At 44.0% G+C, this 122,555-nt stretch overlaps 4 protein-coding genes across 4 annotated transcripts in view; all 4 read right to left on the reverse strand.

Annotated features, from left to right (window-relative positions):
- The window catches only part of LOC112105310 (sodium/glucose cotransporter 1), a 23,568-nt gene extending 7,921 nt beyond the window's left edge, over nucleotides 1-15,647 (reverse strand). The window contains exons 1-3 of the mRNA XM_029913686.1: nucleotides 15,561-15,647; nucleotides 12,834-12,905; nucleotides 1,293-1,397 (exon numbers count right to left, since the gene is read on the reverse strand). Coding sequence (XP_029769546.1) covers nucleotides 1,293-1,397; nucleotides 12,834-12,905; nucleotides 15,561-15,647 — 264 coding nt within the window. The remainder of the gene's footprint in view (nucleotides 1-1,292; nucleotides 1,398-12,833; nucleotides 12,906-15,560) is intronic.
- A 56,542-nt stretch (nucleotides 15,648-72,189) lies between these two features.
- Nucleotides 72,190-83,639, reverse strand: YWHAH (tyrosine 3-monooxygenase/tryptophan 5-monooxygenase activation protein eta). The gene is made up of 2 exons (XM_024197976.1): nucleotides 83,245-83,639; nucleotides 72,190-73,652 (listed from the first exon to the last, which is right to left on the reverse strand). Exons 1-2 carry the CDS (start codon nucleotides 83,329-83,331, stop codon nucleotides 72,996-72,998), a joined length of 744 nt encoding a protein of 247 aa, XP_024053744.1. The 5' UTR covers nucleotides 83,332-83,639; the 3' UTR covers nucleotides 72,190-72,995.
- Nucleotides 83,640-93,365: 9,726 nt separating this feature from the next.
- ANHX (anomalous homeobox) lies at nucleotides 93,366-109,480 on the reverse strand. Its single transcript, XM_024198046.1, has 8 exons — nucleotides 109,136-109,480; nucleotides 108,273-108,397; nucleotides 107,917-108,040; nucleotides 104,446-104,632; nucleotides 103,068-103,200; nucleotides 102,384-102,694; nucleotides 98,091-98,157; nucleotides 93,366-94,990 (listed from the first exon to the last, which is right to left on the reverse strand). Exons 1-8 carry the CDS (start codon nucleotides 109,478-109,480, stop codon nucleotides 94,972-94,974), a joined length of 1,311 nt encoding a protein of 436 aa, XP_024053814.1. The 3' UTR covers nucleotides 93,366-94,971.
- Nucleotides 109,481-114,068: 4,588 nt separating this feature from the next.
- Nucleotides 114,069-122,555, reverse strand: part of DEPDC5 (DEP domain containing 5) — a 56,710-nt gene continuing 48,223 nt past the window's right edge. Inside the window, exons 37-41 of the mRNA XM_024197977.2 lie at nucleotides 121,377-121,546; nucleotides 118,380-118,551; nucleotides 116,954-117,014; nucleotides 115,292-115,374; nucleotides 114,069-114,864 (exon numbers count right to left, since the gene is read on the reverse strand). Coding sequence (XP_024053745.1) covers nucleotides 114,569-114,864; nucleotides 115,292-115,374; nucleotides 116,954-117,014; nucleotides 118,380-118,551; nucleotides 121,377-121,546 — 782 coding nt within the window. The 3' untranslated portion in view covers nucleotides 114,069-114,568. The remainder of the gene's footprint in view (nucleotides 114,865-115,291; nucleotides 115,375-116,953; nucleotides 117,015-118,379; nucleotides 118,552-121,376; nucleotides 121,547-122,555) is intronic.

A 122,555-nucleotide genomic window follows, 5' to 3' on the forward strand; every position in this document is an offset into this window, starting at 1 on the left:
CCCCCCCCCCCCCCCCCAGGTTACTTCCTGCGGCCCTCCCCGCGCCCCCCACCGCCACAGCTCACCTCCGCTCAGGGCCGGCTCCTGGCTTTTTGCGCCCCAAGAAAAAAAAAAAAAAAAGAGCCGGAATGCCGCCCCTTGGAAAGTGCCGCCCCAAGCACATGCTTGGAGCGCTGGTGCCTAGAGCCGGCCCTGATTCCAATGTGTGTATCTCTCTCAAGTGAGCTTCTACTCCCTTCCCCATGCACAAAGAAGTTCAGAACTATATGGGGCCATATTTTATACCCAGCACACAATTCTATTTTTAAGAAAACCTAAGGAGGGGCTTGCAATGGAGTGCAACAGTCAGGGGGCATGGCCAATAATTCTTCCAGCGTCTAAGGATCCAAGGGAAAAACAGGGCTGGATCCCAAGGATTGTGCTCATCCATGTTCCCCCCTCACAACGGGTCATCCCAGAGCACCAGGTAAACAGCAAAATGCTCTGCAAGGAGCTGTGCCCCCAATTCCTCTCCAGGGAGCAGTAACATGTGATGCAAATTGCACCTTATGACCTGCGGATCTAAGAGGGGGAAATACAGCATAAAGGATGTGTTGCGCAACTCCTGCATCTCCTCCTGGTGCACATACTGAGTCCATGGAGAGCTACAGATAGACTGATTGGGGAAAGGAGGCACATTATCTTACCCTTTTCCAAACCCTTATGGCCCTTCTGCCAATTCCGGGCAGTAGTTGTAGTCATTTTAATCAAGTGAGGTGTTTGGTTATAGACAGGGTCTGCCCCCAGCAGGCTGAGAACAGAACAGCACTGATAGTGGATTACAAGGTAGCCTCTGACCTCCTTCGCAGTTGTCCCTTAGTGGGAGGGGAATGAGAAGACAGAGAAGGAGAAAGGGGCTCTTGGGATGAAGAAAGGAGTGAAGACAACATTGAATTCCTCACTGCTGGGAAGAAAGGAAAAACGATGACGACTCCCCCCAACTCCTACACACCAATCACCCAGAAAAATTATGCAGAGGAGATCATGGTTTCCTAATATAGCAAATGGGCTTTTCTTTCCCCACTAGCTGGACTGGAGGTGGGAGTGGTGAGAGAGGCTGGGGGAATGGGAATCAACACAAAGTGTTCTTGTGGTGGGTTGTTCTGCCAGTCGCCAGCCCTGGGGGAAGCAGGTGCTGCTGGGCGAGGGCTCTGACAACACTGAAGTGAGTTGGATTTTTAGACAATGTGGGCTCACCTGCTCTCTTTGGATACCTCCGAGGTTACAATTTTATTGAAATGTGTACCACTTACGTTCCATTCAAATCCTCCAGTGGCAATTCCTGCAGCCGCTCCTGTGCCTGCCAAGCCCACAAAGTGCCCACTGCCAATGTTACTGGCAAACAGAGAAGCACCAATCTGGAAACAGAGAGAAGAACAGACTTGGGTCATCGATCCTGGGCTCAGGACAAATATCTTAAAAACCAGTGCTTATTTAGTGTTTTCAGACTTCCTGTGTGTCATCACTTAGGGATCTGAGTGCCTGACAACCTTGAAGATCCCCCAATATTTTCTCCTCTTAAAACCCAACATTGCAGCCATCATCCCTACAAGCAAGGAGGACATAACAGGATGTTTCATATTAACTCAGCCAGAGGGAAAACTGGTGAATGGTAATACTCCCTCCTCCACTGGAGGTGAGCACGTGGCCTCCACTCATACAGAATTATGACTCTTTGGAGAACTTGTCCAACTAACACATGGGTGATGTATGGCCCTGGCAGCTAGGGCAAAAGACTGATGTGATATGTCTAAGCTGCTCCAAGGACAAGTGGCTGATACCGCCAGGAAAATCAGATACAGCTCTTTGGACTTAAGATCCAAAAGCCATTAAGGCCGGCTTGTCTCTCCAGTGGGAAACACCCTTTTTACACTTGGTTTGCTTTCGTCAAGGGGGCAATAGGTTAACTGAATTAGATTCTGGCAGCTGCTATCATAGGTATAGCACTACACCCAAGGGCATCTGTAGTACATGCGAGTGACAGCTGATCATGGATTTGCAAATGAGGAATGTTGATATCTAAGACCTGTAAACATTTTGTATCGATCCCACAGAGAGAGCAACTGCTGATTGGAGAGATGCCAAAGAAAGAGAAAGAAGTTAGCGCTGTATTAAAAATAGACAGTGATTCACAGGAGGGAGATCATACCTAAAAAGTCTCATTCTTCATCAAACAACTCAAAGAGACAATGGGAGAAGATGGAGAGAGAAGCTGTGAACATCGTTTCCCTGTACTGAGAGTTTTGGAGGCAGCAAAACACAGCAAACCATGATTTACAAGGTCAGGAACTGAAGTATTAGGGGTCAGATGCTTGAATAAGAGGGGGAAAAGCCTGGCTTGGATATTGCAAGCAGAGGGTACACACAGGGCCAGCTCCAGGCACCAGAGGAAAAAGCACGTGCCTGGGGCGGCACATTGTAAGAGGTGGCATTCCGGCCAATCTCGGGGCGGCACATTTCGGCCGCCCTGCCATATTTTGTTTTTGTTTTTGTTTTTGTTTTTTTTGCTTTGGCAGCCCAGTCTGCAGCTCTGCCACTCCCAGCCCAGCCCTGCAGGGGCACGGACTCCAGCTCGGGTGGGCAGGAACTAGCGATCCCTGCCGCTCACCGTGCCACCGGGCTCCCCGGGACGCGCCACTCCCCGCCGCCTGCACCAGCCTCCGCCTCCCGTGCCGCTCTAAGCCCAGCCCAGCCCAGCCGCCTTTAAAGGAGCGGCTGAGCCAGCACCTCCTGCAGTCCCCGGGAGAGGCACCCCAAGGCTGGAGGAGGGAGCCCCTCTCACCCGGCTGCGAGCGGGCTGCAGCGCCTGGCTGCCCACGGGCGGAGGGAGCGGGCAGGCGCCGCCCTTCACCCCCCTGCAAGCCGCCTTGACCGCCCTCCACACGCTCCCTGCTGCTGCCGTTTTGGGGGGGGTTTTTGCGCTTCGGCAGTCCGGCTGCCCTTCTTGGGGCGGCAAAAAAGCTAGAGCAGGCCCTGGGTACACATGAGCTGCAGTGATTAGAAATGAAAAAAAGACGGTCAGTGAAGTGTTTTTCCCCACTCCTATTTGTTCAAGATCTAGGAGAGACACAGAGAGAAAAGAAACTGTAAAAAGAGGAAATAAAGAAAGAACAGTGTATAAGGGAGGGGGTCTGAGTACTGACCAGTTGCTACTGCCCTTTGATAATTAAATATAATAATCACCTCTCATATCTAATATAGACCGTTCATGTTAAAGGATCCCAAAGGGCTTTACAATGCATATATAGAGTTCCTGTGATTAACATACTTTCCTCATCCACTATACAGTCAGTTGGAGTAAGTTTACATATCTATTGTAACAGGGAGAGAGACTCAGTGTCTGCCACTGAAAGAAAGGTTGTAGGGTCCTGGGGGTCTGAAAGGTAGGGGAGGCAAAAATCCCCCAAATCCCTAATCACTGCAGTCAGCTCTGCAGTGTCACAACAAAAAAATAACTCAATCTTCCGTCTTCAATCTTAACTTAACTTCAATCTTCTTTTTTGAAGCTCATGTGGATCGCAGGGGGGATTTTAATATAGAAATTAGCTACTGAAAACGAGGCTTATAGTAGTGAGGATATGTCAAAGCCAGGAATACCATCTACCGCTCCTGACTGCCAGTCCTGTGCTCTAACCACTAGATAATTCTTCCTGCCACATTTTATATGCAAGATATGCCAGGCATGCAACAAAACGGAACAGAGAATTCCATAACTTCTTTCCCCATCTCTATTTTCCCCTAATTTCTTCATAGTGATCTCATGTTTTCTTCCAGTCTTTGTGTGAAGGAACAGCTCTCTCAGAACTACAGGGAATTTCTGCGTTTGTTCAATCCTGGATTTCCTCACATTTTTCCAGTCTTGCCATCAAGAAACTTATCCTCTTTGTGACATCATAAGTGTTTCCATAGTAATAATTTGTGATATAACAAAACACTAGTGGCATCAGTGAATGAGTCAAAGAGGAAGAGCAGGCTAATTATAAAGATGAAAGCTCCTTCATGTGGCCAAGATTATAACAGGGTTCAAAAAAGAACTAGATAAGTTAATGGAGGACAGGTCCATCAATGGCTATTAGCCAAGATGAGCAGGGATGGTGCCCCTAGCCTCTGATTGCCAGAAGCAGGGAATGGGCGACAGGGGATGGATCACTTGATGATTACCTGTTCTGTTCATTCCCTCTGGGGCACCTGGCATTGGCCACTGTCAGAAGACAGGATACTGGGCTAGATGGACCTTTGGTCTGGCCCAGTATGGCCGTTCTTATGTTATGTTCTTAAAGAAAAGGGATTCATTGTCCCCACGTACATTCAATCCTGGACTTCCCCTGTGCTTTCCCATCAGGGCCCCAGAGTGGGAATTAAGCTTTTATCTTCCTTCGGACCTGTGAAAACATCTAAGAATAACAGCTCAGCAATGACATTACATGCCAAGTTCTGAGATACTCAGATCATCTACAACTCTCACTGATGTCAATGTGAATTGTGGATGCCCAGTACCTCTCAGGATTTGGCCAATAGGCCTGATCATGTTTCCATTGAAGTCAGTTGCCACTGCCTTTAATGGGAAAGAAGCAGTCTCTAAAAGAGAGAACAATGTTAATGTCTTTTAAAAAGAGAAGTAGGCAGGCTTTTTCCCTCAAAGAGAGATTTTAGCTGCACCACCAGCAACTGGAACTCATTGCTGAGAAGGCTGGCTTCTGGGCAAATATGAATGTTTTTTATCAAAACTTTATCTATTTGGGGAAAATTCTACATCTTGACCTTTACCTCATCATCAGCTGTTGTTCACTCAATCCCCTGCAAATAAATTATTAAACCTCATTCTGAGTTATTAGGAATGCAGTCATCAGAAATGATTAACCACATTATCTTCTGATTCTCATTAAATCTGTTCTTTCCACCCTAGCTCTTGCTTTAAAAGCTCAAAATAGCCTTTTTAACAGTCACACTGCACTTTCAACAGCTTCAGGTGACAAAAGCAGCCAATGAAGAGCCCAAAATGACAGCTCCAGCTAGCGTGCCTGGAGTGCCCCTAAATGTGGGGCACATTGGAGCACTCACCCTCACAGGAACATTTCCAGCTTTACCCAAGCAGTTCTGTATTTTCTTTGTTGATTTTTAAAGAAAAATACAAAGCCAAACAAAAACCAATGCAATTAGCAAAAGATTTCAGTTAACACAACAGTCATTATTCCTGGTTTCAGAACAAAGCAATGCAAATATTACAAATCTATTGCTTTGTATTTCTGTTTCTCTCTCTGATATAGGAAAGACCCTTTGCTGGAGGAAAATGTAATTACGTGTATGTGTATATATATATATATAGGGACACATCTTTGAATTCAGAACTGTGAAAATAGATTTCCATTGTTTGCTCCAATACTTTTGTAATTTGTAGCAAGAAAAAGTTATGTGATTGAGGTTAGCTGATGGTTGGCAGCATCTATGGCAGTTACTATGATTAAGCGTACATTTATGTCACGGAAGTCACGGAATCCATGACTTCCAGAGACCTCCCTGACATTTTCTGCTTCAGCTCCTGGAGCCCTGTGGGACCCCCGCAGGGTTCCAGCGAGGGGCGACAGCTTCTGCAAGGTCCCCCTGCAGGATTCCAGCGACAGGCAACAGCCTCCCCAAGGGGCCCTCCTCAGGGTTCCAGCGACAGACGATAGCCTCGCACGCGCGGGGGGACCCCACAGCTCCCAGCCACCATAGTGGCAGGAGAAACCATGGAACTGCAGCAGCAAAAGTCACAGACAGGTCACAGCTTCCGTGAATTTTTGTTTATTGCCCATGATCTGTCTGTGACTTGTACTAAAAATAACCATGACAAAAATCTTAGCCTTAACTATGATTAGCTAAACTAGAACATCTACGTAAAGCAGGTGTCTAAGAGATTCCACTTAATATTTAGAGCTGGGATCTTCAAAGGAGCTTAATTCCCTTAGGCTACTTGTGCTTGTTCAATTCCAGCCTTGTTCTAGAAACATCATAAACATCATGATCTGTACAAGGAAGGAAAACTGAGACTTAAACTTTGGATTGTCCGCAACAGGGCTGGATACTGAATCTGATCAGTCAGAGTAGGTGAGTATTGTAATATAACCCTGCATTAGCTAAAGGATTCTGACCTATTTTCCAAGCTACTCTATGTTACCATACAGTTGTTCCTTCACAACAGGGCCAGCATTACAATTTTCCGGAATCTGGCCATTAATCACCTCCCCTTATTTCAGAGGTATGATGAGTTAGACGGGGTGTGGTTTTTTCTTTTCTCCTCTGGACTGATCTGAGAGATACAGAGCTTGCACAGGCTGCGAGGCCCTGAGGATACACTTGCTCAGCCCGTTTCCCGGCTGAGGGAATTGCAAGGAGTAGGGTTCCCTCCACCAGTTAGCACTGGGACTCTATTTCAGGAAGGATGGCCTGGAACTAGGAGAGGGGCAGGAGGGTTTGCAAAGGAAGGGGTCAATTGTTCAGCTAGTGAGTGATAGTGGAAAGAGAGGAAATGAAAGATTAGGGGAAGGGGAGAAGGACTGGTGGCAGGGAAACAGGGTAAAAAAGTGAACTGGGAAGAGAGAAGGAGAGGAAATGTGGAACATTAACTAGTTTAAAATCTTTTGACAAGGGCTCACTACTCAGGAAATTACCATCAGGATGCAGCTATATGAAAGTAACTATATTTTACATGTTATTAATTAATCTATTCACCTTATTATTTTCATTCACTTTTTGATGCCCAGAAGTCCTGGTGCTTGCTGCCCCACAGGCCTCATAAAGACACTTTGCCTAGCAGCCTAAATAAAAATTCCTTAGTCCCTACAGTGTGCTATACATACCACTCCTCTCCTAACCTCATGCTGGGCCTCTTTTGGTGGTGACTTTACCGTTGTGGAATGAAACTGGTTCTTCTACTTCATTCTTTGGGACACAAGTGTATGAGTGCAAATCTACAGCTCTCCCCACCCTTAATCATATTGCTTAGCTGGCACCTCTGTAAAATCTCATTGTATATCTATCAAGACTCAGGTCCTTGAGAAAGGAAAACAGGTTTGCTATTCTGCTGCCCTCCCCAGGACTCCATATGTTCTACATTTTGCATTTTAAATGCCACACAATTCTTTAACTAAAAGAGATGGACATGCATCTCTCAAGAATCCTAGGTTTTGTTACACTGTGTATTCATCGGTGTCCTCCTTGTTGAAGTGCAATTATTTACCTCTTCAAACCTTCAGTTGTTTAGGCATCTCACTGGGAATTCATATGAGCATGATGGGTGTGAGATCAACACAGCTGCTGCTACTTGCTAGCAAGCCAGCTTGATACTTTACCCTTTCACTCTCAGGCCTGGGCTACACTAGTGGGGGGGTTCGAACTAAGATACGTAACTTCAGCTACGCTATTCGCGTAGCTGAAGTCGAAGTATCTTAGATCGACTTACCTGGCCATCCTCACGGCAGTGAGTTGACTGCCGCGGCTCCCCCGTCGACTCTGCTTACTCCTCCTGCGGAGATGGAGTACGGGCGTCGATTAGTGGATCGATTTATCGTGTCCAGACGAGACGCAATAAATCGATCCTCGATACATCGAACACTACCCGCCGATCCGGTGGGTAGTATAGACGTACCCTTAGATATGCAGGCACCAGACCTAATGCCTCCCATCTTGGGAAGAGGCATCCCACTGAAGGGCTTGGAGAAATCTATAGGTGTTCGATTTACTTCATTATTTTCTTTCCTATGAAAGCTTCACTTTGATGGAATGTATGGTTGATCTTTTTACCTTGAACAACCATCATTGTTCTCCCTATCTCTTGCCCTAGGCCAAGACTAAAAGTGTCCACGTCACCTAGGGACAGGAAACAAAATATTTATCCCCAGTAGCCACCCCTAGGCTGCTTACAGCCCTGCTAAATTCAACAAACAGGCAGAACTTTGAGTATACAATAATCCTCTGGACACAATGATCAGAGAAACCTATCCAGTGGGCAATAGCGAAGCATGGCCATGTTAAACTGAAGTGAAAATTACCTGAATGTCCCAATTCTCTCCCTTTTCTGACTGCTGAATGTTACTCATTTACTGTTGCCCTAAGCCTTGGCCTGTCCAGCCCATAGGTTAATATGTCACTGATCCTGAATGGGAGAGCTAATTTAATTTCTGTTTTAAGGGTAACACACAAACAAGTCTCCATATATTTCCCAGTTACCATTAACTAAACTCTTTGTGTTTAACAATAACTTCTGATCCCTAGAGAATTTATGTTCTTTGGTTTCTCTGCTCCTTTAATACTTATTCCTTAAGAATAGATTAGGTTCTGACATTTCTTTGTGAACCAGAGCTCCTTGGTATTTGAGGCCCTGACTTGACATTTTTATTATTGTGTATGTTTATTTCCAGGGCCCTGTCAATACTGAGAGTTTGGCCACATACCCTGGATATCAAGATTTCTGTTTGTATACTTCCCTACACTGGTAAGACAATGCACTGTCTTCAGACAATTATCTAGCTGAACTCCTCATCCTTCTAACTAAAGGGTGGGGTAAGGAAAACTCAGTTTCCATGGTCAAGGGTTATGATGTTGAAAGTTGGCTTTTGAAAGGAGCCACAAGTAGCTACAACTGAAGTAATCTTGAGAGCTAAGGGTTACCAGGTCCAGACACATGCACTGATCGTCGGCGCCTTAGGCGCATGGGACCCCAGTAACTAGCGAGTGCTGAGAGAATGCGGAATCGGTCAACGCTACTCTCGGCTGATGCGGCAACTCCTGGTGTCGGATGCCATCAGGTGGTCGAGGGACATCTACATAGAACATACCATGGACATCGGCAATACCAGGAGGGATGAGCTGGAGTGCCGATGAGAAGCGCAGTCAGGAAAGTAACAAATACTTTCCTCGTGGATTGTATTTTCTCAATGGACAACCAACCTAATTCTCAATAGTGAGGGACAATCTCCACTCATTGATATATTTTGTTTTCCACAACCAAATCTCTGTACAACCTTTCACGACTGATGTACCAGAGTATTCGGATTCTAATATCTAAACTGTATTGTTAAATCTATTCACCTAAATTTGGGTTATTGCTGACTATGTACTCTATGTATCATATGACTTTTAAAAACTAACTTTATAGTTGTGGATAATCTAAGCACTATACCCAGATGTACAGACACTCTTTTCCCAACCTATGTATTATATAATTTTTTTAACATTAGGTTTAATACAATTTTTAAATCTTTTATTAGACCAACTTCTGTTGATGAGAGAGACAAGCTTTCGAGCTTACACAGAGCTCTTCTTCCAGTCTGGGAAAGGTGCTCCCAATCTCACGGCAAAATGCAAGGTGCAACAGATTTTTTAGCATAAGTAGTTAGCATATATTCTAAGGCCTGGTCTACACTACGACTTTAATTCGGATTTAGCTGCGTTAATCCGAATTAACCCTTCACCCGTCCACACTACAGAGCCAGTTAATTCGAATTAAAGGGCACTTAAAATCGATTTCTGTACTCCACCTCGACGAGCGGAGTAGCCCCAAAATCGATTTTGTTAATTCGAATTAGGGTTAGTGTGGCCGCACACCACCGAATTAATGTGGTTAAATTAATGGGGTAGTGTGGCCGCACACCACCGAATTAATGTGGTTAAAAACCGAATTAATGTGCTTAGTGTGGCCGCGCACAATCGAATTTATACAACCTGTTTCCCAAATTCGAATTATCTAAATTCGGATTAATCCCGTAGTGTAGACATACCCCAAGGGACATTCAAGGTAGAGTGGCCTGTTAACACCTCTGCAGTCATAGGACATACATGTCTTTCCTGAACATCTGTGCCTGAATCCCAAGAGCAGGCCCAAGGAGAGGCCACAGCTTTCATGGCCTATGGGAATGAACCATGGACCTCTGGCAATCAATGAGAACGTGAGTTAATGAGAGGATTCAGTGCAACTATTGAAACTATTGAATCCAATTAATCTCTGGCACTGCTGACTTAAGGGGAGCAATACTAAAGGATGAATTGGGCCCACAGACTGGATGGAACAGCTAACCAGTGCACACTCTCATCCTGGTAAATGCCAACCATCCTCAATTCCCATTAAAGTCAATTTTTAAGCCAAACATTTGAGCCAAAAGTGGGCAGTTTTTGCCTAATTCAACTGCATTATCCCCCTTTACAGTTAGAGAAACTAGACACAGAGGAGAAAGTGACTTGTCCACTCACACAAGCAAGTCAGTGTCAGATGCCAGATTTCACTCCAGTTCACCTGATTGAGGTAATAACTTTTATTGATAATATCTTTTATGTTATTACTTCGCCCATCTTGTCTCTCTAATATCCTGGGACTGACCCGGCTACAACTACTTTGCATTTAGCCCCTCATCTAGTCTACTAGATCACAGCTGTGCCATTAAAATTAACAGGTTCATAGTACTGTTCCTATCAGGAAGTACTCCTGGAGAAGCCACAACTAGAAACTTCTATGCATGTGAAATCAACAAAGAACAGGGGAAAAACACCATCCTCATTTCTTTTCTTAATCCTCAACCTATGCCCATAGCTGCTTGGTATAGCAGGGAACAGGATGACAACTGAAGCATGAAATTAATCCAATGGAAATTTAATTTCTATACTAGGTTATTAGAAATATATTTTCTTCTATTCTCTGTTGCAGAAAGCAATGAATCGTGTAAGCAAGTCAAAGGAATGAATATACTATGGTAGGAAGGGTCCATTTATAAAGCAACATCCACATCTACAGACTTGGGAAATAACTCACACAGGTTTCCCTGGAACATCCTCACATGGTTATAATCACACATGGCACTGCCCCAGGGTGAAACCAGGAAGTGTCACTTTTCTAAAATATTACATATTGCATTAGCTGTCGCAGCATGAAGCTGGCATTTCCTGCTTCGTTTGAACTTTTTATGTTATTTTTTCCCCCTGGGAGGCTCAAGCCCCACCCAGACTCTAAAACCAGGAAAAGGGGTTTTCAGAATCTCACACTCCCTTGAACAGAGTAGCCCTCCAGAATAGTATTGTTAATGTAAGTGTTTAACTAGGGATTTGAGAGCTTGCCATGTCTTTTGCTTTGGTGCTGCCAAGGGTGGAGAGGAAGAGATTTCCTGTTAGGTCAGAGGGAGGGTATGTAGGTGTTCCAAAGTGAAGGATTAATGAGAATGTAATCAGGAATGTACCTCCTCAGCTGCACTGAGCTCACAGGGAGGAGGCAAAGATGGCTCTAAGCAAATGTTAATCCTGGAGACAATTCTGGCAGTACAGGATCATCCCCTCTGGCCTCTGATATGCCTCCTACATGGACAAGAGGTTTAGGCGATGTAAAGCTGGCTACATTGCTTTATGTCCCTGGGGGACTCCCCTGTGTCAGGGGAATTTCCAGCTGCCCCTTTAGGGAAGCTTCAAGTCCCCTTTGTTCTTTAAAGCAGTGCAACGGGACTCACCGAAGCCTGAGGGTCTAACCCATGGTGGTTTTGCGCTTGTAGACACTGGGCTGGATACCCCCACTGCCTTGCACCTTGTGTTGTCATTTGGACCTGAATGAAGGTTGTTTTATACTCACTGTTCACAGGTATAAAGAATTACACAAGATGCAAAACAGCAGAGGATCAGGTCTAGTGCATTTACAGTCAGTCACGCAGGGGTCCTGACTTACCACTATTATCCATTTTCATGGCAGTGTCACTCCATTGATTAAACAAAACAAGTTTACCTTAAAATAACTTTGAGATTCTCTATTTCACAATGGTTTCTATTAGGACCTGAATTTTCTCAGGCCTAATCTACTCATGAGGTTCCTCCTCCTGCTGGGAAATACAATGCTCTTATCATTACAGTGGCAGCCCCAACTCCTCCCCAATTCAGGCAACACTGAATGGAGACATTGAAAAAGGGGCAGGAATTTCTGAAAATTCCTACAGTCAGTAAATATTTATTTAGTTCTCTAAGGCCCCAATCCCGTCATTGGATTCACATGGACAGAGCCCTGCATCAAATTCCTCTCAAGTGCAAAGGTCCTGCTGCATGGGTACAATTGCAGGATCAGGGGTAGATTTTATAACCAATCACTAAAGTTTTCCTTCCAAGCTGAACTGCAACGATGATCACGAAAGTACCATATTAGTGACACCTAGACAATTCATCACATTTGTCTAGAAGGTTTTCTACTTTCCCAGGAAGTTTCATTCACTAGAGGAAGTGTGACCTAATGGAGAGAGCACTGGACTAACTCAGGTGACTTGGATTCTAGTCTCAGCCCTGCCACTGAGTGACTTTAGGCAAGTCACTTCTCCTGTCTGTGACTCAGTTTCCCCATCTTAAAACGGGGATAATGATACTTCTCTCCTCTGTAAAGCATTTTTAGATATACAGCTGAAATGTGCTATATAAGTGCTAAGTACTATTATTATAAATGTAAACTCTGATTTGTTATCAGCAATTTATTATGAACATTACAGGGTTCTCTCCTTGCAATGTTACAACAAAGGATTAGATTGCACAGCCATGTAAAGGTAATACAGCAGGACCACAGAAACCACACCTACAAATCATTTCCTCCCTGTACCTTGTACCTAACAGCAATCACCTCACATGAGCCAGGCCCTCAGTGGAAAACTTCAGTATGTCCAGAGAAAATAGTAATTACATAGCATTCAATAAAATGCTGAAATGATAAAGTGATGAGCAGCCAAACATTGTGTGTGGTGTGGAGTGAAAGTACAATTCCTTTGTGCGCGCGCGCGCACACACACACAGTATTGCAGACTTACCGGCCACCACACCATGCTCCGTCCAGCTAGGAAGAATCCACCCACAGTCCCTCGGTTTGTTGAGAGCATGGCCTGGAAAGAAAAAAAAAAAAAAAAAAAAAAACTGGTTAAAAATGTTCAGCTCTAATAAGCCAACTATAGCCTGATGGCATCAACAACCAGGGCAGTGATGAGAAAGAGGAATCAATGTAATGATCAAAAAGGGCCAGGGAAGAAAGAATCTGAAGGGAATAATATGACCTGACAATGACTGAGCAATGATTCTTATATCAATCTATAAATAAACCATTCCAGCTTTATTGCTTCAACTTTCATTACACAAAGCCTGCAAAACCCAAATCTAAACACCGCACATGTTAAAATACAATGAACTATACAATAAAAATAAAACAAGAAATGCATCACTAACCAAGGGCCTTGCCTGCAAACTGTCACTCATAGGAGCACTCCTTCAGGTGAGCAGGCCTCAAAACTGCTGATGTAGCGAGTTTTATGTTCATGCACTAGAGATGCCATACCGAGCTTTCTTACTCAATACTAGTGTGCTCCAGAGATTCCCTGCAGGAATCTACTGCATGGCAATTTAACCTTTCCTGTTCTGATTAGATCATCAAGGAACCCGCACTTCACTTTTTAGCCTTTCTTCACTTCCACAGAGTAGCAGTTAAGAATTACTTTCCTCGCTCTCATTTTATATGTCAGGAGTGACTTCATGGGAAATTTCCCTCACATTTTTCACAGGGCCTGATCCAAAACCCTTTGCAAACAATGATCCTTTGGATCGGGCCCAGAGAGGGTGTGAGAAAAAGTGAGCCAGATCATTGATCTTAATATAGAAGCAAGAAAATAAACAAACAGGGGCATGTTTCACTACATACAATAGTTGAATCAAGAGACACATTTAACATTAAGCTTCTTAGAAACTATTCAGAACTACAAACTTCAATGCTCCAGTGCCTGACATGCCACCTACCAGCCCTCTTCTGCCCCATGAGTTTATGTTACAAAGAATTACAGTCAATAATAAATTACAATAATCATACTTCAGGTCAGATTGTACCTTTAAGGGACAAGCCTGATTCCCTCCCAGAGCTGCCCAAGATGCAATGGAGGCGTTTCTGACACCAAACCTCTTAGAGAAGAGCATGCTGCACCCTTCTGAGTCAATGGACAGCTTGGCTGGCTAGAGTGGGCTGATGGGGGGACTCCTGGCCCTGCCTCCTCCCCATTCTTCCCTGCTCCTTTGAGGTTGCTTGCGCCCCAGGGTGCACTAGGAAGAAGCAGTGCTCTCATGAAAGGTATGGGCCCTCAATTGTGTTTTGCTTCTGTGGGAGGTGGTGGGGGGAAATAAATGGACAGGCTGTCTGGTACAATCCAACCCTTGGCATTCAATACACTCAGCCAGAGGTACAGGTGCAGGTACTTCACATCTTCAAAGTGCTGAACAAACATTAACTAGTTCATTGGCATCAAAAGTTAATCACTTTTCAAAACTCTGTCAGGCTGCTAGTGTGGAAGATTTTGTCTGCAGCTGCCTGCTCTGTTCTATGGCATGAACTCCTGGGTTATTTCAGGGGAGCGCACAGGTCACTGAGGGGCAGGTTTCCCTGACTCATTCTGTTAACTGCTGGCTCTTTCCTCAAGGGACTAGCAGAATTTTCCCCATGGACAGTCTTTGATGTCTCCTCAGATAGAATACAGACTCTGTTCCTGAAAGGGATATCAGCTCTTCAATCTAGTGACACACAAGTGTTTTCCACTAAGGCAACATTAGTACAAACACTATCTGCCCTTTTCCTTTGAACCATGCAGAATCAAGATTTATTCTAATAGGACAATATCTGCCTTTCACCTATTAGGTGTGAAAGAATTCTTCTCTCTAAGGCTGCAGTCTCTGTACTTCCCTCTGCATCATCAGCATGCTTCACGAGGAGGCACAATCGTATCTGCTTTAAACAGAAAAGACCCTAACACCAGCAGCACTTGTCCTCACTGAGATTTGTTCCTCCTCAGAGTCTAAATGCACCTGCTCTTTGCAGTGAAGTCCTACTGATGAAAAGCTGGCATTCTCCTGTGTCCAGACCATGTCTGTTCTCTCGTCCATTTCATATCCATCCCGCAACAATCCCCATCTGCCACTCCATTACCATCTCTCCTCCGCCTTTAGCTCTATTCCAGTCCCCACCATTTACAACTCAGTCCAGTACTCACCCCCCCCTTCCTACCACAATCAACCCCACTGCAATCCCCATTTACCCCACCTCTCACACTTCACTCCAACTATTACTCCATCACAAATTCCTATTTGCAGGCTCCTCTGCTCCATCCCCACTCACCCCCGCTACCATCCCATTCCCATTTGCACCCCCACTCTGTTCCTTACCATGTCCCCACTCTAATCTGCTAAAAATGTCCACTTCACCATTATCCTGATCTCCATCCATTGGCCCTTTCTTATAGTTCCTTCCCCATCCACACTCCTCCTTCACCTCAGCCCCATCTATCCTCCCCTCCACCACCATCTTATCATCTTCACCCCCAATCCAGATCTCATACCAGGTCCTACTGCCCCACTGAAGCCCAACTTAATCCCCATCCTGCCACCTTTCAGCTCATCCCCCAGTTAAGCAGCAGGCAATTTACACAATTATAGTTTTAATATACAAAGCCATTCTCCTAAAACCCAATAAACCACACTTTCATTAATAAAGAAAAATCCAGACATACCCATAGTCCCACTGCTAGGACTACCACAAAATAGATGACTATGACTGAGATGTCAGCAGGGTTATTGATTTTGTCGGAGGAGTCCATCCTGCCTGCTTCTCCAGCGCCTTTCCTTCTTCTCTCCTTATAATGTCTCTCACAGACTTCAGGTTAATGATAAACCCCTGTCGTCCCCCTCTGTCTTGTATAATATATAACTTTAGATACACTTGTTTCACTTGTATGGGTACAAAGTGAAGCTGATGCTCTTTCCTGAGCTGGGACTGTCTCCAAAAAACTGCTCCCCTATTACAGCTGTTGCTGATTTCAGAGCTAAAGACCGACCCGAATTCACATCCTCTGGAGAAGGTGCTCAGAGTTGTGGCAGACGGAGAGCAGGTGTCTGGGAAGGAGTGAGCTGTGGAAGGAGTGGCTTGGACATAATATACCCAGTGTATGCACCTCACTGTTTGCAGATACTCTTCCTGGATAGGTTGTTCCTGTAAATCTGGTCATGGAATTAATTGTTTCCTTGAGAAATTGATACTTACCAAGCCCAAAGAAACAGTGACTGACACTTAGGGAAACCCCACAGTTCCATGAGCTAATACTCCTGCTGTGCCATCCCTCATCCCAGCAGGAATACACAATGGAGGTACAGCCCAGCATTTCTGGAACAAGACAATAGGAAACCACTATTATCTCTTACATCTAGATCACTATAGCGATATGTCTCAGCCATAAATTTGAGATCCAGAAATGAACGCGCCCCTCCCCCCCGCCGCAGTGTTCAAAACCAGGGTTTTTGTTCTGCCCACTGTGGCAAGCTATGATGTTCTAATTCCAGATTCAAATAACCCCCAAAGTTCAGTGTTGCTTAGGTATGGTCCCATATGCAGTTATTTATTCTTTCTTGGACTTGAAAATTAGACCAAACAAAATGACCTGATGCAAAAGAGAACTCAAAGATGTGGGGCAGGCTGTGATTGTCCACAGAGCTCCTAAGTCACTCAAAAACAGCCCCTGAAAAGGGAAGTTTCCTCAGCTCCCTGTGATCCTCTCTCATTGAGCAGGAGGTGGATACCACAGCCAAGATCAGAGGGGTGCAGGAGACGTAGGCAATAGACAGGTGTAAGAATTTCAAGGCTCTGGGGATATCTGAAAGTCTGTCTCCACCTTTGCTTTACCCCACGCAATCATAATTCATTTACAGTTCAGTAGGCTGCCAGCCAGGAATTGATTGCCATGTTGTATTTACCCTAAAGAGAATGAACAATACAGAACATACAAAGCATAGTGGGCTTCATTGTGATCTTGTACTGGTTATACATCATTGATTTCAGTGGAATTACTCCTGATTTTCAGAAGTGCAACTGAGATCTGACCCTCTGTTGTTAGGGAATCCTTTCCAAGGTGTAATTATCCTATGACATTTTGCTTTTTTTTTAAATTATTATTAGTAGTAGTAGTAGCTAAACAGAAGCATATCTATATGTAAAATACCATAACAAAGGACCATTGATCTGACGTTATAGAGTAAAACAAGAACTCCTTCTTTCTCATCTATACATTGCAATGAGAAAGGCACCTATAAATTTCCTACAAAATGCTAGCCTCTGATAATTTAGGCACCTCTTCAGCACAGACTTTTATTTGTTCTACAGACAGGCAGTGAAAATGCTGTTTGTAAAGCCAATAGGTGAAAAAAATAACCCTAAGAACTGCTTAGCACCCACAATTCCCATTAACTTCAACCTTTCCTGTTGTCTGCTCCAGAGGTCTTATTTACTAACCCTAATTACCAGGCAACAGTTTGTCTAAGGTAGGATGTAGCTGGCCTTTCATACAAAGGCTGATGCAAATGGATTCCCATGTGTCCTTGTAACAAATGAATTGTTTTATTTTCACTCACTCTTAGTTCATGAATTGAATTCCAGTTTCAGCTCCTGTAGCCACAACAAACTCTAACATAAGAAAATAGTAAGTTGTGGAACACATGGGCCTGATTCTCCACTGCCTTGCCCCCTGAGTTGTCATCCACCCCTGTGCAAACCATCACTAAAGAGACTGTAAGACGCTACTACTGGCATAAGTGAGTGGAGAATTCTGCTTTACACCCACTGCACACACTTTGGCCAGGTCTAGATGATTCCACAACATGCAAAGACAGGAGAGACTCAAACCCCAAGAATAAATAATCACACAATTCACATCTTTACCTGTGGTGGCTGTATTGGTTTGGTTCTTCTTTCTCCATGTCAGGTACAGACGTAACTGGGACACTGATTACAGACTGGCTGTGAGGTAATCACAATAGTTGTGCCTCCATATCCTCATACCTGCAGTTCATATGGAATCCCAGAGGCATTGTACTCAGCAGAACGTCAGCACAGCACAGCCTTTCACACACACAGCACAGAGTCAGCCTGTGGAATTCACTGCTGCGGGCTGTCAAACACTCAGGTACTCTAGCTCAGTGTTTCACAACAACTGGTCCGTGGACCAGCGCAGGTCTCAGATTTCCCTGACACAGTTTAGGAAGGCAGCAAGCCAGTTCCCAGCATCATAAAGGTTGAGAAACACTCCTCTAGCGGGTTTTAAAAAAAAAGATTGGCCAACAATATTTGTACTTATGCATGCACAGATATGAGTAACTAAACTTTCTGCTGCAAGGTGAGAGCTTCTCAGCAGAGGGCAAGGAAGAATCTCTTCCACCACACACTCCTGAGCAGGGCATTCACAATTAGCTAGGTGCATTATTGGTATAAGGCTACGATTTAGTCACGGAGGTCACGGCAGTCACGGATTCCGTGACTCTACCGGACCTCCGTGACTTCTTCAGCTTCAGCTGTCAGCAGCTGGAGCCGTGGCTGGGGCTGGGGTCAGGGCTATGCTCCCCACATAGTCCTATGGTGGGGGCCACTGCTGGGGCCATGTGCCCTCCTGCTCCACAGCCAGGGCCATCCCTAGGGGGGTATAGGGCCCGGGACAAACCCCACTCCCACCCCAGAACCTTTCCCCAAGCCCCCGCCCCCACCCCTGCTCCGCCTCTTTCTGGCTTCCGCCCCTTCCCCCGAGCAACACTGGAAGCTGGCGGGGTGGGGTGGGCTAGGGTCACTGCTGCCGCTTCCCGTCGGTGAGTGCGGGCCTGACCCCCGCTGCTAGTGCCAGGCCCCCCGCTAACCTCCCGGGCCAGCCTGGCCCCCGGCACCCTAACCCCACCCCCACGGGCCGGCCTAGTGCCCCCCGCACGACACACACACAGAGCTGTCCCTAGGGTACGGCAATTCAGGGCGGCCGACACGGGGCCCCCCCAAAGCGCAGGGGACGGGCTAGCTGCCCGAATTCGCCGTACCCTAGGGATGGCTCTGCCCGCGGCTTGCGCTGGGGGCTGCCACCAGGGCCGTGTCTCCTGCTCCGCAGTGGAGGCTGCAGCTGGAGCTGTGCACCTCTGCCGCAGCTTGTACAGTTATTTTCAGTAAAAGTTTTGTTTGTTGCCCCTGACCTGTCTGTGACTTCTACTAAAAATAATCGTGACAAAATCTTAGCCTTAATCATTGGACATTTTTATCTTCCTGAAGTACCAGCTCCAAAACTGGGCACTACTGGAAGCAGGATACCAGACTTGAGTGACCAACGATCTGATTCACTATGGAAAATCCAACATTCTTTCCTATGGGGCCAATTCAACTCCCTAAGTCTATGGGAGACTTTCCACTGATTTTAATGGGAGTGGGATCAGTCTAGAGAGACTATATCAGCATAACATGGAGAACTGGAAAAAAGTCCTGAGCCTGAAACTCAGCTGTCACACCATCTACCACTGCTAACCCTGGTTCAGCTCCATTCTGTGTTTACAACATTAGGAAACCTAGTATACATAGTAACTGGCGCTGCAGGCATTTTTAGGTCCATGCTGATTACATTTACACTCAGTAGGACTGGATAAAATGCTGGTGTTGAATCTACATTATGGCTCCCAATGTGCTTCACCATTTGAGAAGAACCTGCATTAGCAACAGTGGGGAATTTTCTAGACAGGACACTAGAGCAACCAGCACACGCTTTTAATACCTCCCTATTTTTATTTGTATTTGTGTTCATCCATTAGCCGATTTATACCTCACTAAACTCTACACCTTCCACAGACTAGCTCAACTGCATGATTTTAATCCATGCCTACACTTCATTATTATATCCTCCATCCACCTTCACCTGACTGGGGTAAGTGCTGAAGAATAACACTCCACAAATATTCACTCAAATTTTTACATCAATTTGCTTTGGACACACAATGTGTCTGCTTCCCATGAACATTTAAATTATTGAATAATTGTTAAATAGTGATAACCATTGACAATAATTAGAACAAGGGCTGCAAAATCTTTTTCCACAAAGCTCAGCCAACGAGGCAATCCCAACCTGTTGCACCTTCTAACAGGTCACTTTTGCATCCCCACACAGCTTTGCTTGTCTATTGCGAATGTCATATGCAACAGCAGTGCTATTTCATTCCTGGGCCCCAGACAGTTCTGTTGATGCCCCTTGCTTCTCCTGACTCAAAATGCCTCTGCTAGTCCAATCTTTAGGCCTGTCTCCTCAGCAGAGAATTATTGCGATGAATAGTGTGGTAGGCATGTGATGTAGATAAATAGCCACAAGTGTGAAATACATGCTTGTTGATAATATTGCATTTAACAGTGGACATTGATGTAGTTTTTCGGTGGGGATTGGAGCCCACAAAAAGGATTAACAGCACTGCAGATGCATTTAATTGAGGACTGAGTTGGATAACTGATGAGAATAAATTCTCTTAAACATGCTGTACTAGTAACAGCAGACACTCAAATCCTGTTGCTGATGAGGAAGGTTCTATGAGTTAAAATGGGTTTCTTGTTGCAATGCAAAACAGTCACAGGGAAGGTGACACACCTGCCCAGCCCTGGGAAAAATCCAGCCACTTTGGACCGCAGGTGGCTGAGGCTGGTACCCTCCCAGGTACACACTCTTAGGAGAGGACTTAATGTTCTGGGGAGAAGTTCTGACACAGTCTTACAAGAGCTGGCCACCCCCAGATCAAAATGTCAGATCATCCCTTGTTGTTAGCCTTCCTCCTGAAGGTGGCAAATGATGCTGAAAATAATAAGTAAACAATAAATGATAAAACACAAGCAAAAAGAGAAGTTTACTAGTGATGAATTAGATTACCCGAAGCCCACAGATTACCTTCATGTCAGAGAGGTAAACAGCTAATACTTTGAACCATCATCCCATGTGAGGAAGCCTCCAAAAATGGAATTATTCAGGATGGGAAGTGACAGGGCTTATTCTCGGGAGTGACACTGGAAATGGCATGGAAACAGGGGCATCTCCACTAAGCTTCTTCTGACCATCACTCTGCAGTAATATGTTCTATCATGGTAGAGGACTCATCAATGGCATCATCCCTTGTTATACACAGTGGCCTATACACAGCGGATAAGGGGCAAACCAAGCTGAAAACATGCAGATAATTTTACTCCCATATGCAGGAAGCCATGCAGCAGGTTGGTATATTCCCTTCTCTCCATCCCCTGGTTGGGTCTTTATCCATTTTTAATAATATTGACATTTATTTAAGGAAACTACCCTGGGTTGGTGCTGAATGCAACATATCACTAGTACTAATCAGGAATTGTCTGGAAGTGGACAAGATAGGAGTTCATAGGCTTCCAATGGGTTTTGCTGGGATGGCTCTAATAATATGGCAGCTGGAGGAAAGCAGATGTGGAGCACTTATTGTCTCTTCTCTAGTGCTAGGTCTTTACACCTTTGTGCAGTCTTGTTTATTGTGAGCAATATTTGAATTTGACTAATTTGAGCAATTTCATAGAAGGGGAGCAAAAGTGATGACAGTTTGAAAATTAAACCTGTGTGAGGGATTTTAAAAAATAGAAATGTATAGTTTAGCGAGAATGGAAGACAGCAACCCTTGTCTAAAAGGATGTCAAAAAGAAGATAGGGCTCATTTATTCTCATTAGCTCAGAGGAGCAAATCAAGAAGCAACAAGCTTAACTTATGCACAGGAAAAGCTTTATAATTATGTCACAGTTTTAAGATCTGGACAACAGGTGAGGTTATTTCTTTTCTGGGAGAGAAATGAATGGATATGAATACAAAATACTGTATTGCTCATCTAATTTTCAACCAAGTATCTATTGTTGAATAGAGCTATTGGAAGACAAAAACAGAGTGCAGCTTATAATGCACAAATGTAGCACAATTGAATTCAAACAAGCAGCTATTTTCAAACCTTCAGCCAATTAGTGGTCTCCACCTATTTATGCATTTATAATGTGCCATCTCCATGGTATCTGAGCATTACCAGGATGCTAAAAGCAAACAGTACAAAGATTGTATTCTGCCCAGGTGATGTCCTGAGAAAACAAGTGAGATAAAGCGGTTTTTTGTTTAGTTTATTAATTCATTTTTATTTTAGTTTTCATCATTTGCCATTTTCAGAGGTTACTGTCGGAAAGCTAACAACAAGAGATGGAACTGGCATTTCCATCTCAGAGTGCTAAATTTTACAAGACTATGTTCTAACTCCTCCCTAAGAGATTAAAACTCCCAGCCCAAGAGTACGTGCCTGGAATGGCAACACCCTCAATAACCAAAGGGCCAAAGCAGCTGGGTTTTTCTAAGGGCTGTGCAGGGGTGTCACCCTCCTTGTCTGTTTCGCATTGCAACACAAAACCTATTTAAACTCAGTGACCCTCTCTCTTAAAAACAAGAGTATGAGTGTCTTCTGTTACCAGTACATCACGTTTCAGAACACTCAACAATTAACCCAACTGGACACTGAACTAGGTGTATCCTCAGTGGCTGATAATACTTTCTATGGGCTCTCTTCCCAACCTAAAATATGTTTCCTGATGAAGTATTATAGCAATAAATGGGAATTTGCCTCTTCTGTCACAATTACAAGAACTACTAAATAATGAAACGGACTGCCAAGAATGGATGCAGAATCACCATCACATCACTCATAACTATGTCTATGAGGGATGTTTTAGGAATAAACAAGTCTCCACTGGTACAATACAGGGCAACAGACTCCAGTAGATGATTTTCTCAATGTCCCCTCAACCTAAATGGCTCCCTGATTGTTCTAATAATGAAAACACCATTTACTGGTAGTTGGATTTTGTTTGAAATAAACAATCAATCATTCTAAAACAATGGACGGCTCCGCTCCTGTAGAGCTGCTTTGATAGCTCTAGAGCCGTAAGCAGTAGCAATTATATTATTATTATTTATTACATTTGACAGTTTTATTTGATTAAAGAAATCTCAGAGGGAAATGGAAAATATAATCTGCTAATGTATGAGTCTGATATCTATTATTTGCTCTACAGAATCCTGGAAACATTTCAGCTAGCCTCTTATTTGTGCTTTGTTTTGAAAATTAAAAGATGGAAATCTGAACAACACTGCCATCTCTTTGATGTGCAGAATTTTGAAACCTATGGGAAAACTCTAAGCTATAGCAAACCCTTTTTTTGGGGGGGGGGGGGGGGGGAGAGAGAAGGTGGGATAGTGACAGAACCAGAGGAAAGACTATTAGATGAGTATGAACTAGAACAGGTAGTAAGCACATTTAATACACGTTACTTAATTGTTCCAGCAGCATAAAGGCCCCAGAAACAGCCCCCAAGGGTTATCCCCAACATAAGGGAGATCCATGGCAGCAGAACTGGCAGAATGGCCCCAAATCACCTCTCACGCCAGAGGTAGAAGAGTCCACAATTAGACAATATATAAAATGATCAAGCCACAAGTTTTATTAGCTTGTCAGTAGGACTTCTTAGAAGAGACGGATGGATGGATTGAAATTGAAAACAAGAACAGCAGACCTATCCAAACCAAAAGAAGGAAGGAAGGAACAGAAAGACTCAGAGAGGAGCACAACAAAAGGGAAGAAATCATCTTTTTGTTCTTTTGGATTAGAAGTAAGGATCACATTTGAGAGTGAGGTTTTTACCCACGAAAGCTTATGCCCAAATAAATCTGTTAGTCTTTAAGGTGCCACCAGACTCGTTGTTATTTGAGAGACTGAGAATTGGGAATAATGAATAGGGAGGAACCTTTGCGTACTGAATGAAAACCTTATTAGCCGAATATGGAAATAAATGTTAGCAAATTTACCCCATACACTGTCCAGATGTTTCTTTCAGCTAGTCCCCAATTTCCTTACACATCCAGAACAGAAAAACAAATGTTGTTTCACACTAAGTGTAGTTTATCATGTAATAGGGTGATATATAAAGTATCAGTCATGAAGTCACACTGAAAGAAAGAAATTATACCCATTTCTATATGTTCAATACCATTTACAGACTTAATGCTAGATTTGTAAAGCTAACCACCTACTCTTATCTCAGAGAAAAATACTAATCTAGTCTGCTAGCTAAAACACAGATTGTTTTGCAGACCCCAGACTATCCCAACTTTCCTGGCATGGATACCCTTCTTACCAGGCGGTGATGTGACAGAAAACAGAGTAGCTACCTGCTCTGATGATCACAGAGGATGTGGACATAACATGAAGATTCCAAAAATACTGATGATCACAAGAATCCTCAGTGACCCTGGACCAGATCCTGAGATCCTCAGGCAACCCTCCACTGAATTCCATAGTAGTTTTGCCTCAATATAGACCCATTAAAACCTGAGAGGAAGGAACATTGCATTGACTCCTGAAGTGAAGCAATACAGTGATTAATCCAAGAGATCAGCCCTGCTCAAAGACCTGTGCTCTAGTGCTAAATTCTTGCGGTGGAAGGAACCAGTGGATCCCACAGAACTGACTCTGTAAGAGGCACTTGGGATGACAAATATTATAGGCTTTTTAACACAGAAAAGAGTGACCTCATCTGAGTAAAGCAATAGTTAATCTGATCTCTCTGATATGAGAATGCTCAGTTACATAGTATGTATATGAATGTGAGTGTCTGTATGTGTGTATTAGCATGGAAATGCATGTATAAAAGTGTTGGCATATGGATGGGTGAGAGTCTTTCAAGGACTGTGACTGAGGCGTGAGTAAGTTGTTTATGTTCTATGGGTGTGCATTTGATAATACCAGTGTACAGGAAGTATACCATCCTCCCAAATGAAAGGGATAGCTCAGTGGTTTGAGCAGTGGCCTGCTTAACTCAGGGTTGTGAGTTCAATCCCTGAGGGGGCCATTTAGGGAAGGGGGGGGATCTGTCTGGGGATTGGTCCTGCTTTGAGCAGGGGGTTGGACTAGATGACCTCCTGAGGTCCCTTCCAACCCTGATATGATATGATTCTATGAAAGGCAAAGCTTATGATTAGTCTTTCTCTACGGTCCTTCTATACTAGGGACATTTTAAAAAATGTCTAACTGTTGCTAACACTGAATTAGCTCACCTAGTGTTGGCAATGCTGAGAGCCCTAGTGTAGACAGACTGTCGGCGTTTTAAATGCTACGTTTAAACTTCTGCTTAGAGCTCTTCTAATTGAAACAGTGGCAGCAGCAGCAGCCACTGGGCCGTCTATGTTAGTTCTCCCAGTGTTACTGGGAGCTGAACCAATGTCAGCCATGGTAGGAAAAGTGGAAAATGTCCCTAGTATAGACAGAGTCTATGGATTTTTTATAAAGGGGCAATGAGGATCTGACATGTTCTAACACACACAGCTGTTGTGCTCATGCACAATAAGGAACAAACCTTCTGGCTGGTAGCTAGGCCCTCCCTTATTCCCACCCATAGATGGGATCAGTTTGTAGGAAGGGGAAGGAACACACACAGCAGCTATAACCAATTGAATGCACAAATCAGCAGGGAAAAGATGGAATGTACTCAAGAGCACGCTGGTTTCTAAGGGCCACATCTTCCTCTAAGTCAGTGGTCCCCAAACTGTGGGGCATACCCCCCTAGGGGGCATGGAGGAAAGTTCAAGGGGACACAGCAGGGCCCAGGCCAGCCCCCATCAGCAGTGGCGAGGGAGTGCCACCCAGCCCCACTCTGCCTCCAGCTCTGCCCCAGCTTTTGGCCCCAGCCTTGGCTCCGGCCCCAGCCTTGGCCCCCTTACCCCTGCCCGCACCCCCCCAGGAGCCTCAGCCCCACTCCCAGCCCTGGCTCCCAAATTTAACTCCCGGGGTGAGGCCCAGACAGGGGTAAGGTGGGGGCGTGACGTGAAAAGTTTGGGGACCACTGCTCTAAGAACTAACAGCTCAAAACAGACAGCAATCTAGCTTAACTACCTAAGTAAGAATCCCTCCTCCATGTAGAGACACTGTAGGAGGCTTTTCCAGGAGAAAGGGGATGTGGCTGGAGCAATGCTACACTTTGGTTATTCCCTACAGCTGGAAATGTGATTTGTGGCCACAACCCCCTGAATCTGCTCTATGTTGTACCAGGGTCCAAACGACCCTCTGGATAGCCATAGGATTGGAAGGGAATAAGAGTGGTGTAAAATCATTATTGCATCATCTGCTCCCTTGCTCCTCACCTATGTCAGGCACTGCTCCAGTGCTGCTGAGGATCTGGCCTGTAGCCTTTTATTTTATTTAAGGTGAACATAGTGATGTTATATTACACCACCATGGGTTCAGCTCCGGATGCTACAGTTTCAAGGTCAATAGAGTGAAATTGCCTCTGGCGCTTCTCTCAAATTTGGAGGCTCTAGGAACACACAGAGTCCAAGGATAATGACCACAGACACCATCACAAATACAAAGTACTATCTGTATGACAAGCTACATTAAAGCAATAAGTAAAGTGACAATTACCCATGCATATAGAAATCCTACAAAAACCTATGCAATAATTATAACTGTAGTCATACTCATATCCTCAAAGATATTTTAGGGTCTGATGGACCTCTCACTAATTGAACACCAGTAGAGGGATAGTCCCTGCTGGGGTTTTCCCATGGATATTCCCTTGGGTCTTCCCACTCTTATAATATAAAAGAGGATTCCCTGGTTGGGTAACTGACTAATTCTGTAATTCTACATCTAACACCTTATGCATATGCATTAAGGTGTCAATCCTCTTTTCCTTATCTGTACTTCCATACCCTATGAATATTGGGGTGCCCCGTTTTTCATAGGTTGTTTGTAGTTCCTCTTATTCTCATTAGCATCTACACATGACATGTACTCTGCAGTCAAGACAGACATTCAAAGATGTTACAATCAGGTTTCTCGTCGTCTTGGACGATACATTACAACCTATTGCAATACATTTTTCCGTAACCTCATCTATTCGCACATCTTATGCAGTAACCTTGTGACCTTGTTGGCATAGGGTTATTCCTAGGTCACCCAACTCAGGTTAAGCATTCTTAAGCCTATGACAGTCTGGCTAATCTAAAATCTGACAGGTCTCAGCCTGTAGGCCTTGTGTTTCAGCCATGCTTTACTAATATTATACTTCTATATTCCTACAATTTAAATCTATTTAGCATACATTGATTGTACATGAAATAGCATATAAATTGACCATAACATCACATAGTTCATTTTATCATCTATTTATCATTTTGCTAATTGGCTACAGCCCCTAAGTCTATCTAAAAAATGGGTGTCGTTTCCAGTCCTGCAAATAATATCCCTGCAAAGAAAGGGCTCCCTCTTGCATCTCAACTTATTGTCCATTGCCGATGATGTACCTGTTTCTCTTGGAAAGTACTCTCTCCAAAGAGTAATGGTTTTCATTTGTCAGATGCATTGCTCACTTTCCAGATGACTTCCAGAAGAGACCTATTTTTACGTCAGGACACATATTAAATTAGTCAGTTCACAGTAAACAACAACATTGTGTAGAAACAGTAACAAAATTGTGTATGGGAAAACGAAGCCAATTTGGTGGGGCGGGGGGCTGGATAGAGAGGAACCGAGGAACATCCTGAGATTACATCATTTTTGTTTACTAATAACGAAGGGCCAAGGCTGCCATATTCCACCATATGGATTCAAGTCATCCAATTTTCCTCTCTAAACCAAGAGAAGGAAGCTATTGGGCCTTACTGGGAAATAGAAAACAAATTTCCATTAAAGCTTGTACAGGTAACAGGACATAATAGGCCCACCTGTCTCCAAGGTAAAACCATCAACACAGGAAAGAGTCTGAGACTCGTATCAATTTAACTGGGTCAGGCAGCTCATTAACAGCCTGAAAGCTCAGAACCCCATGAAATTCTTGGCCTGAAATTGATGTGACAGGTCATAACTAGACCTGGCCAATAAGCATTGGCCTGCTAAACCCAGGGTTGTGAGTTCAATCCTTGAGGGGGCCATTTAGGGATCTGGGGGAAAAATCTGTCTGGGGATTGGTCCTGCTTTGAGCAGGGGGTTGGACTAGATGACCTCCTGAGGTCCCTTCCAACCCTGATATTCTATGATTCTATGATTCATCTTCTCCGTAGCAGTACTTATTTTATTGCTTGCATTTGATGTAGTAATTATTATGTATTTAGCTGCACCTTAGAACACTTAATCACTTGTGCCGGAAAATTTACACCCATAAATTACACCTAACATAATAGGCTTCCTGAAATTTGCATAAGCAAAGCCATCCGGAAGATGTAAGGGCTATTAAGCATAGCTCCTGAAAATCCAGAGTACAGACAAAAATACTGCCAAATGAGCTGAGTATTAACATAACAAGGAAGCTAAGTATTTTGTTGACAGCTTCCTAATATACAAGCCCACAAGATAGGAAGATCGTTAGCCACAAATGCTGAGACAATAGCCTTTGCAAATTTCCCAGTTTGAACTTCTGTAACACGGGAAATGAGTATTTCTAGATAGTGTGCTGCATTTCAAAAGGGTGTGTAAAATGTTGAACAAGTTAACGCATCATGCCTTTGTTCACAAATGCTAGTTTATGGGCCAAATCCTGCAGGTCTTTCTCAGGCAAAACGCCCATTAAACCAATGGGAACCTTGTTTAAATAAAGATGGAAAAAAGAGTTTAGGGTTTGGCCCACATATTGTATTGGCATTTTATCTGAGCAGAAAGTAAGTAGGGACTGAAGGAATCAACCCATACTGCAGTGTCATGGTTTGCTCTTTCTGGGCTTACTCCTGAAATCCTTACTCACCGTTTGCTTAATCTTTACTCAGACCAGCACTTTCTGGAGTGATGGGTATTTTGTCTGAGCAAGGACAGAGCTAAGATGACTATGGACTTCAGGATTTAACCCGTGAACAGCCCTAGTTTATTGCTTTATTCATTCCAAACACTTTGAGCATCACTTGGAGCCCAATGTTACCTATCCCAGTTATTGCACTGTGTAACCTTCTTTAGCCCTGGGGGACACTGGTGAAAAAGAGATTACTTACCTGTACAGTAACGGATGTTCTTCGAGATGTATGATCTGTGTACATATTCCACAGTTGGTGAATGCACATCCAGTGCGCACATGTCGGAGAATTTTCTAGTCAGCGATATCTATCGGGGCAGCACACGTACCCCTTCCTTTCCTCGTTCACTTCACAAATGGTACAATAGGCAGAGCTGCCTCATCACAACCAGTTCCTTCACCTCCACAAGCGACGGACATCAGGACTCTGAAGTAGCAGGGATGGCAGGTGGGCTGTGGAATACGTATACGGTCTGCTAATCACAAAGAATAACATCCGTTACCGTACAGCTAAGTGACCTCTTCTTTCTTTGAATGCTCATCTGTGTACATATTCCACAGTTGGTGACTCCCATGCAGTAGTCATCATTGGGGGCAGGTACAGGAAGTCTCTGTAAATATAGACTGTAACACAGCTCTTACAAATCTTGCAGAGTCCCAGGCTACATTCACCAACTTGTAATGCTTCATGAACGTGTGACCAGGTCACTGTTTTCCAAATATCCTCAATTGGCAAGTTTGCTGTAGAGACCACGAAGGTGGAGTGTGCCCTGGTGGAGGCAGCTGTCATTCTGTCAGGCAGCTGCCTACCTGCTAAACAGTTACATGACCTGATGCATTAGGTAATCTAGTTTGATATTCTTTACATAGACATGGGCCATTATTTGATTCTCTCTGTATAAGCAAGAAACCACCTGGGAGATTTTTCAAAGGCCTTGTCCAGTCCAGGTAGAATATGGCCTGGTCGATGCCCAGCAGGTGCAGCATCTGCTCTGCTCTCCCAGAGTGAAGCTTGGGGAAGAACACAAGCAGGTGGATGATCTTGTTGGTGTGGAATTCGGACACAACCCAGGGAAGAAATGTGGGGTGTGATCTCATAGAAACTTTGGAGACTCTTTGGACACTATGAATGACTGTATAACGTGGCTCAACCATCAGAGCCTGCAGTTCCTGACCCTCCTGACAGATGTAATTGCCAAGAGAAAGGACACTTTCATGGCGAGATAGGGCAGTGAGCCCATAGCCATAGGTGCAGAAGGGGCATCCATCAGCTTTGAGAGGACCAGTTTAAAGTCCCACACTGGGGCCATGTCCCTGACTGGTGGGTACAGTATCGAGATGCCCTTCAGGAACCCCTTTGCCATCAGGTGGGAGAAGACCGAGCACTGGTCACTTGGTGGGTGGATCATGGAAATGGCCACCAGGTGAACCCACAGTGAACTCAGAGAGCCCAGAGCTCTTCAGGTGCAGCAAGATCTCCGGCATCCCAGAATGTAAAGGGTATATCTGGTGCTCTTGCACCCAGCGGGTGAACCTCATCCATTTAGAGAGCTAGGTGAACCTAGTGAAATCCTTCCCGCTACTAATAAGGATCTGATGAACGGCTCCTCTCCACTAGTGTCAACCAGTGAGCAGCCATGCTGTCGAGTGGAGGGAGCTTAAGTTCGGGTGCAAGACTGAGCCCTTGTTCCAAACTAGGTCAGGGATCAAGGGTAGAGGGATTGGCAGTACTCCAGAGAGGTCATGGAGATCCCTGAACCACATTTGCCTCAGCCAACCCAGGGATATCAGGATTAATCCGGCTTTCTCTTGCCTGATCTTCCACAGCACTTTGGGGAGCAGGGGAATGGCAGGGAATGCATAGAACAGTCCACTCATCCATGTAAGGAGAAAAGGATCAGATAGAGAGCTGGGACTGTGCCCCCTCCTGCATGAACAGGAGCGGCAACACTTGTTTTTCGCCACTGTTGCAAAAAGGTCCATGTGGGGAACCTCCCCATCGCTAGGAGATATCCTGAAGAACTCCCTCATGCACTGAACACTTGTGAGTGTTTCAAAAGTATCTGCTCAGGCCCTCTCCCTTCACACTATCCATCCCTGGGAGAGGGACTGCTGTCAGAGGAATGTGAACTACGGCAAAGTCCGAAAGCTGGATGGCTTCCTGGCACAAGACCCGAGACTTGCTCCCTCCCTGCCTGTTTAGATAGAAGACTGCTGCCATATTGTCCAGCATTACCAAGGCAGACCAAATATTACCTGCATATGGACCTGTATTCTAGAATATTTATGCATAAGGCTGTCTTCATAATTGACCACAATCCCTGAGCCATGAGACTGCCATATGAACCCCTCCCCCCATTTGAATATGGAGGTTTCTGTGATCATGGTTTCTGTGGGCAAATTGGGGCTGTATGGGTCCCCCTTGCAAACAGTGCCCGGGTCCTTTGATCGGTCTAGTGACTGAAGGACTACCGGGAAGTCTGCCTAGGTAATGTCTGTCTTTTGTGTACTACCCAAGACAACATCCCTGAAGTCGCCAGAAGCAGAGCCTTGCCCATCGGATAAGAAATGTACATGCCACCATAAGACCCAATAGTCTGAGCCAGGATCTTACTCACATCACTGGCTGGAACTGCATGCGGAAACAGAGAGATTGTAGGTAAGCAGTTGTCTGCATGCGGAGTACAGTCCCAATCAACTTTATCTGCCATGTAGGTGTTAACAGGGACTTCTTCTCATTCAACAGCAGGCCCATACACACGTGAACAGCTAGAGAATGATGTAGGTCTGGACTCGAGATACTGAGTGGCGCATGACCAGGAAGTAGGGAAACACTTGGACACCTGACTTTCTGAGGCAGGCTGCCACCAACCATAAAAATAAGGGCCCTACAGAGACACTGACAGGTAAAATACAGTACTGGTAGTGACTGCTGTCCAGCACAAACCTCAGGAAGTACTTGTGTGTCGGGTGTATCATGATGTGAAAATTTGCATCCTTGAGGTTGAGGGCTACATACCAGTCCTTCTGGTCTAGGGAGGGATGATAGACACGAGAGAGACCATCTTGAACCTGAGTTTCTTGATACAGGTGTTCAAGGCTCTGAGGTCCAATATTGGTCAAAGTTGCCCAGTCTTCTTGGGAAAGAGGAAGTACCTTGAGTAGAACCTCCTCTAGACTACCCAAAGGAAAGAGGGGGTGCACTTCTTGTTAAAGCAAGCTTTTGTTGGAAGGGTCCCCGAAGAGGGATGGTGAAATTGGGGGGCAAGGGAGAGGAACTGAATGGCATAGGCTCTCTGGACCAAATTCCAAAACTTAGTGGTCTGAGATGATGCTGGACCAGGCCTGTTGGATGTAAGCCAGACAGTTGCTGAATGGAAGGGAGGGCAAGGATAGCAGAATTAATTGTGTGCTGACTTCAGGCACCAAATCAGATCTGCTGCCTAGTCAATGCTGAAGCAGGGTGGTGCAACTGAGAGGTAGACTTCCCCCGTGGATTTTATTCTCATGGGCTTCTGCCTGTGGCCCGGGGGCTCAGACAGCCTATACTGGAAGAAAGGCTGCTACTGATAAGCTTGGGGACTGAGATGCCTTCTTTTGGAAGCCAGGGCATAGAACTCCAAGGATCTGCAGGTGGCCCTAGAATGTTAGAGGGATCTCATTGCTTTGTCAGGTCTTCTTGTGGAAGAATGAGCAGGCCTTGAATGGCACGTCCTCAGTAGTCACTTATAATTCTTTCAGTGTGCCTACTGAGGCTAGCTGGGGGAGCTGAGTGGCGTGACCACTGTTGCCGTCACCCTGGACACAGAGTCTACTGTGTCCAAGATAGCTTTTCGTGCAGTTCTGGCCACCAAACAGCCTTCTGCCAGGATAGTTGGGGATTGGTCCTGCTTTAAGCAGGGGGTTGGACTAGATGACCTCCTGAGGTCCTTTCCAACCCTGATATTCTATGATCATCCCTGCAGTCCTACAGCAGTTTGCCAATGAATGATTGTAAAGCATACCAGTTAGATGTGGTCATATTTTGCCAAGACTGCCTGGTAGTTTGAGATCCTCATCTGGAGGCTCAAAGTGTAGTAGGATTCCTTCCCCCCAGCAGGTCAAGCCACTTTGCCTCCTTGATCTTGAGGATTGTTTTTTGATAACCCTGATGGGTTCTTTTATTGGACATCATCATCATTAGGGATCCTGATACCTGGTACAATCAGAACTGTTCATAGCTGGTAGTCAGGACCTGGTACCACATATCTGTCCATTTGGACATTGGTGCTAGTGATGCTGGTGTTCATGATAGGGCTTTCATAGGCTCCAATAGCCGCTCATTGATCAGGATGGCTATGCATCCCAGCACTAGCAAGTGTAGGATATTGAGGAATAAGTATCTCCAAGGCCACTGCTACCAGTCTCATGAAATCTTGGACCATCTTGCAGTCCTCAGCAGTAGCTGACAGATCTGGAAGCAGAGCATCATCTGGAGGTGACGGGGTCACGGTCAGCATCATCTGTCCTTTGCCCTGGACCCACTGGAGCCACCTGCTCCTGGCTCTGGTCCCAAGAATGCAGAGGGGACATGTCAAGTCTCTGGCACAGGGGTGACTGTTTGCACCATAAGTGTGGTGGAGAGGCTGGTCCCAGGTAGTCCTGCGGTCCCTATGGGACCCACATGTTCCACATGCCATACTCATGTGGCGCTAGGCCCCACAATATTTGGTATCATATTCTGCCCTCAGCCGTGGTTACACACCTCTTATTTCCCTGGGCAAGATCAAATTTGCTGAGCCTTGAAACCTGACCAGGCATGGCTGACGACTTTCCTGAGAGTTAGAAGGTGAGAGAAAGAACAGTCTTTTGGGAAGCATGGTGCTTGCACCATAGGCGTAGGGAGGCCCTGACTGGATGGTGGAACCATCAAAGTCACAGAGACCAGGAACCTGCACTGCATCAGAGTGAAGGTGGATCCAGAAGTCACACACAGGGTCATCGTGGAAGGTACCACACTGGAGCTGGTGCTGGAGGCAATAGAATGGCCAGCACCAGAGTCAGACTTCTACCCAGTACCCACTTGCCAGCGATCTTTCTGATTGTCTTGGTACTAAGGAGGCTAAAACAGCCATGGCATGGCTGGGCAGGGCCTCTATTGTGGACAGATCTGCTCAGCTGATATTGGCTCCAAAGTGCTCAGGGAAGTTTTCCTAAGTTTTAAGGCACTCAGTGTCTGACAGCCTGGTAACTTTATGTGGCCTGGAAGCCAGATCCAGGGAGGGTGATTTTTACCTCTTCTCCTTTTAAGACTTGTACTCTGAGACTGATCTGTCTGTGCTTTCCAGACGAGGAAGCCGCAGGCCTTAGTGACCCCTTGTCTAGTTTTGAAGTTGATGCTGGGACAGATTTCAGCTGCCTCTGGTCCCCCAGAGTCAGAGTCTGCTCTCACCACCTACTCCATGAGGAAAGCCCTCTGGTGCACCTACCTCTAGTGTTGTGTCTGCTTCAAGACGGACCTGCAGATTTCACTGCCTCACATGACAGGCAGGTCTTAAAGGCTGGGGACTTGCTATAGTCAGTATGACCAAGATCTGCACTTGCGACAGCTCCACTTGGGCCCGCGCCCTAGGCTTCAAGGCGCACCGCAGTGGCCCTCCTACTCGTCACGGCATAGCCCCCACGGCTCTCATTGCCGGCGACGGCCGGGTATGGGCCCAACACTCCAGCGCCATCCATTTTCAGGGCTAGTTGATTTGACAGGTGAGTTATAACACACTCCTTAGCGGATTCCAACTTCCATGGCCACCGTCCTGCTGTCTATATCAACCAACACCTTTTGAGGCCATCGCCCGTCCCTTTGGAACGGCGCTTGCATATCAATTAGGACCGACTGACCCATGTTCAACTGCTGTTCACATGGAACCCTTCTCCACTTCGGCCTTCAAAGTTCTTGTTTGAATATGGTGGCTGATACCACTAGCGACGATGGGGAAAGGAGAGGAGGAAATCTAATTTTAAATTTCTAAGGTATTAAAACAAGCTAATATAAAAACATTTCCAATTGTCTAATTCTTTCCTTCTCCGTTTTTTTTTTTGTATTATCATATTCTAAAGGTTCTTCTAGAAACCCTGGCCCTGATCCTCCTCTGACTTACATTGACTTTACACTAACATGACTGCACTGTCTTCAGTTGAGTTGATTTATATGATTTATAACATATGTGGAGAATCAAGCATTCAATACATTATTGATGTGAGGGAGAAAACACACCAAGGCCTCTGCTCCCATTTGCTCTATCCCAGACAGAGCTAAATGTCTTGTAATTTCCCATTTCACCCTTTCATTCCTCAGGCACATTGTTTCCATTAGCTGGAAGAATGCAAGACTATTTCATTAGGGTTTTCACAGCACTAATAGAGAAAGAGAATGTTTACAACCATATTTATTTCTTATAAATTATGCTTTTGGAGTTTAATGGCTCATGTTTCCTTGGCAACACTTCATTTGCTGTTTCAATAAATTTTGCATGTGACTGGGGAAAGTAGCCAGCCAGAGATCCCAGTTGACAAGGTTATGGTACATTTGGCACCCGGAGAAGTGGTTCATACTTTGGCCAGCTGAGGGCCACACTGGCAACTTGGCAGGGGGAACGAGAGCCTCATCTAATTTTTATAAAATGGTGCAGATTGCAAATCCCTTTATCTTTAACATAGTGAAGGAGTCTGTGGGGACCATCAGTCCCAGCATGCAATGCTCTCTCTTGATCAGAGCTAAAGACTGTAGTGTAGAACTCCATGGATCCTTATCTCACTAGCATTGTTTTTATAATTCCAAAAACATCCTGATATACCCCGTACTGAGTGAAAGCAGAACCAAGTCCTATGAGTCAAATTTGCACTTTAACCTACTCTAACCTACAGAGAAAAATCAAGCCTCCTAACCTTGCTTCATTTCACTCCTTAGACCTCCTTGTTACTAGCGAACAAGCAAAGACCTTCTTTGAACAAGATGTTTCTTCAAGTTCTGAAAAGATCATAGGGCCTTATCCTGCATTAATTTAAGTCAAAGGCAAAACTCCATGGATGTCATTGTCAGGCTAATGAAGGATAAGCCTTGGCACAATCATCTGCAGTGTGCCATTCTTCAGTGCCTCACCTTTCTGTTTAGCAACAAAGAAAGATACTGAAAAGCTGAGAGGAGACACAGAATCAGGAGTCTGTGTGGGTGTCAGCAACATACCTCTGCTCCCAGTCTGCCCTGTGAATTTGCCTCAACCCTTCTTTGAAGGGGACCAAACTTAAAAGTGAGAGAAGAATTTAGTTTCCGTGTGCTTATGTTCCACGGCATCCCTGCGGACTGTTTATGGGGCCAGCAGTTGTCATGATGGTGGTTTAAATGATGGTAGATGAAGGCTGGTGATTGTTTTAGGAATATGGACACCTACACCTGTCTACCAGAAACTGAACTGAGGCTACCCAATTATCTCACGTACGATTTATAACAATTAATCAGCCATCAGATGACAAGGACTTCAAATCAGTACCAGCATGGACTGGATTTGACCTAGAGAGTTGAAAGGCTACTGCAGAGGTAAAAGACACTTTGAACCATCCAGTTCCCTTTGTTTATATGTTCCAAAAAACAGTTTGTGTCCATGTCCAGTACACCCATCCTAACATAGCATTCTTCCCCGTCATAAGCCCACTACAACACTCCAATAGAAAAACAGGTGTGTGGGTAAGAGGGTTCCTTCCTATCTGAGCTGGCTATGTTGCTCCCGTACATGAACACAGTATCCCTAATATTTTGTTCACTGCAAGGAAAATCATATGGTTAATCCATCAGAATGACCCCATGAGCATCTTCTGGCTGAAGATATAGGAACTATATAGACACTTGGAAATAAATAAATCTGAGAACAATGTAAAAAAAAAAAAAGGACTAAACTTGCAGATGGAGAAAGTAACAAACAAGCTTTGTATTAAATGGAGCTGGAGGTGGGCAGGTAACACTAAAAAAGTCACAGATTTGTGTCATGTTCCTAGGAATAAGTAATCTAATTAAGGGCAGACAAATGCTGAAGAGATAGCTTAGTGGACTTTAACCTCTATACCACAGCATAAAAGAAGATGTGGTAAGATGAGGCCCTGAAACATAAACCCTTGTATCAGAGGCCTGGTCTGAGACCTAAAGCTTGAACTAAAGTAAAGGTCAAGACTGCTGACATAAAGCAAAATTAAGCTGTGAGCCAGAGGCATGCTCTACTCACAGAAGTTGGCAGGAAGGCTGATGTTGCAATTATACACATACCTAAAAGGTACTAAGCACTAGTGCCAGGATGGTACCAGAACATTGCGGTACGAACACATTCCACATAGATAACAAGGAACATGCTCACCCATCCTAAAGACAGGGTTAAAAGGGTCATATGATGGATAGAGTTGTTTTGTTTGAACCAACATGTACAAGGTGAGAGGTTGCACCTCTATACGTTGGGAGTGATGTGTAACTTGTTTGTACCTGTGTATAAAAGTGTACCCCTTAAGAGTGGTCTTTGTCTGGCCTAGGGGGCAACCGGTCCATTGTCAGGGGGCACATATTCGTAGTATGTCCTGTAGAGTCTACGGGAAACTATCACTGTGCTTTGTTTGACAATAAACCTGGCCGGGTGCCTTCATACCTTATCAGAGTCTGTGGTCATTGGGGGTTCTCTCAGGGTCTGTTGTGTCAGCGATCTGCAGAGCCGGGGCAGCACACAGAGGGAACACACGCACGCAGCCGACTGTTATCAACATTGAACAGAGCAGAGCACCACACCGGTGACATCTGGTGACAGAAGACAAGTGTTGGAACAGGGAGTCTTTCATGTAAGGTGCCAGATAATTAGATCATTTATACTCTCATATTGTAGTTCAAATGGTGTCATTTGATATAACAAGGTAAGAGTGCTGCCACCTGCCCTGCAGAAACCTGAATAGCAGTTACAGACAGCATTCTGCACAGTACCCAAAGTTACCCAAAGCTGCAAGGAGCTCTGCCCCAATTCTGGGCTCAGCGGGAGCTCTGAGGAGCTGACCCACAGCACTACTAATTGGGGAGCAGGAGCTCATTGGCATGAAAGCTTAACCTAGACTTTCATGGCTTGTTTTCCCTAGAAAGTTTGGCCACATTTGAGGAGTCTCATTAACCTGAAAAACACGACTTAACGGTCAGTGCAGACCAGGGCTGTTGGGTTTCAGATCATGCCGGCAGGTTATGGGTAAACCTTACTGAAACCAGCGTTACCTATGACCAGCTGAGTGCAGTTAGCCACACATGACTTGTCCCTATCTACACTCACTGCAAAGTTATGTTCTACATCACAGAAGTTAAAGCAACTACTCATGTTTGTGTGCTAAACTGACCTAATTTTCTAGTGAAGAAAAGTCCCCCTCAGTTAGTTAGCTGTGGGCTCTTGATTAGGTTTGATTGTTACACAGAGCTGTGGAGGGGCAGGTTCTTGATGACCCTATTGAGGTTGTGTATGTGAATAAACTGTCTGGACTATTTTGTGCTGAGCTCAGGTTCTCTCTCCCCCCAAATACCCCAGAATTAATACTCTAAATAGTGGTTTTTTGGTAATGGAGAATTACCTCTTGCAAAAAAAGGATGCATCTCTTTTGGGGATGGGGGAGGTTATTAGGCTCTTTAATCCTAAAATATAAAGTATGGCCTTCAGTACGGCCAAGATTGGGGCAGGGATACTACACTCACCAACCTATCGTGGGTATGGGCAGAGTCTCTCATATCACTGACAATTCCACATCTATTGGTCTCTATCTATTACAGGCAATTAGTTTCCTTCTTCCTGTAATATATGCTACTAGATGTATTTGAACAGAATTAACTAGATCCACATGATTCAGTCCTTTATTACTTGCTGAATCAATAGTGTGTGCAGCCTGTCTTTCTGATAGAGGGAAACTAAAGATGTGAAAGTTCATATGGCAAAAGCATTATGTGGGGCTTTTCAGAGAGCTACAATGCTAACCCATATCTTGTTTACAGAACTCCATACAGTTATTTGCAGCCACCTCACCCAATTTTAGTAGAGGCATAACATATAATCAATGTTACAGTTGACGTAACTCGGCTAGATTTGAGAATCACTTCTAGGCCCTCACTGTCTTTTGGCAACAGATTGATTCTTGAAGACACCAGCTACAGCCATCTCCACTGTCTTTTAGATATACACTTGCCCCAGCTGAGGACAATATGGGAACAGAATTAGACATCTAACATCTTGGAGGGCCACTGTGATGAGGCTGAATGTCAGACACGCCACTTCTGACCTCCAAGATTAGGCTCATAACAAAACTTATTTTGACAGTACCTCAGCCAAAATACATGCAGTGGGAAGCAAAGATGCCCTTTTGTCTGTTGAAGATGTCAAGCATCTGTACTTCTTTGGTACATCTGCTGTGGGAATGCCTTTTGGTAAGAATGCTCAGGAACAGGTGTGCACAAGAATCAAGCTCATGCTCAAAGTGACTTCTGCCCTTTCTTACTTTATTTTTGCTGGCAGCAATCTTTAAATCGCTTAGATTCAGATTCTGTCAACAGATGGTTCCTTAGAGCCTCACCTGTAAGCTAAAGACTGGATCCTCAACACTGGAAGGTGACAACAGCTCCAAGATCAAAAGAATGGGAAAATGAAACAAAGAAAGATGGCAGATTTGCAGATAGCCACTTATTAAAGCCTGGACAGTCTCAATAAATTAAAAATAAATAGTTTATACTTTGGGACTTTTTCACAGGAATTGCTTCTGGTGCAATAGAACTGTAAAATTTAACTAGGTTTGTCTGTGCTATGCTGTAGACATCTGACTGATCACCTTTTCTTTTTCCTCAAATAGAAGCACATGGACCCTTTCTTCTCTTTGTTCTTCAGCTGGCTCCCTATCAAACTTCACTGATTTATTCTCCAGGGAGGGAAGCTCTGTAATCTACGCTTATCTGCTTGGTTTGTTTAACTGAAACAATCAGAAACTTTAGTCAGAGAAAAAAGGTGTTTAACTGTTTCATTTGAACAAGAGAAACAGTGTAAAGATTATAAAATGAATGGAAACAAGATCTGAAAGACAGGTGGAAAGAAAGGGGATAAACTATTCATAAATACAACAAAACAATTAGCGTGGGGACCTCCTGTATTCAAGGTTAACTGAATAAAATAGATGTGAGTAAATGCAACCCTTGTACTGAAACAATAGAGGGAGCTTAGGTGAGGAAAAGGAAGAAGGGAAGAAAGCAGAGCTGTTCCAAATGGCAAGTTTGTTTAAATGAAGAACCTGTTTAATCTCTTTCACCCCACAAACACAACGAGCCTGATGCATGCAATCAAGATTGCTGTTATTGTGTCATAACAAGCCTCGCTGAACATCAAATGTAAAATCAAATTCATCCATGTCACTACTCCTTTAGCTTCAGCGGAAGTACCCTAGGGATCAATCTGATGCATTAGACTACAGCATGATCAATGTAAAACTCAATCAGCAAGTTTCAACAGTGAGTGCAGCCTCTTTGAAGCCTGCAGACTGGGGCAGTCAGTCACAAAGGTTTAACAGGGAACAGTAATACTCTTATGTGCAGTAAATCAGCCTCTCACAGTTCTGCAGAGGGGCCAGAGCACAGAAAGTTTCCAGTGAAAACAGCACTGATATTGCAGAGCAGTTTCACCAGATGGATAAATAATCAGCAGCAATGTTCAGTCCCCATCCTTCCAGCATCCATGGGTAGTTTGATTTCCTGACAGGCTCCACACACTGGGTGCCTCAGCTCATTAGTCTCCTACCTTTCCTTTCCTGAAGTAGGCAGTTTGCTCTTATTGTTTATGGAGCACAACACTGTGCTTAGTACTCTACAAACATATAAAGAGGCATAGTCCTTGCCCCCGAAAAGCTGACTTCGTAAACTTCTTTAACAATTACTTTCACCTACCATTATACTATCCGATACCATGATTAAAATATTCCGAATCAATTCCACTCAGTAGACAGAGAAGTGGTCTGGTCCAGTGTATTGGGAGTCGGAAAGCCTGAAGCCTATACCTGGCTGTATCACTAATTCACCATATGACCATGGGTAAATCACTTGACTTCTGCACCTTTGTTTCCTCCTCTGTAAAAGAGGGATAATGATGCTAACCCTGCTTTGTAAGGCACTTTGCACTCTATATTATTAGATACTAAATTAATCAATCTATATATTGATGACCCTTATGGCTTTTAAAAATCACCCATATAAATATATCAGAGCCTTTCCTGTCTATTGCAAGGCAAACACCTTGCCTTCTTGCATCCATTCCCCTTTGTGGGTACAATAAGTCCCACAAAGCCTATCCATTCATCTCACTCTCTCTTTTTCTGATTGTACTTACTGTGTCTATTATCCATTATCACCATTTTACCAGGAGATGATCGGGTCTTGCATTTGCACTTCATGAGGAGGCCAGCCATTGGTTACTTTAACTTCTTCACTGTCATCTTGTCTGGATTCCTCTCCTCCTGACTCTACATGAGATAAATGAAGAAATTAATCCCCTTGGCCCATAGCAGCTTGTCAACAGGACTCTGGCCTGCGAGCTCCCCTGCCCACCTCCAGCACACTACCTGAGCAGGCTGCACATTCACCTACTGTTCCATCTCTGAACAACACCCAGAGCCTCTTTTTATAGACATGTCTAAACTGCAGTCATGAGGTATAACAGGGGTCGGCAACCTTTCAGAAGTGGTGTGCCAAGTTCACTGTAATTTAAGGTTTCGCATGCCAGGAATACATTTTAACGTTTGTAGAAGGTCTCTCTCTATGTCTATATTATATAAATAAACTATTGTTGTATTTAAAGTAAATAAGGTTTTTAAAATATTTAAGAAGCTTCATTTAAAATAAAATTCATATGCAGATCTTATCAATTTAGTGTGATCCTTGCCTGGGATCCTTGTCTGGGGTTCCAGCCACCAGCCCTGCTCAGCCCACTGCCGGTCTGGGGTCCAGCCGCTGGCCCTGCTCAGCCCGCTGCCAGTCTGGGGTTCCATTCACCCCAGTTTACAAAGTGAGCGGGCTCGTGGCGGGCTGAGCAGGGCCGGTGGGGGGCTGAGTGGCTCAGTCTGCTGCCAGTCTGGGGTGCCGGCAGCACTCAGCCTGCTGCCAGCCCGGGGCTCCAGCTGCCGGCCCCTTGCCAGTCGGGGTCCCAGCCGCCGGCCCCACTTAGCCTCCTGCTGGCCTGGGTGAGCAGAACCCCAGGGTGGTAGCGGGCTGAGGGGGGCCGATGGCTCAGTCTGCTGCCGGTCTGGGGTCCCGGCCACCGGCCTCACTCAGCCCGCTGCCAGCTGAGTGAATGGAACCCCAGACCGGCAGCGGGCTGAGTGGGGCTGGTGGCTGGAACCCCAGACAAGGATCCCAGGCCCTGCTCGTCCCGCTGCCGGTCTGGGCTGAGCGGGGCTGGTGGCCGAGACCTCAGACCGGCAGCAGGCTGAGTGCTGCCAGCACCCCAGACTGGCAGCGGACTGAGACACTCAGCCCGCCGCCGGCCCCGCTCAGCCCACTGCCGGCTGAGTGAATGGAACCCCAGGCCGGCAGCGGGCTGAGCGGCTCAGCCGACCGCCACTCTGGGATTCCGGCCGCCGGCTCCTGCCAGCCGGGGTCTCAGCCGCCGGCCTGCTCAGCCCGCTGCCAGTCTGAGGTTCCCTGGGGGTCCCCAGGCCAGCAGCGGGCGCTGAGTGGGGCTGGTGGCTGGGACTCCGGCTGGCAATGGGGCAGCAGTCAGAACCCCAGAGTGGCGGTGGGCTGAGCCACTCAGCCAGCCGCCGTGTGCCTTCAAAAATCGGTTCGCGTGCCAACCCCTGAGGTATAACATACCAAGCTAGTTTAAATCTGTCTCTTGCTGAGGCTCTGGCTGAAACTTTTCCCCACACCTGCTCCTCTATGCACACCCTATTCCAGGCCCCACTAAGTCACAACATTTCTCATCAACCTCCTCCCTGCACTGGCCGAAATGGCCATCTACTAATGAAGGAGGATTTACAAGCTCTCCAACTTGTCTTTCTCCATTCCCTGGTCATTTCATGCACCTGGGCAGGCTCCTCTGGGCAACATTCACCGTCTCCTTGGACTCATTCATGGAGCAGTGGACATTTTAAGGGATACTGAGCAGAGAATCCCAATCTGCTTCCCCTGTTTCACACCTTTGACCCCACTCCCATTCCCATTTCATGATCTGTTGTCTGTGTTCAGTTTATTCCTGGCTCTGTGGCCCCTCTCCACATCCTTCCAGGATTTCAGATAGGCTAGCACCTTTCATGATCACTAAATTCACTTAAATTCGGGATTATCCCTACTGACTGCCAGACACTTCCTTCCAGCCCCACACTGTTAGCATACCATGAGTCAGTTACAGCCCTTCCACCCCAGAGATTGCTGCATTTATGCATGTAGTTGTAAAGCATTTGGAATCCTTACAGATGAATTACACTCTCAAAATGTAAATTATATTAATACCATATCTGAGCAAAGGATATATTTCTGAACCAAATGTTTTAAATATCCAGATTCAGACTTGGCAAACAGTTATACAAATATCTTTCAAATTTAAAACAGTGCGGCTTCTACAGAGCAGTTTCTGTGCCAGTCACTTAAGATGTCAGAAGAACTATCCTTGATTTAGCATTGGCCTGTTAAACCCAGGGTTGAGAGTTCAATCCTTGAGGGAGCCACTTAGGGATCTGGGGTAAAAATCTGTCTGGGGATTGGTCCTGCTTTGAGCAGGGGGTTGGACTCGATGACCTCCTGAGGTCCCTTCCAACCCTAATCTTCTATGATTCTATGATCTTCTATGATAAGACCCCAGATCTCATTTACAGAGCACAGTACAGACTCAATGTAAAAGCAAAGTACTCCACTAGGTGGCAGTATTGCCCAGTAAAAGCTGAGTTGCATCACGCACAGAGCTATCTGCTCAGCATTGCTGCATGCTACTTCTTCCCACTCCCAACTCCCTCCCCTCAGGGTTTTACTGACCCTGGCCCCTTGTGCTTTCTAATTGCTAGAAAGCAGCGTAATCCCTCATTAGTCTGACATCTCTGGTTATTAGTATAGGATTGTTCCTGGGGGGCTGGCTGTCCTGTACCCACTAACAAAAGAGGACATGGGGACTGGGGAGAGGAGGGATGCAAAGCTGAGCAATAAATCAGGCCTATCTAGAAACTCTACAGAACTCTTTATAGTTAGTGATATTGAAATGGAATTACCTCGGCCAATGAGGACCCAGGAAAGCCGTACAATTATAGACCCACATATCCCAATTATGCAAGTCCCTGATGTCTGATTGGCTCAAGGGGACTGATTTGCATTTCTACAGTACACCTTTCATATCAGGAACCTTGGAATCCTACACAAATCTCAGGGGTCCCAAAATTCTCCTGTTTTGAGCTCTCAGATCAGGCTTGCCACCAGTGGCAATGTTTTCTCCAATGGAATTCCTGTTCCCAGCTCAAAATGCAATAAAATTAGTGTGATTTCGGGTTTTTAGCCTAGCACATGAGTTCTCAGCCTCCAGGAGGGCCATTAACCATCCTCTCTGTACAGCTAGATGAGAGGAGGTACCCAAAACTATGTGGGGAAGGGTCCAAACATGTTTTTCTGATGTAACACACCATGGTATGAAAAAAATTTAGAATCACTGGCCTGGAGATGTTAGGAGTTAGACACAAGGCTTCAGGGTTCACTTTATCAGGACACAAAAAACTGGATGCACTTCACTGGTACTTTGTTTCTGCTCGTTCTCCATATCTGAGGGAGTTCGGTAACTGATTATTTTGGTAGTTATTTAATTGAGAACACCACTTTATCAAGACCCTCTCCTCTACTCCTTTGGAGGCTGTGGCTAGTATGGAACAGGAGATCTGAGTTGCATATACATATCCTGGCTCCGTAGCAGATGCAGAGAAGACAGAAATTATGCTTATTAGCTAATGCTTCTGGCAGATTTCTGCAACTGCTTAATGCCACTGAAATGCAGTAGCTTGCAAGCTATAGCTTCTAATAGAGCTCTGGAAAATTTGCACAGACATTAAGAACAGAGACAATTTGTTCTGCTGTCGTGTAGTTAGTTACTCCTATGACTGCAAGGGGAACAAGAAATTCTTTTGAAACACAAAGAGCCTAGAGAAGCAGCTTTCATAACAGTGTATTCATCCACAGAGTGACTACAGGCAAAACATACGCACTGCTATACCAGAGCTACTCACATGCACATTCATACACACACACCTGCCATGTGATGCCATTCCTACCACACAGCCACGTTCCCACACATCCCTATGCACACTCAAGTGCATTCACACACTGTCCCACACAAAATCTCACACACCTCAGCATTTATTCAAACGTACATGCACATAAGCACACACCCCTGCAAACACTCCTACACATATACACATTCATGCATACTCAAGCCATAGGCACCAGATCTTTTGATGTCCATTGATAACGTTAGAATTTAAGTACTTACCTGAAGGACATGGTCCAATGTTTTCCCAATAAGCCATATATGGTCAATATTAGAAGAAGATCCATTCTAACAGAACATTCCAACAGCATTCTGAGTCGCATGCTATTTTGGAGCAACAGGCTCAAGCCACCCATTTTACCTGGACACATCATCCATCTCCCTCCCCATCCATTCATGTCTCCAACATTAGCAATTTTGTTTGGTGAGACAATGGGTCAGCTTCTCAGGCTTCATAAGGCACTTCTATCTAATGGAGCAAAAACTGGCTTATGTGTCCATCTGAAAAGGGCAGAGGGAAATCCTCAGATGGCATATAGTTTATTCCATGCCACTCCCCTGCATAGCCTTTGGCTTAGGGGTAATGCTGGAGTAGATTGTACTCCAGTGATTCCTCAGGTGCCACAACAAGTCCCTGTGGACTATTGCAGGTAACTGTACATTATTTACTGCATTTATTGAGGCTGCTCTAAATTATTTTGGGGGCCAGGCAGACCCAAAGATGCAGAAGCACAAAGATGGTATAAAGTCACCTTTTCTAGCCCCCAGGTCTTGCACCAAGCACAGCTTCACTAGACCCAAGGATTGAAGCCAATCTTACCACTGCAGGACAGTATCAACTTAAACATATCTCCTACTTCAGCACAAATATTTATTGGCTGGGTAAATCTAAATAATTTATCTACTTTATGTATTTATAATATGGCCATTTATATATCTGAGTGCCTCCCAAACTTTAATGCATTTATCTTTAATTCCCCTGTGAGGTAGAGCAGTTCCATTATCCCTATTTTACAGATAGAGGAACTGAGGCACAGAGAGACTAAGTGACTTTCAAAAGGTCACAGAGAGTGTTATTGGCGGAACAGGGGAATCAAACCCAGGTCTCTGACAAGCACCTCAACCACTGGACAGTTCTCTTCCTCTTTGTCTTTGGGTCAGATGAAGTCTTACTTGCTACTTTTGGTCATTTGTTTCTATGGGAAAGTTCATCTCAGATGCTATGTGGGTTGGTCACGGAGATTCCTAGCTTTTTACACATCGTCCTGCTGGGTTGATTAAGGCAGAGGCCAGATAGGTTGCCTGAGAAAATGCAGTGATTCAGTGCTTCATCCAGGATATCAGAACAATCCTCTCTCGCAAACCTTTTCCCCAATTACTTGACCATATTGTATTTTAAAATTCTGAACTCCTGCAACCTAATTCTGCCTGCTACACCTTTGTGGTGTCTTCCAGAAGGGATTTCATCTGGGGTTGGCCATTATTGACCTATAATGGCTGCGTCTTCCTTTTTGTTTAACTTGTTTCACCTTTCATGTTAGACATTTCCTGGAGCTGCTGGAATTACTACGGTATGTTCCCGTCATCAGTGATAGACTGGAAACAGAAATGGGGGAGGCAGAAGGGGGGAAACTCAGATTGCTGGTTGAGGTACAGAACTATATCCCCCTCAGCCACATGAAGTTCACACATGTAACATACCAAAGCTATCTGTGTGGTCAGTGACAGGGCTCGATTATTCATCATGGAAATGAGAGGAACCTGACAGCAAAAGAGGATGGACAGAGCAATAAAGATAAGAACCCATCCCATCAGGGAACACAACTGGACTACGGCTTATTCCACTTTTATTATGGCCTGATGCTACCTATGGTGACAGGCACATAAGGAAATACATGAGAGAACACAGATAAGCTGAGACCAGTCTAATTGAGTATTCTATATCAAGATAAACCGAAAACTGAGATTTTTGAATCTCAGGCGGCTTCTTTTTCATTCCCACTCCACACACACACACACACACACACACACACACACACACTTACTTCTCTTTCCTCCTTAATGGGAACATTTCCTGATGTGGGTCATATGACAGCCCCTGTTCCCCACCGCAATCACCCTAGCAACTGTCTCCAGTACAATGACATCACGCCATCTCCTAGGTGACAGTTCCTAGTACAATGACATCATGACATCACCATAGTGATGCTCCATGAGGCCAGGGAGAAAATATTTTTAGTGGGTGGATTGTGGGGAGGAAAGCAGAAAGAGGATTCTGTTGGGGGAAGCTGGATAAAAGATACCTAGGGAATGGAAGATAAAACATGAGACTTGTGAGGAGAAAGAGAAGGGAGAAGGAAGAGGAGAGGGGGATGGGGAATGGAGTGGAAGTTTGGAGGAGGAGGAGGAATCTAAGAACATTTTATGTAAAAACAAACAGAAAAAAACCCACAATAAAGACACTCTGATCTACCTTAACCGATAAATTATTTAAGTCAGACTGTGGCTTGAGATATTGGAGCGGAGTGAGGAGGGGCCACGCAGCAGCAGGAGTCTCCACAGGAATTGCCAGAATTCCTCCAGGAAAACGCTGACTGGAATGGGAGTGTAGTCATCCACAGTGCAGCAAGCCCAGTGCAGAGGAAGGGCTGTGTCACAGTCCTACCCTTGACCATCCCCTCTGGGGAGCTAGTGTAGCAGTGACATTAACCTGGCAGTACTCATACTCCTATGCAGGGCAACAGAGTCAAGGCTTAGTTGTCCTCCTCTTCCTACCCCTTGTGCATCCATACAGGACCAGCCAGAATCTGGCCAATTATTGCTAAAAATGTCCTGTTTCCATTGACCAGAAGCCCTTTCAGACCTCCACAGAGAGGGGAATAAAGAGGTAGGTTAGTTGTACCTCTTTTCTCTTCCTTACCTTTCTAGATCTTTCCCCCCTGCTTACATACTTTCAAATGTTTGAGTTTGTTGAAAGTTTAACCTTAGTTCTGAATTAGCTTGCTTGTTAATTCTGGATCGTTTCAGACAGTGGGTAATATTGACAGCAACCTCTTCAAGCGACAGATGTAAACCTCATGGGGAAAACTGCTTACTCTGGCACCTGGAACTCTGATATTAAGTGATACCACAGAGTGCCATCAGTGTACACAGCCTTGTGCAAAAGACAAAGAACAAATAGCAGGTCCCTGCTTTCAGTCCAAAGCAATTAGGACAATGTCCTTGAATAAAGTTTAACTGCATCAAAAGTTAGGGCCACCATAAACTTGCAGAACCCAAGAAGTCCTGACTTTAGCTTGGAGACAGAAAAACAAAAATAAAACATTTGTTTCTTAGTTCTGGGCTGACTTTGTGTTGTGTTGCTGTTGCATTGTGTTGTAACATCACAACATGATGCAATAATATGGCACTGCAACAAATCACAACACTCTGGATATTCATGTTCTGAAAAGTAACCTCATCATGGAAGCTAAGTAATTAAAGAAAAGATCCATTTATCCCCTCAAGCTTCTGAGATAGCAGATCCAATCTGTTTTTCAGTCTAGTGAGCAGACACTGTGATAAAAGCCATTTTTACAGCGATGGGTTAAGAATGAGTGTATGCACATTTTTCTAGCCATGGAGGGCATAATAATAGCACTGAAGGCAAGGTTATCTCATGACTTGAGGAAAATCCCAACTCAATTTCACACTCACACACAGCTAATAAGGTTTCTGTTCAGCTATGTTCCCTGAAGACGCCTCCTCCACCTTTCCTTCCCACAAGAGGGCTTAACAAAGGACAAGAAAACTACCAAACAAATCTGCAATATGATAATATGACTGACTTCTTCGACCAAAAGGGGGACAGTTCATTTCCGGTCATTAGAGAAACTCAAGTCACAGAATGCAGATCCAGATTTCAACTACCACCAAAGTTCAGGACTTTTGGGATCTGGAGTTTTGGTTCAGGCTGTAGGTTTCGATTTCAAATGTGCCCAATGAGAGAGAGATTGTGGTGGTGATGGTGAGGGAGATGGGGGGGGAGGGGTTTAAGAAACCGGTTTTGGTTCAGACCTAACTCACAAAAAAGCAGAATGGACAGGTCAGTGCTATTAGAACTTGTGAAAATGTCTATACATTTCAACAGAAAGGAAGATGGGGGGTTGGGGAGGAGCATATCAGATGTTTTGTAGCAATAATCAGTAACTAAATAATTTTACATCCCTCTGAACAAGTACTCCTGCACCAGACCATTATTATTTGAATTGCAGCAGTGCTTTTAACATACTAGGCACTTTCAAAACACACACACACACACACACACACACACACACACAGGCAAGTATAGTATAGCCTGGCTCCTATGAGCACTGCATTTTGAGAGACAGCCCTACTGCAGTAATTCCCACAAGAGTCTCATTGCGAAACTCTGCAGTCATCAGGCTGGAAATATTCCCGGCGCTTAATCACAGGCAGGGTGAGAGTGGAGAGAAAGAAAATCTCAGAGATAAGCAGCAGCACAAGGATGGATATGGGGAATGAGGGAGAAAAACAGGAAAAGGAGAGGGGGAGAGAAAAGGGAGAAAGAAAATCTCACATACTGTTGATGAACAAAACTAAAACACCCTGTCTGAGAGACAGGGGCAGGAAAGCAGGGCCAGCTTCAGTTCAGCAAGGTTATTTTTGAAGGCTCTCATTGTCCCCCTCCCTCCCTGAAAAATGCACTCAGAGAGTAGCAAATTACACATGCCCCATGTACAATTCAGGCCTGTCCCACAAACAGAGTTCTCCTAGAGTTCTCCTAGCCCAGCCTATCACCCAAGGTTTTCACAAGTTCCAAAAGCTGCCTCTGCAGAAGAAAAAGTAAAACGGAGATAATCTTAGAGAGCCCAGCACCAAAATGAAGGGAGAAGAATGCAAGAGAGAACAGCAAGTGGGAAAAAGGAAAAAAAAACCATTTTTGACAGGTTTGAGCTGTAAGGCTGCAGCAGCTGCATGAATGGAGACCAATGTTTCATTCTAGGCTGTCCTATCTCCAAAATTAGGTATTTTTAAGGACACAGAAATGGTGGCAAAATATAAGCCAGTTTCAGTTTTACTGCTGATGCCCTTAGATTTTGAGTTCCTATAAAGACAGAAGACAACACACACATTTGTACATCTAAGAAACCGCCAAGGTTCAGGAGAAATGGGTTAACCAAAGAAAAGAAAATTCACTACAAGGTTTTTTTAAACTATCTTTTCTTAACTAATTATAATAATGAATAATATATACAAATGCCTAATAAGTTAAAATTACCATGGCAAATAATACATTTTATATTTGCACATACAGGTATAATGCAGACATTAAGTATGAGCCAAATTCTGCTCTTATTTACAACAGTGCAACTAAGCAGAATTTGGTCCACTAGATATCAGAGAGAAAAATCCAACTTTATAGGTATGAGCAACATAAATTTAGTGTGATGTATTAATAAAGCCTAATAAATATGGAGACTCAAAGCCTCCTTTATCAGTTGCTACAGTGCCTGTGAAGTTTTAAGTACATAGGAAATGTGGGTATATAATGCTAAGAGTTATTGATTTTTTTCCCCAGTAAATGTGTATTGCAGTAACAGAAAGCATAGACTCCAGAGAAAAAGCTATTCTAGTTGGAGATTAGCACCCAGACATAATGGTGACTGGCATTGGGATAGATAGATGAATAATTTGTAAAGTTTCCCACCAGATATACAATGCCATCAGCACTTCCTATTAAAGCCACAAGCAATCATTAGAAATGTTTTGGGGGATTAAGCAATATACATACCATACAAACAGAATAAATAAGCATTTCACACATGATTAAGACTGAAATTCAAAGCTAAACTCAAAACCATCTCTGACACTCCCATTGTGAACCTTCTGCAACTGATACTAATCACAGTGACACTTCATGGCACAAATTTTGTGTCATGCCTGTGACACATATTGTGGAAACATATTGCATGAAGGTTATGAATAGCTATGTATCACTGTGGGACAGGGATTATATGTAGCTCCAAGGGGAAGAGTTGTCAGAAGTCTGCCAAAAAATAAAAACAGTGTGATGATTAAGGTGCATCACCCTAGGTTATAAACACCTCCAAAACACCTCCTTAGTTTATAAAAACCTAAGGAGGCATTCATATACTGTTTCATTGCGCCCCCCCCCCCCCGAAACAGACAAAAAGGGATTTTGATTTAAAAAGGCTAGGTTTAAACTGACTCAGGTCCTTCTTTCTGAACCAGCAAGCGGACAGGGCCCTCTAGCCACGGTGGACTCCAACCCTTGCAGAAGGGTTGGAAAGACTTTTGCCTAATATGGCTCCACAAGACTGATGGATGACTCCAGGTATGTTTAGTGTGTGTCAATTTGTTTATTATTTTCATTAGGTTTCTATTATGCATTTACCTTATGAATAAATATGCTTGCTTAGAAAGACGTCTGGTAACTTGTAACTGTGGGCAATACACCATTCATAGCCCTTTTATACTGTTCATAGTCCTTGGAGAGAGAGCAAAGGACAGGCACTGAACTTTTCAGGCAGTCTGGTTTGATGGGTATATCACAGTGTAAGGCAGGGAGCTGTGCAGCCTTAAAACCCCCTATCAGAAGGGAGAGATGTGGGTCTCCACCCAAGAGAGGTGACAGCTGGGAGCCAGAAACGTTAAGTGGATGTCCTTGAGGGTCCATAAAGGGGGAATATAAGTGCGGTTACCCTGAAACTGTAACACCTGTTAGTTGCAGATTCTTTCATCCTCAGAAAGGCTAAACTGACCAGTTAAATATTGTAAATTCCAGGCTCTCTACATGTCCTACTGACTGAGAAGAACATGCCTGCAACAAAAGATTGCAGGACAAAATAAAGGTAGGACAAGGCGCTGAAGGTCTGATTCTGATTTCATTTACACTGTGTAAGGGCTTTCCTACACTTGGAAATTTACTGAAATAGCTATTTTGGAATAATTATTAATTCCACTTCCAAAGTGGAGTAAGCTAAATCAGAAAAAGGCACTTTTATTCTGGAATAAGAGTGCCCACACAGGGAGCTATTCCAGAATACCTATTTTGGTAAATTTCCAACTGTAAACAAGACTTTAAGGACTGACTGCACTGAAGACAATGAAGTTACACATCAGTAATACAATTAGTCTGAGATCAGATTCAGGCCCTAACATATCTCATTATGGAATTTGTGTTTCTGTTAAGAACTCACTCAAATGGAAAGAAAAAGCAGCAGCTCTGAGGATATTACTCTGAAAAGATACGTAACATCTCAAGCTTAATTATCTAGATCATATGAAATTGCTTAAAATTTTTAACTAATTTATCTGTCTTTTTTTTTTGCTATTTGTTCACATTTTGCATCTCAATTTGGGCAAGAGAAACTTAAAATTTTCACTCATTTATACTTTGCTTTTAGTCAATTTCACTTTCAACTTCTCATGCACTATCATTATAATCCAATATTGGCTTTGAAAAACAAGGAAACATTTGTTTTTTTGTGTGGGGGTGGGGAGGGGGTAACACTGTTTTCCTTGGAATAAAAAAATAAAGGCAGAAAATAATGATGTTTGTTTCTAGTTATGATTTTTTTTTTTAGAACAAAGCTTACACATTTGCGATCAAAATATAGCCTGACAGTATCGCTAAGATACCCAGCTACTTGGGCAGGCAAGACCCCTACACCTGCATGGAGCTCCTCTGAATTCAATAGGGTTCCATGCAGCTGAAGCAGTCCACACACATGATGTCACTTGCATGATCAGAGTCTTACTAGACCCATAAAGTCAAACCTTCCCCTCTAGGTTATGGCTGTGCACCTTATCAGAGTTTCAGGCCAGTAGTTGGCCAGCTGTCACCAGATATCAAAGAAAAGCTCAGGCATGGAAATTGGATAAGAGGCCTGTTGAGTTCATACCCCTTATCCTTCAGTTTCTAACCAGAACAGATAGATAAGCCTAAAACTGCACAACCAAATGTTTTTACACTCAATCAGGAAAATGAAATAGCTTAACTGTTTCTTTTCCCATCTGAATGTACACGTTATGGGATTTTTCATAAATCCCATGAAATTTTAGATATGTGGTCTTTACAGATTACCTTGTATTCCAGTGAGTGGCATTGGTTCATAAAATGAGGCAGAATAGCACTCTCTATTATGTTTGTAAACTGGAAATACTGTTGATTTTTATTATAAAGACATAAAAGAAATTGTAAAAAGTATTATGTTTGATACAATGTTAACTAAAAAAACAGAAGAAATGTTAATTCAAGGAAAGAGAATTGCTTGGGCAAATAACTGAAAACCAAGAGAACTGCAAAACCGCAGATATGGAAGCCAGGACAAGGGTTAACTCAAGATATCAAACCACTTTTGTGCACTAATATTGGCAGATTCTTTTTATTTATTGGTATCATCAACCAATATAACAGATGAGTGCCAGCATATACTTTAAATTCAACTCAGCCATGCCTTGAGACCCCTTGCTAGGGTATCTTTATAGGCAAGGAAGCCTTAATGGGACTTCTGTTAGAGTCAGCAAATACAATACTAGAAATCTAGAGGGGGCACTAGTGAGCAACAAGAGATGTTCCTTCCCTAAGGACATGCTGGAATTCCAACATTGCTACACTAAGTCACCATGCTGGCCAACCAGCAAAATACTTGGGAGACAGCTACACTATTTCCAGGCAAACATACTCATGCCTCCTGCTTCGTCTCTGAATTCAGGCTGCAGAAACAGTAATGTGAGATCTTTACTTCAGCACTGCTCTGGTTGCTATGGAGACAGGAAGCTGCTGCAGATGGTCCCTGATTGTCTCTTATAGTCCTCACAACACTCAGTCCCTGGTAGCACACATCAAGAATTCACATATTCTGACTAAAGTACTGAGGTCTTCATTCAATTTATATTCAGCCTTCTGTCAAGCAAAACTCTCATTGAAGTATTGAGAATGTGCTGGAGTACAAATTAAAAAATAATAGAGACCCAAATTCTGGCATCCTTAAGACACAGTAAACATGGAGACTGTTATTTTCTCATCCCAGATGGAGCACTTTCTCTGTATTTAATACAGCAGAGCCAGTGAATCTGTTTCTATGCACATCCACCAGCCATTGCCCCTTGCAGAGCTGGGCTTCAGGAACCATTGGCACTACTGCAACGCTGATGCTGCAGCAACAGAGCTCAGCCTGGGGGTAAAATTCCTCTCAAACTCCATATAATCCTCCAAAATCCATAAAACGTGCTAGAAGGATTTACCTGTTAGCAAAAGAATCATGACTCAATCCAGATCCCCTTGTTCAGCAGCAGCCTCTTCTTTAGAGAAGCTTGGGTAGGGTCATTCCTCAGAAGTTTAAATTATGTTTCAGATTCTTGAAATGCCATAGATTTTAAGTCCTACTAATACATGCTCAGTTGGAATGGAGGCATTGGCTCAGATATTTGCTTGCGCCATTCAGAGCTCCACTTAGTGCAACCAAGTGGGGTGCAAAAGTGGCTATGCAGCCATGTGTGCACTCCCCCAATCACTAGGGCTGTCTCAGGTTCCTCTAAATTATGTTGTCTTATAACACCATCTCTAAGGAGCCATTATGCCAACTACAGCCGCCTAAACCACAACATGCTCCAGCCACACACACTCCCACCCATGAAACGCCCCCTACATTAGTGGAAGCTAGGAGAGTGCAGTGTGGAGCCTATTTCACCTGCTGTGCACCAGCTAGAGATACCCCAACACTAGCAGATTCCTCACAGCTGCCCTGTTCGGACAAGCTTTATGTTCCCTTTGCAACACTGAAGGTGTGGAAAGGCGTTGGAGCAGGGCCTAGGATCTGGCCTGTTGATTTCGGTGTCTCTCAGCAAAAAATGAAATTCACCTGGAGTAATGGATACAACTACTGAAAGTATCACTGTGGGTTTTGAGGTTTCCAGTATGATCCTACTGGAACACATGTGGAACCCATGGATTTGTTTATTTCTTCCCTTAGACCCATTACCAAACTGAAAAGTTCTTCAGACAGCTTACCAGAAAAGTCCAACTACTAGCAGACTGCCCCCAAAGTGGGTTTGACCATTTTCAATGGATGTCACAACACACCAAATATAGTTCACATTCCTGTAAATACAAAATTGTAGGCATGTAATCCCTTGGAAAATGGTCTTTAAGAACAAATGCATATATGTGCCAGTCATTGGACTGTAGATATTACCCTGCCACACCTTTCACCATTAATATACTCTGGCTGTACAGCCAAATACCAAGCAAGAAATAAGCACTCACGTTGCCACAGCTTCTAAATTGGGTCAGAAGAATTTATTTGCAATAGTGAAGTCTGCTAGAACCAGATATGCCGCAGCATGGAAATACCAGCTATTCACAGCTATCCAAAACATACTTCAACTACTGATGGCTATTCCAAATCTCTGGAGTTTAATATCAGTTGCATAAGTGCTGCCAGCGGAAGCTGATGTTTGCAGGAACAATGTCATACTATTAACCAGTCAGAGCTTACTGATGCGGAGGTCTGATTACAAGAAATCTCTCTGGGAGTGGTACTTATGGCAATGACAAAAAAGATAGCAGCATGGATACAACATTGCCTGACTTCCCTGGGGCATCTGAACACCACAGAATTTGGATGTTAACCATACTGTTCAAGCAAAGTTGCTTCACCATCCACTCAACCAGCTGGAACTCAGGATTATTAACAGATGGATGGAAGGGTTTCTTGTATATTAATTCACATACCCCGCCTTTCATTTGATTGTGTCTTTAGATTGTAAACCCTTCAAGACAGGGATTCCCTTTTGTCCTTGTTTGTTCAGCGTCCAGCACAATGCAGCCCCAATCCTGACCGGATCGTTGTGTGCTATGTTATATAATATTTACTACTAATAATAATTAATAGAGAATGAAAGACAAGAGAGAAAAACCCAAACACACACACAATGTGGCAAAATCTTGTGGGAGATAACCTAGCCCTTTATGGAATTAGAAGTTGTCTAAATGCAGTCATATCCAAATGTTATAGAGGAAACATTAAAGGACCAGAAAACAACAACACATATGTAAATACCATTCTTCACACTCATGCCCAACACTAATGTGCAACTAACTATAGAATATTTAAGACATTATCAGCTATAATTAGCGTATCTTTAGCTTTCCCATTTATGACAAGAAAGAATAAGCATCTCTAATTGCAACAGACAGTGGCTCGTAGTCATGTCTTGGTTCCTACTGCTTCTAGTTTACAACTGGGGGAAATCTAACAACTTGTTGATTCTAACTGTAAAATCCATCAAAGAGACTCCTGTGGGCAATCCTGGGCCTTGATCCCAAATCATTAATACTGATAGCCATGTGTCCTAGATTGATATGTGTCCCTATCAAACTAAGTTATTCTCAACCACCACCCCAGATCTCCACAGAGCCTGAAATGTTGACGTCACAGTAGGACATACCCGCACAGTCTTGTATCTGCTCACAATTTGCTCCTTCCACAAGTTTTTAAACATTTTTTCTTCTACATCATACCTTATGCATGGACACTCTTCCTGAACTGATCCATAGAGCTCCAGCCCTTACCTTCAAATCCCTCCTCAGGACTTACTTCTGCTGTGACCCCTACAACAAATCAGACAACACATGAAGCTAGGCTGAAGAGCACTTGGGAAAAGTCAATGTTTATGGAACTAAAAACAAAAAAGCAAATATACATAAAATGGCATGTTTGATTTGTTTTCCTTCGCTTTCCCACCTTTTTATGCTGCTTGTAAGATTGTAAGCTGTCTGGGGCAGACACTCTGCCTACCTCTCTGTTTGTACTGGGCCTAGCACAACTGGGCTTTGATCCTAAATGGATCGTCTGAGGCTTGCTGTAATATAAATATTAAATAATAATTTATTGATATCAAATATGATTTCCCAACTGAGTACTTAATATGTCACAGAAGCATACCATACTAGATCATCTTCTCTAACACGAAAACCTCTAGCAGTGACTGTTTTTCAAGTTGGTGATCCCATGTGAGGCATATAACATTTACTTTTCTAGGAAACACTTGAACATCTAATTAAACTCCATCTTCTGAGCAGCAAGCCTTATGAAAAACTGAAGCAGATTGGAATTATGCACAATTTCCAGTAGGAGTCAACTTTTACTGTGTCTAGCTTGAATACCAATGCAGCGTATTCCTACTATGCTTGAAATAAATACCCCACCCTACTGCGTAATCTCCTTAGTAGTTCTCATGCTAACTAAATTGTGTTTTATTTTCTCTTTATTTTGCAAGTGTGCAACGGGTTCAATCGTTTGGCCAACTTCTAGACTTAATTACACATTACAATCAGACGTTAATAAAACTTTCAAAGATTTTGCATGGTTCATATACAAGATGTGTGGTGCATGGCCAATTTCAAACAGGGACAAAATAGGTCATTAAGATTGGTGCATCAAATTGCATCAATGAAAGAACAAAAGAGTCTTGTATAACACCACCACTATATGCGGAGCTGGTAGGCTTTTGTAGCATGGCTTTTATCCCCTGGGCATATATCCAGATTGGACCACATTCTTTTTGATATTAGAACACTGCAAGAGAAATCTTGACCTCTTATGAAATTTGGAGATGGGCATATTTCATCCTCTAATCTTCTTCCTTTTTATTTCCATTTATAATTACCCGCTTAACAAAAATCCCTCTTTTATATTGCTAATACAAACATTTCTGATGTACAAGCAATGTTTCCGAGCTTAGATTTAAGTAAACACAACAGAAGGAAGATAGGGCAAGGAAAACAGTTGATGCGCGAGTAGTACACTGAACAGGGAATATACATTGTCTTATGACATTTATGCCTAGCTAGATGGGCCTCTCACCTAAACAATTATTGCTATTTATATTGCAGTAGCACACAAAAGCCCCAGTCAGGATTGGGGTCCCATCGTGCTAGGCACTGTACAAATACACAGGCAGAGATAGCCTCTGCCCTGAAGAGCTTACAATCTAAACAGAAAAAACAAATGGAGAGGGGACAGGATACAACTAGCAAAATGTTGGAGATACTAGTTAATGAAAAACAGTCTCAAACACAGTAAAAACATGAAAGACTATAGCATATAGTCCCTCTACATGCATTATGTTAAGTCTAATAAGCATGCCACTACCCCAGAATTACTACACTGATTGTAACCCTTCTATGTCAAACAAAAGTCAAAGACAAAACAAAACAAAACAGAAAAGCTGGGGTTAGTTATAAGCACAATAGAATAAGGCAAAAATCATAAACAAATAGATAGAAAAAAGGCAAATTATGATTTTTTTTTAATTACATTAGGCCAGGATTATTAGTTCTAGTCTTAAAATATATATATATATATAATAACAAAATCTAATGGCCAAGCATCTCTCTGACCATTTGTCCACAAGCTGAACCTAAAAGGAACTCATTTTAAGATTGCCATACTGCTAAGCTACAACAGGAAACCAGGATGGGATCTACTACTACTTCTGGGAATTCACTTACTCCTGAGGGCAGTCTGTGCCAAAAAAATAAAAATTCTGTGCACAATATTTCAAAATTCAGCAAAATTCTGCAAATGTTATTTGTCAAATAAATGTGGAGGCACCAGCATGGCATTGGGGAGTACAGGCCACTGGCTGCACAGAGGTAGGAGATCACACTGCAGCGCCCCCTTGGGACATGGCTCAGCAGCGAGGCTGCACCCAACCCTGACACAGCGCAAGGACCGAGCCTGCCCCAGAAACACCCCAGAGCCCTGCCTCTCCATGCCAGGTGCACCAGGTGCGGGCAGGCTGGCTCAGCCAGGCAGTATCCAAGTGTGGAGGGGCTTAGTTTGGGGGGGATGCAGGTGTAGGTTGAGAGGGTTCTATGTGGGGCAATCTGGGTGTGGAAGGCTCAGTGCGGGATCTGGGTGTGGGGAGGATCTGGATGCACAGGGGATTGTTGGGGGATTCTGGGTGCAATAATAATAGACTCTGCAGGGGAAGTCCAGGTGAAGGTGGTTGGGGCTCAGCAGGGCAGGGTCTGGGTGTGGGAGAGGATAGAGCTCAGCAGGAGGGTCGGTGTGGGGGGGTTCAGTGAGGAGCAGTGCTGGGGAAGTGGGGCTCAGTGGGGTGGGGATCCAGTTGGAGCTTGTTGGGGCTCAGTAGAGTGGGGATCTGGGTGCGGGTGGCTTGTTGGGGTGGTCCAGGTGCAGGGGGAGTGGGGTTCAGCAGAGGAGGTTCTGGGTGTGTGTGGGGAGGTGAGACTTGGTGGGAGGGTCTGGGTATGAGGGGGTCTGGATCACGGGGGTTGGGGGAGCAGCTCCCCGTACCGTGATCCCCTGCAGCTGAGGAGCGATGGGTGGGAAGTTTGCAGAGCTTCCTGTAGCCTGGGGAGAAATCTGGGGGTGGGTCTGACCCAGCCCCGGATGCCATGCAGAGGAAGAGGAAGTCCCGTCCTCCCCAGCCCAGCCAGGACTAGCAGCTGAGCCTGGCACAGGGTAGGAGCCACCAGCCGGGTCTTCCCCAGTCCCACCCACTCCCCCACAGTGATTTACCTCTCTGCCAGCTGCCCTGGGCACCCAAAACATACTGCTGGGGAGAGCTGCATGACTGCTTGTGTGGCTTCCCTTTGCTTCCCGTCAAAGTAATTTTTCTGCGGGGAAGCAAAGAAATCTGCGGGGGGACATGAATTCTGTGCATGCGCATTGCCACATAATTTGCACAGGTGTAATTCACTGTCCACTACCAAAAGAGCCATGGACATAATCAGAGAGAATCCTGAGGTGTTTTGAGTTTGTTGCCCAGAAAACTTGAGAAATACCATTTTGAATGAAAAACTTGGTTTTTAAATATATTTTTACAAGAGATGTGCACTTCTTACTTTTCAAGCTTTTGGGTGGCTGAGCTGAGCTCAATGACTAACCTAAAATAGTTTTAAGCCTGAAGATGTTTCTAAATGATTGTTGTTGATCCAGGTATGTTTTTCTTTCATTATCAGATGAAACTTATCTTTTTCTCTAATAAATCTGCCCATTCAGCTGAGCTCTGAGGGATCTTATTAAAAATAAATATAAATAAATAAATATTGGTTATTATTGGTTAAGAGCTAAAACAAAAGTATATTTCCTGAGCAAATCCTCCTATGGATGCCTCAAATTCCAAAGCTAGAAGTTATTTAGATTTATGTTAATAAAGTTTTGAAAACATTTTGGTTTCAAAACTGATGTGCACAAAGCAATAGCTGAATCATAGCAACATAGTTGGAGTTTAAATGATCAGCCCCACCATCGATTATATTACCAAGACAATGAAGTAACTATCTGAAATAAGCCACACATAAAAGAGCCTCTGCAACATTCATGGAGCAGCAGTAGACAGTATTCTGCTGCATTATCTGCTGTTACAGCCTGGCCCAGTAACCCACTATACAGTCACCAGTCAGTTGCAAGTGGACCTAATTGCTGGGTCCCATGTGCTGCTAAAGCAACTAGATCTGGATAGGGTCTACTCGCTGTTTCCAGCCGTGGTCTCCAACCTTTTTTTGCACAAGATCACTTTTTGAATATAAGTGCAACCCAGGATCTACCCCGCCCCTTCCACAAGGCCCCGCCCCACTCACTCCATTCCCCCCCCAATTGCTCGCTCTCCCCCACCCTCACTCACTTTCACCAAGCTGGGGCAGGGGGGTTGAGGTTCAGGAGGGGGTGCAGGCTCTGGGCCAAGGGGTTCGCAGTGTGGGAGGGGGCTCCGGGCTGAGCCTGGGGCAGGGGATAGAGGTGCAGGAGGGGGTGAGGGGTGTAAGCTCTGGGAGGGAGTTTGGGTGCAGGAGGGAGCTCCGGGCTGGGGCAGAATGTTGGGGTGCAGGAGGGGGTGCAGGGTGTGGGCTCTGGGAATATGGGTGCAGGAAGGGGCATGGGGTGCTGGCTGTGGGAGCGGGCTCAGGGCTGGGATGCAGGCTTCTGCTGGGGGGCACTTACCTCGGGCAGCTCCTGGTTGGCAGTGCAGCGGGGCTGAGGCAGGCTCCCTGCCTGCCCCAGCCCCACTCAGGCACATCGGCACCTCTTGCCCATCACGAGCCAGGCCACTCCCCACACACACTTTGCCAACCACTAGTGCATCATGTGGGCACGCTGATCCTGGAAGGGGCCAACATGCCCCTGCAGCCCCTGGGGGGTGAACGTGACTCCGTGTGCTGCACCTCTCTGCGGGCACTGCCCCCACAGCTCCCACTGGCCACAGCTACCCGTTCCCAGCCAATGAGAGCTGCAGGGGCGGTGCTTGCAGGCAGGAGCAGCATGTGGAGACCCCTGCCCCCCTCCCCCCACGGGAGCATGCTGGCTGCTTCTAGGAGTGGCATGGGGCTGTGGCAGGCATAGAGCCTGCCTTAGCAGCAGCCCCACTGAGTTAGCTGTGGCCGGGGATTGCAATAGACTAGGAGAATCTCCAGGATCAACCGGTCGATCGTGATAGACTGGTTGGTGACCACTGGTCTATAGGGTACACTCCCAGGCTCAGACCTCCTGTTTGACGATGACCCTCCTTGGGCCACAGCTGCTCAGCCACTTTACACCCCTCCCCACCCCAAATCAATGTTGGAGACGTCCAAACCCTCCTAGTCACTTATCCAAACTTCCCCAGAGCTCCACCTAGGCTGTTGTCTCTCTGGGCTTCTAGATTAATCCGTATGGGGAAAATACGGCAGGAAAGCAAAGAACACTGGCTTAACAAAGCAATTTCTTAACCGTAGTCACTTTACTGTTAAAAAGCACTGAAGAGTTACAGATCTTTGAAAAATAACAAGGTCTGAATTACACTTTCCAATTCCAAGGTTTGTCAGCATTTCAAGCTGGGCAGAGTCCCTCCTGCCTTTTCTCCTGCACTTCCTGCCTACTTGTGGCAGTGGTTGGCCCCCTGCACAGAGCTTCACCCACTTTTAAAAGGAGTCTCTGTCTCTCTTGCCATGTGATCCACATAACATGCATGTCCCGTCCCCCGTGTGGACTCCTATGTAGAAAATCCATTATTCCATGGGGATAGGCCAGTAGTTCAGAGACAGAGTCAATGGCCCTAGATTGCCATCTTGAAGAACTATCACCGAGAAGCCATCAAAAAGGTGTCTAGCTCTTTTCCTGGGTAGTGCATTGTCTGGAATGCATTACAATAAGTTGCCATGGACGAGTTTATATATGTGATATGTACAGTAAATAATATAAAATGCAGTTTATAATTGGATATAGACACATCCCACTGTCACACCCATCCCTTATGTGGTGGGGGTGTCACATGTTTAGAGGTAGAGGCATAAGGACAAGGTGGCAAGAAGTAGTTATGTTTTTTTTTTTTTAAACCTTTTTTTGAAATAAAAGTGTTGCAGATTGTGTGCATAGCCTTGATCTTGTTTAAGGTTTCCCTCAAATTGACAGAACCTGCCTTTGGTCCTGGGAAGTTACTACACATCTGTTCCCTCCGTATCTTTCCCAGTAAACCTATCAACACAGGAAAACAAATAGCTTCTATTTATTGAACCAGGTGGAGACAGTCCTGCAGAACAGATCACTCAGAACTTCAGCTTCTGAATGACTTTTATGGTGACAAAACATTTGCAAACTGATAGAGCCTTATCTCAAAGATCAGCAAAAATAAAAAACTACACACTTCGCCCTCCTAAACATGTAGCCATTGGGTGTGTCTGGTGATTTGCAAACACCTTCAAATAAACAGAGAGCCACAATAGTTAAGAATAAAATTGTCAGACACATAGAAAAACAAACTGTTGAGCAATAGTCAACATGGTTTCTGTAAAGGGAAATCATGTCTTACTAATCTATTAGAGTTCTTTGAAGGGGTCAACAAACGTGGACAAGGGGGATCCAGTGGACATAGTGTACTTAGATTTCCAGAAAGCCTTCGACAAGGTCCCTCACCAAAGGCTCTTACATAAATTAAGCTGTCATGGGATAAAAGGGAAGGTCCTTTCATGGATTGAGAACTGGTTACAAGACCGGGAACAAAGGGTAGGAATTAATGGTAAATTCTCAGAATGGAGAGGGGTAACTAGTGGTGTTCCACAAGGGTCAGTCCTTGAACCAATCCTATTCAACTTATTTATAAATGATCTGGAGAAAGGGGTAAACAGTGAGGTGGCAAAGTCTGATGATACTAAACTGCTCAAGATAGTTAAGACCAAAGCAGACTGTGACGAACTTCAAAAAGATCTCACAAAACTAAGTGATTGGGCAACAAAATGGCAAATGAAATTTAATGTGGATAAATGTAAAGTAATGCACATTGGAAAAAATAACCCCAACTATACATACAATATGATGGGGGCTAATTTAACTACAACAAGTCAGGAAAAAGATCTTGGAGTCATCGTATATAGTTCTCTGAAGATGTCCACGCAGTGTGTAGAGGCGGTCAAAAAAGCAAACAGGATGTTAGGGATCATTAAAAAGGGGATAGAGAATAAGACTGAGAATATATTATTGCCCTTATATAAATCGATGGTACGCCCATATCTCGAATACTGCGTACAGATGTGGTCTCCTCATCTCAAAAAAGATATAGTGGCACTAGAAAAGGTTCAGAAAAGGGCAACTAAAATGATTAGGGGTTTGGAATGGGTCCCATATGAGGGGAGATTAAAGAGGCTAGGACTCTTCAGCTTGGAAAAGAGGAGACTAAGAGGGGATATGATAGATGTATATAAAATCATGAGTGATGTGGAGAAAGTGGATAAGGAAAAGTTATTTACTTATTCCCATAATACAAGAACTAGGGGTCACCAAATGAAATTAATAGGCAGCAGGTTTAAAACAAATACAAGGAAGTTCTTCTTCACGCAGCGCACAGTCAACTTGTGGAACTCCTTACCTGAGGAGGTTGTGAAGGCTAGGACTATAACAGCATTTAAAAGAGAACTGGATAAATTCATGGTGGTTAAGTCCATTAATGGCTATTAGCCAGGATGGGTAAGGAATGGTGTCCCTAGCCTCTGTTTGTCAGAGGATGGAGATGGATGGCAGGAGAGAGATCACTTGATCATTGCCTGTTAGGTCCACTCCCTCTGGGGCACCTGGCATTGGTCACTGTCAGTAGACAGGATACTGGGCTAGCTGGACCTTTGGTCTGACCCGGTACGGCCGTTCTTATGTTCAATATTTAAATTGGATTTTCAGTGACCTTTTCTATGCTAGAGAGAGAATCACATACAGTGGAACAACAAATTTATCTAAAAGTCCTGAGTTTGATACTTTAAAGTCTATTCTACTCTATTTTACTGGCCAGTGGCACTAGAGGTAGCACAGTTTATATTAGATGGCTCTTCTACTAAATGAAGTAGATTCAGATTTCGGTTACACCAAAGTAAAACCAGACTAACCCCACTAAAGTCAAAAGAGTTACTCCAGATTTACACAGTGAGATCAGATCTGATCTAATATGTCCACCAATTTAAGCAGCAGCAAAAGTATCAAGATATTGGGGGGGGGGGGGGGATAGCTCAGTGGTTTGAGCATTGGCCTGCTAAACCCAGGGTTGTGAGTTCAATCGTTGAGGGGGCCACTTAGGGATCTGGGGCAAAATCAGTACTTGGTCCTGCTAGTGAAGGCAGGGGGCTGGACTCGATGACCTTTCAAGATCCCTTCCAGTTGTAGGAGATAGGATAGAATTAAAAAGATACTAAAACTGCCATTTTGTAATGTAACTAAGAAGTAATATCAGATTTGAAAAATACCACGTTCGCTAACTTTCACTTTTGACCCTTTGGGTCACTCAGCAATTGTGCTTTTCATTTTCAAAGCTCTTTACAAACATTAACTAAATAATCTGAAGAACAAAATCAAATCAGTGAGAGGGAAAAATGATTTAAACAAAAATAAACTAAAATTAGGATTATGGCTGTTCACAAGAACTACTCCAAAGCATGTTGCCTCAAATGGCTCTTGCCTCCTACACTTTGATTTAAAGTTTTTTTCATCATACAAGTTTTCAGACATCCAAAGATTCACAATTTTATATCTTATTTTGAATGCAAAATGAATCTGAATTGTCACGTAGAGGCAGAGACAACCCTGTTGGCCTCCAAGTTCCCTACTATTAGAGTACCAAAAAGATTTTAAACAGCAATCAAATGTGCATATTCACGCCTTAAAATAGAGGATAATCACGGTCATGTGCTAACATCTGGATCACGTCTTCAGTGTAATATCACATACAACAAAATGAGCTATCAAATAAAAATAAGGAATTCATTTCTTTTGGGAGCAGCAAACAGAAGGCTGCATTGGTAATGCATAACGTTTACAGAATAACTAACCCTTGTATAATTTATCAAGTCTGTCCCCCACCACAATATTCTTACCAACAAGAGTGAAACTTTCAAGGACTATTGTCCCAAAATGCACTTGTTGGACTTGTTGCCACTGACTCACTAATTTCTGTGCCTCTGATTCTTGAGTCACCCAGGGTGTGGAGAACTATTAAAACAAACAAAAGAGAAATTGTGCTTTGATACTCTAGTATAATATGAATGAAGACTGGCAATACAAAAAGATATTCCTTACACTCTTTGGTACTTAAAGCAATTTGATTAACTTTATGTAAAGACAAAATCAGATTAATGCTTAAACTGTGGAAACCAACCATTTCCCCATCAGTCATACCACAACGAACCTGCCTTCAGTATTTAAATATGAAGAAAGCATGTTGGAAAGGGACTTCAGAGGATCACACCCTCATTGAAATACTTTGGGGACAGTTACCAACAAAATCAAAATATCAAAGTAACAAATGACCAAAGCGAAATATTTCACATTAAAGCAGCAACTCTAGTAAAGGTGTCACATACAGGAGGGCTGCCAAGAGACTGATCTTTATTTCCTGTTCCCAGTCACCCAAAATCAGATCAGGATTACAAAAAGAGTATACCCCTGTCACACAGTGGGGTTCAGTAACCATTGATTCCAGTGATTATTACAGCAATATACTTTATGTTCTGAGATTTTTAAACTTTGGCGAAAAGTGGTTGTTTTTTTAAATTAGCTGTAACTATCCTTTGGATGGCTTTTATAGCTGTTTGTCAGCTCAAAATATATCAAATGCAGCCACATAAGGCATTTCAGGGGTATGGCAACAATTCCAGTAATTAAAGGAAATGTGAAAGGGGTAAGGAGGATAAATCAAAACTCCAGATCCTAATGACTGTGTAATTTACTCCAAGTACACCACTGAAGACTCTCTCCCTTAGACATGGGACAAAATCCTTAGAAGATCAGACTAGAACAAAAGTTCTCTCTATAGCCAGGGAGCCACATCCCTTTACCTTTCATATCCTATAAAAAGGATCAGAGCGGACATCAGGCAGGTCATTCAGAGCTGGTCTCCACTAGGAACTTATCCCTGAGAGACAGAGCTGTACTAATGTGTGAAAAATCCACACCCCTGAGAGATGTAGCTAACAGCAACATAATCACCAGTGTAGCCAGCGCTAGGACAATGGAAGAATTCTTCACTGACCTAGCTACCACTTCTCCAGGAGATACAGCTGTAGCATTTAAAGTGTAGACATTCTCTTTGTTCAAATATTTTACCCTACAAACAGAGTTGTATGACCCTTAGAGGACTTACAGACACTCACAATCACATTGTGAAGTTGAATGACCAGGCACTGTGGAATAATACCCTGGTTGCGTGCCATTACCAAGGAAACATAGGATATAAATTCTAGAAGCTAGCTCTGCTAGGTGAATGAAAAGGCAATTAAGGTCAGTCTTGGAACAATCTTTGATGAGAGCAAAACAAAACCAAATTTTTGAGTACACTGAAGGGCTGAGTACTTAGCCCAAAAAGGCTCAGTCATCTTGCCAAAGACAGAAAAACATGACAAGTTACATGTTGTAGAGTATGGTCTATCATGGGATCGAACTGTCAAATCTCCACACAAACTGAGGAATGTAAAACCATCGAAGTATTGGAATTATAGACGAGGAAAGAGGTAAGAGTTATAACTCAAAGTCGCATGGGTTTTCCCCCCCCCCATAACTATTTACATGTTGGTTCAAAATATTGTTTCCTCCAGCATGTTTTTTTTTTTTCCTATTGCTGCATTCTTGTACCATGAACAATAATATTGGAACCTGTAAATAAGAGTAATAATTTATGTTCACCTACCTGGTGGAAACTACTTTATTATAAATAGCTATAGTAATATAATAGACAAGAGAACAGACTAATAGGACTATCTTTCAAATATGCTATCTGGTATTCAGAGGGATCCAAAGAGACTACCTTTACTAGAAATAAAATTCTGAAAAAAAAATTTGGTGACTGCTAAAATTTAGACTATTCTAACTTCTAGTAAAACTATCCACCTAAACCAATGTTTTCAGGCTGACATATTAGTTGCTGTCCTTTGTTATTCATCTTTCCACAAAATATTTTATGGATGCCTAGCCCCATAAAGAAAGAAACGATACCTGGAGATCCCAGGGCTTATAGTCTTGGAATCCAATGACTGGGTGCTCCTCTAGAGCCTCATCTTTAACAATTTTATTACTCAAAGTTTATTACTTACAAAAATTTTATATTGTATTTTAAATTTCATATTTATAAATTATAATTTTAGCTCAAATACTCTTGCAAACATGGATCTCCAGAAGAATCCTCTTTGTTAATGAGACTGTAACAAAGGAAGTCTGGGCTAGTGGTGCACACTTTTGTTAGCAATCTTATTCTCCTTAATCATTTTTCCCTTCCTACTATCAAACATATTGCTTAGCTGCTATTTGTTCTTCTCTGAAGCTATTTCACTGGATTCCCACACATGGGTCTTGAATTTCTAGTGGGATACAGGAGGAAATTCTCATAGCCCTTTAGGTTCCTTGCCCCCCCTACAGTATTTGCCAGCACACCTTACACGCAGACCAAATCCCACTAACTTTTCTCTATCTGAAAGCATAAGCATGAAGAGACTCCACTGAGCAACTGACCTTTAGGTAGACCCCATGCAAGTGGCCTGGATGATCACATCTACAGGTTATTCTTACAGACATGGTTGTGAATGTTCACCACCATTGTAAAATGCTGAGGAAATGCCACATTGTGCTAGCTTGTCAGAAAGAGAATCATATCTCAATAAGGCACTTACTTATTTTCTTGTGCGGTACTCTGATATATCAGTGAATGGTGGATGTCTATAGTACCTTATTCCTCCAGACACTGGCTCTTTAACATATAAAACATTGCAAAGGTAGGGAGACAGTTTTGGGGGGGGGGGGGGGGGAATCCATCTATCCCAAAACCCTAAAAAAAAGAAAGACTCAGAACGAAGACCCCCTTATACCCACATGGAGCTTTAAGTACTTCATGTTTTTCATACTCTCTTCAAAAACTGTACTATTACATCTGTAGCCCCAGATTCGGCAAAGATCTGCACATACGCTTAATTTCATACACTTCATGCACTCTGCAACTGCAGAATTAAGGAATGTGTGCAAATCTCTGCAGGATTGGGAACCTAAAGCAAAGTATCTGATAATTGCGGTCTTTGTTGTAATTTTTAAAGATAAAAAGGTGACTATGATACATTTTATAATGGCCATTCCCTTTTATGTAAGTTCCTAACCATTTATATTAAACCACAAGCATGGCATTTTTGGAGCACTTATTGTCAGATCTATGCAGTGGTAGTTGCCAGGGTCAGCTTTTACACTCTGGATGAAGGGTATGCTTTTGGAAGAGAACCACAGTGTGATTTGGGGAGGTATTAATAAAACAGTCCATATTACACTTTAGAGAGACTATTACACGAGAAGATTCAAGCGTAAATGTGATTTGTAGTGGAATCTAAGTTTTAATTCTCTATCTCCTTTTAAATAAATTTTTGTTTCAGATGCACGTTACATAAGTTTGATGTTTTTGCTTTATTTTGGACAGGAGTGCTAAAATAGTTCAGTTTTTATGGGTGTAGAGAGATCTATACAATATTTTCCAAATAAAACAGGATAGAATATATATGTTGCCTTACAGTTGGAACCCAGAGCATCCAAATGCATTTTCTCCCCTTGTACCCACTGCCGCCGCCACCTCCTCCTCCCTCCCTCCCTGCAATAGGTATGATTAAGGATTTCAAACTGGCCCCAAACTGTTACAGAATATTTGGTAGGTTACATTATCATCAGTTTTCACCCACACCTTAATTCTGCATGGTCATTTAAATTATGTTCATTGCATGCATTTTTAAAATCAACAACCCCTTTAGTATGGGCAGTCTTTCACCTCCATCGATCATCCTGAGCAAATGTTGAAGTTCACCATAGTGGGCAAACAACATTCCCAGGACTAATATGCAATTCGTGCCAGCTGCTGAGAGGTCCATGCAAGTAAAGACAATATGCATGCTGTGTCTCTTTGTATAGACAATGGCAGCTCTGCTCACCTATGAATAGACTGTAGCCCAACCAACCCATATTATGGATTTGAGTATTAGAGACTGGACTGTCATGCGGAGAGTCTAGAAACATGATTTTTTATCCAAAGGAAATACAGTGTTGGAGAGTTACTTTAGAAAAGTTGTTCAACAGAAAGAATAGTTGCTCACCTTACATTAACATGGTTCTTAGAAATATGTTGCCCACATGGATTCCATGACCCACTCTCCTTCCCTGCTACTACAGAGTCCTACACCTTTGGGATTCTGTACGGCTAGGAAGAACTGAGGGACAGTTGGGCCCATTCTGCACTCAGATAGGGAGGCCCAGCTCCAACAGACACTGCTGGCCAAAAAAATTATGCAGCCCAAGAGTGACCATATGGACAACACATCTCAGAGAACCACTTTTACCATAAAGAGAATGGTGAGAAATGGGAGTACTACGTAGACTACAGAACAGCCCTACCAGAATATTGTCTTGAAAAGGTGTGGACCAAGCTCTACATAGCTGATCTAGATTTCAGAAATAAGGACATCTGCCAAACAGACAGTAGAGGCTGACGGAGCTCCAGTGGAAAGTGCTGATGTGGTTAGATGGATCAAACCCGGGTAACTCATAACATGTTCTTATGCAGTTGATCAGTTTCAATAATTTATGTTACTGCCTGACCCTTAACCCTTTCAGCAAATGAATGCCAGTGTGTTCCTGAATGATTTTGTCCTGTTACAGTATCATAATACTCTTAAACATCACATATTTGATGTAGTAACTTTCCCCACAGTTGGGTGAAGCTTGAAGAAGACTAGATGAATGAATTGGCTCATATGGAACTCAAACAATTTTGGGCAAGTACTTGGCACTAACCCTGTCCTTATTATACACTGTATAAGGGGGACTGCCATGAGGGCCCAATTCTCCCCTGCCCTTCAAATTGATGCAACAGCTGCCAAAAAGCCAATCTTCATTGGTAGGTAGTAAAGGGAGCAGGTGAGCAAGTTTCTAAGGGCTCCAACAGAAGGATTAATCAACCTTGTTAATATTACTCTGAGGTCACAAGAGGATCAGGGAAAAAAAATTCATTAGTGAAATAAAGCACCTAGATTAGTACCTCATGGAGAAAAACAAGCCTGTCTAAATTAAGAATAAAATGAGTTTTTAAAATCAATGGTTTATACAATTTATACAATTCTCTGAAAACTGAGAACTACTGAATGTAATTTATATAGGCTTTGAAAGAGGTTTTGATAAAGTCTCTCATAAGAGCTCAAGAAAATAGTTACCTCAGGGCATTCCTTAAGTATTGAAAAAGTGATTTCCCCCATATTCCTGTAAATGTTTAAGGGAAGAAGCATCATTACCTCACACATACCCTTCTCCTGGTCACAGCCCTATTTTCCCTCCAGCCAAATTCATGCCACACAGAGTATTCACGCACCTTCAATTATAGTCTTCTACTGTCCAAGGTAACTCTTGCAGGAAGTACTCTTCAATCCCTGCAAGGCTGCTACCTCCCCAAATAACTTCTTAGATCGCTCCTTCTCCCTCCTCAAATTGCTCATAGATATGACCATACAACTGCTGTCTCCTCCTGGAAACACTTGTAACCATTTGTAATAGCTGCGTAGCACGCAGTTATAAGAGTATTATTTGTATTACTAATGTTTTTAACTGTAATGTAGGCAGAAATTGAGGTGTTAATACTGCAACAGATAAACATAGCTGACAAAGTGTAATTAGACTTAGTAGGTTTTAACACAGAAAGGACATAGGACGAAGCTGCTCAGAACAGCAGCGGTTTGTGAGACGACCACAGCCTTGCACAGAAGAACCAGGGTGGGTAAAGTATGCTACTCATCAGCTGAATATTCCTCCCTCTACATAGGACATTGTTAGCTGTGAGCAACTGGTGAGAGAAGCAGGGTGTCAAGCAATTCCTCTCTGAGACCTCTGTGGCTGACTGGCCAGTTGCTGAGTCAGAAAAAAAGGTGTCTTTATTCAGCCAAGACTCAGCCAGCTCAACTCCACTCCAGAACGGGACTCTGCTGCCTAGGGCTCTCAGGAACTGCAGGGGCTGGCTGGACAGCACAGTGACCTCAGGCTGAATTTAAACCACAGGGTGAGGGGTGATGGCCTGTTATGGATTAAAAATGTGTCTGAGGTAGGAAAAGAACATGACTAAATAGGTTAATGCAAGAGCAGACAAGGAATCAATACATATAAACTAATTTGTAAGTGAAGATACGGCAAATGAGTGAATCTGGGGATCAGATTTAGGTTAGCTTGAGAGGAACTCCTTAAGATCCAACACTAATTAAGCAACATGATTGCATTTTGTTTGTATAGACAAGTGCAAGATAATGCTATGGTTTCAGTTAAAGAAACTTAATTCAAAATTCGTTAATGGGTATAAGCAACTCGGTTGTAATTTCTAAGGGGGAAAAAAAATCATGGACAGAAGCAGTAAATACAAGTCTTTTCTTACCTAATTAGTATGTCAACAAGCAATACTCTTTAGAATCTTGTAGACATTGACCGGCAGGCTTGAATTAGCTGAACTAGCAAGTTATTGCACTGAATATGCAACTGGCAGCCCCACTGGGATATAGGTGAGCAATGTTACGTATTTAGTTTGGATTGCTACATTCTCTTCAATGTATTTAGGACTGTATTTGCAGGCTGGACACCTCTATAAATCTCCATTCTTATGAAAAGATGACAGGACAGCTCATGTAGAGATAATATTTCCGAAGCAGCATTTTATTTTATTCATTTAATTCCAAAACATTAAATTTAGAAGTCTGGCATCTCAGAGAGTCATCCATCTTAACATGGGCTAACACTGACATGGCGTTGTCAGAATACACAGACAACTAAACAGCCAAAGAGTTTACAAAAAATAAATTCATGATTTTTCAAAACAACTGCAAAAAAGGTTACAAGTATCAAAACTTTTAAGTAGATGCATTGCATTAAATGAAAGTCTGTGCACATCATAAGTTAAAGAGGCAAAAAACAAGTTGCTACCAAAACCTCACATTCTGAACAGTTTGTAAACTGATAAATAGAATTAAGTTGTCACTTCACATCAGCTTTTTAACTGTTTTCATCGGTTGAAAAAGTTTTCGGGGTGGCTAATTTGCTTTGCATGCACAAGATGTACTGCTCAACAAAACACTATCAGCTTGTTTCAAATGGAAAATTTAAGATTAGACTTCTGATTAATTCACTTTCCATTATTCTTGCCCGTATTTGATAATCAATAGGCAAACTAAAATGCCTCTTTAATATGCATCTTTCTGCACCATTCAAGTGCAACTATGATAAACAGGGCAGATCAATCAATCAATCCAGCAATGCTCATGAAGACTTATCCAAAACTGCCCCCTGATAAAGTGGACTGCAGATCTGAACAGCTGTGCTGACAATACAGATATGCTTAGCACTAGATATTTAGTGAGACTGTGGCAAGGAAATATTGTGGGATGGTTCTAATGGGGATGGTGGAGTGGATGATGAAGGGCTGGGATGAAAGCTCTTTAGTTATTGCCCTCTCCTGCTTCCTCATCCTGCTGGTCACTTGTCCAGAGAGTGAGGTTGTCTCGAAGTAACTGCATGATAAGTGTGGAGTCCTTGTAGGAATCCTCATTTAGTGTGTCCAGCTCTGCTATGGCATCATCAAAGGCTTGTTTGGCTAAAAGGCAGGCCTGCTCAGGTGCATTCTGGATTTCATAGTAGAACACTGAGAAGTTGAGTGCCAACCCAAGCCTTATCGGGTGAGTGGGCTGCATGTGCTCTTTGCTGATTTCAAAAGCCTCTTTATAGGCAGCCTCTGAAGCTTCCACAACACTGTTCTTCTTCTCACCAGCAGCAACTTCTGCCAAATAGCGGTAGTAATCTCCTTTCATTTTCAGATAAAAGACTTTGCTCTCATACTGGAAGTCATTGCAGTTCTTGATCAAGAACTTATCTAAGAGGGCCAAAACATCATTGCAGACTGTCTCCAGCTCTTTTTCGATCTTCTCCCTGTATGCTTTAACTTTTTCCAGCTTCTTCTCATTCCCATCCGCCATAGTTTTCTGCTCTATGCTGCTGATGACTCGCCAGGAAGATCGTCTAGCCCCAACAACATTCTTGTAGGCTACAGACAGCAGGTTTCTATCTTCATTGGAGAGGGGCTCATTCAGCTCAGTCACCTGCAAATATACACAAAAGATCAACTTAAAATAGCTTGGCTTTGAGGAAGAAGAGAATGCAATCATCATTCAGTATTTCCATCATACCAACTTAGAAACTGCAAGGGGAAAAAATTTCTTCTTGTTCACTTTAACCAAAATTGAAGACCTGAGTGCAAGTCAATTCCTTTAAGAAAATTCATATTTCACTTTAAACTTTACCATGCCATCTCCCTAAGGTATTTGTAAACATTTATACTACACTTTTAAGTCTCACCAAGGAGACTTAAGAACAGCCATTGAACAGTGTGCATCTAACTGGCAAGATGCAGAAGTATTCAAGAGGAAGACAACTGATTTGGAAAGTCTTTCCAAAAAGGCAAATACACTACACACTTTTCCTATTGAATTCAAATGTGTTATACTGCCCAATAGCCTAGTGGCAGTACAGGGCAGTGCCAGACAATTCAGTTCCTCTCCATATTCAACCCTACTGTGGGGTCCAAGGTGCATGCTGAAGAGACAGTATGCTCAGCCACTGGAGGAGAACTGGGTTGTACTGCTCCACAACACGTCCTTCACTGCACCTTCGGGACTGTAATTCACACAATCTGATTAAAATTTGTCCTGTTTTCAGCTAAAATGGTGGTTGCAACCCAGGATTTCAAAGCTGGGCAAGGGAAGAAATTATATAAAATGGAGTAGATTGGAAGGTTCAAAAGATAGAGGAATATTCCTTGGGAGTAAGTTAAAAATACATATTGCAATAATTACATAATGAATTGTTACAACTTTTATACGGACTCATGAAGCTTCAGTAATATTTTTAAATATCGCATATTTATAATACATTTGATTCATTACACTCTATTATAGTTTGTGAAGAAAGTTTCTAGACTCTATAGATTAGGATAAGTTCTATTTTAGCAAACAATTGGAGGTTCTAAGTTGGGGGTGGTTCTTGGTGAATGCAAGTGCTTTGACTTATCTGAGTCTACAATAATAAGCATACTTCATTAGCAACACCATATTAAAAATGTGTGACAACTGTGGAAAAAAAAATAATGTGGCAAAGGAAATCGTTGCTTCCCATTGCCAATGAGATGAAGCCAAAATGATTTCATAACTATTAAAAGAAATTTGTATATTTACACTGCAATACACAGGCATGCTACAAATAACGAAATCAGACATTTAAATTTCTCCTCGCCAAATTCAAGAGGATAACTTCTATTTCTAGAGTACCGCAGTAACCCATAAACTATTCAAGAATGGTGTCTAATTTTTCAGATATAAAATAGTTCATCTTAATGAAGAATTAGAATTCTAAATGTGGTGCAACCATTATTGCCATGAGAACCTATGGAGAGACAGTAATTAACTTCTTTAGTATTTTCTTGCAACCCATTCCTCCATAATGCACTGCTTCTACAGCTCAGTGACTCAAAATCTAAGAGTATGATAGGGAGCAGCATTTTCCAAAGCAACCTATGGAAAGCTAGGTACCCAAGAACCAGCTACAGTCCTCTGTAATGACATCTTCATTTAAAGAGACAATCTGAATGATAACCAAAGCAAAACTATTTGTCGTGCTTGCTATTTAGAGGAACTATACACCATCTTTAGCCTCAGTTCATTGTATCTATAGCATATTTCTTAAAGCTAACGTAACCCATCAGCTGTCCAACTTCTTTCCATGCCCATGCTTCTCATGCTCCTGCCTTTCTCTCTCCCTCCCGCTTAGTTTCTCTCTACTTTCCAAACCCTTTCTTTCTACTTCAAACTTAAGCATCCCTAATTCCCCACAACTGTGTGCATAATGAAAAGTTTAAAAATGTGAAAGTTGAAAATAAAGTGCATTATAACACGTGGATACTGGACAGCAAATTAGTACATATTAATTACAAAGCCATTTGACAAAAATAACTGAAGAACTCTCCCTCTCCAATCACAACAGAAACTCAAGTTATGTACATACCCTCCCTTAAGCAAAAGGGTGAATAACTAGAATACTTAGGGGACTGGTGCAAAAGTCAAACTGATGATCAGACCAACACAGGAAAGCTCGTAGCATCAAAAGACCTCAACTGAGAACACCTTCCTCCAAACCCCTGACAACTAACAATCTTTAAAACTGAATTAAGTGTCTCAGTGGATCTTAATTTGCACATAAAGCATCAGTCTACACAACAGCCAGGATCCAAACCACACATGGTTTTATAGATCAAAATGAACACAATTTATTATACCTACAAGAAAAATAGTAGGCTGTGAAACTTCCAGAACACAGGTCTAACATGCTCTACATAAGAAGCACCAGTTAGTGAGCCAATAGATTCTCCATCACCTGAAGCGCCAAAAAGGTGTTTAGGAGCACAAACAAGTCACAAGCATGAGGCTAAATGGAACATGTATTACACAAGAGGAAGGTTGCACCTTCCTTACCAGAGGCACCTGTGAGGGGAAAAAAAAAAAAAAAAAAAAACATTATCCAGGGTCCTCTCACAGATAGACACCTAATGGATTTGATTAAAAGACAGAACTGGGTTTCACCAGCACATATGGCTACATAGCTCAAACAGTCTTACTATTTCTCCTAGTGGCCTATTATGTACTGACCAGGAGGAACTGACAGAACAGAATCCAGTGGTATACCACATAAACAGCAACCTCAAGGCAAATAAGCAGTTTCCTCAACACCACACTCTGGAGATCTCTTAAGTCATTTCTGCAAGCAGGTCAACTGGAACAGAGGCTGCTGAAAGATACAGAAGCAGCAGTATGGACATCCAATTCATATCCATCGCTGTAATGCCACTAAGCAAGGAGACCAGCAGTGTCTTTGTATCATACTCCAATGCCAGATTAAGTGAGGGGTTTCAGAGGAAATCAGAAGATTTTGTTCTGCCATACATACATTTCAAGAATTTTTTTCCTATTAAAGGAAATCCAAGAACAGCTTGGTAACTTCAACATCCCAAAAATAGTATGACAAATAGGGCTTGCTTTCCACACACCTGTTCTGTAGATACAGTCCCTTTGCAAATCCATACTGGGGAAGTCATGTGGCAAAACATGCAATTCCCACAGTGAGTGCAAAGCCAGGGTCATGAAGGATAATTAGCATTCAAGTTGAAGGAAGCAAATACCTTGTCTTCTTGTAAAAAAGATATTAAAAAGGTGATAAAAAACCTAAAAATAGTTGTGGGTACTTTTTTGCTGCTTTATGATTTATTAAGGTAGCCTGAAAGGGAAGGTTTTTTTGTTAAAAGAAGATTCATTCTGACCCTTTTTTTCCTTTTTAAAATGTTAGAAGTTTTCTGCCCTTGGAAGACTACAGATGGTGGAACAAGAAATAGGATTTTAAGATTGCAAGTATCAAGGAAGTGAAACCTGATTAACTCAGGTATTTTTATTCTTAGTTCAAAACTGTTAACACCACCTGTTCTCTCTCAAATATTGTGCTTAGAGATCACTATCAAGGATTCAACACCAATTCCTTTAATTAAGGGAAGAGAGAACTTTCAGAATACATCTGAAACCTGCAGAGTGTGTGAGAGAGAATGAGAGCTTTCAGGCTGTCTTTATACATCAAAGAAACAAAAAAAGTACAAAAAATAAGTTTCCATATTTTTTTTTTGCAGGGTACCTTTAACTATCTCACCCAGTAGTGGTCCCAACACCACTTCCCATTTGCCTTTGTCAGACATGAGAGGTATGGAATCTTGTAGGCTGTATGCTGAAGCTATCTATGCATCACCATGAATCTTCAACCTGGAATCATATTCTGAAAATATTTTTTAGATGAGGAATACATACAAGAGAAAACAACAAACCCACACCATTTCCAAATCTATGTGTTCCCTGCTCCCCACACACCCTCACCACAGGGTCATAATCAGATTAGTTTCATGCAGAAACTGACATTGACATGATTACCTTCAAAATAGGCGTTGGCACATTCACCTCTGTACACAATTGTGACTACAATACAGTATGTGGTACATACAGCGCCTTAAACTCAGTGTAGAATTATACTGACCATACACCGTTAAATCTCAACACAGTTTTGGAAAGACCTATTTTTCCATCAGGGGCTGCCTGGGTGGAGTAAAACTCCACTGTAACCTCAGCTCTTTGGCCTGTCAGTTGTCTACAACTGAGGAAAAGGGACTCAAGATCTGCAACTCAGCAGCAGCTCATGCTAGGAGGCTATTCAGTGTACTGAGTTATTTCAGCACTGCTCTTGTTCTGCTCATGGCAGGAGTTCTCTACAGTGTTTCTCAATCTTTTTGATTCCAGGGACCAGCTTGCTGCCTTCTTAAACTATGTAAGGGAAATCTCAGGGACTGGCACTGGTCTATGAAGCAGTCCTTGAGAAACACTGCTCTACACTTTCTGAAGAAGCACTCCCTGCCTTCCCGTGATCAACTGCTGGGTACCCCTCCTTTCTAATGTAACCCTTGCCCTATGTCCCAGAATATCACTTTTTTCTGTCCATTTTCTTTTTCCTGCCCAGTTTTCTTCTCATTTGTATTTTTGGAAGGGGTTTTTTACACTATTTTATTGTTCACTCACTCTGCTGTCCATTCATTTAGAAGGCTACCTGCAACTTTGGATGGGTGGGTATCTAACAGGAGTCTCAAGGTTCCAAATCACATTACTCCTGTACTTTGCTTCAGTGAGAGAAGCAGGGTGTTGCAGGCCTGCACATTTAAGCTTCTTCAGTGGCCAACTGCTTTAGGGTATACTGTAGGAGAAGAAATGGAAGGCAGGTGGCTGTCAAGGAGTCACCTCCTGCTTTACCCACTGCAGGAATAAATTTCCGTTGGTGATGGATGATGCACATTTTGATGTAATGAAGAGGTCCATGGCAATGCAGACAGCTTCTCAACCCCACCATTTCCCACACATGGTTGAAAAACATTGGATTGAAGGACAGAAGGCAGCTTCTCTTCCCCTATACCCATCACTTGCTGGAGGTGGAGGGCTCTTGGGCTTGGCAGTTGGTAAACTTTACCTATTACCTGATGGTCAACAAAAAGCATGCTCTCACATTACTATGGTACAAGCCACAACAGTGCTAGGAATATGAAAAGGAGCCACTGAGGGTGTGTCTTCATGCAGTTAACTCAGGCTCTTATTCAGGTGTTGCCCTTAACCCCCTTCCCATCCACATAAGATTGAAAATTTGACCAATCCAAAATTAACTGGTCAATTGCCCAGTCAAGCTTGGTCAGATAATGTCAAAAATGGTCAAATATTTTCAAGCACTAGTGTATTAGAACAGTAACAACAGTAACAAAAGGAATAAGACTTTATGGTCCCCAATAAGATTAGCCTCAGATAGATAGTTATACCTCATTTACAAAAAACAAGTTACTTAATGGAGTTATTTTAACTCAGAAAAATGCAAAACAATAAAATTCTAACACACTCCCCCCAGCTGGCCTGTCTGGGAGTGTAGATTAAAGTACAGGTGCCGATTTAACTCAGGCTGGTAACTGCCCCACTGTGCAGTGCTGACGTCGACTAAATCATGAGTACTGACAGTTCTCTAATGTCTTTCTACAATTTGACACTCTTCTCCCCAGGTCTGACCAACTGGGCACCCAAGTTCTCCCACAACGGACTCAGAAAGATTCAGAGAGGCTCAGCTTACCATAGCATAACGAACATGGGATAGGAGTCATATCATATGACCCCAAAAGTCCTAGAGAAACACAGGTAACAGGCAGCATCAGTGAGAACACAGTAACCTGGGTATGGCTTTGCAGTGTGACTGCTCACACCTGGGCAAGGCTAACTTGGAAGCCAATCTCACGAGTTAACTCTGTATTGAAAACATACCCTTAGTATCAAACCAGCACAAAGCACTAGACAGTCTTGCAGCAGGCAGGGGTAGCACTTAGATCAAAAGCATCCCTGCTTCTCCACACACACAGCACTACCAAAAAGGGACAATCACTGGAAAGAGAAAAGAGCCAGACAATGTAATACTGAAAGAGCAAATCTGTCAAAATTCTTTAACACCTTATATGAAAAAGGAAATTTCAACAGCTCCCTAAAAATTAAGTTAGAGCCCTATTATACATATAAAGAAATAAAAATAATATAACTGAAAATGGTGTGCATACCATATTCATTAATGTTATATATTTTCTTTCCATCTGCAGTGAGCCTTGGCAAGGAGTTCAGTACTCCACATATCACACAAGTATTACTCAAGATTACTTCCTCTCAAATTAATAATTCAGTTCTACTTACACTAAATTGAAATGAGTAAGTTATTAGATATGGTCACTATGTTGCTACATTAAATAGCAATACACACTAATCAAAATCTTGAGCAAAATGCACAGGAATTCATATATTTTGAGTTCTACAGCTCATGGTGTATATAGCAGAATAGCTTAACTCCTTTTTGCTATTAGTCAATATTTCATACCATTTCTGAAATTCATTTGAACAAAGCAGCATTTAATGCAATATTGTTTCTTCACATAATTGTTCAAACATCACAAACATGTGAAGTGCCATACTTAAAGTAAATAAAAATATGCTTTTAGTATATCTGTTTTTTCACAGCTATGGCCTGTTCCTGTTCTCTGTATAATAATTAAAAACATCAATACAGAAGTCCAGCACAAGAAGTAATGTTAGTTTGCTGGAGCCTTAGAGAAGGGTTTAATTAAATGAATGTACCACACCCCTTGGCAAAATGCCATTTTACAGAGGTACATTTGACTGTATTTCACGTGGAGGGAACTTTAGGGTTCTGAAAGAAACCAAACTCACTGTCTATGTCACACCGCAGTCTTATCTTCCTCTCCTGCTACTCATCATGGTAGGTGGGAAAAGGCTGGCATTCAGCCAAGAAGAAAAACTCAACAGCAGTTAATAATTGTACTATTACTTTAACAAATATACAGTATTTCCTATAAGGTTTAAATTATTAGAATTTCTACATCAACTAGCTTTTTACAAAACTACCATTAACTTGAAACATACTGCTAAAGTCTTTAGTCTATTTGAAAGAAAATGTGGGATGTATTTCTCCCACTATACACAAGTGTTTTTGCACCCTCATATCAATAAATGTCTTAGTTTAAGACTATTCACATCAGTTTACATTTGTGTGTGTAATTGTCAAATAGCAAATATTTCCCTCTGTAAATTAGTTTATTTTTTACAGGGGTAGGGCTACTTTAAATGATAGAAGCTTTTTGTTTAGGTTATATGTACTGAAATTAGAGGAAACATTAGTTGTGTGTAATTGTAAGAGCCCACATAACACATTGCCTTTCGTACAAAAGTGTAAGCTCCCACTCTTTCCCAAAAACCTGCCCAAAATGTACAAGGATGTTCTAGAAGTTGTATCATGTTTTAGAATGAAAACCTGCAAAAAAGCATCCAGCTAACCAACATTTTATTAAATATATATTTGGAGAAACTGGAGTTAACTATTTTTGTATTCAAGGAATAACTACAGTTTTCATCATTTGTAATAAAGTGGAAACATTTTAACTTCAATTTTGGGTATGTTTATAATTGTTTATGTGAGGTATATATTAAAGAAGCAATTCGCACCTTTGTCAAAATTCAATGCATTGAGCCAAATAGTGACATTGGAGCCCTAGAGGAACTGCATTGTCATATGCATTATTGGAGGGTAAAGGAAATATGGTAAGCAAAGGCAAATGATTTTGAAAAGCAAGATGGAATGATAAAAAAATAGCAAAATATTTTTAAATTTAAAATGGTCTATGAGACAAACACTAATTATCTGCAGCATTTCCTGAAAGATGGTAGCTCCACTCTGCTTTTGTTTTCTAATTTCATGCATTCCAATATTTGAATAGGAAATTTTAAATAGTAAAAATATTTCAGCTGTCATTTTTATATTCCTAAATTTATCCCAATTTTACAAAGTATTTCCTGGATCACCAATGGACTTCACTAAAACCTGTATATAGGCTTGTCCAAGTAAGTATTTTTTAGAATGAGCAATGAAAGGTATTTCTAAGGGTAGAGTCATTCCCACTTAAATTATATTAATGGCACTACTAGATTTGCTAATTGCTCACTTCAAACATAATAGCTCTGTTACAGACATATCCAAGAGCACTTTTGTGTAAGAATTCTATTAGACATATAACAGGTTGTGCTGTACAAGACTACATATAAAGCAGACCATAAAAATCAGTACCAAACAGAATAAGAGGTTTTTTAATTTTTATTTTAAGGCATGTGATATAAACTGATGTATTATAACATTTTGGATCTTGGATGGATTGATTTTGTTATAATATGAACTCCACATGAAGCCCAGTTCTTTGGGGCAGGGACTGTCTATTTAGACAGCACCACCGCACAAAAGGGCTATGAATTGGCTGGGCATCTAATGGGTGCTAACACAATACAAATTAATATGATCATAAATAAGAATTAGGTAGAGAAAAGTTGTTCTTGAAGGATATTGAATGTTAATTCAATATTTAATTTAAAAAAGCTAAAATACTCTTCACTGGATCTCACATATAATTTAGACATGAGAAGTTTGGTTTGCTAATTTATTACCTGTTCAGTACAAGTTACTGTTAAATGCTCCGTTTTAAAGGAGCAGGTTTAATCTACCTTTAAATATTATTTGAATACATTTAAGTATTCAAAATTATGTACAGATTGTAGGCAATATAGCAAGCAAATTCTTTTTCTCGACGCAGTAGAAGAAAGACATGTCTTGAAGGAGCTTGTGCTGTGAGTGTTTATGTTCCCGGATGCAGCTATTACACGATCTTTGAATGAAAACTCCCCAGGTTGGTGGGTAAGGCCTCCTCCAGTTAAGCCTGCTTGATGCCATAGAAACATCTAGAAAGGAAAGGGTCCTCTTGCCACGTTAGGCTTCCCCAGACCCACTTCTAAGCACAGAGACTGACCGGGCCACACATACAGCACCATCAGCCCGCGCCTACAGCTTTAGGACTGGTCCCAGGTTACCTGGACGCGCTAAACCAACGCGCTAAGGTCAAACCCAGCATCTCCGGCCCACCCCGGAGAAGGGGGGGGGGGGGAGGGCGCTGGTCCGACGTCAGACAGGGGCGGGGCAGGATCGATGGGGAAGAGGAAGTTCCCCCCGGCAAAGAAAGGACGAGAGCATTATTCCACCCGCTGCCCCGGCCACTCACCGCTGAGAAAGAAAGGAGAGGGGCACCCAAGTACACACCCTCCGCGAGGAAGGGCCAAGAGCGCACCGGGGAGGGGGGGGGCTCACACACTGCAGCTGGAGAGCGGAAGGGCTGGACACCCCGCTGCAGCGGTGGGGAATCTGGCTCCGTCCGCTGACAATGGACCAGCCCCCTCCACTCCCAGCCTTGCCGAAAGACATCCCAGGCTCCCCGCGCCGAGTTACGAGGCGCCACCCATGATTCCTGAGGAGACCCAGCAGCGAGTGTGCCGTGGTACGGGGCTCCACTGCACCCTGCCTCCCTCAGGTGGGACCCAGAGACCGGCCGCATCCCTCCCCTCCCCCCGGGGCCCAACTCCGCCTTTGCCCAGCTTCCCGCTTTCCCTCCGCGTGGGACCCGCAGCCAACACCTTTCTCCCTACTCACCGCCTTCATGGCTGAGGCCATGTCATCGTATCGTTCCGCCTGCTCGGCCAGGCGGGCACGCTGCAGCAGCTGCTCTCGGTCCCCCATGGCCGCTTCCGTAGTGACTGCCGGGCTGGGCACTCAGCGGCACCCCTCTCACGCGGGGACTAAGCGGAGAGTTTGCGCTTCACGGGTTGCCTGGCGCGCGAACGCGCTCACTCCGCGGCCGTTGGCGCCTTGCGCTCAGTGACCGTCGGGCTTTCCGGCAGCCGTTGGCGCGTCGCGCTCGCGGGGCAGTGGTTGGCAGGTACCTCAATGACCGCGGCGGAGTGAAGATCGCGCGCTCGCTCTGTTCCCTCACCAGCGTGTACAGCTCGCGAGTCGCGCCTCTCTCTACCCGCTCTGTGCCTCGCGCACTGTTGCCGCCCCCTGCGCCTGCGCCCTGTGAGGGCAAGGAGGGGGCGGAGTTGAGGAGACCGCAGGGGAGGGGAGGAGGCGCTGCTCCCCCGCGTTCTATTTCTAGGTGACGTCACTTACTATAAATAACCACCCCAGAACGCGACTGGGGCAAACGCATGCGCACTACGAATGCTGCATTTTACTGCTGCAAAGGTGGAGGTGGGAGACAGGGAGGGGGTAGTGCAGAGCAGCTGAGGGAAGGAGGCGGTGCTGGGGCTGGCCTGCTGCCATGCATACACACTATAGCACTGAAGGTAGCTGTTGCTAGCCCCTTGAAAGGAAGGGCCTGGCTGCCATAAAATCCACTGACCACCAGAGAATCCCCCCTAGCCAATGTCCAGGCACCCCTCAGCTGGTGACTAATACCTCAGGTCATACAGCAGTGTTAACTGTATGCCAGCAGCAATCATACAACGCATCATACGTTGCCTTACAAATGTGTGTGATTTTTCTCCTATGTACAATTTTGCTGTGTGCAGAATGTTTCTATGTACAGCCATTGCCTGTGGATTTTCTCCAGTGCATGATTTTACCTGTGCATTATTGGCATTGTGTATGAGAAATAGAACCCAGAGTTCTCCCTTCAATATAAGCTGTGTATTTTTCACATATCCCCCCCATTTCAATGAAACTGGTGGTCACTGTGAACCCTGCATACCAGCTATTATAACCTTCCAATAATGGGGTCAGTGGGAATATGCCAGTCACATTATGCTGCCTAAGTGGTGGCACTAATTTATATTTTAGTAGATATTTTATTTTGTAGTATTAGATATTTACAGAACTGACAAAGTAAATGGTGTACATAAAAACTACTTTTAATGGGCAATATCACAGAAGTGCTGCAGGTGCTGGCAGTGCCTGCAGAAATGTTAGCTATCACATTGTTCATTTGCAGAAATAAATTTTTAAATAAATAAATAAATAAATAATCAACCCAAATATATGCCTTGTCCATCCCTGAAGCTCACTGTAGTCAGGGCAGACCAGCAGTGGATTGTTATCCCACTTCATGCTTCCAAGAAGCTCAGTTTCATTCATTGCAGTGTAGTTAAAAAGGTGTGTGCTTATTCTCTACCCACTCCCAAAATATGCCCATTTATCACCTTCAAGTATAGATACTGTACAGTTTTTAGTATTCAGTTGGGGCTCCATTTCCTATAGTAAGTGGATACATTATTCTTCTTCTATTCGCTTAAATAGCTCTGCTGCTGTAGCACTTCAGTATAGACACTCACTACAGTGACAGGAGGAGTTTGCCTATCAGCGTAGTTAATCCACTTCCCCAAGAGACAGTAGCAAGGTCAATGGAAGAATTCTTCCATGCACCTAGCGCCGTCTACACCAGCGGTTAGGCTGGCATAGCTACATCTCTCCAGGGTGTGATTTTTCACAGCCCGGAGAGATGGAGCTATGCCTGAGTAAGTTCCAAGTGTAGACTAGCCCTAAGTGTAGACATACGCTGAGGCACACAGAGGTGAAAAGTGTCCAAGGTGACTCAGAAAGTAAGTGACAGAGCTACTAGACCACACTGCCTCCCTAAAAATGTAGGGTGACATCCAGGCTTTACCAACAAGAATGGAAAAAGCTCATCCGTACGAGTTATAGGCAGGTGGTGAATTCTGCTTGCATTCATGCCAAGTATAATCCCATTGTTTTCAGTGGTATTTGCACTGTTGTAACCAAGAGTACAGTTTGGTCTATTACGTCAATCTTAAATTTTAGCCTTAACTCCAAATTCCCTAGGAGTTTAGGTTAGACCCGTAATGTTAATTGTAATATTGTAGTTAGTTTTTAAAAGGGACTAGATAAATTTAATGGCCAATAACAACAAACTGTAATTAGGCATAAAATATGGGTGATAAAAATCTGATGTTTAAAGATATAACTGATTGTCAAAAGGATTTTGACTTGTCCCAATGTGCAGCACTGGGCAAGTGACAGGTGCATTATGGGGTGAAGGATCTGTCTTCCTCTGAAGAATCAACCATGCACATATCATGGCTGGTGGCAAGACATTGGTCTTGAGAGGCTAATGGTCTAATAAGACTTGGCAAATCCTGTGTTCTTTAGTGTAGTTCTTTTGTGACGTAATTTTCTTTTCTTGTTTAGCATATATTTTTAAGAGAAGGCAGTGTTATCAGTTCTAAAACCATAGCAGAATGAATACTATCAGTCCAATCCTCACTAAAGTCCCACTGATGTCAAAAGGAGCTTTCTGTGAGTGGGATCAGGCTCTGAAAAACAGGTAATTAGACTTTTTGGAGATATCCTTATTGATTCTTACATTAATCAGTAATAATAAAAGATAGGCCCAAACCAAAACCACAGATCAAATGCTCAAAAACCTTGGAAAGAGCTGGATCCAGGGACAAACTTTGCAGCTTGGGTTATCTCTAGTAATAATTAACTGGCCCCATAAATTGTGCCTACACTTTCGGAAACTTGTAGTGTACTTTCCAGTCGTGTGAAGCTGTTTCAGACTCTTGAGGAGCGCACATGAACATGTACTTTTAAAACGGGTACATTTATTTAACTGCTAAACCAGATAATCTGTATTAGTCTGTCATATGAATGTAGATTTACCCACAAAAACTAACACTCCCATGAAATGTCTTTTAAAAACTTGCTTCCCCTGTGTAATAGCCATTCTTCAGTCTAAAATATCTCAAGCATCCTGTAACGGCACGGGACTCACCACCGTGGTGCCTCCTGCTGGTTGCTCCGGGAATTAGCTCAGTCCAGTTCCAGAGCGGGTGTCTTGCCCGTTGTCTGCTCTACTCTGCTGTTTCAGACCTGTGTTGCTCCCACGCTCAGCGGTGTCCTCTTCAAGGCACTAACCCTCCGGCAGTGCCCACTACTTCTTTCTCACCCCCCTTCCGGGGTCACGGCACTCCTTTGGCTTGCACCTGCCACAGGGGCCAACCACAACCCAAAGTCTAGCCCCTCACTTCTGGGGCAAGTTGCAGGCTGCATTGGCCATGCTCCTCCCCGGCCAGTTGCAGTGCAAGGGGGAAGTGTGTGGGGGGAGACCCAGGCCCACCCGCTACTCTGGGTCCTGACCCAAGGACTCTCTAGCGGCAGCCTCTCTGCACTCCTTTTCCCCCTTGTCTGCCTATCATCCCTGGGCCACTTCCCCTTGCACCTTCTTGGCCCTTTCTCTGGCAGGGGCCTGCAGCCTAGCAGGTAACAGACCAGAGCTCACCCCACACTCCCCTGAGCCTGCCCAGCACTGCTGTATCTCAGGTACTATCCTGGGAGCCAGTCCTCTTCCCTTGCTTGTCAGGGAGAGACTCCCCTCTGCTCTGCTGGGCAGCTCCTTATATCTGGGCTGCCCCAGTAGCTGCCTCCTGTCTGGCTCTTAACAAGCCTCGCCCTAATTAAGCTGCAGGTTTCCACAGCCTCCCTGGCTGCTTCTGCCCCACCCCCTGCTGGAGTGGGCCACCTGCACCACTACACATCTTTCCCCATGAATTTGCAAAATGGCATGTCACATGATGTCAAACATCATTCCTTTAAAATCAAAGACCTTTCCGAGTCTGACAGTGGCAAAATCCGAAATCAGTCAAGATATTATCTAGCATTTGGATAGCTTGATTATAGCCAAAGAAGGGACAGATAATTGATTTAAAAACACACAAGCTATTTGGGCAGGAACTGTCTTTTTGTTAAACATGTGTACATAGACTAGCACAACGGGGCCTCAGTCCCTAATTGGGGCCTCTAGGAGCTACCACAATACAAATAAGAAATAATCATTAATATGTCACTAAGAACTTGTGCACTGAGATTCATTCAGTCACAATATTTAGGGGCTGAATTATGAACCCCTTGAAAAAATGAGACTATAAACGGAGTTGCCGACAGACCCTTAACCAGAGCATTACATGTAGTGTACCATGCTGCAGAGTGCCAGGGCTTCCCACACAACTCAGACTCCAGGCATTTTGCATAATGCTGCAGAGCTCCAGGGTTCCCAGCAGAGCTCAGAAATATTGTTCTTATAAAATGGGATTCAAAGTTGTTGGCATGGTTACCAAATAGAGCAGGGATTTATAGCTGGAGAGATTGGACATTTATGGTGCTGAGAATCTCATCACCACCTACGGCAGCACCAGTACTTTGTTGGAATGTCAGACAGCTGTAAAGAACTGACATGCCACACGGGGCTGGCAAGAGTCCCTTGTTAAAATGTCATTTGTCCTCACTGCTCTGCTACACACTGGAGCAATAGGAAGAGCAAAACTGTCTTAGATCAGTTTCTTTCCTATTACTGACATGGAACAGGAATGGAGTGCAGCAGACAGGGGGCAGAGCTGTGGGGGCCATTGGCAAGGAGGATGCAGGTGGCAGGGAAAGCTGCCAGCACCCCCCCCCCCCGAACCATCTTCTCTCTCCCTCATTTTGCTGCAAGGCCAACCTCCTTGGCTGCAGGTGGTGAGAGACTTTGAAGCATCCTCTTCCTTCCCTGTACCCTTGAGGGCAGCTGCAGAAGCAGACTGCACAGTGGAGGCACACACTTCTGCATGCCCTCTGGGTCATGGGAACACTGCAACAGCAGCCTAAAAGGTCCCTGCTACTGACAGCCTCTTCATCCCTGGAGCAAGCAGCCCTCCGTCTGTCCTTCCCCTGCAGTAAGGAGACCTTTTCCCCTAGGGACTCTGATAAGCAGAGAGAGTAAAAGGAGCAAAGCACTGAGTAAATGAGAGTGAGAAGAGGTGGAGTTACCAAGTGATGGGCAGGTGAGGCTAACTAGCTTCCCCCCACAAAGAATCTGAAATTGCCAGGAAGTAAAGAGGGCAGAGGGGTGAAGAAGGCGAGAGAGGGAGATTCTGAGGGTCTGGATTGGGACGTGTTGGGGAGTTCACCTGGGACTAGGAGGACTGGGTGATACTATGACGATGGATGGATTGTAGAGTATCGCAGGCTAAGAGCCACCATTTTTATTGCATTAAAGTGAGAATTTCACATCAGCGAGGGCAGAATGCTGCAAGCAATGGTGGGGTCAAAGCAGAAGACAGGAGGGGGTATAGTTTAAGTATCACATAGAAAAACGGAATCTCTCCCAAACTAGGAAAGACTGTAATTCAATCACATATTTCTAGTCAAGCCATACATCCCATTTTAACAACCGAGAGTCCCCTAAGCAGTCATGGTATGGTCTATAATTCATCATATTTCACCTTGGTCATAATCTGTAAGCCATTTGCATTGAAACGTCCTCACAACTGAAAAGGACGGAATAGAGTGAAGCGTGAGAAAGATTACGCTGGGTTCTACACAAAAGCATTAGGGGTTGTGCTGTGAGAACATATTCATCAAATGTGGGGAAGCACTCGAGAGAAGGGAAGTGGATTCTGCAGGATCAATGAGGCTATTGCTCACTAGGGTAGTGGGGAGGGAGGTCTGTACAGTGAAACCTGCCTGGGGTCATTGCACAATATTTAATAATACTCAGCATTTACAAACAGTAGCCCTTTGCGTGTTCAAAGCACTAGCTCATGCCTGGACAATGATAAACACCCCTCACAATGTGAAATACAATATTCTCAAGCACTTTTCACTTCAGAGTCTAATGAAGAATGAGCACTTTGTTTGAATAAAAGATTATGGCTGTGATTTCCCTTGCCAGAATGATTCAAAGATATGCACAGGGAGCTGTGAAGCATACTCAGTAGTGGAATGTTTGTGCAATGGCGAGCACATCGCAGCTAATGCAAAGCAGCTTTATCTTTAACTCTTAGAGGGCTGGTTCAGACCATAGTGCCCTCCACAGGAAATTAAAAAAAAAAAAGTCACAATCATGTAATTAATCAAAAGTAACTAACTAGAGATACAGGAATAAATAGGAAAACAAGATAAGTTGTCATCACAAAAATTCACTAGAACACACTAGGGAAAAATAGGAGAGAAAAATCTTCCTTCTATCATCAGTAAACATCAAAAGGGAAAAAAATAGGATATTTTGCATGTGTTTTTCTAGCGGGGCTGAGGACATACAGCTTCCTTTGGCTTCATATGCAGTTTCGGTGTTCAGCATTTCTGAAATCAGGTCCAAGGTGACTCGGGTTGGGCACCCAAAACTGAAGCACTAGAAATCAGTGGCCACTTTAAAAAAATTGGCCCAAAACTTTCACAAGAAATAATTTTTACAGCTGTTCAAACCTTACAATCTATTTTGAATCATGAAAGACCTTAGGGATAAGATGAATGAGGTGGAGAGACAAAATGAAAGTACTACACCCTACATTTTCCAAAATGGCTTCTTATTTTAGAGGCCCAGCTTGAGTCACAGGGTGCCTGATTTTTAAAAGCGCTCCTCTGAAAACAAGGCCCGAGTTGACTCAAACTGAGCACTGAGCGGCCACCTGAAAATATTCACTTTGGAAGCTGCCTGTTCTGCCATTTGTTTAGGATAGGTCTCTGATCAACCATTTCAATACACAATTGCTGGCAGAGACTGCGCAGGGGACCCAAAGCAGGTAAATCTATTTCCCGTATAATTAATCCTCTTTGGTGTTTGAGTTCAGTAGATTGAGTTCAGAGAAACTTTTCATGGGCAACTGCTGTTGAAGCCTCCTCAAACTGCCGGGTAATGTACTTCATTCCTAACCCCGAAGGACCACCTTTGCAAGCAAGGTGACAGCTCAGTCTCCATGTCCCACTCCGCCCTTGGCCTCTCTGCTGGGACTGCCAGAGGTGCTGATTGCGGTGGCTGTTTGGAAATGGATGGAAACCACTCATCTCGTTGCAGAGAGTGACTACTAATCAGGATTTGCAGAAGTTGCTTATGGCAGATTTCCATCTCTTTTTCCATGATCATTTCACACAGTGGGTAGGCAGAGACTGGGTTTTGTTCTCTGGGGCCATACTTACATTTTAACACAGAAATGCTGTAACTTTGGTTTTTTCGATTTGGGGCGAAATCTTTCCTTTGCTAGGCTGTGCCATGTTATAAGGGTGGAGGAATGACAGCAGTGCCAGCACAGAGCAGAGCAGCAACATGCTCAGCAGCACTTCTTACTGCTGCTCCAAACAGGAAGACCCCATACACCCATATCCACAGCCTGCTACATATGGCAGCATACGCATGGAGGAGGGAAGGACCTGGCTATTCCCGAAACCGGTGCAGCACACTTCTTGGGTCAACATTGTGTCAGCTGGGTCCTGGTCTAGCACTGAAGAGAGCACAGGACTGTAATCCTACCCTGCTGTTGCACAGGTGAAGATTTTCTTTGCATCCATTTTCCTGCTAGCACACCCACTGTAGGCAGGGCAGGATTTTGCCCTGGCTGGGCTACTCTGAACCTGTTTAGTTCTGCACTCCTGTGGTTTCTATTGACTGTATTGTATCAACAGGCAAAACCTTTAGGAAACCACAGCAAAATATCTGGGCTGTAAACCACAGGAAACTAGAACAAGGCAAGATGCAAAGTGGATGATTTTAATACTGACCCAGATAGTGCTAGATAACGTCATTTAAATAATTTCCCTGCCTTCTCCCTTAAAGACTAACTCCTCTCAGCACCACTTTTTGTAGGGCAGGGAGGATCAAACAATAGCGGTCACTGATGTACAGTGCTGACTCCCTGGCTTTTTCTTCTATACCCTCACCATGGATCCAGTCTGTGCCAGCTCACAGATGGGGAAACGATAGCATATCTCTGAACTCCACTCTGCTCCCAATAGGTCAACATGAAAAGCCAGATCCTTTGAGACTTTCTGCAAGAATGTCTTTTCCAAATACCTGTTAAACTGCACTTATTTCCTCAAAGTCTCTCATAAAAATTCAATATTATTGAGGCTACATGATGCAAAGACTGGCTGGGGGTCAGATTGGGGTTCTGCTTCAGCCACCTGACTTCATGTGTCTTGCAGATGAATATGAAGAACCCACTTTTTTGATTTGTTGGGTACAATAGACCAAGACTTAAAGGATCAGATAAGAGAAGTAATAAAATATTTCATCTGGGAAACGACCTAGAAAATTCAATTGTCCTCTGAAGAATACTTGTACCAAATTTGGAAACTTACTTACTTACTTAATTAAACTGTGAAACAGAGCAGTTTTAGTCCTGCTTTAAGAGCAAATCTTCATGTAAATTTCACTATGGAGTAGCTACCAGTGCCTCCAGATAAGTCTACCTCAGGAATTCTGCTGATTTGAGCTTCATTCTTGCATCACAAAAAAAAAAATCTAAATTCTTGGATACTTTTTAAAAAAATAACAAAACAATACAAGGTGGACTGCTGTTGTAAGGTAAGAGACCAAAGGATAATTGCCTCCAGCACTCAAGAAGTATGATCTCTCAAACAACTGCATGCCTTGGCGTGTTATTTCTCTTAGAAAATGGTGTCTTTAACCGTAATCAATAAGAACGTAGGAATTGCTACACTGGGTCAGACAAATGGTCTAATAATCCAGTGTTCTGTCTTTGACAGTAGCCAGTACCAGATGTTTCAGAGGAAGATGCCAGAAATATGCTTCACTACAGCACAGGCATAATTTTCCTTGTAATTCAAGGCATTTCTCTTCAGTAACAGTCACATGGAACCCTCTACGGTTCCATGTATATACATCACATACCACAGAATGACTGTATCATAGATAATGACAGTGGAAGATTATTCTGTTGGGGTAGATGATAAAATACCTTCTCTGGTGCTCGATGTCTACATTTACCAGGATCCCTAATGAATGGGGTAACAGAAGGTCATTTCAACTCTGGATTTTACACCAGAGTCACTGAGATCACAATGCAGCCCTTTGTTCACACTGGAAATGCCTGTTATAAGCAGTTTCTGGACCTGCGTGCTTATTTTTCCATGTCTTGTGAAGATTCCAGCATTTCCTCCAGAATATGCTTATTTATTCATTTGCCACTTGCACATTAGATACACAAGGGAAGTGCCCATTGCTTTATTGTTCTTGTAAGATACTGCAGCCCAATGTATCTGTCAGACAGAGCCATCTTCCGCTGTTGCTATGGCTCGACAGCATGCTACAGCCAATTGCGAAGGAGATGGATATATTTGTCTCTGTTGCTAAAGGCAGACCAGGATCCATACCCAATCAGGAGGCAGAAGGAAGCAGGACTGAGACTTGCTTTGAAACATCAGCTCTCTAAAGGGACCAGCATTTTCTTCTCTGCATTTTATTATTTATGTAGTTTTTAAGAACGACAAGTGGCCTGTGGCAGCCCTTCCATGCTGCAAGACTATTCTACACATGAGAGGGATGGGTTAACTAGCCAGTGTTGAAAATGACAGCACAAAGCCAGTCTGTTACGATAGGAAGAACACATTTCAAAATGACTTGAAAGAGGCCCTCTGCCTCCACTACATCAAATAACTGCTCCCCTCCTGACCACATATACACTCCAATTCATCTAAATCCCCCTCATTAAAAAAACAACAACAATCTCATATAGCCCCCTCCAAACACAAGTGTCTCAGATGCAAAAGCTTTGGAAACCAAGTTAGAAAAAGCAATCAAATGCCAGTGCAGGTACTGAGACTTAGGTAAGAACCATAGAGATGGACTCCTGAGAGAGCTGCCTGCACACCCCGCAGTAGCACAAATATACCTGAGGCCTGGTGGAATTATGCTTTTTAAAAGTCTTTTTATAACCACATAATATTCTACTGTGTGGAAAATGAACCACAGAGAGAGATGTCCACTCATAACCTTTATTTGCAAACTTACTTCATTACAAGAGAGTCAATGTGGACATCAGCCTTCCACCAGTGAACCCTAAGCCTGGACTCTGGGCAAGGAGGATCCTCTTTTGTGATACAGAATCTTTTTAAAAAAAAATACACAATTGTGGTGAATACTTAAAAAGCTAAACAATGATCTGCCCCTCAGTGTTTTTGAGCCTGGGTGCAAATGAACTCCCCCCTCCCCTATTTCTCTCACAATTTCCATTTTCTAGCCCCGGGGTGAGATAAAAGGAAAAGTGTAGGGCTCCTGATCTGTGATATAACAAAAAAACACAATGGAGAGGGAGCAGAAGCAGATGGCTTGGAGGCTGGTTTGGGAAAAAGTCTCTGAATAGAGGAATTGTTAGCAGTGTACTCCTCCGATCAGAGCTGTGAGGAGCCTCAGATATTTGCCCAAAATTCAGGTATTAGACTTCAGCTGAATACAGTTACCAATTTCTATTAGAGGTCACATACTCCTGCAGTCTGAGGGAATCTGGGGCTGCACAACCCAAAAGCTGCTTTGCAAGGTACTTGGGGACATACAAGGACTGCTTCTCCACTGCCCTGCACCTCAAGCAGTCAATGTGTACCTGCAAAATAAACGCAAGTCAATTTAATATGCTACCAAATGAAAATGGCAGTGTTCTACATTCACTTTGTACAGGTGTAAGTGCAAGGCAGTAGAGAATCAGGCCTTCAGTTTCAGGCTTCTGCAGACTGTGGGAAAGGCAACCATTAGGACTAGTTGCAGAGTTCCTGTCCAGCTGGAGTTGGGAATTCTAAGTGGGGATTGAAAGGGTTCAGATGTCCCCACCCTCTCCATTCCTCTGACCTTCATGGGGAATTCAAGGTCCACCTGCCACTGGGCCCTGATACTCTGGCTTTCCCCATCTCATCCTCTATAATACAGTTTTGTTGGGTGCTATGAATTCTATAGTGCTCCAAAATGTGCGATCTGTGGCACTATGGGATTTGGAGTGCCCCAGAATTCACAGCACAGGTGAACTGCAGAGGTGGGAGGAGACAGCTTTGTATCAAGACTCAGCTAGGTCCCAAATTCTCCAGCCCTAACAAACCCACAGGGCATCCACACTGTAGATGACATTTCTGAGGTTTTACTCCCTTTGAATTGAGGGGCTTTTTACACAACTTCATCAACAACAACAATAGAGGGACCCAGAACCATCTCGTCCAGATACACAGTTATGAATACGGGGTGACCTGAACAATTTAACTTCCATAGAACCAGACACTAAATACTTGCAACGGGCTACGCAGCTTCAAATTGTCCCAGTTAAAGTCTGTGATATGCAAGAACCTCAGGGAGCATTGCTTTTGTTTGTTACTTTTGAAACTCTTGATAAAACTGTAGCCAAAATGAACTTGGTAACAATTAGAAAAGGTCTCCTTTCCCAGTTAACTACACTGTGTTATCTGACTGCCTCTTTTGGCGAGAAAGGGGCAATCACTGCAGAACTGCAGACCATCATGCAAAGTCTGGCTATGCGAGTTACATTCGACCACCAACTGAGAATTCAAAGAGTAGCCATGCTGCCCAGAATGTGTCACTGGTCATGGGATCGCTTAGTGGATTCTCCAGCACCTGAAAGACAAAATAAAGGACCACAAGCTTCATTGTACACTTCCTTTAAGGATGCAATTACCATCTGCAGAGGAGCTCCTGTTTTCCTTCTTGAGCAGAGATAGGAGAGCACAGATGTGTGTGGGCGGGTACCGGGGTGACAATGGGGTATACGTACAGAGGGGGCTGAAAGCAAGAGGAATTCTTGTTCCATTTCCTGAGTACCGACAGGGCAAGTCATCACACAGAGTGAGAGAATGAAAGGGAAAAACTGTTTACCCACAATGTCTCCCTTGCAGATGGGAGAAATGTGAAAGCTCTAGCAACAGAGAGACTGCGAGCCCTGGAAATCTTAGAAAAGGCTCATTCATCATCAATGTCCAAAGCTTTCCTACTCATCTGGTTCATGTTATGGCTGTAAAAAGGTCATTTTCCAAGATCTTCATCCTGCCGCTCTTAGAGGCTCAAAGGGTATTTCTGTTACTGTCTTCAGAGCTGCAGCTGCCTCCCACAATAGGGTTAACAGAGATTTTAAAATATCTTTTCAAAACATTTGTTCCAGCAGATTATATCAGTATAAGAAAAACAGAAACTGACGCTAAGTGCTCTCTACGCCAGTAAATCTGAGGCCAAGATATAAACGTGACAGGTAGTTCAAGATGGATGTCAGATGGAAATTTCTTAAGTTGTACTGTTTATTATCATCCAATTCAGAAATGTGTCACCACAACTCTCAGCACACTGGATTTCTTGCTGCCATCCTCGGGGATGTTGCTGCCTTAAAAAGCAGTGTTAAAAAGCAGGTCACCTAGTAAGGAAACTAACTTATTTGTTTTGTTTACTATTTCCTGTTGCAGCATTGCTTTCTGCTTCTATAAGATGGCTGTTATGGGGGAAAAAATCCCTTTTCAGGGACAGTAAGAAACATTTTGTAATGAATGTCATATCTAAAATGCTAATGACACTGGGAGAATAGATTCAAACTAGGGATGTAAATATTGTTTTTAAAAGTACCTATTTAAACTATTAAAATATTGGTTATATCGGTTAACGGTTTAATCGTTAACAAGTTCACAATATAGCCCACGTATATATTATCTTTGTCATTTTTCAGAGGCCGTACTAGCCTAGTACTGGCACCCAAGTGAAGATTTGTGCTTTAATTATATTATTTTTGACCTGACTGGGTCCCTTGAAAGCCGCTGCAGACACATGGCAAACAGGCCAGCAGGAGGGGGTGTGCCAATGGAGGCAGTGATCCCCAGAGCCCCAGCCTGTACAGCAGCCGCGGGAGGCCATGGGGACAGTGGGGCTGGGTGCCCAGACACACCCATGCCAAGCACATAGAGATTCCTGAGGGGGCATGGGCTGCAGCTGTCTGAACTGTGTGGCTAGGGGTCCAGGGACAGGCTGTGGCACCATGAGGCAGTGTCACACGCTCACACATCAGGTCATGCCAACAGCTTGGGCGGAGCCTCATGCATCCCCTCCCTTCCCTTCCTAGCCAGTGACAACTGAGTTGTCATAGTAACATTAGAACTCAGAGGCTGGGAAAGTTCCGCTTCTGCAGCCCCATCCCATTATGTGACACCCCCACCCCCGCCAGCCCCAACCCAATGTGAACTGCAATATATTAACAGCGAGACTAATACTTATTGGTTAACCGTTTAACCATTTAATATTTTACATCCCTAATTCAAACCATACAGCTGCTGTTAGAAGGTGCACGCCATTTAAGCATGCACAATGTAGGGTGGTTAGCTATACACAGTTCTGTGCAGACCTCCTACAGTGTGCATAAACAGTGAGTTAAATGATACGTTGTAAGAATACGGGTTGCTGGATCAGCAGCTACAGTGACACATGTTTAATTTAATGAGGGTTAGATAAGCAATTTACGTGAAAGAAAATCCCTCTCTAGTACTTGGTGGACACTGCCCAGGGAATTGGCCTCTGACAACTTGCCTAGATTGGGTTTGGAGACCTTGGGGCAGAGGGAGGTCTCTGAGCATTAAAAGGAGAAGAATTGCTATGACATGAATCAACATCTTTAATATGCCACCAGGAGCTAATCCTTCCTGAATGCCTACTGGACTCTGTGAGTAAATAATGGGACTGAGCAACAGGGGATTCCCCATAGCAGGCTTCTCAGTCAGAGACCCAAATCGCTCACCAGCTATTCCCATTTCAAGGATTTGCCTCTGAGCATGCAAAAGCCAGTAAGCAATGGACAGCACTGAAGGAGTCTATATTCTTCTTAGGAAGAAATCTTATCACACTGTAAATATCCTGAGATTACAGGCAGTGGCCCTAAATATCCAAGTCAATGCGCATTAATGTCAGAGCCAGGCTGGCCTGCCTTACATAGGATCCAAGACCTTTAAGGGACACAGGAATCAAGAGAATAGTAAAGGAGAAAGGAGAACACTAGTCACACAGCTCTCAAAAAGAAACACTCAAAAATGTACCAATATCTTCACTTTCTTTTATAGGACAGGACATGATGTCATGGCTGAGGGAGGAGCTAAAGACATTTCTTTCACAAGAGATAAATCCCACCTGTACTGAGGGAGAAAGCCAGTGGAAATTAACCCTTAGACATTCAATGCTCAATCTCCTAAAGAAAATGCCACCTTGTAAAAGGCTGTGGCTGGAATAGGTAGGTGGCTCCCTTGCAAGGAAGGCTGGATTTTCTGACGAGCTCAGCTCCTATAGAGTAAAGCACCCCCTTTCAAAAGAGCCCAGCACCCAACATGCACTGAATGTGCTGAGCCCTTCTGAAAATGAATGGGAATTATGAGTGCTCAGCACCTATCAAAATCAAAGCACTAAGTTATGTGCTTATACCAATTTTGGTGACTAATTTTAGGCAGCCACATTTGAAAATGTTGGTCAGGGGAGGGGACCTACCTCTGGTGGGAGAGCCTGGAAATAGAACACTTGCGTGCATTTTTTCAGCACATCCTAAGAATGTCAGCAATGGGATATGCTGTTGTTACCTGTCACATCATGATGATCCTTAAAGAAACCCCCTACTTTCTACTTCCTCTCCAGATGGAGATGGAAGATGTGATTACGCTCCAGAGGTCTCTTCCTTTGTAGGTTGAGTGCATTCTCTTACCTGGCTGTGTCCCAAGGCCTGGATTTCCTCCAGATGGGATGTGGAAACTGGTGGGCACTGAGGGGAACTGGAAAAACCATCAGAGCAAGTTAGCTCACATAAGAACCTGGGACCTCCTCGTGTTCCTTTTGCAATCATGCACCATTTACTTTAGCCTCCCAGCAGTGGGTCTGGAGGGACATTTGCAGGAGAAGCTTCTGTTCACATACGGGTGAGCATTACGTAAACCCACGCCCCCTCCCCACCCTTATTAGAATGATTAAACAGATCCTGCAGTGAGAGCATTGTCAGTGCCAGGAGTGCTAAAGAGGGCTGGCACATAGATTCCTGATTTTGCTTATGTACCCAGAACACACTCTACAGCAAGGAGACATCTACCAAGGATTGTGTCTATCCTGGAGAATATGATAAAAACAATGATTTTAGAGTCAAAACACACAGCTTTTGGAACTAACCAAAACATCCTTAGTGCCGCCTCTACAGTCTTTCAAGGCCTCTAGCTGAGAGTCTCAGATCTCAGCCTGCAGCTTACCCCTCATCCAGACTTCACATCTGGGCTTTCCCAAAGGTCAGAACAGAAATGCTGGCTATGCTCAGAGCCACAGGTGCTAGGCCAAGGAAGGGAGGGGGCTTGGCAGATGGGATGAACGCATCTCTCCCTTTCTCTCAATAACCATCTCAAAGTCTCAGAGGTACCTCCAGATCCTGCCTGCTGTGTTAGCAGCGCTGTCCATCCTGCTCCCAGCAACGCTCCTCACTGTCACTTAGCTTACAGTGGATGCAGAGCAGAGGACCCATTGCTAGAAGCATTCCCAGCAGCCTGAGTTAGGGTCCCAACAATGCAGGCAGGATCCACAATTTGCAATGAGTATTGAAGCATTTGTACATCCTAAACCAATATGATCTCTGGAAAATCCAGGTTTTCTTGCTCCATGGGGGTGAGTGGGCTTTTGTTTCAAATGCCCATCACTAGGGAGTTTTACTCTGCATGAATCATGAGCTGTGCCAAATTTCACCCACTCCAACCAGAGGAGCAAGAAGGACACAGCAAGGTTGGCCATTGCTTGGGGCCCCACACAGAGCCACAGCTTACTAGCTGGACACAACTCGTCCCACCCAGCAGCACGACCAGATAGTCCGATTCCTCCCCCACACTCCTTCCTCGCAGCCCTGGGCCCTGCAAATCACAAAGCCGGATTTGGATACAGTCCAGGGGCTTAAGACAGACTATGAACAGATGCAGGAAATCTACTGGAGTTGTTCTAATGAGCTTTCAGGCCGAGTCCAGTCAGGGTGAGCACCTTTACAATGAGACAAAAGCAGACTGAGGCTCCCTCGGTTGACCTATAGATCTGCCCCTGCAATTGTCACCAGCCAATAAGGGATAGAGGGTGATCTGGTAGTGAGAGCATGCAGTTGGAAGTCCATTCCAGGCACTGACAGCATGTGACCTTGGGTAAGTCATGTCCCTCTCTAGGCCTCATTTTTCTCATCTGTAAAGTGGGGACAATGCCATTGACCTGCCTTACAGGGTGTTTGAGAGGCTCCTTTCATTAATATCTGAGATCCTCAGATGGAAGGAGCTAAGTGCGATATTATTATTATTATTATTAATTACTGTTGTTATTATTGAGTGGAAGGAACCGGAGCTTTTCCTCTGAGGCAAAGATTAGCTGGGGTTACAGTGGCCCACCAAGCACAAAGATGTCCACTGATTAGAGGTCTAGCCCATAACAATTAAGGACAATCCTCTGTGGCTTCCAGTCTCCATGGGTAACATTTTCAAAAGCATCTAAGTGACTAAGGAGCCCCTAAGTCCCATTGGCTTTTAATGAGACTCAGGTCCCTAAATGCCTACGTCACTTTTGAAAATTCTACATCTTGTGCCAATTTCAGGACCCTCCTGGGAGAAACTGAGGCAGGTAATAAGTCAATGTGCAGCAGTCACAGCAGGGATAGGAGAAGAGGAAACTAACTCTGTCCTCATGACGAGGTGTCCTTGCAATCAGCAAGGGTTACCACTGCCAGGAGTATGATAAGGAGGGATGGCATGCAGCTTCTTGACATTGGTTATGTACCCACATCACATACTGAAACAAGGAGACATTTACCATACATTTCCCCCAATTGCAGAACATATTTTAAAAATAAATATGATTCATTCTAGAAACAGAACATACGGTTTTAAATCCAGCCAGAACGTCACTAGCAGCTCCTCTATGATCCTTCTTGAACTTTAGTTGCTATTTAAGACTGTGAATCCCAGAACTCAGCCTGCAGCCCTTCCCCATTGTGTCTATTACAATCCCAAACCACCCAGTATAGGATATTTGAGATGCTAGTCCTGGCACGAGCTGCAAGCACCAGACCAACTGGGGAAGACAGGAAAAAAGTGTCAAGATGTTTCAGCAGGGGACTGGGAATGAGAAGTTTTGAGTTCTATTCCCAACCCTCACACTGACTCCCTTTGTGCCCTTGGCAAGTCACATAACCTCTCCATGCCTCAGTATCCTCATCTATAAAATGGGGATAATAATGCTTACCTACCTACTAGGACTTCTGTGAGAATTAATTACATAATGTTTGATAATGTCATTATTAAACAAATGGTAGAAAGAATGGAGGAGAAGGGCTGGGATAGGAGGTTGCTGCTTCTATTTTGTCCTGCAGGTCAGCAAACAAAAGCAACTTCATGATATTTGCTCTATGGCATCTACTGCTATGTAACATCATGATGGTACCAGGGCATTTTTGCATCCCATGAGCTGCAAAACCTGCAGGGGGAAACCTGCAACCATGAAACATCTGGTACAGATAGAAAACCTGGCACAGAAAGAGACAGATAGCGCAGCTGGAGTTCCGGGGCTGCCACCTCTGATAGCCTGCTGTATGGAACAATCTTGTCCTGATGCTGTGCATCTCCAAAAGCTATTTCAGGTTGATTCACAGGCTCCATAGACCCAGCTGTCAGGATTGAGGATGGGCCCATCACAGTCAGGATGGGTGGCATTCACTGTTAGAAACAAGCTGGGCAAGCAGTTCAGACGCTGAACCCAGTTCAGATGGGGGTGGGTGGGATGGATTTGTCCCTTCTTGTACAAGACTGGGGGCCTGATTCTCCTTTGCCCTGCACCATGTGGAGCCATTTACGCTGCACACGAGTGCAATTATGTAGCATTTCACACCCCTGTGCACAGATGAAGACGTCAATACAAGGCCAAGGCCAAGGCAGTGGGAGAATCAGGCCCCTGGAGTGGGAAGTATCATCACATTGCTCCCTAAGCCCTACTCAAAGGCAGGGAGGCTGGAGACCAGGGAAAGGACTGAGCACAGAACTCCATTCTCACTTGTGTCCTCCGCTCCTGTTACCTGTGGGGAAGAATGGCTTCCAGGGACCCTAGCTGTCCTTCTCTAAGCCCGAAACTTTCACTCTCTAAATCTGCCTGGTGACTGAAGCTTTCTGAACTGGTCTCAATACAGCCACCTCGAGGGACCCTGCTCATAGAAGCTCTGACACCTGCTGGAGTAAATGCCAATGTTAAGAGAGCTACAGATAACAAGGCTCAGCCCACAAACCCAGCCTTCCTCATCAGAGGCTGCGTGACAGACGCACCACAATCCCACACCCGCAATTATGGCCAGCCACAGTAATTATCTGGCACCTAGCTGCTGCACAACTGGCTGCTCCTCTCCCCACCTGCTTCCAGCCAACTTCCCTTCTCGGCTCTGGAGACACGAATGAATGTGTCCAAATGAGACCATTCCAGAGAAGGGGGAGAAGCTGCAGGATCAGTGAACTACATGGGGTGGGACAGGATGGAGCGAGTGAGAAGGCAGGGGAAAGGAAGGGAGAGGTCCGAAAGACAAGGAGGAGCAAGTAAGGACAAAAGAAAGGGAAAAAGGGTGCAAGCCGCACTCGGCTGTTGAGAATCAAGGGGGTTTAAATATGTAAAAGCCAGTGGCCGAGTACGGTGAACAGCAAACAGCTGAAGGGAGTTGGCCAGAGGAGCAGCTAAGGGGCAAGCGCGGCCTCACAGAAGTGGCTGGAGGCCACTGCAGCCTGAGCAAAGAGGTACAGGGGTAAAAATAAACCCTGGTCAAGTCCAGTGGTCTAGATTTTCAGACTTGCTCCCTGACCTGTTGGGAGCAGGACACAAGCGCTCAGGTTAAGCCCAGCTCCCCTGCTGGTCACTACACAGAGGAGGCTGCCGGTGGAAGCAGGAAGGTCTAAGACAAAAAATCAAGGCGTTTTCAAACCAACAATGGCTCTGAACAGAGGACAGTTCCACTAACCTGCTGTGCCAGGGCTCCACGGGGGGCACTGGCTGCTCGCGCCGGAGACTCCTTCTGCACTGGGAGTTGGCTGCCTTGCGTCCAGATGTTCTGTTTGGAAGGGAAGCGAGCCACAGGAGCACAGGACAAAGTTCTCCAGCCAGGGGCTGGTGGCAGTGTAACTTGACGTCTGTCTGGTCTCCACGGTGGCAGAGCTAAGGCTTATTCCGCGCTCGGCCTTAGTGCAGAAAGCTGCTGGCTCTTCCGTGTTGAGAGGGGTCACTGAAGTTTTAGTTGACCTCATTTCCTGTAACTCACTGCTCTGCAGAAAGCTATAGTGAGGCAGTGAATGAGAGGCTTGACTTTACTGCTCTACTAAGAGCATCATCAACTCTTAATGGGAGAGAGAGCTGCTCAGGACCTATTGCAGCTCCACCCCTAGCCCCCCTCTCCTAGAAAGGAGTCACCGCCAACTGAACCCCAGAGCACCAGTCGAGGGGGGAATGGGGAGTCTGTGCCAGCTGCTCAGAACGGCTGCAGCTGATTTTGGGGCACTGATCACTCCCATCTATGAAAGGAGTCAAGGCTCCAAACTGGTCTCACTGGGCACTGCCAGCTTGATGGGAATGTCAGTCCTGTGAGGGAGGTTAAAGTCACACAGTCACTGCACTTCTGCTATAATGATGAGACTCCCTCATACATCACCTGGATTCCAGCAACTTTGAAAAGGTCCCATCAGCAGAACAGTCCAGACCCGCAGCTGACTGCTCCCACCCCGGACCACAGGGCACAAGGGTAATCTCTTTCTGCTCTGAGCCAACGCCTGCATGAAATGCATCTGCAAGACATAGAACAGGGCAGGTGGCACAAGACTCCTAGGAGCCCTAGGGTCAGTACAGTTGTGACGCCCGAAAGAAAACTAACACAGGTTGGTGCTAGTGGGCAAATACAACGGGGCTCTCCCCGTCATTATTAATGACTGAATTCTGGTGATGACCCTGGAAGGGTGAATGGAAATGCTCAGGTTTTGTACTGAGTTTTACTGGAGTGAATTGTGGGTCCAGGGTCACATGTCTGCACTGGGCTGCCCCACTTCCTAGCTTGGGGAGCGGGATTCCTCTACTTATAAACTATTATTGTGTTGCTAGCAACTCTTAGTATTCATGATCTAGATTGGCGCTTTGTACCCAGTCCAACCTTGACAAGGCATTGGGGTAGTGTGAGCGATGTAGGTGCAACCTTCGGATTTTCACTTGACAGGCTGGTGAAGGGCAAGATATTAGGAAAGTGACATGCTACATCCATGGAGGTGTGGGGTTGGAAGGAACCAGATGCCAACTTCACCAATGCATGAACTGTCAACTGCCGTGACACCTGCTATACCCTCTCCAGGGTGGTGTCTACCATGGTAACAGTTGGATGCAGCAGTAGGGGGCAACTCTGCTATAACCCTTTTGACACCCACTGTGTCAACAATGATGCCCAACAGGAACAGAGTGCTGCCCTGATTGCAGGGAGAAGGTGACTGATACAAACTCCCTATTTCCACCCACTGATGGGTGAGGGCGGTTCCAAAGAGGATGGCGCTATGGAGCTCGGCTGTTCTCAGTGGTGGCAGATGACAGAACAAGGAGTAATGGTCTCAAGTTGCAGTGGGGGAGGTTTAGGTTGAATATTAGGATAAACTTTTTCACTAGGAGGGTGGTGAAGCACTGGAATGGGTTACCTAGGGAGGTGGTGGAATCTCCATCCATAGAGATTTTTAAGGTCAGGCTTGACAAAGCCCTGGCTGGGATGATTTAGTTGGGGATTGGTCCTGCTTTGAGCAGGGGGTTGGACTAGATGATCTCCTGAGGTCTCTTCCAACCCTATTATTCTATGATTCTATTATTCTAACAGCGCAGAGAGGAGGCCTGTGTACCAAAGCATAATCCTGCCATGTCTGCTTGATTCAGTAATGCTGAGTTACTGATCCCAAGGAAGCAGGGGTAGCTAATAGTGCCCCTCTGTTTATCATGAGGTGATACTAAAACAGGCTTCCTTTTGCTGGACCACATCCCAAGCCCACTGGGAGGAGACCAACCTGCAGCTTGTGGAATGCAGGATCCATTATCAGCCTGATGTTTTGCTTGGTGAGTTGAAGGCTCCTCATCGGTTGAACTGATGAGCTTTTCCAGGCGACTGAGCCGGGTTTTTTGACGACGACGGTAATTGGCAAACCAGTTATAGACCTGATTTGGCTGCAGGTTCATATCCTGAGCCAAACCCTCCTGCAAATCCAGGTAACCAGGGGAAAAAGAATAAACCACCTCTAAATAACCATGCTCGTCCCTCCAGTTTCCAAAATCAATCAGACAATATGAGCTTCCAGACCCTCATGCAGGTCCTTGGAAAACATGCATCGCTCCCACTGATTGATCAGCTCATAAAAGAGGAAGAGAACAGAAAAAGTTAATTCTCCCTTGACATCCTATTTGAGAAAGGGAATCCCAAGAATCCCAATGGGTTTTTGCCTTATTTGTAATTTAACTGATATAAATAACTAACGGAAATAAGCACATTTTTAAAAGTGAAGGTAATTTGCCAGTGGAACACAAATTATTGGGCTCAACGCAGGAATCACTGGGTGAAATTCTATGGCCTGCCTTATGCAGACTAAACTCTCATAATGGTCCATTCCGGCCTTAAAAAATCATCTATGATAGGTCTTTAAAATCTCTTGTGTATTACATTAAAAAAATACATTAAGAGAACATTTGATTTAAACAATCAAAAATCCAGAAATGCCACAGTTAAGGTTGCACATGTAACCTTTACTCTTCTCCCTTGTATATATTCGTTACTGTACTCTTTCATTAAATACAGTATAACATTTTTTTCTGTTAGATACATGTGTAGCATCTTGTAATATATTTTCATACTTTTAAACTTACTATATTATCATTGTGATAATGAAACTATGTCTTTATTGATTTTGGCTATTTATATAATAGATTTTCCTCTCTTTCAAGTAAGTAGTTTAATAATTTAGTCAACATATATGTATTATATATTTTCTTTTCAAATCAGAAGTGCAACCTTCCTGGGGTGTAATTCAGGGAACAAGGAAGTTAACTACAAAGCTAATTTAGTCACAAACTTGGGGGCCTTATACATGCTAGCAAATTTCACTATTATTCTATGTTGTTATATTTTATCAGTGGAATACTGTGTAAGAATGGCTTGTTGTGTGCATTGCATAAAATAACTTTAAGAGACTCAAAGTAGTACACATGCACATATCTAAGGCTGTAGAAAAATTATCTATTATATTAAACTACTTGATAAATTACATGATCATATATCATAATGCCCACACACAACAGGACAAAGTTATGGTCTAGTGTGCTACTTTCCACTGTCATTTCCTGACTTTTAAGTGCTTAACTGAGCAATCTTAGCATTCTCTTAACACAGATTTGTGTAAGTTGCTGCTGTTTTAATGAAAAATATTTAAAAAAACAGATTTCACAATGCAGAACTAAGCTAAACATGCCCAGAATAACCTGTTCCCCATACACCTTGGGGGCTTGAAGGAGGGAGTCCCTTGAGTGAAAATGTTAGGAGCGCTGCAGTTTTTACCTTATCAAACAGTGAATCAGACAAGGATTCCTGCCAAGTCCTGGCTCATTCAGCCACTTCCACTACATTTGTCTCTGTCCAGCTAAGCTAGATTCATAGATTCTAGGACTGGAAGGGACCTCGAGAGGTCACTGAGTCCAGTCCCCTGCCCTCATGGCAGGACCAAATACCGTCTAGACCATCCCTGATAGACATTTATCTAACCTACTCTTAAATATCTCCAGAGATGGAGATTCCACAACCTCCCTAGGCAATTTATTCCAGTGTTTAACCACCCTGACAGTTAGGAACTTTTTCCTAATGTCCAACCTAAACCTCCCTTGCTGCAGTTTAAGCCCATTGCTTCTTGTTCTATCCTTAGAGGCTACGGTGAACAAGTTTTCTCCCTCCTCCTTATGACACCCTTTTAGATACCTGAAAACTGCTATCATGTCCCCTCTCAGTCTTCTCTTTTCCAAACTAAACAAACCCAATTCTTTCAGCCTTCCTTCATAGGTCATGTTCTCAAGACCTTTAATCATTCTTGTTGCTCTTCTCTGGACCCTCTCCAATTTCTCCACATCTTTCTTGAAATGCGGTGCCCAGAACTGGACACAATATTCCAATTGAGGCCTAACCAGCGCAGAGTAGAGCAGAAGAATGACTTCTCATGTCTTGCTCACAACACACCTGTTAATACATCCCAGAATCATGTTTGCTCTTTTTGCAACAGCATCACACTGTTGACTCATATTTAGCTTGTGGTCCACTATAACCCCTAGATCCCTTTCTGCCGTACTCCTTCCTAGACAGTCTCTTCCCATTCTGTATGTGTGAAACTGATTTTTCCTTCCTAAGTGGAGCACTTTGCATTTGTCTTTGTTAAACTTCATCCTGTTTACCTCAGACCATTTCTCCAATTTGTCCAGATCATTTTGAATTATGACCCTGTCCTCCAAAGCAGTTGCAATCCCTCCCAGTTTGGTATCATCTGCAAACTTAATAAGCATACTTTCTATGCCAATATCTAAGTCGTTAATGAAGATATTGAACAGAGCCGGTCCCAAAACAGACCCCTGCAGAACCCTACTTGTTTTGCCTTTCCAGCAGGATTGGGAACCATTAACAACTACTCTCTGAGTACGGTTATCCAGCCAGTTATGCACCCACCTTATAGTAGCCCCATCTAAATTGTATTTGCCTAGTTTATCAATAAGAATATCATGCAAGACCATATCAAATGCCTTACTAAAGTCTAGGTATACCACAGCCACAGCTTCTCCCTTATCCACAAGACTCGTTATCCTATCAAAGAACGCTATCAGATTGGTTTGACACGATTTGTTCTTTACAAATCCATGCTGGATATTCCCTATCACCTTACCACCTTCCAAGTATTTGCAGATGATTTCCTTAATTACTTGCTCCATTATCTTCCCTAGCACAGAAGTTAAACTAACTGGTCTGTAGTTTCCTGGGTTGTTTTTATTTCTATAGCTAGATGCACATATGCACAGGGCTGACAATCTTGGCTGCAAACTTTACAAGTCTAGCAAGAAAACTCAGTGCACTTTTAAATGGGTTATAACTCAGTCAAATCACAACCAGTTAGCACCAGAACACCGACAGTGCTTCTCAGTGAGAGCTATTTCCCTGCCAAATTTCACCCAGCCATTTCAACGTTAGAGCTGTTAAAACACTATTATAACAGGGAAGACATTTTCTCCCACTTCTTTGCTCCACAGAACAACTGAGTCTCTTTTGCTTAAGCTTAAAAAAATATTAAAACGCACACCCCTTTGGGCAACGATCAAACATGAGAAACTTCAGTCTAAAAACTGACTGAAACAAGGGATTAGATTGGAAACATTTATGAAGCTTTGATCACAGTAGTTGCTGCTGTTCCTGTGCAAGGCAACAGCCTGAGTAACACTGTAGGATATAGCATCCATACCCGCTGATCCTTGTTTGGATTCATTGTCACATTTGCAGCAAATCTGTGCAGCTTTTGGCGCACTTTTTCTGGATAGTTTCGATTCTTTATGCCTTCAGGACAGAGGGAAACTGGTGGAGGATTCCTGTGCAAAAAGGAAAGTATAATCACCAAGGTCCCAAAACTGCGCCATTAAACTCAATGGAGGTTTTGCCATTGATTGCAATAGGAGTAGGCCAAAGTTTCAAGTTAACGGTGAAACCTGTTCCCCAAGAAATGTCCATCTTAGGATGCGAATACAGCCTTTTAGTTTCCATCCACCACACCCCCAAATCACAGTAAAGGAAGAGCACCAGATCATCCCACTGCCAAGGTACCTCTTCCTGCACCGGAATTTCTGCACCGGTGTCAGGGAATCTGTGTGATGTTTCTCCATGACTTTGTGGTAGTGGATCTCATTCCAAAGTTGCACGAGCTCCTTCTTTTCTTTCGCCCTGCAACACTAAGACAATGGCAGGGCTGAGCACACCCTCTCCAGACAGTCAACCAGTGACTTTTACAGAGGGGAAAAAACCCTCAGCATCCTGAAACGTACTGAAAGGGATTCACACTGGATCAGCGGAGTTGGTAGCCTTCCCCAAAGGTATGAGTCTCTTGCATGGCCCACTATTACTCCTCAAACCTGCACAGGACACCTCATGCCAGAAAAGAGCTCATTATGCACCTATTGCTTTAAAAAAAAAACGGTGAATTTAGACCTGGTGAATGGTCCTAAGCCGACAGCTCTGGAAACTGAGGCTCTTCTCTCCACAGAACACACACAGCACGATCACTGGCAGCCCAAGCTTCCTCACACCATCCCACCCATGGGCTCAATCCCACAAGGGGCTGAGCACTCAGGACCTGATTCAGCAAGACACTTAAGGACATGGTGAGCTTTAAGCACAAGAAGGATCCCAATTCCAATGGGAATTGCACTTGCGAGGTCCCTGGAGTCTTTTACATTCCAAAAATTGCTTTCTTTTACTAACAGATGTTTTGTCCAGGATTTCCCTACAGAGCTCAGCACTGTATACCCCTCCCTCAAACTCCTCAGGGACCCCAACAGGCTAGTCTCCTACTTGTTGTTGCTGTAAGCACTGACGTTCTGACCCCTGACATGTATGTTATCATAGCTTTTCTAACACCACTTCCTGCCCTCCCTGGAGTTTCACTGAAGTGACCAAGAACACATTCCTACCTCCAGGAGTCTGCAGGCTGTGTCATGCTGACCCCTGTGGATATGGACAAGCACACAGGCTCGGACTACATTGATGTTGGTGAGGAAATATTCCTGAAGCTTGCACCCCATCATTGCCTCAACCAGCTTCTCCAGGCTGGGAGACATGCTCTGAAGCTCGCGGCAGAGTTGTCCTGCTAGATCCAGCAGCTTGGCCTGTGGAGTGTCCTTGGTTTTATTTTTATTAAGCAGTGCCATGAACCGCTTCATGCTTACATTCCTCCGGACACCTCTTCTATGCAACAAAGAAACAGCATCTGATGTTTGAGCTGCTAGACGAACACTCCCCTCCATATCAAGACACATTGCTAGCTTCTAATTCTCCCTTATACTATACGTTAAAATACTTCGCTGCACTTTTATAGCACTTTCTACCTGAGTTTCTCAAATTACAAAGAGTAATTAAGCCTCTCGATCCTCCTGTAAAGACAAGATGCATTCCAGGTTTGCAAGTGGGAAAACTAAGGGACAGGGAGGTGCAGTGACTTGCCCCAAATGACAAGACAGTGGAACACTTTGTAATCATCCAACTTAGAGAGCAAAAGCCCTTTCTTGCTAAAATACAGGGCAAATGAGCATCAGTAAAAGTTAAAGAGAGCAAATACACTGAATATGTGGGATCTTGAAAATAATTATTTATAAAAATGCTCCTCCCCCAAAACACTTAGTCTGCTACATAATTATAACCACCGACCAGGTTGTGCAAAATCTAATTACCTAGCAGAATGGAATAACTAAAACCTCAGTCCGGATAGGTGAGATCAAGTTACTTACTGCCCATTGGAAAAACACTGACTTGGAGCATCTAAGATTCCACAGTGCAACAAATTACAGGGACAAGTGACTTGTAGCTGATTCACTAGTCTCTTGTATTCTTGTAAATGCCATCAAGTGGTAACTGCTCTGCACACTGGACTTTGGAAGGAGTACCTACAGAATTAGCCATATATGCTCCTCTAGAAGGATAGGATAGAACAGTGGTTCTCAAGCTGTGGGTTGGGACCCCAAAGTGTGTCGGGACCCCAAAGTGTGTCACGAACCCGTTTTAATGCGGTTGCCAGGGCTGGCGTTAGCCTTGCTGGGGCCCAGGGCCAAAGCCCGAACCCCACCGCCCAGGTTTTGGCTTTGGCCCCTTCCCCTGGGTGGTGGGGCTTGGGTGGGCTCAGGCTTCGGTCCCCCTTCCTGGGATCATGTAGTAATTTTTGTTGTCAGAAGGGGGTCACAGTGCACTAAAGTCTGAGAACCCCTGGGATAGACTGCAACTGGCTGAGAGCCAGAGAAAGAGTTTAGCTAAGTAGACTAGACCAGTGGTTCTCAAAGCCAGTCCGCCGCTTGTTCAGGGAAAGCCCTTGGCGGGGCGGGCCGCAGGTTCGGCTGATCGCAGCTCCCACTGGCCGCGGTTCGCCGCTCCAGGCCAATGGGGGCTGCGGGAAGTGGCGCAGGCCGAGGGATGTGCTGGCCGCCCTTCCTGCAGCCCCCATTGGCCTGGAGCGGCAAACTGCGGCCAGTGGGAGCCGCGATCGGCCGAACCTGCGGACGCGGCAGGTAAACAAACCGGCCCGGCCCGCCAAGGGCTTTCCCTGAACAAGCGGCGGACCAGCTTTGAGAACCACTGGACTAGACCACGTGGGCAAGTCATCAGTTGCTGACCCTCAGGCTTTGCCTTCACTGCAAAAAAGGTGTGGTTTTGCATCAAGTTGGCCATCTCACTGTATTATCCTAGTGGAGATGACGCACAGGTAGTTTTTACCTCGATGTAGCTAGCTAGGGTTGATCTCAGGTTTCACTGAGGTTTAAAACTTCAGAGGTGAAAACTTCAGAGCCTAGTCTCTACTAGGATTGTACATTGAGGTAACTACATTGATTTAAGCACACACTTTTTACTGCAGTGAAGACAAAGCCGTACGCCTTTTCTTGATGAGGAAAAGGCTGTATTTTTAAATTTGTTAACTAATCTGTGTTAAAATCCTAGCAAAAACAAGGCAGTTGTAGGTTTTAAAACATATTAGCTGGTCAAGGTAAACCCTAGCATTTAATCATTGTTGGCCCACGCTTAAGTCTTCTCTCTCCTCTTCCCCCAACCTTTTTATTTAAATGATGCCTTTATTTGGCTGCTTAGCATTAGTTTTATATTTTATTTTTAATCTATTGCTTGAAGATTAGGAAATTCTACTGTTGAGTTTACCTTGACTAGCTAACATGAGTTAAAACTACAACAACCTTCTCTTCACCAAGATTTTAATACAGGTTAGCTTAACATGGGTTAAAAATGCCCCCCCCCTTTTTTTCACGCCTAGTGAAGACAAAACCCTAGTTGCACTTACAGTGGTTCTGAACTGGGAGTCCAGTTTTCATTTTCAACCTCAAGTCAGACAAGAACAAATCCAACACCCACTGAAATCTCTCCACTGACTTCCAAGGGGCACTGGATCAGGCCCTCAGCACACACGGGAATTTTAAGTGCTGATTGGCTCAGCAGCTTGTCCTTGAGAGAGGGACATGCAAATCCATTCAACAGATTCATTTTAATAACTCATTTTGGCTCCAAATATAATCAGGACAAACACTTTATCATCAGACAACCACACTGTCGATCCCAGTTGTCCTTGGACAAGTCACCTTAAAAAGAATTTCCTAGCTTGCAAACAATAGGTGAAAACTAAAATACAAGCCAAAAGCAAATAAAGGCATCACTTAAAAAAAAAACACAGGTGGGAGGAAGAAGTCATCCTACATGAGTCCACAGCGATTAAAACAGAATGCACGTCTGAAATTGTGTTTTTGAATATGTTCAAAGTTGTGAACGAGTGGTGTGGTGCACGTCCAGTGGTTGGAAGTTCCACATGCTGTGGGCCAGGAACAGTCCCCTACAACACCTGTGGGGTCAGACAGCTAATACTGTTCTGCTGGAGGCTTATGGATTTCCCAAGGGATAGCCACTAAATACAAATGCAGCTGTGAAAACTCCATGAATGTAGGATTTAAAAAGCCTCATCTTCTTACATGGCTAACAGGCCTAGCACACAGCCCACTGAGGCCCGGGCATGGCAGAGGGGTTAAGCTAATGCCAGCAGGAGAAGCGAGGGGACTCCGGCTGTTACATGACACACAGGCAGAAGCCCACCACCCACCACGGTGTTTGGATGGGTCTGGAACAGCACTTTTAAAACCTCTTTTCCAGACGCTTTTCAGGGGCCAGCAGAATGCGCTGTGCTGCTGCGCCCCCCCACCCCAATCCTGCCGCTTTGCCTCCTTCAGCCCTCCCCCCCGTCCTGCTTACCCCCGGCCCCCTCTCCCCGCGAGGGCACGGGCCGGCGTGAGCACCCCGCGTGTCCCAGCTGGGGGGAGCCGGTCATTAGCGGCCCTGCCTAGAGGGCGCCCCGCGGGCAGCTCGCTGCGGTCCCCAGAGAACCCCCCGGGAGGCTGAGCCGCCCCAGCCCGAGCCCCGCGGTACCTCCCGAGGGCGGGCATCGGCTGCCTTGGCGCCGGCCGGGCTCCGAGTCCCAGCGATGCCAACAGCCACCGCCGCGCAAAGCGGCGCCGGGAACGGCCGCGGGGAGGAGCTCGGGGCCCCATCCCGCCCACGGCCCCCGGCCAGGCGCCCTCAGCCGGACACGCGGCGCCCGTGGGCTGCGCCCCGGGAAAACACCCACTGCAGGACCAGCGCTGGGGCCCTGCCCTGCAGTGCCGCCTCGGTTCAGACCGATGTATTCCTGGTACATCGCCTGTAAACGCTACAGGGCCAAAGGCCAGAGCTCTCGTCCCACCCCACAGCATGCAAGGGCGGGTGCGCAGTGGGGGATACAACAGACCCCCCAGTGCTGCAAGAAAAGCAACGCAAGGGCTAGTAGAGATGGGGCAGCATTTCCATTCAAAGTTAGGTTTCTGAGAGATTTAAAATCTAACCACATTTCAGTGTAGACTGGACCGTCCAGAAATAAATATAGCTGCTGAACGTTAGAAACCAACAAATACCTGTGGTAGGATTGTCTCCTTTTTTAAAAATGGGGTCGTTTATAAAACCTTTAAGTAAACATTCCAATGTGATTTGCTTCTCCCCCTCCACCCCCCATACTTCCTTGCACCTAGAAAAATGTAGAGATCAACTTTAAAAAAACAAACAAAAAAGAAGCTTAGTTACACTAAGTGGTTATTGTATATGTAAAATGATACTTTTCATAGTAATCCAGTTGAGTAAAATAGGTGACAGCAAGGTACGTGAATGGTAGGAGATAACTTTTAAAAAAATTTCATCTAATAGGAGTCAGACATGCACTGGTAATTACAATACACTTAGATGAATTAAATGAAGAGGGTGGTAGGTAGCTCAAGCCAGACAGTCTTTTCTACATGCGTACTGTCTGATATCAGATATAGTCACTCACACAATGGGTCTTGGATACAGAAACTTTTTTGTGATTTAGACACATTTTTGTTGAAACAATGTTTATGATCTTTCTCTCTCATGTCTGTGCACAATCTTCCTCATTCCATCTTATGTTTAGCTGTCATTGATTTCTCCCTAGACTTGGATCCTCGCCTACAGCAACTGATTCCTTGTTCCTGCAGCATGACATACATCTCTGGGTCCAGAGCCCAGAACAGCAAGTCCTGAAAGCTTAAAAGGGCAGAGACCCACTTTAACTGAAATTTAAAATAACTGTGACCTTTCCATGAGCATTAAAGCTTCATGCTTGCTCTAAGGAAACAACTTCCCTCTGGCAAGGCTCCATCTTCTGCATACTCCTTTATTGACCTATAGAGCCCTGCAAATCCACGGATCGCGGATTGGATGAGGATACACATTTTGTATCTGCGCAGGGCTCTATTCACCAATACCTTCTCTTTTACTCACTGCCTGAATTATGGTAGAACATTACACTTTTGATTTTCTGCATTTTTTTATTTAATATATTAAAACATATAAACACTTACCATGATTGTATAATACAGTGTATCTTACATATGCACACAAACATACATGCCAGAGATGTGAGGCATGATTTTGCCTGACATGTCACAGGCTTACAACACCTGGTCATTTCCAAAGATCACAGAAATATATGGTGACCTCTCTTTCCTGTGACAAACCCCTGGTCTCAAAGTCTTGCCTTCTCTCAGTTTAGCTGAGTTCTGGCAAGTAGGGGATGCAACTATTTGAAGTATGGCTCTGTTCAGGTGATGAGTATTGGTGTGATAGGAGTGGCCCTGGGCCATAGTCTCTTCTCCCAAAACCTACTCAGATTCTATTGATTATCAATAGGAATACTGCTCAGATTAGGCTGGGTTCCAAGGTAAATTCACCCTAAGAATGGTCTTATCGGGCTGTTCTCTGCATCTTCCTCCTCATCACACTCCCAAGCTTTGAATTGTCTCTCCTGCAGATGCACTATCTCACGGTGCACTGGCATGCATCTTATCCAGACAGCCAGTCCAGAACAGGACGAGCCGGCCTTCTTTGTTCCAGCAGAACTCTGTGAAGTCTTTCAGCAACCGATCTGCAAACTTCTCATCCCCTGTAGCACTGGACCTCCATGTTTTGGTCAGCATAGTATTGTAGGCCCAGTTGTAACCAATGCGCTCTTCACAAAACATGTTCTGATTGGTTGAGCTGGTGGAGTTGCGCCGCCGTCGTTGCTGTCCACAGGAAAATTTCCGCTTGGAGTAAGGTAGCTGCAGCGAAACCGTCCCTGTGGGAAATGGACAGGAGTTTAATCTGTGGTCAAGTCTAGATCCTAGCAGTGTCAGCTGACCCAAATGTTTCTAAGGGAAAACTAGACTGAGTTTCATTTATTGTCTCGTGTAGCAGGTAAAGATGCAGTCAGCATTACCTCACTGCTACCTGCAAAGGTAACGAGGCTCAGAGATCCTTAAAGCAGGTACTCAACCTGCTGCTTTTTACTAATGGCAAAAGTAATAATGCTTTATACTTATTGTAGGAGATGACTGGTCTCTCCATTGCTTTCTGTTTGTTATGACTCTTTGTCCCAGTTGCTACAGCTATTTGCCAGCTGATCAGTGCTACTGAAGGAGAACATTGGAACTAGGAGTGCAAGAATGGCTCTCCCTTGCCTATAATCCCCCCAGGGCTCTCATTACCTACCAAGCATTGCTTACCTGTGACATGGATGTACTGGGGTTTGTTCTCAGATGGGAAGTTGAATGCAGAGGCAGAGTATTTATCTTGCACAAATCCAAATCTGGGGAAACAAACACTAGAAAGAATGAGGCTATTCCTGTTGGGACTCCTACAATCCATGGGATGGGAAAGGGTCGGGGGGGGGGAGGGGGTATATTTCCCCAACACATATGCACATCCTTCTCATGGCCCAAAGGGAAGGAGGCAAAGGGGGAAGGAAGGGATCCCCAGATTCTCCAATCCTGTTTTTTCCTGAGCACGGGGGTGGGGTTGGTCTCCTAGCTAATGTATGAAGCATGGAACCAATAACCCAATGTGGGATGTTATCTGGCAGTCTGTTAAAAGTGTGTGTGTGTGTGTGTGTATATATATATACACGTACAAAATTAGGAGAAAGCTACAGAAAAGCTTCTGGTATGGTGCATCAAATTATAGGAATTGTTTGGTCAGGCTGGACAGTCCTGTCAGAGGACTAGTACTGCTTTGGGAACACACATCCCCCTCTGGGCTGAAGAAAACACCATTTTGAAGCAAGAAAAGGTCCATTCCAAGAGCCACCTTCTCCATGACAGAAAGAGAGCCTGAGTTAAGCACTGTGGAACCAACTGCCAGCCAGGAACCACACTGAAGGCTTTGTGAAGATCCATAACGGGATGTTACACAGCCAGCCAAAGGCAGGAAGGATCGGCACTGGGAAGCTTATTTGTGCCTTCCAATGAACTCCTCCACCCTTATTGGCCCTTCTCTCACTAAGCAGTGTTCAAAAGAACACCATCAATTCCTCCTCAAATTGTTCCCAGCCTCTCACTACAAGTGTCAGATCCCAGTTACCTGCTTATTATCAGTCACTTAAGTTATCACTCAGAGATCCAAATCAGGACTGTCCGAAGTTCTATACACAGACATGACATGATAGTCCCTATCAGAGATACGACAATTTACCTGCTTCTAGCCTAAGAGAATGGGACACCTTTAGAACCTGAAGAAGTGGGTTGTAGCCCACGAAAGCTTATGCTCTAATAAATTTGTTAGTCTCTAAGGTGCCACAAGTACTCCTGTTCTTTTTGCTAAAACAATCAGTAGGGTTTGCTAATGAGCGAGAAGGTTCCTCCCACGTATTGAGAGCATCCATCCCATTCCCACCCACTGCCAACTGTGCACATTTGAAGACATTCTAATTAACTTAGGCCTGGTCTACACTAACCCCCCAAGTCGAAGTAAGGTACGCAACTTCAGCTACGTGAATAAAGTAGCTGAAGTCGACATACCTTAGTTCGAACTTACCGCGGTTCAGACGCGGTCCACACGCGGCAGGCAGGCTCCCCGTCGACTCCGCGGTACTCCTCTCGCCGAGCTGGAGTACCGCAGTCGACGGCGAGCACTTCCTGGTTCGACTTATCGCGTCCAGACCAGACGTGATAAGTCGAACCCAGAACTTCGATCCCCAGCCGCCGAACTAGCGGCTGGGTGTAGACCAGCCCTTAGTATCCTTCAGAGGACTTCAGGGAGACACATAGCCCATGGTTTCAAGTTTAACAGTACTACTTTAAAGCTCCAAAATCTGACTAGATCTTTACACCACACTCCAACATCATACCCAAAGATGGATTTAACTCTCATCTACCCTGCTCCGCACATACCTGTGTGCAATTGCCTCCTGGAGCAGATGCATGCGATCCCAGTAAGTTTCAGGTTCAAAGCCTGAAACAAGAGAACCAGACAAAGGTCAACTGAAACCATTTAATCTTTACCAACCCATAAGAGGCTTCCCCAGGCCAACTCCATTGTGTGCTTCCCCCTATTCCTTTAAGCCACCTCCTTTGGTCCTATTTTATCTGTCAGCACTCGCCCTGAACTCCCTGCATTCCATTAAGAGGGTTTTTTAAAAACACCAACAGCTGATTCATGAACCAACCCTGGATTTGGCTTTTGTGACCCTGTAAATACATAAAAACAGTAAATACATAGGATTTGAGAGGGATGGTTTCACTGTTTGTTGCTCTTGCGATACTATCAAAATATTGTCCTATGTTTCCACTTTGCCCACCTTTGGGCATCAATAAGAACTTTGTTTTGGCAAGGGGGAAGGCCTGGAGTTAAGACCAACTAGCCCTCCATGAGGGTCCCTAACCCCAAATCATGAATATATTTTTATTTAGTGAGGATCAGAAAAAAAAAAAAAAAGAGCATGACCACCATTTTGAGCACCACAGCATTAAAAATAGCCTATTTAAAGCCAGTGGGGCTACACCTGTACCACGACATGTAGAGTATTCATTGCTCTTTCTGCATTTACAGTCAGACTCCAGGAAGAGTGTTACCAGGGGTGAGAACAATTTAATCAATAAAATGAATTTTTAAAATTTGTAAACTGTGATCCTTTTCAGATCATCCCTCTGCACCAGCTGTATGATGGATCTCTCTGTGCTGGGACTCATGAAGCTCTGACCTCTGGGCAAGGCTCACAGTTGAGGCTTATCACAATAGCGTCACTCGGAAGGGAGAGGTCATGCTGAAGAAAAAAAGGATTGCCGTTCCTAGTACTTAATCTCATGAGCAAACCTTCCTACCCAGAATGTAACCATGGCAACAAAAAGAGGATGCTAACCATGGAAGTCTAGCTAATGTAATCTCAGAGAGGAGGGAACGAACAAATGCAAGATACAAATGCAGACTGGCTAGCGAGACGGATGGGAGCTGCTGGCAGAATGGGCTTTTATAATTTTTACAAAATGACAGCAGGGTAACTACCTGATATAGTTTCTATAGGAGCATTCAGTGTCATGGCAACAGAGGAGAATGAAGGACATGGAACTCTCCCTGATGATGGGCACCTCTCACCACCAACATGATGCTGTGGTGTGTGCCAACTGCCCTGAAGTACAGCTTCCCTCCTCATCTTTCCCCCCTCATGCTGAATGAGCTGTACCCTTAACAGTAGATGGGAGGGAATGTAATGGCAGGCATCTTATCCAGCCAGTGAACATATCGTAGGTGTGATTCACATCCCAGTGAGAGTTCTCCCTACAAGAAGGTACCCAAGGCTGGCTGGGGAATATTTCTTACCATCAAACAGATGCTCACTGCCCTCCTTCAGCAAGCAGCTAACATTGAGTGGGATGAACAACTGTGCTCGAAGTGGGTCTCCATATAGGTAACTGGGCAACGCAAACGGACCCTCCAGGACTGGAACCAACAAGAAACCACAGGATGTAGCTTTCCGATGCCAACCCTGAACCTGTGAAGGGATTCAAATAATGAATCACATCATGTATAGCTGCATGGAAAGGAGTACTTATGTGCATAAGAGCAATTTGTCTCGCCAAGAACAAATCAGACATGCTCAATTACCAAGGGGCTTTGCCTGCTTTGCATACTGAGCATGCAATCATCTTCATACGCAAAGCAGCACAAATACAAGATTTCAAAATTGTATTTTTTAAGGCATGCCACATAAACCAGAATGATCAATTAGATCAGGCCGGTGCAGAGAAGCTAACTGAATTCTTTGCATCAGTCTTCACTACAGAGGATGTGAGGTAGATTCCCCAACCTGAGCCATTCTTTTTAGGTGACAAATCTGAGGAACTGTCCCAGATTGAGATGTCAGAGGTGGTTTTGGAACAAACTGATAAATTAAACAAACAGTAATAAGTCACCAGGACCAGATGGTATTCACCCAAGAGTTCTGAAGGAACTCAAATGTGAAATTGCAGAACTACTAAGTATCGTATGTAACCTATCATTTAAATTAGCTTCTGTACCAGATGACTGGAGGATAGCTAATGTGACACCAATTTTTTTAAAAGTCTCTAGAGGTGATCCTGGTAATTACAGGCAGGTAAGCCTAACTTCAGTACCAGGCAAACTGATTGAAACTACAGTAAAGGACAGAATTATCAGACACATAGATGAACATGATTTGCTGGGAAAGAGTCAACATGGCTTTTGAAAAGGGAAATCATGCCTCACCAATTAGAATTCTTTGAAGGGGTCAACAAACAGGTGGACAAGGGTGATCCAGTGGATATAGTGTACTTGAATTTTCAGAAAGCCTTTGACAAGGTTTCTCACCACAGGCTCTTAAGGAAACTAATTAGTCATGGGAGAAGAGGAAAGGTCTTCTCATGGCTCAGTAACTGGTTAAAGATAGCAAAAAAGGGTATGAATATATGGTCAGTTTTCAGAATGAAGATAGGTAAATAGTGGTGTCCCCCAGGGATCTGTACTGGGACCAGTGCTGTTCAACAAATTCCTAAATGATTTGGAAAAAGCAATCAACAGCGAGGTGGGAAAATTTGCAGACGATACAAAACTACTCAAGATAGTTACATCCCAAGTAGACTGTGAAGAGTTACAAAGAGATCTCGGAAAACTGGGCAACAAACTGGCAGATGAAATTCAGTGTTGATAAATGCAAAGTAATGCACATTGGAAAACATAATCCCAACTATACATACAAAATGATGCACTCTAAATTAGCTGTTACTACTCAAGAAAGATCTTGGAATCATTGTAGATCTCTGAAAACATGCACTCAATGTGCAGCATCAGAATATTAGGAACCATTAGGAAAGAGATAGATTATAAACCAGAAAATATCATAATGCCATTATATAAATCCACAGTATGCCCACACCTTGAATACTGTGTGCAATTCTGGTCACCCCATCTCAAAAAAAGATTTATTAGGATTGGAAAAAGTACAGAGAAGGGCAACAAAAATGATTAAGGATATGCAACAGCTTCCATATGAGGAGAAATTAAAAAGACTGGGACTTTTCAGCTTGGAAAAGATGACTTGGGGGGGGAGGGGTGTGGAATATAATAGAGGTATATAAAATCATGAATGGTTTGGAGAAAGTGAATAAGGAAGTATTATTTACTCCTTTACACAACACAAGAACCATAGGTCACCCAATTAAATGAATAGGCAGCAGGTTTAAAACAAACACACACACAAAAAATTCAGAAAACGCACAGGCAACCTGTGGAACTCATCGCCAGGGGATGTTGTAAAGGCCAAAAGTATAACTGAGTTCAAAAAAGAATTAGATAAGTTCATGGAGGATAGGTCAATCAATGGCTATTAGCCAAGATGTTCACGGATACAACCCCATGCTCTGGATGTCCCTAGCCTATGGCTGCCAGAAGCTAGGAGTGGACGACAGGGGATGGCTCACTCGATGGTTACCTGTTCTGTTCTTTCCCTCTGAAGCATCTGGCATTGGCCACTGTTGGAGGACAGGATATTGGGCTAGATGGACCACTGGCCTGACCCATTATAGCTGTTCTTATGAATGCACTTAAAATGGGATATTTCTAAGGAAACTGATTTAGCCTGATTACAGTGAGTGGCCAAGGACTGCTTAACTGGAACAAAATTTCCATTGGAAGAGGATCTACGTGACCAATGCCAAGGGGTTGAATGGGGAGTAAACAGTCTGGGATTTCTGAATGCCAGTCTCTTGATACAGAAGTTGCCAAATAAGAAAAAGAAACAAAGTTAAAGTAAACAGCAAATGTAGAGAATAGTTTTTCTTGTATTTTTATCCTTGGTGTTGTCAGTGCGTTTTTAAAAAGCCTCTTTGCTGAACTGGGACAACAAGCTGCCTACCCAAGGGGCTCCATTAAAACTTTGTCACTGCTTTTCGTTTTAAAATTCAAGGCACAGTGGGTTAAACTGTGCTGGCTCTCTGCACGGGGTCAAAGCCTACACACAGTGGCTCAAGCGGGACTTAAAATGATGCCTTGGCCTCATGCTGGCCCTCTGCACAGGGTGAGTTAACCCATAAAAAGTAAGAGAATGCTACACCTAGGATAGAGTGACTAAACAACACTGATTTATAACAATGATAAGAGACACTCAAACTCAGCAACACACATGCATAGCAGTAGCAATAATCAGCAAAACTGTCCTTCAAAAAGATACAAACTTCACTCCACAGCATCTGTCCTAGCACTTTTCACTGACTTCCCACTAATTCCCTGCGCACTCAGGTAAGGACACACATTTAATCAGCCTGGCAAGTTTGAGAGCATCCAGGACACAAGGACCCTTACCATCTCAAAGAGAACAGCTGCTGTTACTGCCATCCAATGCAATTTGATCTCGAAGGCAGCATTCAGCGAGAAATTGCCATGGTAGTAACAACTGCACCATTCCAGGCGGTCAGTGCGGTTATTCACATCCACATCCAGCGTCACGGTCCGCTGCTCAGGTACTGTGGCAGCTATGCAGATATGGAGTCAAGAGTATTTAAAAAAAATGTATCCAGGAGGGGAAAGGGGAGAGAAAGAAAATTAAAATGAGACAGTTTTAGGCACGGGTTGTTTCATCCCCCTGCCTTGCACTTTTAGGGCCAACAAAAATAGTCCAAAAATCTTGCTAGCCTAAAATCACAAGAATGAAAAGGAGAAGAGAATTCCACCCACACCAGGGAACTCTGCTGCCCCAATTCCTTTCCTCCAGAAAATATTACTCTAAACAGTCCAGTAACATCTAAACTGGGGTAGACAGTGACTCTCTCCTCTAGGACGTGAATCAGTCCCTGAACCTACTAATTAAAAGTGGAGCTGTTCTATAATTTAGTAGTATTCCAGTGTGGAACAGAAGGTGCTAGGGAGGGCTAACCGTGTAACATTTGCCTATGAGGCATTCCAATTTGATGATAATGTTCTTTACATATCTCCATACAAATCACAACACTGCACATTTTTACATCAGGGAAGGAGTATTCCAGAGTTTACAATGACAGCCAGAAGGAGATGAGGAATGCATTTAGTTTCCAGAGTCCCACAAAAGTGGTCTACATTAATGCAAAGTTAAGGCTGCACATTAAAATTTTTAAAAAGGCAAAAAGCCAAAAAGGTTCCTACAGCATTATCATCTTTAGCTTATTGCATTTAGGTAGCATTCTTTTCCTTTTTGAAATTAGTATTTCTGTAGTGCCTAGGGGCCCCCTCCAAGATCAGGGCCACATTGTGCGAGGCCACATAGTACAGTCACATAGGAAAAGAAAGTCCCTGCCCCCTAGAGCTTATACTCTAAATAAGCGAGGGCTTGTCTACACTTACACCTAACTTGGCATTGCTGCGATCGATGCAGTGGTATCAATTTAGCGGGTCCAGTGAAGACCCGCTAAGTCGATGGGAGAGCGCTTTCCTGTCGACGAAGAGCAAGGTAAGTCGGCGGGAGAGCGCTTTCCTGTCGACGAAGAGCAAGGTAAGTCGGCGGGAGAG

Source organism: Terrapene carolina, unplaced genomic scaffold (genome assembly GCF_002925995.2).
Source record: "Terrapene carolina triunguis isolate 2854851 unplaced genomic scaffold, T_m_triunguis-2.0 Scaffold790, whole genome shotgun sequence".
Lineage (NCBI taxonomy): Eukaryota > Metazoa > Chordata > Testudines > Emydidae > Terrapene > Terrapene triunguis.

Bases quoted from the DNA above. Each gene is read 5' to 3' on its own strand.
- ANHX (XM_024198046.1), bottom strand. From the start codon at position 109,480: ATGTGTCTTGATATGGAGGGGAGTGTTCGTCTAGCAGCTCAAACATCA. The intron at 108,398-109,135 runs GTAGGAATGTGT...CCATTGTCTTAG, and splicing joins CAGCCTGCAGACTCCTGGAG to TGTTGCAGGGCGAAAGAAAA. The intron at 102,695-103,067 runs GTGATGTATGAG...GCCTCACTATAG, and splicing joins TCAAAGTTGCTGGAATCCAG to CTTTCTGCAGAGCAGTGAGT.
- YWHAH (XM_024197976.1), bottom strand. From the start codon at position 83,331: ATGGGGGACCGAGAGCAGCTGCTGCAGCGTGCCCGCCTGGCCGAGCAG. The intron at 73,653-83,244 runs GTGAGTAGGGAG...GTATATTTGCAG, and splicing joins TGGCCTCAGCCATGAAGGCG to GTGACTGAGCTGAATGAGCC.